This window comes from Macrotis lagotis, chromosome X (assembly GCF_037893015.1).
Source record: "Macrotis lagotis isolate mMagLag1 chromosome X, bilby.v1.9.chrom.fasta, whole genome shotgun sequence".
NCBI classification, from domain to species: Eukaryota; Metazoa; Chordata; class Mammalia; order Peramelemorphia; family Peramelidae; genus Macrotis; species Macrotis lagotis.
This window is the reverse complement of record NC_133666.1, coordinates 318,311,737-318,455,915: the sequence shown is the minus strand read 5'-3', so window position 1 is coordinate 318,455,915 and position 144,179 is coordinate 318,311,737. Positions and strand designations below refer to the sequence as shown.

The 144,179-nt window shown below is 35.5% G+C and overlaps 1 long non-coding RNA gene across 1 annotated transcript; it reads left to right on the top strand.

Annotated features, from left to right (window-relative positions):
• Positions 1 to 68,307: 68,307 nt before the first annotated feature.
• LOC141503109 (uncharacterized) lies at positions 68,308 to 111,303 on the top strand. The gene is made up of 4 exons (XR_012472763.1): positions 68,308 to 68,392; positions 97,779 to 98,056; positions 107,827 to 108,131; positions 110,032 to 111,303. It is a non-coding gene; the product is annotated as an uncharacterized LOC141503109 (long non-coding RNA).
• Positions 111,304 to 144,179: the final 32,876 nt, after the last annotated feature.

Below are 144,179 nucleotides of genomic sequence, written 5' to 3'. Positions count from 1 at the left end.
GTGAGTTCCATAGAATCATGAATGGGAGAGAGGAGGGTGAAAAAGAAAGCTAGTAAGAACAATGCTTCAAGGAAATATTGGTTTCTTCACAGAACTATACAACAGATGAACATTACTCACAATACTTTTCAATATAATTTTCAATATAACTCATGTAGCCAGTCCTGGAGTGTTGTTTCTCCATCTCTCTGACCCTTCCTTTCCTTCCCAAAGAGTGTCATACCCTGACAAAACCACCCATAACTTCCTCCATTCAGCTTCTTTACCTTAGATGTTACCAATAACAGCCCCAGGTAATTGATTCAGTAGTTTTAGGGATTTAAATGACTTAGCAGGGCTTTTAACAGTAGATACTTTTTGAATATTTATTAAATTGAATCAAAGTAAATTAAGATCAATAATTCAGTAAAAATGGAATATTCTGTTAGTTTCTAAATCAATAAGGAGTGTTCACTTGTAAGGGGTATTCCTTCTGAATCAACCTGATGTGGGTGATGCAATTGTCTAGAATACAAAGAATAACTGACTCCTTATGCAAGCCTTCCTGAAATCAGAGTTCAATAGAAATGGCAGCCAAGGGAAATTGTATCATTGGCAGGAGTTTCCTAGCCTGGCCTTGTATTATTAGACCAGGAAGAGCTCATCAATGGAGAACTGTGTCTCTTACTAAGCAGAACTCTGGAAGTCTTTTCTTCTGAAGTGAAATAGAGACAACATAAGGAATGTATTCTATTAGGAAACTAAACTTTATCTAAAAGTGTTTCCTCATATTGTCTGGGGTCAAAGGGGTGGGGGGCAGTAATAAGGAATTGCTTTGGGGAAGTGACATCTGATACCAATAGAACCACCTAGCATTTGCAAGAGAAGAGACTGTGACTTCTTTAGTTTCTGCTTCACTGTGACTCTTTCTCCAGATCGTTGAAAAAAAGTTATTGCACTTATTTTTTTTTAATGGATTCCACTTTTATAAGTTCATGGAATCACAGATCTAGACTGGAAAGGCAATTTAATTCAATTCCATTTTACAGATGAAGAAACTGAAACTCTGGGAGGTGAAGGGACTTTCTCAATGTAATGCAAGCATTAAATATCAAACATAAGATTTGAACCTTTGACTCCTGATCCAGTGCTATCTTTTCATTGATATTTCCTTCAAGTGCTAATTTAGTCTTTTTATGAAATTTGGGTTTGCAATGGAATCATAATATAGCTCATTTAAGATACAAGGCTTATACCAACTCCCCTTCTCACTGTGAGCTGAATCCCCAGATCTTGGATACATCTCTCTCAGAGGCTTAGGGGGTTCTCCAGAAGGTTCAAGACTGATTCTCTACAGCAGAACATGATTATAGTAATCTGCTGTTTGATAAAAACCAGAGTCCAGCTTCTGGGATAAGAACCCTCTCTTGTTAAAAACTTTTGGGAAAATTGGAAATTAGTATGTCAGAAACTTGGGTTAGATCAACATCTCATACCTTATATCAAGATAAGATCAAAATGGGTACAGCATTTAGACATAAAAGACAATATAATAAGAAAACTAGGAGATCAAGGAATAGTTTAGCTGTCAAATCTATGGAAAGGGAAACAGTTTATGACCAAGGAAGAGTTGGAGAACATCATGAAAAACAAATTAGATAATTTTGATTACATTAAATTATAAAGCTTTTGCTATCCATAATCATATGAAAAATTGCTCTAAATCATTACTGATTAGAGAAATGAAAATTAAAGCAGCTCTGAGGTAGCATCTCGCACCTCTGAGACTGGCCAATATGACTAGAAAGAACAATGACCAATGTTGGAAGGGATGTGGGAAATCTGGGACACTAATACATTATGGGACACATCCAACCTTTCTGGAGAGCAATCTGAAATTACTCCCAAAGGGCAATAAAAATGTGCATACAATACTACTACTGGGTCTATACCCTGAAGAAATCATGAAAAAGGGTAAAAGCATCACTTGTACAAAAATATTCATAGCAGCCCTGTTTGTTGTACCAAAGAACTGGAAATCAAGTGAATGTCCATTAATTGGGGGATGTATGAGCGAATTGTGGTATATGTACATTATGGAATGCTATTGTTCTATTAGAAACCAGGAGGGATAGGATTTTAAAGAAGCCTGGAAAGGCTTGCATGAACTGATGTTGGACAAGAGGAGCAGAGCCAGAAGAACATTGTATACCCTAACAGAAACATAGGGGTGATGATCAACCTTAATGGATTTCTCATTTCATCAATGCAATAATCAGGGACAATTTTAGAGTACCTGTGATGAAGAATACCATCTGTATCCAGAGAAAGAACTGTGGAGTTTACCCAAAGACCAAAGTCTATTACCTTCAATTTTTTTTTAAAAAGTGTCTTATGGGGGCAGCTAGGTGGCACAGTGGATAAAGCACCAGCCCTGCAGTCAGGAGTACCTGGATTCAAATCCTGTCTCAGACACTTAATAAGTACCTAGCTGTGTGGCCTTGGGCAAGCCACTTAACCCCATTTGCCTTGCAAAAACTAAAAAAAAAAGTGTCTTATGTACTACATAATTTTTGCTATCTCTATTATTTTATTTTCTCCTTAAGGATATGATTTTTCTCTCAACACATTCAGCTTCAACCAATGTATAGCATGGAAACAATGTAAAGATTATCAGATTGCATTCCGGGGGGGGGGGGGGAAGAAGGGAGGGTAGAGAAAAAAGTGTAAAATTCAAAACCTTACCAAAAAAATGATAGGTAGAAATTACTATAGTATATAATTGGAAAACAATAAAATATTTTTTAAAAAAGACTGATTCTCTAGAGCCATTGGCTCAAGTCCTCATAGACATGCTTCCTATTGCCACATACATACACACACACACACACACACACACACACTTAAATTTGCTCCAAGTTTATTAGTTGAGAATCAATTTAGTCAGTCAGACAATGCAGCTTTCTAGAGGGTTGATGATAAAATAGTACAATAAGAAGAATGGGTACAAAACAACCCTCTCCCAAATGTCTATGATATGCTTTCCAAAAGGATCTTCAAAGACCAGAGAAAGTGAGTTCAAATTTAAAAACCTTTAGCTGTCAGTCTTTTCTCAATTCACTTGATAATTTATAATTATCTTATTTATAATAATTTATAATAATCTTCTGGCTTAAATGAACATTATACAGTTCTTGTGCAACATCATTCCAATCTAAGATATCAAAATTAAATTGAAATTAGAATATTTTGACCCCACCCTTATAGAAGCAGTTGGAAAGACCTTTATGGTCATTTAGGACCTTCATTTTGCAAATTAAACATCTGAAACTTGGAATAAGGGAAATCATAAAGGGAATAGGTGGAAGAGTATTCAAACCCAGACCCTTACTCCAAAGTCAAGGACCAATTCTGCTTCCCAATTTATCAGCTACTAATCAAATTAATTTTTTTTTCACAAAAACTTCATTTACTGAGTATTATCAAATAATTGTTTTCCCAGATTTTGGGAGTCAGGAAAAAGGTAAAAAGTTTCCAAAAGTAAACTTGACCCCTTCATCTTATAGAACCCTGAAACTGAGTGAGTACACATAAATTTAATCTCTTTTATGAAGTTTCCTTTTGCTGTTCAGACAAAATTCCATCCTCTGAATGTCTATTACATTCATTGTCTATGCTTCTCACTGGGCTCATGGCATTTGCTACCTTATATTGTGGTCAAATATTTTTAAATGAAGTTCTTATCTTCCAAATTACACTCTAAGTTTCTTAAGACATGATGGCATTGTTCCTTGTTATCCTTCTGATACTATCATAGTCCCTTATATATAATCAATCAATCACCAAGCATTCATTAAGTATTTAGCTAGTATTTATTAATTAAATTATTGGTTGATCCAGAATAGAGTTTAAAATCAACCTTAGACAACAATATGACTAAAAGAGTCTTAGAGAAAAACTGAAACATTCATAAAAGGACCCAAATTTTAAAACTAATAATATTAATTACAGTAACAACTTGCACTTCAATTTTTTATTTTGATTTTTTTTTGCAAGGCAGTGGGGTTAAGTAACTTGCCAAAGGTCACACAACTAGGTAATTATTAAGTGTCTGAGGTCCGACTTGAACTCAGATCCTCCTGACTCCAGGGTTAGTGCTCTATCCCCTGTGCTAACCAGTTGCCCCCCCTTTTTTTTAAGATTTGCAAAGCATTTTACAAATGTTATCTTATTTTATCCTCAATCATTATGGACAATAGGTGTAATAACAAGAATAATCCTCATGTTATAGATAAGAAAACTAAGGTAATTAGCATCTGATTATCAAAAAAATCAATGAAAATAAGTCTTTCTGATTAATTATTTCACATGATGGTTAAACAAAAAATTGAAACAAAGAGTCTGACAAAGGACTTAAAAATTTTTGGAAATGAGATGGTATATTTTAAATCAAAGCTGTGCCAGAAAATCTAGGGCATATGGTCATCATACCTATCAACCAATTCATGAGTTTATGATCTCTGAGATACAATTCTGTGACTCCCTGATGAGGACACATTCAAGTGAATTTTTCAGAATCTTTCCCTTCTGGCTGTCAACTTCACCATCATCTTATCTGGGTTGAGTTTAAACTCTGGTTGATTTAATCCGGGAATTTATTTCTGAAAGACAGCTGGGTAGCATTTGTCACTGTGCTTTGAGTCCAAAGTCAAAGAGATTGAGAGTCAGGTGTCATGTCTGTTTGGGTGGTAGTGAATCACAGAAATGGTTTATTTCCATCATCAATTCTTATTTGTTCTTTTTACAATGTGTGTAAACCCACAAACTAAACAATAGGCATCCTTCATACATTTTACAAATAAAGAAGTAAATGCCCTAGATTGAGGTCTATGTTTTTTGTATCAAAGTTGTGAATTCTACAAAGTAGATCTGTTTTCTTTAATCTTGGACTCTTTTCTCTGGCTGTATCAGTTAGTGGTGCAAATATAATATGCTCGTGCCATCAAATCTACCCACTTTCTCTAGGCACATATTTCCTACAGGACACTGCTCTGCCTCACTTCTCACTGATTCTCTGACAGCCACGGCAGGGAAGATATGTGAGACGATACATAAAAAATGTGGAGTGAGTGTGGGCATTCTGTCAATGAGCAGAAAAATATTTTCAGAGTTCCAGCCAGAAACTAGCCTCCTAAAATATTTACCAACTCTAGTCAATTAGGTGGTTGGAGAAGGGAACCATCGTGGAGCAGCTAGAAGCCCTCTCCATGCTACTACACAATCTAATTTTATAAATGATCTGAGTTTTCCTAATCAAGTTTCATCCCTCACCATAGCCACACATCAATTAAACTGAAGGCTAACCAAACAGATGGGCCTTGCCTCACTCCCTGAAGGCTGATGAATTAGGATGAACCAAGGAAAGGGAAAAATAAGATGCAATCCTTCACATAATGTCTAGTTCTGATTCTACCAGTTCCAGACCTTGGATGAAAGGTATTCTCTCCAGATCTGAGGGGAAAGCGGTTATTGGGGTAACCAGATCCCCCTTAGAATCCTTTGAAATTTATCTCACTAGAATATAAAGACAAGGTAAGCAATAGAATGGGAGTCTCAAAAGTCATTCTGAGTTTGCTAAGGTAACATGCTTCATTGCACATTCAATAGTCCCTAGATAACCTTCAGGGCAGGATATGAAGACAAAAGAATCATTAATGTTTATAATACTTGAAGGCCAGTAGATAGGCAGGCAGGTATCTCTAGTCCTTTGACTCCTCAAAAAAAACTCATAATATTTCTTGCCTATACCTGTGAAAAAGAAATGGAGTGAAAAACTATTTATTCAGATAATTCAGGCAGAAAAAATCTGCTCTTAACCAAAACAGCATTTTTCTGGGGGCTGCAATAATCCAAACTGGCTATGTAAATCACTCGGTAATTGCCTGAAAATTTCTACTCCACTTGGCCAGTGAGTCAGATTCTCCCCATGCATCAAGTATTCCAAATTAGACATTTTTGAAAGGCTCTCTTAGACGTCTAGAGTAGTGGTTCTGAGAACTGTAGACCTCACCCTGTGCAATTACCTATCTTTGCATCCTTTCCCTATATACATAATTTCACTGAAATCCATTAAAAAAAACAGAAGGCATATACCCATTTGAATAATTTTATCAGCAACCATTGGGTTGCATAGCTGAAAATGTTAGACTTCAAACTCTACTGCTCATAAGCTTTGTGACATAGGCAAGTGACTTTCTCAGAGTCTCAATTTCCTCATCTGTAATAAAGTGATAATAATCCTTTTGAGAAATCCACTTTGTATACCTCAAAGAATTATATAAATATGTTATTTTTCTACAATTTCTTCATTTATACTCATCATAATCAGATCCTTGAGGGTAGGGGAGGCCTAATATAAAACCACTGACTTTTCTTATAGCTTCTGCAATACATTGTAGATTTAGGACAACTAATATGCTAAAGATGCTAAATTCATTCCTGAGAAAAGAGGGATGTTAATAACCTGAAGCACTTCCAGAGGAAAGGTACATGGATAGCAAGAAGACACAAAGCCACAACATAAGTTATATGCTGTATAAAAGGAAAGAGTGGTCAGGCAATGATCGATAAACCCAATCATTATGTGTGCATGTGCAAGCACTCAGGGTCAGGTGTAGTCCCCTGTAGACTTTGGAGCATGTACAGACATTCTGTAGCTGGTTACAGTCTGCTAAGCACATAGTGGAGAGTAGCTCTTTTGATTGACTATGGAACCTCATTGGGATTCATTTAAATGGCATTAACCAGCCAATACAAGTCTCATTTGTTTTTTGTTCTCCATGATAGAATTTGAGAAAATAAATGTTTTCCAAGTCTCCAAGTGGACAGAAGTTTCATAGCCTTTCTATTTAAATCTGATATTTGGCCAATGTTCTTTGTCTCCTCATATTTGTTCTTTTATACTTTTAGGCAAAAAGGTATTAATAACAGATATGACCTTGTGAAATTTGAAAGGTCATAGTGGTGATTCACCAAAAGTCTGGAAACCAGAATACTTGCCATGTTTTTCAGGCAGACCAGACTTTGAGGTCTTAGGTTCCAATCTACTTGTTTGGTCTACAATGGATTCAAGGCAGCCATAAAGGAGCCTTAGGCTTCATCTACAGAAGTGAACTTATTCAGACAAATACTACATAGAAACTTGAGTCCATTTTCTCCAGGGACAAAAGCTATAGGTCTGGGATGAAATATACTTCTGTTCTTACTTTATCTTTGTAATAAATATCTCATTGTAAAGGATAATTGATATTCATTGGTTAAATGGAATTGGTTGCTAACCACTGTTGGTTCATTGTGGAAGAAATGCACCAAACTTGTAGTCTGAACAGAAAGCACTAGAAAAAAACATTCTAGTTATCCCAACATTCACAATTATCCCAAGAACCTTGAGAAAGAGATGATGTCTTGTTCAGGGACCTGAATTGTCAAAGAAAGTGAGAGTTGGAACGATCCTATGAATTTCTAATATTACAGTTGAAAGAATAGAAATTTTTAAATTAAGAATGATACCAATAACAGAAAGAGCAGGATTGCTTATCCAGAAAAGTGGGGACATGATAGCTTACTGCAAATACTTGTGAGTCATAGATTCATAGAATGATAGATCTGGAAAAACTATAATCTCATGCAAACCTTCACTTTATAGATATAAAAGCTGAAGATCAAAGAGATTCAGTGACTTTTCCAAGGTAGTATTGTGGCAGAAAGAACTCAGACCTCTTATGTCCAAGTCTTGTGAAAATAAGTGTAGGACAAGTGGGAAAACTAATGGTTGAAGAACCAGAAAGACTTCAATTCCTTTCATTCTGCTGACACACAATTGTGTGACTAAAGGCATTTAAATTACCTTATTTGAGACTGTTTCCTCATCTAAAAAAAATAGGGCTGCCAACACCTGCTATAGCTATCTTGCAGGGTAATTATAAGGCTAACACTAGATAATAAATACAAAGATCCTCTCCAACTTTAGGTAGTGTATAAATGTCAGCTACAGTTAGTACTTCTAGACTAAGCCTTTCTCAATGAGAGTATTGTGTTTTTGTCCTCAAATTGTAATTCTTAACAAGTGGGAAAGATGGATTTTAAACCTAAGCCATATTCTTACACAAAACCTGAATTAGCTGATTTGGTCAAAGATACCATCTACCGCTACTGCCTCATTTGACCAGCCCAGGATGGTCTCCTAATTTCTTCTGGAAGATAGAAGATAGATACAGACACTCATTTTTCCTATCCATTGGTCCCCTGTTCTCCCAGGGGCAAAAACACTAATATGTCTCCCTTTTTCCAGGACCTGAAACTGTAACTCACAGGGAGAAATACAAACTTGCTTAGCTCATTTAAGGAAGGAACCCAGGTACTATCTCAGGTTCTGAGATTCTACATATGCATTTTGTGGCAAAATCATACTGTAATAAATACTTCAGTGCTCTATGATATCACTGATAAGGTCTCTCCAGGAGAACCAATCACAGGCTATGAACTCCTTCTTAGCCTATATGATGTCTTCTGAAAAAGTCTCAAATGCAGTGTCTACACTCTGTCCTGGAGGTCTTACCCTAGAGCATTTGGTATTGCATAAGTGGTTGAGCAGAATGTTAGGTAGTACAGTGGATAGAGTCTGGTACAAGTTTGGAGTCAGGAAGATTCATTGCCCTGAGTTCAAACCTGGCCTCAGACACTTGCTAGCTGTGTGATCCTGGACAAGTCAATTAATCCTATTTGCCTCAGATTCGTCATTTGTAAAGTGAGCTGGAGAAAGAAATGGCAAGCCACTTTGCCAAGAAAACTTCAAAATGGTGCCACAGAGAGTCAGAAAAGACTGAAACAACTGAACAACAACAAAAATTACAAAATGGACCATCTGTCATCCCTGGCTCTTGTATGTATATTATGTAAAAGGATACATGAGTATAGATAGATAGATATACATATGCACATGTATATAACTATGCTTATGTGTGTATAATGTATGTGCACATTTATAATACATAGGGATCTACACGTATGTGTTGTGTTTATGTATATGTGTGTGTGCATATGAGTATATATACACACATAAATATGTCTATTTATGCCTGCCTTGTGTTTCTCAGTTTCCTTTTTTGGGCAACTCATAATATGATTCTTCAGGGACTGGATATTGCATGATTTATAGTCATATACTATTACCAGAAAAATATTGATGTTAGATCTATTAACTTTTGTTTCCAGGAGAACCTGGGGGTAATTGTGCTTTAAATGGTCTCCTTAATTCATGTCTCTTCTCCTCTATCATCCATCTTTTATGCAGGTGCCAAATTAACAGATGAGACAGTATGGCATAGGAGATAGTTGACCCTGGGCTCAGATATGACTCAGATATGTACTGGTTTCATGAGCAAGAGCAAATCATGTAACTTAGTGTCCCCATTAAATGCTCTCAGACTATTGCAAACAACTGGTGACCCTGTCTGGTTAAAGATAAAGTTTTCAACCTAGACATTTCAGGTAAAAGACTATGTCTACCTCTGTAATTTCAGCATGTAATTTCACACACATCCACACACACCCCAGTTCCTTCCTTAGCCATGGAGAGTTCCAGGGAGGATAGGTGGAGAGAAGTGTAACTTGCTCTAGTTCAGGACCTCCATTTTATCTTTCACCAGGGGAAGTTTCACAAGAAAGGTTCAACATTTCACTGACTCTTCACAGATTTCAAGCAGTGAGAATAGTTCAGCATGGTTTGATGTGTTTCAACCACACCTATCAGTGTGTTTTTAAATAAGCAGAGGCCTTGGTGATTGGAGTCAAGCCTGCAGTGGCCAGACCTTAGGCTTTAAAAATCATATTATCAAAAGACCTGAGGCTTTCTTTTTAAACACACTACTAGAAGATCCTTTGTCCATATCTCCTATATAGCAAGAAAACAATGCTGTCTCTTCTTTGGACTACAATGATCAGAATTCACATTTTGTTTTAGAGCTTTTCTCTGACTATAGAGAAGTGAGTCTGAATAGCTGGTTACAACATCAGTTGAAGATTGGTATGCTGATTTCCAGTGATTAAAGAAATTCCTTCACTGGAAGTTCTCTTAGTCACTAAAGTTGTAGATACAACAACAAGAACAACAACAACAGGTTGGATTGGATCTTGCTACCATCCTACTTTAAAAAAAAACAAACAAAAAAGAAAAAATCTTCAGTCTTTCCCTATTTATTCTATAATAAAATACAAATTTCTTACCCTGTTACTCAAATTCCTCTTTCAAATTTCATTTTAATCTTCATCTTAATAGACTTCTTTTATATACTTTACTCTTCATATAACCTACAATTATTTGGTCACACTGCCTTTACAGTTCCTTGAACTCAGCTCATTATCTCCCATTTCCATGTCTTTGAACAGGTTGTACCATATGCCAAGAATGCACTCTCTTCATCACTACTTCCTTGGATTCCTAGTTTCCCTCAAGGCATAGTTCAGATGTCATCTCCTACATGGAGCTTTTCCTAAATACCTCCTCCCTGCTCTTCTGAGAGCTTTTCTCCTCCCTAATACTTATTGTATTTCTTTACCTGTCTGCCTCTTTTATCTATACAGTAAAATATAAGTTCCTTGAGAACAAAGATTATTAGGTATTTCCTTTTATATAATTAGGACTTAGCCTTTGCACATAAATAGGTGATTAATAAATGGTTGGTGAATTGAACTAAAAAAACTGCAAAATTTTCAAGATAAACTCTAGTTTATACTTTTCCTCCTATATAATTTGGAGCTCAGTTTGTTGTCCATTCACATAGTTTGTTCAACATGTAGCATTGGTGGATCATTTCTATGGATTATTCATAAAATGTATATCATAGTCTGAACAATTCTTTATCCACTTGATTCTCCCACACATACACAACTATACCCCCACCCCATATACACACATCTCCCTGAACTTTTGGGGGTATTGATGGATCTCATTTAGAGACTCAGTAACTCACCTTCCATGAATATGGGTCAACATCATAAGAATAATTTAATATACCTGAATTTTCTTAGAAGAAATCCTGATTATTAATATCAAGCAAGGTATAAAATAGGGAGATATGCTGACCAAGGTGTTTTCCACTGCCATGGGAAGATCTAATTAAAAGTTCAAATGAAAGACATATCCCCCATTAATAGAGAGGGTCACCATATGAGCCTGTTTGTGTATATAATCTTGTTATGTTGAGCCCCAGAACATTGGAGCCCAGAGTCACACTCTCTGCAGTAACCTTTTCTGGTTGGAAGATGGCCAGATTATCAGCAATCAGAGAAATCTCTGATGAACATAGTCCCAGATGTAAGCAAACATCTAATGGATGACTGCTTTTCACTTGCTACATACTTGTATCCTTGCTATTTCTTGCTGTCCTGATATGTTGCTATATATTAACAATAGGATCAATGTAGTTGACCTGTGAGAATGAAGAAGGATGCAGTTACAACCAGTGTCTCTGTACCAATGGGGCTAAATTAAATGGTATATTCAAGAAGAATAGCAATGAAGCACTGCTGGTGTTCTTCTCTAACAGGTTCCACAATTCTACTGATGGTAAGTAATAAAATATACAAGAAAGAGAAGAAAGAATAAGAGACACCTTCATTGTATTGAGGCAGTCTATGACTCCAGTTATGAAAGAATCCTTCCTGTGAAAGTTTTTGTATTTTACTGGCATGTTTTCATTCAGGGAAGGCAAACAAGACAGCTTCTTATATGCATTTCACTGTATACATGTGATGTATCCAGGTCTGTACTGACTAGTGAAATGTCAATTGGGAATAAGGAATTCTTTTGATATTATCTACTGCCAACATGGCTAGGCAACTATTACATGAAGTTCAAAAATAAAAATAAAACAAAAACAAAACAAAAATTAATCTGTAATAGTTCATAGATCCTTTGTAGCTCTGGCAGCCGATCATTGGTCAACATTTAGTCATAACAGCATTTAGTACCCAGATTCTTTGGTTCTGATATTTTTTGACTTAAGCACAATATTTATCTCAACAAGTTTAAGTAGCCATGTCTTATTTATCTTTCTTTCTCCTGCACTGCACAAGGACTTTTACCAAGCAGTACTTAGTATACTTTTGCTGAATTAATATTTAATGAATCAAAAAATATGTAGTATTAACACAAACCAAAGTATCAAGAAGATTCATTTCAATGAAGTGCAATGGAAGGACTTCTGGGTTAAGAGTCAAAAACCCCAAATTCAAATACTAATTACTACTTGCTAACTGGATGTTGTTAGACAAATGTCCTTAACCTTCTGGGTTAATGATTCTATGAAAATGAGGCAAAGAAAAGAAAAGATTCTTTTGTAAAATGGAAAGTGAATAGGGGATTATGAACATATAGGGAAGATTTCAACTCAATTCAGCAGTAAACATTTATTAGATTCCTGGTATATGAAAAGTATTATTTAAGTCACTAAGAAAGTTTATTTACTTTTTCTTTTAGGCAGTTATTTTTCTTTTAAGTTAGCTAAGACATAGCTTCTTCCCACATGAAGCTTGCAGTTTAGCAGGGGGAAAAAATGTACCTGAGTGGCCATCAGTCCTCTAATTTGACTGGGAAGGCTTATTCTTTCTCAAAGGAAATCTTTCTAGATCTTCTGTGACTTAAGGACAAACAATTTTACTCCTTACCCTTTGTCTTTTATTTATTTGGTTTTTTTAGGAGAATTTATTTTATATAAATACAATTAAGTAAAATAAATCACTCATTGGCCATGTCTAGTAATGGATGTCTAACTCTGTATCACTTCACTACTAAGAATATTTCACCAACATTGCTCTGAAGGCATGATTAGAGACTGCATTGTTTAGAGGAGATTGTTGATTGCTGATGGATTCATGTCTTTCAGTCTTCTTTTCTATTACATTATTATGGTCATTGTCAAGCTTGTTCTCTCAATTCTGTTCACTTTATACTGCCTGTGTTCACACAAGTCCTCACAACTTTCCTTGAATTATTCATGTATTTTTCACCTTTTTTCTGATATACATGAAACCTTCCACAGAAAAGCCAGTTCATTACCTCAAAAAATGATGAACCTCATTGGTATGAGTACTTCCTCCATCAGTAGAGATACACCCATATGTGCATTCTTACCTTCTATGGTTTTTATCTGTGGCTGTCCATAAATCTTCCAAAGGGATCTATCCAATGCACTAAAGCCCTTCCACTGGTCTTGATAACATTACAAGGATGCTAGTGCAACATTCAAGTGATCTATTTGTTATGCTTCATTACCACTCTGACTGGTCCTATCTCCTTTTCCATTCATGCATGTCCTTTTATACAACTTCTGAAATGCAAATCACTTTTGCTTAAATACTACAATCCTAATAGCATCATAGGTTTAGATTTGGAGCTTAATGAGTTCAAACCTCATTTTATTGTTGAGAAAAAACTGAGGCAGAGAGAAATTAAGTGATTTGCTCAGCTAAACACTAGTTTATAGCTAGTAAGTATCTGAAGTGGGATTGGAAACTATATCTTGCTAACTCTAGGTCCAACACTGCATCTATCACAGCATACTGTTTGAATTGAACTGTATTAAAGTAAGGGAATGGAAATACTCTATAAAGTTAGTAAAAAGAATTGCCTTCTCCAAGGTTTTTGGTATGGGTAAAGATAGTAGAGTCCAAAAACAAAATAAAAGAAAACCACTTGGAAATTATAAGGTCAATTAAGAGGAAAATAAAGGCAATGAATTTTTCCTCCAGGATTATCAATATTCCTGACATTGTCTCATCTCCAAAATAAAAACTCTCCAACTTTGATTCAGAGTGGTAGTGATTCCTAGAAAGGAAATATTGTTAGCTTTATAACATTCATCTTGACAGTTCTTTTGCCCCTCTCTCTTCTTTGGCTGATTCCCCTTGGTCACTAATGAAATGAACTAACTATTATTTCCTTTTCTTCAGAGTCTCCAAGATAAAGTTTGGGACGACACCAACACACCTGCTGATAAAAATGTTCCATGGCCAAAACAGAAAATTGGGTAAAAAATTTAGAGTGCTGAATGTTTCACAGAGATTTTTTCAGAAGGTTATTTTTTGTAGGGATATCTTAAAATAATACTAGCTAGTACTTCTATTCCTTTGCCCCTTTATTGATGCAAAGAAATTTGGTTCTTTTGCACAGGACCTAATGAAAATATTAGTGAATCTTTAAGAAATGGAGAGTATTCTGTCCCCATATTATTTTAGTATTATTTTGTGGAAATCCATAGCTGAGGAAGATGAGGTATTCTATATGTATGTATAGTGGTTTGTTCATATAATAATAATAATAATAATAATAATAATAATAATAATAATAATACATGTAACTAGATATTGAAGATATTGAAGAAAAAGACAAGATTTTTATATGTAGCAAAATATTTATAGCAGTTTTTGCTGTGTTGCACAAGAACTGGAAATTAAAACAATACATATCCATTGGACAATGACTGAACAAATTATGTTATGTGAATGAAATGGAATATTGTTCCATCAAAAAAAGAAAGAAATGGTGAAGGGGTTAATTTCAGAGAAACTTGGAAAGAATTCCATGAACTGACAAGAGTGAAGTGATAAGAACCAGGAAAACAATTTATTGTTTCATAATGTTGGAGGAAGGGGGGAAAATATAGAATTAGTATCTATGCAGTAATCAACCATGATTCAAGAAGACCACTGAGATAATATGGACTAAATATACAAGATGAGATATACAATTTTAAATGACAAATATGGGAATTTGTCTTGTTTGACTTTGTATCTTTGTCAGGATGTTGTCCTCAATTTCTGAGAATGACTGATGAATTATGAGTACTAAGATTCTGTGTATTTGTTACAAGGGTGTTTTTTTTCCTGTGGGAGTCTGAGGTAACGCAAAGAGAAAAGAAAGCTCATTGGAAAAAAAGTTAATTCAAAAAATAAATAGCACATTCATATGATACTTTAAGGGTTATTAAACACTTTCTTCGTAGTATCATAGAAAAGAAATGAACTAATAATACTAGTCCAATCACCTCTTTTTACATATGAAGAAGCAAAGACCTAAAAAGGTGGTTTCATTTCTAAGGTCATACATCAAGGCAGTAGCAGATCCTTATGCTTGTCTCCTGATGCTTAAGATCAACATTCTTTGCAATTCATTGTGCTATTGGTGGATTCTTTCAGTCAAGGAATCAGAGGAGGAATGGAAAAGTAAGAATGACCCAGAAGGGAGAAAGTCCATTTACAAATATGGATAAGGTTAGCATAAATTTAGGAGCCCAGACTAAAATGCCTTTGAATAAGTACTTTTTGAAAGTAGTGTGCAAATTGGATTAATATTTTTCTTTCTGAGATCCTTTCCAGGTCTAAATAGAAAATTTTGCTGACCTGACAGACACTGGAGACAGAGATACAAGTGGTCATTTCTCACCATTTCCACAGTATCATAAAGTCATTGACATCAAGAGGTATTGCCTCAACTTACCACATCTGAGCAAGAATTACAGCAGTCTGTGAATTAATATGAGCAGCTTACTGCAAGAATATTGATATGGAAAAACAATTTTGAGAGCGTCCAGTGAAACACTTGATTAATGAGAGAACTCGTGATAACTGTTATCTTCATTCACCTTCTTTTAAGCCAATAATTGGAAAAGGAACTAACTGATCTTTTTTTTCCCCTTGAAAACCAGGCTGCACTATGCTTTTCTATAATAGAAATATGCTAGGAGAGATAACTACTGTATCAAATTCTTTCAATGAAAAATATTTACTTGGATAAATCCTGTGTGAAGTATTAATTCCCAATGGTTTCCCAAGCACATTATAAGTTTTCTTTCCAACTCTATTATACAAGTTCCCCCACCTTAAGCATACAATACACAAAGAAATATAGAACATGATCCTATAAGTGGCCAGATTTCAGCATTGTAACCTTTCCTATCAATCCCAGAAAATCTGACTGGTCTCACCACTGCTTAGCAATTTTGTGTCTTATTAGATTAAAACCTAAGAGAACCATGCTTCAACTTTATAAGCTATTTGTTGTAGCAGTGCCTAATGCAGGAACTGAGGCAAAGCTATCACTGGCATTATATGCATACTGTCTCTTAGACTATCTTTTTCAATCATAGTTTATCAAAACTAGATTGTTTCCTGAACTCTGAAAAATTGTATGCTTGTTTGTGGACATACATGAACAGGTGCACAGGTATTAATATGTGTGAGTATATATTTAAAAAGTATTTTCTTATTTATCCCATATTCAAAAATTGAACCAGATGGTCTCTATTGCCTTAAAGAATGATTATTTTAAATAAATTCCAAATTGAAAAATTGAATCCTGCAGATAAATCCTAAAATTTATATTTGGAAATCCTGTCTCTTAGATGACTTTCCTTCTATTTTACCAGAAAGCCTTGATGATTTATTCATTTCATTTGACTACTTTTTTAATCTCGCTTTTTATGAGGACACTAATGACCCTCACAGATTGTTACCCTCTAGTGAAATAACAGGGTTTTGGCAAGGGTTGAATTCCAGTTGAAGAGTTCTGAAACTCACTGTAAATCTTCCTGTTTTGTGGTCCCACAAACTAGGCTTTGCCATCTGCCTTATGAATTGGATTTTTGTTGCGGTATTTCACACATTCTAAAATATGGTTATTACCATCCATAAACTGAGGTTCCTGGAGATTATTAATTAAGTCCAAAATATTGCACCAATGTGTGCGGTGAAATACAGCAGGAGTGACATGGTGTGCCGGTCATTACAACTCGCTCTACTCTGCTCTCTAGAAAGCCGCAGACAATTCGGCTGTAGTGAGCCAACGAAGTTAAACCCGAAGACTTAAATTCAGGTGGATGAGATAAATTGAAACAGATCTTATTGCTCCCAAACACTCTCCTGGAAATAACGGCATCTTGACATTTTATCAGTCACTCAAGCGGTCATTCTCAGCGGTATCAGCCGGAGCTTGAAGGATAGAGCCGTAAAGAAAGGACTGTCAGCCATAAACATTCCTCAAAACCATGAAAGCCACAAATGAAAGCTTAAGTAATGGAGGACGCAATACCCTTGATATTTCAACAATTACCTGCAACAACAGGCTTTGTTCGAACTGTGGTCATTTTTTCAAAAGCCTTTACTTGTCATGCCTGGATCTGAAGGGGGGGACCCCAGGAGTGAGGGGCTGAAAGGGGGAGAGAGAGGACAAGGGTAGGAATCAGATGCCCTCAGGTGAAAAGACAAACTTGAGTGCTTGCATATATAAGGAAGTTCATGGAAATTTTTCAACTTTCTTTTTAAGCACTAAAGATTGATCTGAAGACATTAGTATTATTAAGCTAGTAGTGGAGCTCTGGAAATCATTAGAAAGGCATTTACTCTACTCAGCTATTTCCTTTGTGGCCATTCCTGATGTCAAATTACTGGGAAGAAAAATGGCTTGGAACCCGTTGCAGGGAAAGGAAGGTGGTAATGGATAAGAGTGTAAGTGTGGGGAAGCAAAGTGGATTTAACTTCATTACACTTCAGGAACATATCACTATTCTGGGAAGAAGAAAAGACTAATTTTAAATGGTCTTGGTGCTATTATCTTGGCAATTGGGAAGCACAGAAACTAAATGAAATTGAGTATACACCACATCTGAGTCACCCAAACTCAAGAGACAGCAAATGCAGAAAGGTTAAATGCTCTAGAAATTGCATTTGTGGAGTTTCTCAACACAGGAGATTAATGGTTACTCAAAGCAATGGATAAATATTAGCTGAAGACCATTAGCCCAGGAAAACACATCAGCCCCATCAGAGTTCTGCAGCTTATCAGATCAATTTTAAATAGGTTTATCTTGGGCTTTTCTAACATTTAATGAGGAACAAATTGGGTTTTTTGTTGTTATTCCTTTTACCTGGGTTGACTTTTTGATATTACCTACAAAAGTATGATTGAAATAAATGGGCTGGCAGCAGAGTGTTAATTTTATCAACCCTGAAGCGATTGCAAAAGGATGATTTTTGTGACTCTCTCCTTGTATTAACCAACTATGGTGGCCATTCTAGAGACAATAGTAGGTAAACTCCTCAGGAGAGAAGAGACCCAAATAGATCATCTCTTCCATTCCTTTTCCATCCATCTAAAATATCCAAAAATGACAGGAATCATTCTATTTTCAAAAGACATCAAAGTTAACTAGGTCATGGCCTCTCATGCACCACTTCATTTATTCATGTCAGTATAGCAATGGTCACTGCATTTAATGTGCATCCCTCATGTAGCTATCTGAGTCCAGTTCCTTTTATTTGGTTTGTAGTAGAGATGGAGTCAGAGTGACAGTTTCCCCTCCCACTCATCCATTCATAGAACCTTGATTATACATGAGAATTTCCAGGTCAAAGTCTATTGAAATTTGTAGTCAATAAGCTATGTATAGGAGAACTGACAGTGATGCCTGAGGAGTATATTTGTCTAAGAGCAAAGTATGGCTCAATTTTTTTATATTACTCTTATTCATTGAACTAATTAAATTGAACTAATTAAACTTCTAGTATTTCTAGTAAACTTCTAGTATTTCTGTTTAAACACACCATATCTCAAGTTGATCATAGCTCATTCAAGTGAGAACTAAAGAGATTTTTCAAAAATATAACAATCTATGCAGTGATTTGTGAAAAGTAGTCTTTATTCAGAGAACCCAGAAAGGGGATCTGAGTTCTGAAAAGATATAAATATGTAATATCAAAAGAAAAGATTAATGGGCTCACTAAAAAAAATGATGATATATGGAATGGAAATAAGATTCTTCCAATGAGTGGAGGAGAGGCATCCTCCCTAAAGCCAGTAGAAAGTAAGCTTCTTGGGGGGCAGGGATTATGAATTTCATCTTTGTTTATAAATTTCATCTTTGTTTTCCTAGGCTAGGCATTTAATAAATATACAGTGAACTGAAAATTCACTGCATAGTGATTTAGAATTGTAAGATATAATATAGTCTAGGCCCTTTATTTTACCCATGAGGAAATGTGGCAAGATGACACTTATCTAAGGTTATATAAAAGTAAATAGCAGAAATGGATTTGAACTGAGGACCTTTGACTACATAACCAGAGTTATTTATAATAAATCACTTGCATCTATAAAAGGAAGTACATATACAAAGCCAGGAAATTTAATATACTGTTATTCCTTCTTTGTTTTTAAGCTACCAAATACATTGCATCATATTAAAAAATCGATAGCTTCTTTCTGAAAAGGTTATACACTCCCATAGTGACACCACACCAATCATTCACATTCATATTGCATTGGAAAGTTTACAAAATACTTTCTTCAGAAAAACCCTATAGAGTAATAGTATGATTACTATATACATATATTATAGATGAGGATACTGAAGTTTGGTGATACTAGTCAATTTACCCAAATTTATAAAACTAGTGTCAGTGTTCAAGTCACACTGAGATCTTCTGACTCAAGTTCTAAAATGCTTTCCAATATGCTATGGGGATAAGAGAATCTTTTTACTCATGATAGAATGACCTACAAATGACTTATTTTGAGTATTGAGGTTTTTGTTATTTCTTTTACTTGGGTCGACTAAACTACCAAGGAATTGACCTGAGCTAGTTCCAGACCAGGTCAGTGAATAGAGAGATATCTCAAAAGAGATATCTCAAAGAAGGGAGATAGACTCAGGTGACCAGAAACCCCATCATCTATGATTGTTCAAGTTTTGACCCTCCTGTCCTGAATAGCCTGCAGTCTGAGAATTTTTACTCACATATGGTTTCTGCTGGAAACAACCTATCTGATAGATAGCTAATCACACTGCCACCAGGATGAGCAGGGAGAAGGAAAGGAACCAAAAGCTAAGCAAGAGAAGAAATTACAGAACTTGGAAGTGATGAGAAAATTCTTTGTTTAAGTACCACAGAAACTTATACCAAAAGAAAGAAAGGGCTGAGAATGAAACCAAGCACCCAAAGAAGTAACTGGAAACGGAATCAGAATTATTGGTCTCATTGTCTATGACAGAGAGTTGATAGATTTTTAGGGTGCAAATACATGTGTATTTCATATATGCACACATGTATATCTTTGTCTGTCTTACATATAAATATAGATATGTTCATGTATATATGTGTATATATATATATAGATGTATGTGTATTTTTTATATAGTTAATGAGAGAATTTGTTTTATTTTTATTTTTTTCTTCCCAATGGAGTAGGGGTGGAATAGAGAGAAAATTCATTTCCATTGATTTCTTTAAAATTCATTCAAAATAGAGGTGGGGGAGCTGGACTGCACATGTGGAATGTTTCATACACTCTCAGATGAGTTAACTCTATTACTAGTTCTGCTTTTTATTTAAATTTTGTTATAAGAAAACTGTCAGTTTGTATGATGGGAGACCAGAATGAATCTTTAAATGTCATATAAACATAAAACATATTAATAACACAAAAAATAATAAGAAAGATAACCAGGTACTTGAACCATAGGATATACTAAAGGTCCTCCCTCCCAAGTCTTGTTCCTATTCCTTTTTCAAGTTTCTTGTTCCTTCCTGTTCTTTCTCCACTTCTTCCTTAAGCCTGACCCTGCTCCTTGTCCATCAAATATTTAAATCAAGAAATATCTATTAAGAACTCAGCATCCTGATCTTTGGGAAACTAGCCTTCCTGAACACCTCCTCTTAGAACCCTTGACTCTAGACAAGTGCTGTGTTTTTCAAGAGATCTTTCCTGATTTTTTTCCTATCATTTCTCCCCTACATATTAGTAAATTGATCAAAAAGCAATTATTAAATACTTACTACACGTATGCCAGGAACCGAATTAACTTGTAGCAAATAAAGAAAGAAAAATTAAAGTTCCTGTCCTTGTTTTGTATTTTCTTTAATATTTACCTAGTACATACTTATCTATGAATAATCACATTAAGAGTATGAACCAGGGGCAGCTAGGTGGCGCAGTGGATAAAGCACTGGCCCTGGAGTCAGGAGTACCTGGGTTCAAATCCAGACACTTAATAATTACCTAGCCGGGTGGCCTTGGGCAAGCTACTTAACCCCATTTGCCTTGCAAAAACCTAAAAAAAAAAAAAAGAGTATGAACCAGATGAACCCAGGTGTATTAGAATGAAGGTTATACTCACCTGAGGGAGTGTCAACCCACCCTGACAATGTTTTATGCATGTCTAACTATATCTGTGAACATACAGTTTCCCCCTACTAGAAATTCTTAGCATTTTTTTGCGGCATGGACCCCTTTGGCAGTCTGGTGAAATTCTATTCACTCCTCAGACCAATGTTTTTAAATAATAGAAGGAAATGCTAATTTTCAGTTAGAAGTTTCTAAAAAATATAAATGTATTTTATCCAGCTAAATATACACATCTGAGGGTCCCTAGAACCCAGGTTAAGAACCCCTGGACTATGAAAATGTAGGTTCCTTATAGGAACTATCCCACTTTTGTCTTTGCATTCAGTGTTTAACAGTAGGCACTTTAAATAAATGCTTGTTAATTGGCCAATTGATAAGTGTTAAGTCCTGGACTACAACTTCAGGAGATGCAAAGAAGATTTTTAGATTTCTAGTCTAAATGATGAAACAAGATGTATAATCATTACGAGAAAAGGAGCCATACAAGTAAATAGACAATTGCTTATATGAATGTCCTTATAGAAAGGTTAAAAGCTATAGCTTAGACTAGAGGAAAGAGTAAGGGGAAGGAGAGGGGAGAGAACACTATGCTGTTGTGCTATAGGCTGAAGTGGTTGGGGGAAAGAGAAACATATTAAGGGAGGGATTAGAAGTAGATTTAATGATTAATCAAATCCCCATTTTGGTCATCATTCTCATCAAATGAGAAAATATAGGTAGAGTACAATGCAAGGTTTAAAATGCTATGTAGATGTCAATTATTATCAGTATTGTTTTATGAAATACATCCACTTTATTTTATAAGGTCATGCCAGATATGGCAATATGTCACATTTAGATGGCTTTAAATACACACTCCTTGCACAAGGTTCCTACCCAATACAAGCAAAAAGATTATAAGATTATATGAATAGACAATAACTCTTTTGGGTTATTTTGCCAAAAACAATTTTTCTCCCTATCTCTTTCATGTAAAACTAGACCTCACATAGAAATGACTGAGTTCCCTCCCCTTGTTTTACACATAAGGAAACCAAAAAATAGAGAAATTATAGGACATGCAGCCAATAGGTACTGAGGTAGGATTCAAACCATCAAGTCAAATCTTGACTCTATGTCTAGTACTTATCTATTATATCACACTGGTTATCTTACAGAATGCATTAAAAAAGGGATTATGTTGAAAAGATAACTTGGAACCAAATTATGGAGAAATCTAAATGCTAAATTAGATAGTTTTCATTTTATCCTATGGACAATAGAAAATCACCAAAAGTTTTTAAGCAAGAAATAAGCATGTGATAGATATCTGGTGAATGTACAGGGCCTCAGATTTTTCTACAAAGAGAGGCTTAAAAAAAAGGGAAGCAGGGAGTTTGCTTGTGGGAGAGTTACAGTGACATATAAGAAAAGAGCCTTGAAGATAATACGCATGGACATTCTATAATGGGTTCCAGTCTACTAACCAGATGATGAGAGTCTTTTTGATCAATTCTAGAATCATTCAATAGAGTAATAGAAGCAGTTCAATTCATGGGTTTCTACCATGTTTTTCTCTCATCTTAGTTTTTTTTTGACTGCTTTGTCCTTTGTTGATTCATTCACTCATGGTGTCCAGTGAAATATCATACTAAAAGGAGACCTCTTGGATTATTTTTCTCCCCAGAATCCATGTGACCCTGAAAAATAGGTCTTAGCCTTTGTGTTAATTCTTTTCACCCTCTAAATGAAGAGCTTAGAGTTTCTGATCTTTGGAGCTTCAAAAGGTCAATAGAGTGAGTCACAGGATTTAGACCAAACCAGGTTTTACAACCAGTTAGCATAATTCCCTGAGGAGGAAGGAGAAATGTTTGACTATGGTCTTCTGGATCCAGTCCATTGGAAGCTAAAATGAAGATTCATCTGATAGTCATGCCATGCCAGGACATTAATTTTGTGGGACCAATACTATGGAGGACCAAGATAAGTTTTAAGCCTTCCTTTCCCAGTCACCAAGGGACATTTGTTCTTGCTATATCTTTGAAGTAGTTAGTAGACCAGAACAAGTTAGAGTCTATGTGTATTCACTTTTTGAAAACTAATTAATGCTAAGTGTTTAAATGAATTTGGTGTGCTTAGTCACTTTTGTTGTTATTCAGTTGTGTCTAACTCTTTATGACCCCATTTAGGGTCTCCTTGACAAAGATATTGGCATGCTTTGCCATTTCCTTCTCCAGCTCATTTTACAGATGAGGAAACTGAGGTAAACAGGATTAAATAACTTGCCCAGGGTCACACAGCTTAGTAAGTAAGGTCTGAGGTCTGGATTTGAACTCAGATCTTCTCTCTAAATCTGGTGTTTAATCCACTTTGCTACATGACCACCATAATAGTCCCTAGAACCTAACAATAGGGAAATAACCTGCAAGGGATTGAACTGACAGCGGCAGAAAAAAAAAAAGAAACAGACCCTTTATATGAAGGTAACCTCAAGGCTACTCCCTGGCCTTCTGAAAAGCAAATGTAGCCTTTCAGGCTCTAGGAGAGAGGGCAAGATTCTACTCATTGTTTAGTTGGAACAATTAAAAGCCAAAGTGAGTAATGTAGACATTAAATGCCACCAAAGTGCTTAGAATTTTTCCTAAAACTTAGTAAGGGTTTAATGAAAGCTTATTAATTGATAGAAGTATGTTCTGAGAAATCTATTTTCTGATTTTTAGTATTAAAAATATTTAATTGTTTTTAGGTGATTTAATTCCAAGCTTAAAGAAATATAAGACTCACAGAAATCATTAATAAGGAACTATATGTTGTGCATTTACTTGTGTGCAAAAACAAATTCAAAGTACTCTGTGAAGTTAATGAAGAATAAAAAAGAACCCCACCTACCACTTTATAAACTTAACTATTTTCAACATAGTAAGTATTTACCAATCTCAGGTGGTACCTGTTAACTTAGAGAAAGAATAATAGTAAGATGGGAGGCATGATTGTTATTTATCATTTGTTCTTGGAGAGGAACATGGCATCAGGGAGGTGATATCATGACATGCATGTGAATTGGATTTAAGTGAGGCTGGGCTAAGCAAAGTCACCTGCTTTCTTTCTTCCTCAGAGCCATCAGGACTGGGATACAGGATTAGTTTAATGCTGAGGGCTCAAAAGGACAGAGGCCAGGTCTTCATGCTGTGAGACATATTATGGTATTTGCATTAAACCTGCTTTCTTAACCTCTTGGTTTTGACCAAGATAGCCCATTTCTCATTTGGATTCTTTATGCTTGTTCATTGTCATTGAGATCAAGATTGTTTTATAAGGGTCCTTTTGGACCTTGGACACAGCCCCTGCTTCTAGGTTCTGGTTTCTAACCAGCCAACTTCCTGGTAAATGAATTAATTAATTAATGAACATCTATTAAATGCATGTACAATGTGCAAAGCACTGTACTAAGTTGCTGTCCAATCATATACAATTCATCATGACCCCATCTTGGGTTTTCTTGGCAAAGACATAAAGTGTTTTGTCATTTCCTTCTCCAGTTCACTTTTACGAATGACAAACTGAGATCAACAGTCAAGTGACTTGCTCAGGGTCACACAGCTAATAAGTGTTTGAGACCAAATTTAAACTCCAGAAGATGAGTCTTTCAGACTGCAGGCTCATCACTTTGTGTTCTATGACACCAACTAGCTGATCTACTTTACTAAATACTGGAATGCAAAGATAAAAGTGAAGACAATTGGGGTGGCTTGGTGGCCCAGTGAATAAGAGCACCAGCCCTGGAGTCAGGAGTACCTGAATTCAAATCCAGCCTCAGACACTTAATAATTGCCTAGCTGTATGGCCTTGGGCAAGTCACTTAATCCCATTACCTTGCAAAAAAAAAAAAAAAAACCTAAACAAAAAGTGAAGACAATCCCTGCTTTCAAGGAGTTTGCATTCTAATGAATAGGTATAAGAATAGGGTGAGGTCCTTATTTTGGTTTGATGAATGGTGAGCCAAATGTAGAGTAGTAGATTGATACAACTTTTCCAGAAATAATTTTATTATGGTTATGGTTCCAGAAATGGAAAGGGGCTATAGGACCACATGATGGTGGTAAGAAGATGTGTGAGGAAGAGATAAAATATTAAAATATTATGACAGTTAAAATTAGGTGTTAGATAAGGATTAAAGTATATCAGGAATTCAAAAAAGGAAGAAATTACCTAAATACTGTAGCTCCATGAAAGCATAGGAGAAGAGATGTGATTGGAGGATGACCTTGAAGTATATACATATACACATATGAATATATGCTCTAGATAGAGAAATGATGTGGGATTAAAGGAGAAAGAAGTGTGTGTGTGTGTGTGTGTGTGTGTGTGTGTGGAGTTTTGGAAGTAGGGGAGGGTGGTGGTAGTGCTGAAGTTTGGGAGGAGGAAGCACAAGGAAGAAAATGAGTAGATAAATTTTGTGAGTAGTAGTGTCTTCATTTAGGCTAGTGATGGAGAATTAGACTAATTTGTTTGAAGATAGATTATTACATACCCAGCCAAGGAATTTTGACTGCATTCTATAAGCAATGAGAAACCACTAAAGGTTTCTAGTCAGACTGAAAGTGAGGTGATTCAAATAGTAGTTTAGACTAATTAATTTGGTGCATTTTAAAGAAGTAGATTGAAAACTGGAAGAATATCTAGGATGTTGAAATAGTTGAATTTTGAGGAAATAAGGTCCTGGACCTGCATGGTCTTAGAGGTAATTGAAAGTAAGGGACAGACACAAAAGAAATTGCCAAAGGAAAATCTACCACTTACCCTCTTCTTTGATGAGGACTCTAAGTGATAGAATGCAATGGCCTCTTTGACCTCAACTTCACACTTTAGAGATGTCCTGCAGACTTTCTCAGCTTACCTTAATGACTTTATGTGAGTCTATTTTCCAAGAATTTATCTAACTCCTTTTTGAACTCTGTACAACCTATTCTATCTCTTAAAGTAATGAGTTCCATAAGCTTGCAGCATCCTTTCATTTATTCTAAAGCTGTCATTTTCTAATATTGAAGAACTCCTTTGAGTTCTACTGTTCCAGGATTTGGTGAATAAATCTGTATTTCCCCTTGCTCTTTTTAATGATCTTCTAAATTTTCAATTTATCTCCCCCCAATCTTGATGATTACAGACTGAAGAAGTCTAATTTTTTAATCCCTGTAAAACCCACTGTTCCTTTCTACCTCCATCCTTCTTTGAAAGCTTTACTTTATCTAAGGATTCATGCTACATGCTGATACATTCATAAAGATCCTTAAGAGATGGTCCATGCTTTACAGAAGTTTGTAGTCTAAATGCTTCTTTCTGAGTCATCTCTTCTCTGTTACAGTTTTCCTTCAATGATTCAACCAGCATTACATACAGTATACCAGGAGACAAAGCTAAGAGAGAAGGTATAAGATCCCAAGTCCACTAGATCACTATGCTTTGCCTTGGATATTTCAACTCAGTGTGTATTCTTTTCAATTCCAAGGCCCCTTCTCTTATGTGTTATGGTCCTCTTTGTATGGAAGCTGTACTAATCAAAGTAGCTTTTTCAACAGAGGCCAAACTGGAAAGATTCCAAGAGTTAAGAATACAAGGGAACAAAAATACAAAGATTCTGAATCACAGCACAGTAGGCAGCTAGAGTGAACTTCAAAGATAGTACCTCATAAAACATAGAATCATAAATTAGGAAAAATTCTGTAATGGCTAGTTTGACCTAGATCAACGTTTTAACTTGAGACTCCTAAACTTGGTTTTATCTTTCTATCTGTCTATCTATCCATCTATCTATGCCTGGATAGATAACTATTTTCCCTACAGTTGGTTTCCTTTGTAAACATATGAATTTTATTTTATTTGAAATTTTATTTTATTTGAAATTTTAAATTTTATTCTGAGATAGCACTCATAGCTGTCACTAGAAAGGGTCTATAAGTTTCATTAGGCTCCAAAGACTGCCAAAGGACCTCTGATTCTTTTTTTTATTTCATCTATTTAAGGCAATGGGGTTAAGTGGCTTGCCCAAGATCACACAGATAGGCAATTATTAAGTATCTGAGGCTGAATTTGAACTCCAGTGCTCCTGACTCCAGGGTTGATGCCACCTAGCTGCCCTAAGTCCCTTTGTCACATGGCAATAGCTATTATAAGACTTTTCTAAAACCATGCTTTAGTTGAGATTCAGATACCTTTAGTTCCAACTGTAGCAAGTCCTAAGGAAATTTAAATATCTATTGGCAACCTCCCAGGAAAGCAGAGAGTGATTGACTCTGCTATTAAAATGTGCTTCCTGGGCTCAGGCCTGCTGGTTCAAGGCACCAGAAAGATGTTATGGCCAATTTGAGGTGCCAAAATTACCCCCTATGAAATCTCCAAAGACTAAATAAACAAGTTGTTCTGTCAACGCTTATATAGTACACAGTGCTATTGGTAACAGAATAAATCCCTTTGTTTAATGAATTTGAAAATATTGTCAAGGAATGCAAAGAAATTATTTTCAAGTAAGTACAAGCCAAGTCTGCAAAGAGATTTGAAACTTGAGGCGGACAGGGGCAGGACTGAAATACTGACTACTCCAATGTTTTCCATATATGAGGTAGTACTCAGTTATGAATGAGGCCATTCTATTGAACTGATTTATTTGATAGGTTTAAGGGTTCAGTCAAGGTACTATTATATTCTGAAGTCAACAGTCCATCTCCAGGTCCCAAACATTTATGCACTGCCTAGAATATTCTTTCTCCACGATTCGGGCTCTCCGAATTCTATCTTCCTTCAAAGCTCATCTGGAGAGTTAGTGACTTTTTCATCACCCCTTGTCCATCTCCTAGTGGTCAATGTTCTTTCCCTCCCAGTTTTCCTTGCTTTGTACTTTGTAGGTTTGTTGCATTACCCTGCAAACTGCCCTCTCCCCCAAGCAGAATGTGAGGATTTCACATTTTTCTGTGAGGATAAGAAAGAGTTTTTTGTGTCTTTATATTCCTTGTTCCTAGAACATCACTTACTAAGTTTTTAGTTAACTGAATTGAACCAAAGGCAAATTTGTTGAAGGGAGACCAATAAGACTGCCCATGGGCATTAAGCAGTTTGAGTCCTTAGAGATTAAGTAGTTTTAGAATCAACCCCACCTGAATACAATCCTTTATTCTCACATCTCCCAACCCTAATAAGAACTTTAGTAGCAATCCAGATGAGTTTATGACATTAGGATGGATCTAGTCCTTTTTATTCCTTTTGGAATTAATCAGTTGGTTGGCAGAAAGAATGTGCTTGTACTTTTGGACAAGAAGACCATTACTGGATCAGCTACTCAATTCAAGGTCAGAGGGTAATCATGAGAAAGAGCAGATGATCAGACACAATCTCTTGCAATAGAGTAAATTCCATTTTTTCCCCTCTCTTTCCAAGTTAAACTGTAAGGGTATCTACTCCAGGCAGTCAAGCTCAAGACACATGACCATAAAGTTCTTTGGGACTAATATCAGCAGATTAAGGAACCTGAACTAAATTTTTTGTATTTGGGATTGATTCAATGGAAACAACCTCACCATCTAGTCATATTTCTTTCTAATAAGAAAAATAATGATTATTGGGAACCTGTTTCACATGGTAACATTAATCCGCTTCTCAATATGACATGATAATTGAACCCATATAACCAGAAGATCAATTTTAGTGCCCAGAAGACTCAGATAAATGGATTTAATATGGCAGGAATACAATCCATAAAATGACCAGTCATTATCCCCACCTTCAATTGAACTAGTGTTTAGTAATCACTACTATTATTTTGGTGATATATTCAAGTACCCATGAAACAGAAACTTTGTCCTTTATGGTCCATCCTATTCCTATCAAAGTGACGTGATTTTTTTCACAGAATCTGAAAGTTGGAAGAGTCTTCAAAAGTTACCTAATCCAAACTATATCTGAAAGGAAGTTCTATTACATTATATACAATTGGCCATCCAAGCTCTCTTTTAAACACCTCCCATGAGGGTGAACATAGCCCTTCCTTACATAGCCCATTATACCACCCCCATCTACTTGCTTCTGGATATTCCCAGTTCCTTTAATTTATCATATGATGTTGATAGAAGACCCTTTATCTTTTTAGTTTCCCTTTTCTGCCTCTTCTACTGCTTTTAAAAATCGTCTTTAAACTCTGTCACTCAAAATTGAACAAAAAATTCCCAATATAGTTTTACCAGTTTATAGTACAGAAGAATGATCTCTGCAGTATTGCTAGAAGCATCTCTTAAAGCAGCCCAAGAACATAGGAGACTTTTTTTGTACAGTCAGGTCATAATGTTCATTCATATTCAGTTTGTAGTTTAAAAACAAAACAAAACCCTACACTAAAATTTTTTTTGCGGCAAATTTCTCTCTAACCCTGCTGCTTTCATCCCAGATTTGTGAAGCTTTTTTTAAACCAAATTGTAAGACATTACATTTATCCCTATAGAAATATATATTATTAAATTCAGTCTAATGCTCTTGCCAGCAAGATCTTTTTGGATTCTGAAGGCCATCATGCAGTGTGTTAGCTATCCCTCACAACTTTGGGTCGTTTTTGATTTTTGATGAGCATGCTATCTATGCATTTAAGTCATTAATAAAAATGTTCAACAGCAGGAGGCCACATATATATCACTGGGACACTCCACGTAGACTCCCTGCCAAACTGGCAGTATTACATTAAAAACTACTCTTTAAGCACTGCCATTTAACCAATTCTGAACCAATCTAATTGTATTACTCCACCTCTCCATCTATTCCAATCAGTCAACAAGCATTTATGAAGTGTCTGCTGTGTTTCAGGAATTGTGCTAAATGTTATGGATACAAAAAAAAGACAAATGATGGTCCCTAATTTCAAGGATCCCACAGTTTAATGGAGGAGACAATACAAATAGGATTAATATAGACTTTAACAAAATCCTGCCTTTCTGCCACTTAAGGCTATTTGTGTAGAACCATAAAGCATTCTTATATTCATCTTCTCTTACCTTCCCTTGTTTTCCATCTTCTGTACATGCATTTTTAAAATCTAGGCTGTTTGGTAAAATTCTTGTGCCTTCACATCAGTCTCCTCAGATTTCTTCCTCACATGAATAGCTTGCCCTTTATATCTTCAGAATTATAATCTTGGGAGTTTCCCATCCCTCCTTGACTGACTTGCCCTGTAGAATTTTTAAGATCTATGATTCTGCCATCCCTGTCATCTAAGATCTATGATTCTGCCTTAATTGTCATCCAAAATCACTACTCTGAAGGGAATAATACACACATGAAGGTGAAACTTTTGATGTTCTAAATTCTGGAGGATCCCTCAAACAAATCTGTGGAGATACAATTTCTCCACTAGGGTAAACTATATTCACCTTTTTCTCCTGTGAAAAAGATTCTTATCTATGACTCCCCATAAAATGTCCTAGAAAATGTAGCCAACATATTAACGGTCTCCCTATGATTATTTTAATATTTCTCCAAGTACCAGAAGAACAATCAAGTTGTCCAAATGTTATTCCTCATTCTCAGTGTATGAGCTCCTTTTCTTTGCAATAATATATGTCTTTGATGAGGTCTTTATATCACTCCTTATATAAAAATATTTATTGACTATATGTTGCAGGCCAATTGTTGCTACCTACCTTTTCCATTTACCTGCATAATCTACCATTCTAATTCTTTGACAATTATAGAATTCAATGATTCATAGACATACTGCATCACATGGAGAGTAATGATGTTAAAAAGATAGTCTTCTATGGCAAAGAACTTAAGAACTTTTGAAAGTACAAAGTAACTCAAACCCTTAGTCAAGATCATAGTTATACAGAACGATTTGAAAACTTTGCAATGTATTTAGTTTTACTTTTATTTCCCAACTATTCAGCTTCCAAACTGGGATATCATATGAGTCCAACTCAGTTTTGTTGATCTGAGCAGTACATGTTGGTCATATATTCAGGTATATTCAGTGTCTAGGTATCTGAACTGAAAAAGTATAATTCATTTTATTAAATATACTAAGTCATTATTTCAGAAGTTGAGGATACAAAGACAAATAATCCTCCTTTTCTCTGCCTTTGACTAGCACTTTCCTATTTTGTAACCTTCCCCCACCCTAACTCAAGCAATTGTATTAAAATATATATATACCCACATGACCAGATCCAGGTATTCTTATATTGAACTTAATATCAAATTACTTTTAAAGATAAAGTTTCCAAGCAAACAGTGACTTAAGATATGGTCTTCTTTTGCATTAATTCAGTTAAAAAAAATCTGGATGCTCAGTCATCCTCCCATAGTCTTAATATTATTCCAACATAATCCCAATTCCAACACAATTCTAACACATATCACATAGCTAGCCCCATTAATTCTGAGGACCTTACTCATTTTCCTACTAAATCTTTCCATGCTATACACAGTGATGGATTACTTCTTCAACTATATATCGAAATCTGGACAACATGGGTTTTTCAGTCATTTTTTTTCCCTTATGTGAATGACTGAGCAGCTAGGTGGAGCAGTGGATAGAACATTGGCGTTGGAGTCAGGAGGAAAGGAGTTTGAACCCGGCCTCAGTCACTTACTAGTTAAGTGACCTTGGGCAAGTCACTTAACCCTGATTGCCTCAATCCACAGCCATCTCCAGTCCTCCTAATTCATGTCTGCACTGGTGACTTAGCACAGCACCCTCTCACTCAAATCCAATTCACATGCTTGTCATGTCATCACCTCCCTGACATTGTGGTCTTCTTGGAAAATGAAGGACAAACATCAATGTGGATGACTAAGACAATCTTTCTGAGTGATTAGGAATTTCATTGAGGCCACACTGAAGTACTCTGAGGCTTAACAAATAATACAATATTTTTTGAAATTCCTTTTCAAGTTGTACTCTAAACAAAATATACTTCATGACATTGAAGAAAACATTTGGTGAGTGCATGTTCTTGTTATATGCCTCCCTTGAGACTACAGCTTATAGGATCACTGAACAAACTTATAATTGGGATTGTAGGACCATAGATATAAAGGTGAACAAGACCTCAGAAGCTACCTAGTTCAGCTCCCTTGTTTTTAAAGAGGAAATTGAAGGCCCAGAGATACATAAGTGACTTATGCAAAGTAGCAATAAATCAGAGGAAGAATTTGAACTCAGGTCTTCTGACAAAATATCATCCTGTCACATCACATAGAATTTTGCAAAATGGCATATGAATAGGAGATATATTTTGATTTTTTTAATAAGTATATTACTTTATAATCATAACTCATTAAAGTGAATATGCTCTATCTGATTCTATACCTAAAATATGTAGGGAAATTAGACTTAGAGAAAATTTGTTTTGGGCTGTATCCCAAGAAGTCTTCAATAAGCAATAGTCTGCTTAAGTGGCTTCTAATGAAGAACCTGGAAGGATCAGGTCAGTGGAATGCCTCTCTCTGCAATACAAATGATAATTTTATATTAAGCCTTTTCATTGCCTTGTTCTATTTTCTGGGTCAAAGAAGATGAAAAGCATAAAATTGATCTTCATTCCCATAGCAATCCTGAGGACATTCAAGAATCATTTTCCTTTGATAATAACTTCTCAAAAAGTATAGGCAGTAACTTCTTATCCCACCTTCTATTTTTAACTATTGTCACACTATCCCTGGAGTCAGGAGGACCTGAGTTCAAATCCAGACTCAGACACTTACTAATTACCTAGCTGTGTGACCTTGGGCAAGTTACTTAACCCCATTGCCTTGCAAAAACCTAAAAAAAAAAAAAAACTATTGTCACACTGCCAGTTTTGCCTATAACTGAGGAGGCAGCACACTGACCTAAAATCTCCTTTATTAGTTACCTACACAGTATTGATTTCTTCACAAAATAGATAAAGCATTATTACTTGGAAGGATTTACAGAGTTTTACAACTACATAATAATAATATCTTATCTTTATATAGCACTTTTTATGCTAATTATTTTTTCCAATTCTTACAAAACCCATGTAAGAGGGGTTGGATAGAACATTTTATTTCATTTTTTAAAAACTCAGAACCTGAAAGTAAGAGATCTAGATTCTTACCCTAACTTAAACTTGAAAATCATGAACTAGTTGTTTCACCTCCTTAGGTCTTCATTTACTCTTTTACAAGATTCCTGAGGATATTTGACTAGTGAAGCAGGGTGGCATAGTGGATAGATTTAAAGTCAGGAAAACACAACCTCAAGTTCAGCTTCCAATATATCAGTAGGATAGCCATGAAGACATTGCCTACCCTCTAGGTGCCACCAGATACAACACTGAGCCTGTCTGCATTAGTGGAATTTCTTAGAGCTCCTTACATTAATTATACAGATAGATAAATATCATATATGAATGTGTATATGCATATTGTATTTATGCATATGTCTATTTATATAATATATATACACACAGATGAATGAATGGATACATACATACATATACATATATTATATATTTGGATATAAATAATTGTGTGTATATGTGTATAAGTAAAATTTCTAGTTTTAAAACTTTATGATTCATGTTAGCTAGAAGACAGCTTAGAGATGTCTCTTTAGCCATGTGTGTTTTAGTGAACTAGTCCTTTCCTATGATTTTCTCCAGACAAATTCCTCACATAGGGTTCAGATGGAAGTGATAACACAAAACTAGGATACAAATCGACTAAATGAATTTTTAGAGTGTAAGGTATGGATGAACATGACACCACTATTACGCCTATTTTTCCCACCCTAATACAATATTTCCTTTGATTGAACTGTAATTTCAGTTATCTTAAATCTAAGAACAAATCTGTCTCTTAAATCAAAAATCACCTGAAATTTAAAATTGGCCACAAGTTTCATTAACCCATCTGAAATTGTAGCATAGCTACCCAAGCTTCTCTCCCCATATTACCCCACTTAGTTTCAACCAGGAAATTAATAAATCAATCTGTAAAAGTGTTCCTATGAATTTAATTAGAATATTCAAGGAAACCAGCTATATTTGTTGTTGATAAATATGAACATCAGAGACAGAAATATGGGTCTTGCATAATTTACCTAATTTTATTTGTTAAAAAGATCTTGGGATTGATGTAAACCTCATTAACCACCTAATCCCATGTTAAGGTTTGAGGACAGAGGATGCTAATGAGAGATACAACAAATGTTAATGGACCTTTTCTAACTCTAAACCAAGAAATTGTCTAGGATGATAGACTTAGGATCAGTACTAGACCCAATCATTTAAAAGAACACACAATCTATTCAAAGTAGTACAGTATAGTGAAGCTTCAAGTCAGGAAAGTAAGAGTTTTAATCCTAAATGAGATTAATACAAGCTATTAGCCTGCTAACAAATCACTTATATCTCTGAGCCTCAGTTTCCTCATCTGTAAAATAAGAAAACTAAATAGTTCTCTGCAAAAGCCCTTTCTAGCTCTATGACACTTTGATCTTGGCCTAAGACATTCTATCAACTTTTTTTTGACTCTATGACTAGCTATTGATGCTCATGGTCCTTGACTATGCAATTTAAAAAGTATAGCAAATTATTTTAAGGAGAATTCCTAGCGACCTCACAAGAACCAAGTAATAACTAACCATTTCCTGACCTTTTATCAGCCCACCAATAACAACCTCCCAGTCTAAGACAACCCAGAAACTGGAAATAGTGATAAAATATCAAGAGTTTCTACAGTAGATAGAGTACTGACCTTGTAGTCAGGAGGACCTGAGTTCAAATTTGACCTCAGACTGTTAAAAGTTATTTAGCTGTGTAATCTTTGGCAAATCACTTAACCCCATAGCCTTTCAAAAAGAAAAAAAAAAGAATTCTGTACCTCAAGAGGGCAGATCTAGTCTTGGATAAGCAATTCCAGAAAAAAAAAATCTCATTGAAATTGAATATACTCTTAAACATGTAACCCAAGGAAAGGGAAGCCATGCGAACTGAAGGACCTCTACTCTTAAATTTTAAAAAAAGGGAAAATTTCTTAACAATATCAGGTTTTCAAGAGAGACTAGAGAGTTCCCAAGCAGGGGGAAGAAAGAAATTGAGCGTATGATCCTTTATCTGGAGAAGCAGTAACAAACTAAAGCATAAAATGAGAAAGAAAAAGGTCTTATTTTTGACCTCTGTTATTACTATTGAGGAGGTAGATAAATGTGAGAATATTGCTCCCCAGATAACCTCTGTAGCCAAACTGAACTATGTAGTTTGTACTTTATGTCTCTTCTTATCGATGAGAAGAGGAATTATATCAATAAGTTTGAAAGGAGACTTCCACCATCTTGGAGATTTCCTGTTAACACAAGGAATTTTGATGTCTAAACCACTAAGAAATGCATTTTCCCTTAAGGAACAAACAACTCCTTTGATTCTAAAGTTTGAATCCTTTCCCCATGTCCTTTCTGCCTCAGAATATTGCAGATCATGTATTGATTCTAAAAACTTAAAATCTAATCTGTACCCTAAGCAGTATAGATTTGTGCCCAAGATGTCTTTGTTAGTACAGTAGCAAATTTGTTTACCTTGTAGATCTGATGGAGAATAAGATTCTATCTGGGTTTTCAAGGAACCTAGAATGGGAAGCTCCAGCTTAGTACTATCAATTATTTGAACAGAACAAATCCAATAAGTAAAGGGGTTGCCTTTCAGTAATTCCAATTTTTAATCCTTTGGGGTCAAGGATATCTAACAACCTAAGAAAAATATAATGATGACAACATGCATTAGATCCTGGGGTATAGGCAAAAATCACCAGAATAACAATACCAAGGAGATGCTTCTTTAGGAAACCCAAGTTTGTTTTGCAATTGGACAGAGTCCAAATAAAGAGTGGGCAATATGAATCTAGACGATTATACAAGTTACTGATTGGAGGTGAGGCAGGGTAGAATGTGGTGACAAGGGCATGGAACTCATTGAATATGGAGAAAATTATATTAATTTTTGTGATTTTATGTGTTATTTGTGTTTCATGCATTTCTGGAAAAAAGGAAGTATAAATCCTTTTTTGTACCCTATATGCTTTGTTCACAATATGTACATGCATAAAAACTAGATGCTCTCTTATACCAATTTGTGCAAATATAATTTGAAACTATATTTTAAGATTTCCAAAAGAAAATTTGATGGGGGAAAAATAAGTGAAAGACAATGATTTTGAGAGAGTATCTCAAGAATGGACATAATCCATTTCAGTCAGAGCTTGAGAGGTTTAGGTGATATATTGATCCTACCTTCAAAGTCCTTATACTTTAACTAGAAGATCTCTAGGCATAAAATGTTAGTAAACTAATCTAAGACAATTATTTAATTAAAAGCTTAGTTATATATCATGGATCATAACTGGTAATGATTAGCTACAAAAAAAAGATAAATGTGGGCTAGGTGGTAATAAAAGACTTCAAAAACAATATGGGTCTTGAAATAGACTTTAAAGGAAAATGAATATTTAGATTATACTTCTCTCTTGTGAGAAAAGAGAATTATAACTCACTTTCTAGAGTTAACCTATGCCAAACCCAAGTTTACGAGTTAGCTAAAAAGTTGCTAAACGTATCTGAAACAGTTGGAAAAATAATTCTTTTCTGCTAGAGGTGACTTTAGACATTAACGTCACTTTATTAGACAATAAGGCTGAGGCAAGAGAAAAGAGGTACCTTTTCCTTAATTATTTAAACTCTGTGTTACTCCTGAATCTCCTAGGAACCTAACCACCAGAACCCTTAGGCATTTGCTTATATTGCTTGATTATTTGATAACCTGTCTAAGTCTACCTAGAATATTAATTGTAGAACAGCAGCCAAACCATATAAATTGCATTTATTTACTAGTGATAATGTGTCTACTGTAGTGCTTAGGATATACTTAGACTTTAGGGAAAAAATAGTAACAATTGTATCTGCCATTCACTCTTTCATTTATTCAACCCAAATTATTATCTGCTTTTCATTCACTCATTCCACCAACAAATACTTAATAAACACCAATCATTTTGAGTGTACTTATTGGGGAGGAGAGAAGAGAATACAATATCTATGGTGATGTAGAGAGGATTATATAAGATGCAATTCCTAACCACTAAGTGCTTATAAGTTTTCTAAAGAGACAAAAATATCAACATGTGAAGGATCCATGATTTCCCCAATCTAGATACTCCTTCCATCAAATCAAGTCAGAACTAGTTTATGAAGTATCAGAGAATCTTACTGCATTTTCTAAGACTCAAAAATAAGTGATATATCCATAGTTATATTTTTATGCAAATCAGATGCAGGATTTGAACTCATCTTCTAGACCTTGGGTACAGTGTTCTATCTACTATGCCACTACTTAGTTTCCTCTTCTATAAAATGGAAATAATAATAATTGTACCACATATTCACAGGATTGTTTTATGGATAAAAAAAAAGAGTTGCAAATGGATAATATTTACTAGATCTGGGAAATGCTCAAAGGCCATCATCTAGTCCAACCCTTTCATGTTTGATGAAGTAACTAGGGCCTAAGGATGTTAAATAACTTGTTCAAGGTCTTTCAGCTAATAAGCTTCAGAGGTGGGATTTGAACCCAGGACTTCTGATTCTAAAGCCAGTGTCCTTGTATTATGACATGCTTACTTTTTAGCATAAAGTTTAAAGCATTTTGTAGACTATACAGCACTATCAGAATGTAAAGTTACTCAAGATTTCACTCCATATTCTACTAAGCACAAAAGAAAGCATATTCAAAAGTCACTGAAGAAAAGAATATATGTCAGCTATGAATCAGTTAACTAATATGGCACAGGAAGTTTTAGACAATTTCCCAAAGAAATTTAATTTCTTTACAAAAGTACCTTGAAGACTTTTAACACAAATCACTCTTCTTACTTGAGACTATTTATCATTTTTTAGAGCTTATAAATTATACACACCAAGCAGCAATTTTATACACCAACAACCATAATAATCCAGACACAAAACAGAAGCATTGAAGGGTACACTCCTCTTACAAAAAAGAAAGACAGAAGGGGGCAGAGAAAGAGGAAAAAGGACATGAAGCACTTTCCCTTAGCACTCTCCTCCAAGGGACATCACTTTTCTTTTTGTCTCTCTTCACTGTCTTAATAGATTTCATTCCCCTTTAAAAGACAAGTCACCATCTGTCCCTAAAGACAGCAGTTGTTATCATTAAAATGCTCTACTGGGGGCAAGGGGCAGCATTACTCAGTGTTCCCTAGGACATATACAAAGACATGTGACACATTTTCTTCAGGACCGGCATTTTAAAGAAAAGAAGGGCTAAGAGGTTGGGGTCATCTCATCCATTCCCCAAGCTTCAAGCAGGGTTATATTTAAACTATCACAGAAAAATGACTATTTTAGTCCTTTTTGTGTGCCCTTCCATAGAGAGAAAGCCTTTACATTTCACTAAATTTAATAGATTTCTAAGAAAGGTAGTTGAGTTTTGGGTGTCCTTTTAATATCTTATGTTTCCCCCACTCCTCTTCTAATCATTAATTATCAAATGGTATGTCACTTACTTTTCTTAGACCCATTCTTTTCATATGTCATCATCCCAAGTAGGCTATAAGTTCTTTGAGAGTAGGAATCATAACTTGTACCTATCTCTTCTCCTTATTCTTTCCCCCACACACACACACATTGAAGTAGGACAACTCTTTACGTGAATTGGGTCTTCAAGAAATGATCAACTGACTGATTACATAAAAGAAGTTTGACTAACTAATCTTGAAAATTTCCTCTGTGTATAATAATAACTATAATTTCAGTGTTACTCTAAACATTCACTAACAATAGTTATTCAAAGAAACATAAAAGCTAATGCAAAAGAACAGGGCTACTGCTATCCTTGTTCAACTCTGTTCTGTTAGAAAAAGGTTAGTGTTTAAGAAAGGGTTTTAGGAAAAGATCAAGGGACCACAATGCTAGAGACTATGTTAAACATTAGCAGAAGGGATCATCTTTGGATATTCTGATATAGAGGATTCCTGCCATATTAATAAAAGGGATGAGAAAAGTCTTCTGAGGACAACAGGGTGTCAATCAAAAGGGTTAATCAGAGGGGGGAAATAGTGCATTGGTTTCAGCAGGAAATGGAAAAAAGAGAACTGTATTGGGAGTCAGGAGACCAGATTCTACCCTTGGTTTTGCTGACCGTGGCAAGATATGTGTTTCCTTGAATCTCAACTTTCTCACCCATAAAATGAAAATATTAGACTGTGATAATAAGGAATAATAATAATAACCCCTTTCTAGGGTCCATTTACAATTACAAAATATTTCTCTCACAACAGTGATATGTAAAATAGTGACAAAGAAATAGTTCTGTGTTTAGTTGCTTGATCAAAATAATATATTTCTTTATAATCTTATAACCATAACAGAGTTCACTTAGTAAAACCTCTGAAACCAGTTCTTCTTGGTCTAAGACTAGTCCTTTCAAGTAGACCACCCTATTTAATGTTTTGTTCTACCCTAGGATTCTATAACTATCTAAACTTTTAATGTATATGGGAGTTAAATTTCAGAGAATTGCTTTGTGCCCAACACTGTTGTCTTACACATATACTGTTAACTGTTACTGTTCATCCCAATAATGTTAAGAAGTTATTGTACTCTGTGTACTTTTTGCCTACATCTCTATTTAAGGAGAAAAAAGATTCACATTTTGGAAAGAAAGTGCTACTATTAAGACAACCACTCTTTGATTTAGAAAAATCGTTGCTTCTAATTTAATGGCATTATCTCTCTGCAGAGGTGATTTCAAAGGAGATCTAAGATAGAAACAGGGCAGTCTCATGCCTGTGAAGGAAAGAAAGGCAAAAATTCATCTACAGATGGGGAAGAGATCTTAGCAATCACTAGTCCATCCTCTACATATTGCAAGAAAGAATCTGAAGCCCAGAGAATTGAAATTTCTGGGATGCATATTGAATCATCAAATGACAAATTAATATTATGCTGTATGGTAGTTTTATTTATTTTTGTTAAATATTTCTAATTTATAAGTTAATCTGCTTCCACCACACTCAAGTACTAAGGGACATGAATTTGACACCTCTGTGCTCAATCATCATGCATTAGGAATTATTTTAGTCTACAGTAATTTAAAGGCAATGTGAAAGAATCTTAGATTTAGACAAGAAGAATGTAGGGTAAAGACTGATTGTGCACCTTACTACTTGTATGACTGTGAGTAATGCATTCATTTTTTCAAGCCTCACATGAGAGTCTTAGACTTCACTGGGAATTCTTAACCTAGGGTTCATGATCTTTTTTCTTTTATTCTTTTGAAAACTATATTTCAGTATAATTTGTTCTCTTTGTAATCCTATGTATTTTATGTGTTTAAAAACATTCTGAAATGGATTCTTTGGCTTTATCAGACTAAAGTGTCCATGACAACACACAAAAAAGGATTAATAGCTATTGGACTAGATGACCTCTCAGCTCTCTTATAGCTCTATACCTATGATCTCATTATAGGGATGGGTTTCTTAAATGTTTTCTTCCCTGAGATTCAAGACCAGTTACAATGGGTATGTCAGACATCATAGGGGAGAAAGGAATCAGGGATGAGATAGGAAAATATCAAAGACACCCTTAGTCTTCATAATTTTATATATGTCTACAGATTCAACAAGGGCTTCTTCAACATTTCAGAAGAGCCAAGATTTTATCCTTATGTGTATTTTCTTCACCAAAACAGGCTTTAACTCTTTCATATACAGTATTTTAGAACAATTGTGACTAAAATTAAAAAAAGAAAGAACTAATGTGTTTGGAGTCATCCTTGGATGAGAAAGAGCCACTGGATATCCACCACTCACCTCCCCCCCCCAATACCCCCAACTAAAGTATCTACAGCTTGATATGCCTGCCAAAACTTGAGTTCTGCCTGCAAAGACCATCTTCATATCACAGCGGTCTATCTCTGGACACACTCTCTGAGACCTCAAAGGCTTTAGAAACATGGCATCTACAGCAAACATGAATTAAAGATAAACCTTTTTTAAATTTACAGGAGACCAAGTTGTTGAAGCTCATTAAGTTAGTTGTTGGTTAATGTGACTATAATCTACATTAGAAAGATCAAAAGTTCTCTTTTTGCTATTTCTGTAAGTTGAAATAATGTCCAAGAAACAAATACCTTATTTTTCAAATCATAACACCTGTTATTTGTATATATTTCATATAGTACCATACAAAGTTTTTCATGTGCATTAATATGCAGTGCCTAGTAGGCACTTAATAAATCTGTGCTGATTATTTCATTTGATCCTTGCAACACCTGGGTGAGATAAAGCTCATAGTCTTTTCCCCATTTTGTAATCCATCAACATGCATGTATTATTTAGCATTTAATATGTGCCAGACACAAAGGAGACTGGAAACAAGTAAAAGATGCAGGAGAGAGGTGTCAGAAAAAGCTAGAGAGAAAAGAATATTCAGATGATAAGGTAACAAACAGAAGGTGAGGAGAAGTCAAGGGCTTTGAGGACCGAGAAAAGGTTACTGGCTTAGGCAATTAAGAGATCAATGATAATTTTTGGGAAAACAATTTCAGCAGAGTGTTCAGATTGAAAGCCAGAATGCAGAAGGTTTAGAAGAGAATGAGAGGAGTGGAAATAGAGGTGCTGATTGTAGATTGCTTTCTCAGAAAATTTCAGCTATGGAGAGAAGATTTTATAAGATGACAGCTATTGGGAAAAGTTGGGACAAGTGAAATTTTTAAGGATGGAAGAGACATAGGCATATTTTTAGGCATCAAGAAAGGATACCATTAAAAAGAGATTTTGCTGATGAAGAAACCGAGGCACATGTTCAAGCTTATGCAATGAGTTTGGTATAAAAACAACTTCCTGAACCAGGAGGCAGACTATTTACTTTGCAAGCTACAAAGAGTAAAAGGAATCTTTTTTGACATTTGAGTTGATAGGGGCTCTAAACTTCAGCGCCACCACTGAATGTGCTTGCAGGGTTTTTTAAAGTTCAACAGCTAGTCTTCTTAAATTAAAAAGAAGACAATGTCCTAATGCCACTGGAAAAGCAAAGGCTTTTGAAGTAATGAGACATTATGATAAGTTCCTGACAGGTTTATTCAGCTTTCATGAAGCTCATTCTTGGTCTTCTTGATTCAATGTGCTCTTTTCCTCCCTCACCACTCACTGTCTACCTGCTTCTCTCTGTGTATGTCTTGGTATGAAATAATAGCAGGAAGGACTTGTCATAACCATGATAAAAACTGATTAAAATAAAACTCAAAAAATCACATATATCTTTTATATGGCACTAATAGATTGGGACTGGTGACTTTTACTTCTACTTAGGTCAACTTAAATCCAGACATACTCTAAAGTCAGAAGTAACTCCATAACAATGTGATTCTTGTCAATGACATGAAATCTCAAGGTAACCAACTTTTTCTCTCAACTTTCCATATTACAAAACAGTCATTTGCTTCAGGATTTTTCCATTGAAGGATCCTCGATCACTTTATAAAAGACCCAGACTCTGGGAAATTAATAATTGTATGATTCTAAAGACAATCAAGGTCAAAACATTTTTGAGGGCTCCTTTTCACTCTGAACCTATGGATCAATTTGAGTCAAATACAATCACAATATTCCTGGGGCAACTAGAAGGGGAAAATTCTAAAAAAATAAAGACAAATGTAATAGAACATAGATAATGTTAATATGTGGTTTTCTAAGTCAAGGATTCTTATGCTCCATTTAGTGGTCCCATTCTACTTTGAGTTTGGCACCACTATCTAGAGGTTGATGATACAATTGTGTCCATTTATTTACAATGTACTATATTCCTCCTTATGAAATATATAAAATTTGTATGTATAGATAATCTCTAATAAAAGGTCTAATATAAAACATAATAATCACATAAAATAAAAGCAGAGACTGTTAAAGAGAGGGTCCTTTGGATATCATTTAGTTCAATCACATCAACTTACATATGTAAAAAACTAAGACTTAGAGAGCTGAAATTATTTACCTTAGATCTCTGGTTATGATTTGACTTGACTATGACCAGTCAGTTGGTGGCATATTAAGAACTCTAATGCATTTTTCCCTGTTTTCCAGGCTGGGATTCTCTCTACCATTTAAGGTGACATATTGTGACTATACATTCTATCTTGAGAGAAAGTATTATTCTACTTACATTTTTTTAAAATTTTTATTTATTTAAGGCAATTGGGGTTAAATGACTTGCCCAAGGTCACACAGCAAGGCAATTATTAAGTGTTTGAGGCCATATTTGAACTCAGGTCCTCCTGACAGGGCCAGTATTCTATCCACTGCTCCACCTAGCTGCATTTCTACTTAATATTATAATAGTTCTTTCATTCAGGTACCCTTCTTTCTCATATACAAAAAGTTCTTTAAGTTCATCTCTTATCCATTAAACCAACGTGAATATGAAACTCCTTTGATCAACTTGGGAAGCCTAATACCAGATCCTTTTGTTAAAGTGACTGAGAGTGTGGCTAGGTGGAGGACCTGAGTTCAAAACAGACCTCAAACAGACCTAGCTGTATGACCTTGGGCAAGTCACTTAACCCCATTGCCTTGCCAAAAAAAAAAGATAAAATGACTGAGAGCAGTTTCTGAGCCCCCTCTGGAAATGACCCCTTTCCAGTACATATTACTATTGTTCATTTTTTCTAACCTGTGTCTTATGAGTCCATGAATGAGACCACAAGAGTTTTGTCTGCTCTCAACTCATGACATTCTTGGACCATTCAGGGGGAATTTATCAATACCTTGTTATTGGGAGATGAGTCTATATCCCAGACTGGAATTGGCAGTCAGTATGTAAGAGGCCTTCTTTGTAGATGAAAACAGTGTCAGCTGAAGATGTTGGGAAGTCTTCTTGCTACAAAAGATAAAGGTAAAAGGAAACATTTGTTTCCCCCTTCCCAAAGAAAAGGATGCTCAAAAAAAAAGAAGAGAGTGAAGCACTGTATAATTAAAGTATATGTTCTTTTTTTTTTAAGAAGATTGAGGCCTTAATGGAGAAATATTTTTAGAGAATATTTCAGGTGTTTCAAATGAAAAGTAACCATTCCTAGGTTGAAGTTTTATCTCATTCATTGACTCCCAGATGACTTGGATGCTCCACCCAGTTTTTTCCAATCAAAAACTGAGGGGTTAGACTAAATTTCTCTAAATTTCCTTATGATCCTAAGATTCTATGATTTTATGAATAGACAAGTAGATAGCAGCAAATATGTGATCTGAGGAACAATATAAAAAGCTTCCCTTTCCAAAAGTATTTTCCCAAGCCTTGGGTCTGAAGTTCTGTCATGAAAAGCATATTATTTTGGGTCTTCAAGGATTTTTGGTCTTCAAAATCATTTTATTAAAAGACAAGTGACTTTGAGAAGAATAACAACTTGAGCTATAACATTTAATACCTGAGTGAGAATTTCTTTATCTTCCTTTTTTTTTAACTTTAACTTCTAATTGAGAATGAATTGAGGTCTAACAGAGGCAATATGCAAAGGAAGGTTGGATGGAAGATTGAGGCAAGTGCAGTGAGAGAAGAGGTTGCAGAAAAGGTGCTAGAAGCACAGAGAAGAAAAACGTTGCCTTTGTGAACTTCACAATTGTGTCTTCACAGTCGTAAAGTGAACCTACCCCATCTCTGAATCCTACTTTATAAAAGAACCATGTCTTTTCATAGATAATACAGATCCAGCAGTCTTTTCAAAAGAAGAGGAAGTCTGTGGGGTTAGAAAAGTCTAGAATTACAAAGTTTTAAAACTTTTCACCAGCTTCTATCATCATCATAGACATTTACATAGTAACTGAAGGTTTGTTGAGAACTTTACACTTATCATACATACAGATATACATTTGAGCCTCACAACAATTTTGTAAAGTGGACATTTTGCTCTAGGTGGTGTAGTGAATAGCCCTGGAATCAGAAGAACCTGAGTTCAGATGCAGCCTCAGACACTTGACACTTACTAGCTGTGTGACCCTGAGTAAATCACTTATCACTAACTTCCTCTAATAAGGACCAATTCCAGTTGTTCTTTTTCATATCTGGCCTCTAGATTCAGATGGCTCCAGAGGGAAAAGTGAGGCTGGTGACTTAGCACAGCATCCCCTCACTCAAATCCAGTCACATGCTTTTCATGGCATCACCTCCCTGATGTCATGGTCTTTTAAGAATGAAGGACAACAACAACCCATTTTGCAGATGAAGAAACTAACACTCAGGGAGGGATGGTTAAAAGTAGGCCCACAATTGCACAGGTAATGTTGGACTCATCTATTCCAGTCTTCTCTTCAGGAAAGTGGGCATCTCTTTCAACAAAGATAAATTGTTGCTGTATTCTCCTTCTTGAATTTCCAGTAATTAGACAAAATTTGTAAAATATCAGATTTGGAAGAAATCTTAAAGATCACAGTAAGACCCCTGAATTTTACAGGGAAGGAAACAGATCCAAAAAAATTAGTCACTTGTCCAATGCCTTGAAGCTAGTTCATGGCAGAGTTCTTTTAGGACCCAGTTCTCCTCAGTCTTCAACCAGCTCAAATCATTGTACCACTTTTCCTCCTTCCATTAACTAAAGTTAATCTGAAAAGAGCACCCATTCCTATTTCCTCTACTCCCAGTTTCATCCTTATCTCTGAGGAACACTTCTTTACTTGTCTCTCACCTATTTCCATACTCCTCTTTCCTCTTTTTCTCCAGTAACTGTTCTGCACAGAGGGTGAGATCAGGCCTCAGGACTTACTGAATTTCTAGCTGACACAGATAATGTACTCCTACTCTTAAACCAAGCTGACTTAGCATATCAGAAGCAGTTAATGAAAAAGGTAGGAGACATGTTGGGGGAACCTTAGAAGCCTCCCCCAGAAAAAAAAGATGAACCCTGTCCAATGTATTGCACAGTCCTGACAGCCCTGTAAGGGAAATGACAAGAGGAACTGGTCCCCCCCCCCTTAGTTCACATCAGTAACGCCATAACTAAACCTACACTGCCAGCCACTCAATACCCACTGGGAGCCAGGAAAAATGTCTCTCCCCAATATTAGATTTTCTAATATTGCTTGTCTGACAAAAGTTATTTCATTCTGGCTTCATTTCAGGGAGATGAAGCCTAGGTTGGTAATGAGAACTTTCCCTATGCCCCTTATTCTCTAGCAGCGATATTAACAGACACCAAACACCAGGCTTGGGATTTAAAAAAAAAAATAACCCTGGGTTTTCAGCCCCCTTTCATGCTTGAAAGGAAATTTGTAAATTGTCAACTTGACTTAATTTTTCCTCTGGACTCGCACCTATTTGCTGTAATAAGAATTTCCCCCCTGGGTTTCACTCATCTACAGCATGTGGCAGGAGAAAGGGATTAGGGTTGTATTTGTCTTCTTTCCGAAGCGGATTTCCTTTCGGCAAATCTGCTATCAATTCAGTCTGCCAAAACAGCATTTTAATGCGTTACCTGCGGGTCAAGTATGTTCTATTAAGTTAACGTGTGCCTCTGCCATGTTTTCTTATGCTGTTTACTGTTGATTCTTCCATCCTTACCAAGCTTATTATTTTTAATACAAATGCGGATTATACTATTTTGCTCGTCTCCCTAGTTCTTCCGTAAATTGGTGAGAGAGAAAACAAGGGGAGGAGAGATGGCAAATGGGGCTTCCTCTTCCCAGAAAAGAAGATTTTAATGAGCTTACCCCTCTAGTTGGGGGAGATGCTCTTAACCCCTTTGGCACAATAAGATGTGATTTCTTGACACTTAAAGTATTGCAAATGCATTTTTATCAGAGCTACGGACTGTCAGCACCTAGGGGATTTCTCCAGTATTTAACAAAGCCATTTATTTGCAACACAAAATAGCACTTTGTTTACCCTGTCCTCTTTGTCCTAGGCAAAGTATTATTCCTGAGGCATCGCTTTTCCACTGCAAACTGTCAATAGCCCAAGGTACTTTTCAGCCTGTATTTTAGACTATAATTGGAGAAAATGTTTGCTTGGTAGTGAAGAGGTGATTGTCAGAGGGGACTTGGAAAGTCCATTCTCTGGTCTGCATGACATCAACTCCAAGGTGCCTTACCCACTCCAAAGTTCATAAACTCGATGCTAGTGATCTTATGCTAGTGGTCTGCCTTTTCATCGTGCCAGATAATTAGCGGCAGCGAGCCCGGTGGACTTGTCATTGGGCACTCAATGAAGCTCCTTCCCTCCAAGCTCATTTCCTTGGAAGGTGAGAGTCATTATCGTAAAGGGGGATATTGCCGATTCTGTTCCTTCTGCTCCTCTATGGCTCCAAGCAGAGGATTTTGTGTTTTTCTGCCAGGGAGAAGAATAACATTTATTTAATGGATGCTGAGCAAAAGGTATTCACATTTCATGCTTCAGGGCTTAAGCCCATCCTAGATCAGGAGGGAACTTTTCCCCGGTACAATATTGCACAACTGGGTAAGTGCTTTGTGCTTACTACCCCTTTACTCCCCATCTGGATTTGGTCTGAGGTCACATTCTCAGTAGTGCCTCCAATTCCTACTTTCTTGGCTACCTTGTTTACACTCTGTCTCATGTAACTTTTTATACTTCCCACACTAACTTTTCCCTTCATAGTAGAATTCTTTACTTCTTCCTTCCCAAGACACTGGTCCATCATGAGGAGTGGGGCTTCCACCTACCAATTTTTTATCCTTTCTTTTCAAGAAACAGACTTTTAGATTGATAGATTATTTTAAAATAACTTTTATCCTAAAACTTGGGGAATGATCATGGGGACAGGAGTCAGAAGATCTGGCACTTACAATGTGACCACCAACAAGTCTTTCAAACTTTCTGGGCCTTAATATTCTCATCTATAAAAGACAGGATTTGATATAGTAAGGAACTGAAGAAATCCCAGAATCCCAGTTTAAAAAGTCAAGAGATAAAGTGGATGTCTTGGATGGCAATTGATACAGAGAATTGTGAATCTAGGAAATGTATAATTAGAAACAAATTCTGTAATCTTTAATGTTGTTAAATCTTGTTAATTGTGAAAAGCTGTTTGCTCCTGAGATATAAACTGACCCCTGTTGATTGTATCCTGTCTCCCCTTCACCCAACTTCTGTTTCCCATTGATTCTGGCATGACAAGAAATGACATGTTGAACTTAGAGGTCAGGCACATTGGGACAGGAAGGACCAGTACATAGTTTTCCATTGGAGGATACCTGGCCCAGGTGCTAGACCACTTCCCAAGGGCCACTCTTTGTCCAATCCACTACAGAAGTGTATTTAAGAAGAAGAGCTGCCCCTTTTTGTTTCTTCTTGACTCTACCTTCCACCCTGCAGGATGGCTTTCTCACACTCAGTTCCTTAGACCACATGTTCCCAAACTTAGGTCTCTGGAGGACCATGCCCTGTGGCCAGACTAAGCCAGCCCTTAATGTAGCCACTGGCTACTTGAGTTCAGTTCTGCCTATGAGAAATTATTATTCAGATCCAGGAAAGTGAGGGTGGAAAGAAAATAAAAATTTATTAAAGGAAGTTGCAACACATAAGAAAATGGTAGGTAAAGAAATACAAAGACAAAAGAGCAGTCAAGCTGAGTGTGACTGGGTCAGTGAGTCAGAGAAGACTGTCAGACCCTGAGAGGAGTCCAACCAGGTTTTTATGTCTTGCCTCTCATGCAGAGGGCAAAAGGTAAATTCTCCCCCCCCCCCCACTTATGGACCTGGAATTAGGTAGAGGGTGAAGCCTAAGTAGATCAGGATACAAATTTTACACTAAACAATGAAACAATGATAGCTGCTTTATATCTCAAGAATAGGGAATCTCTACCCAATTTAACTAGATTCAACATCTTTAAGATTACAAATTTTGTTTCTGTTCCATTCATAATTCTCTACATCTTGTCGATTTATAACTCAAGAGTAAGAACCCTCCACCCATAAGATCTGCTAGTTCACATTTCTCTTTATCTTTCCCTGCTTCATTATGACTGCCTGTCCTTTCTCAATCTCTCTCTCTCTCTCTCTCTCTCTCTCTCTCTCTCTCTCTCTCTCTCTCTCCCTCACACACACACACACACACACACACACACACACACACACACACACACACAAACATTCAAACTTCACCTAGCTTGTCCTCAGTGCTTACTGCTCTTCTAGGAAAAGCCAAAGTTATATGTGGCATAGCCCTAGAGTCCCAAATTTGAAAGTCTAAATATACCTGTACAGTTACTTTACTATCTATTAACCCATTTTGTTGCTTTTCTTAAACACTCTTTTAAGAAAATAGCCTAAGTTGATGGAACAATCCTAAAGGGCTAGTTCCTGTTGTGTATAAAGCTTAAGAGGTTTGCCTATCTACAAAAGAACCATCTCTGGATTTTAGAAACTAGATCAAGGTCAGCTTCTCAGGGTACTATTCCCTCTTGAACCCATTCAAGGGACTTTTGGCTTTGGTCTTCTCAGCTTCAACTCTCCACAATAATTGGACCTGTTCTTCACTCCAACTATTCATGAATGTACCTCTTTTTCCCTATCCCCTAAAATATTTGTCATTTCTGATAGGTTTGAGGTGGTACCTTGGCGTTAACCATTTTAATTTACCATTCTCTATTCAATAGTGATTCAAAGAATATTTTCATATTACTATAGATAGTTTTGATTTCTTTTTCTGATAAATGGCATATCTATATCCTCTGGCCATTTATCAGTTCAGAAACTACATTTATTTTTACAAATTTGACTCTGTTCTATACTCATTTTATGTTGATTTTTTTGAACTTCATTCTCAAAGAAGACCATGACATCAGGGAGGTGATGCCATGCCATACACATGAACTGGATTTGAGTGAGATTGATGATTTGCACCAACTTCACTTTCTCTTACAGATCCATCAGGGTCCAATGGTCAGATATGAATCAGGATGATTCATGGATGCAAGGCCATTAGGGTTAAGTGACTTGCCCAGGGTCACATAGCTAGTATAGATCAAATTTGACCTAAATTCAGGACCAGTGCTCTAAATCACACCATCTAGCTACCCTCAGTATTTATTTGAAAAATGAGGCCTTTATCAGACAAACTTGCTATAAAAATTGTTGATATGGCTTCACTATCTATGGGACCTTTTTACTAAATGAAATTTCCTTGATTAATCCTTGCAAATGGGTCTATTTTGCTTTTGTTTTGTCTGAGATCATGATTGCTACTGCCAACTTTTCTTTAGGTCAGTTGTTGCATAAAAGATTCTGCTCCAACCTTTTATTTTTAATTGTGTGTTTCTCTTGTAAACTACATATTGATATCTACTACTATTTTATGAGTGAGCTCCTCCCATTCCCATTCATGATTACTATATATTTCCCTCCATCTCACTTTCTCCTGTTTCTACTTTTCTATTTATCTTTTCTCTTTATAAAAGTCTTTTTTGCTTCTAACTACTGTTCCTTAGCTCGTCTTCCCTTTTATCAACCCTCTCCCTTTCTCTTATCCCCTTTCCTTTCCATTTCCCTTTTGAGTAATTTACATTTCTATACACAGCTAAGTAGATGTATGTATGTATGTATATGTATTCAATTATATACATATATATTCTTTGCTCTTTAAACAAATTCTGATAATGCCCCCCCATTTTCCTCTAATTGCTAAAATCTCTTCTTTCTGTACTTTTTTGTGAGAAAAATTTCCTTATTCTACTCTTTCTCCCTTGTCCCAGAGCATCTCTCTCTTTCTTACCCCCAACATAATCAATTCAAATCAATGTCTTCTCCCTAAGTAGATTCCTTTTCCTGGCGGTTAGGTGGCACAGTGGATAAAGCACCCGCCCTGAAGTCAGGAGTACCTGGGCTCAAATCCAGTCTCAGACACTTAATAATCACCTAGCCCTGTGGCCTTGGGCAAGACACTTAACCCCATTTGTTTTGTAAAAACCTAAAAAAAAATAGTAGATTCCTTTTAACAGCTCTAATAAAGTTCTTAGGAATTACATGCATCACCTTCCCATATAGGAATATAAAAAATTTAATTTATTGAGACCATTATGATTACTCTTTCATGTTTACCTTTTTTATGTTTCTCTTCAATCTTGTGTTTGAATGTCAGATTTTCTATTCAACTTTGGTCTTTTCATCAGAAATGCTTGAAAGTCCTCTATTTCATTAAATATTCATATTTCCCCTGAAGGATTACATTCAGTTTGACAGGGAAGATTATTCTTGGTTGTAATCCTTGCTCCTTTGTCTTCTGCAATACCATATGCCAAGCAGTCTGCCCTTTTAACATGGAAGTCATTAAATCTTATGTAATCTTTTTTTTTAAGATTTTTTGCAAAGCAAATGAGGTTAAGTGGCTTGCCCAAGGCCACACGGCTAGGTGATTATTAAGTGTCTGAGTCCATATTTGAACCTAGGTACTCCTGACTCCAGGGCCAGTGCTCTATCCACTGTACCACCTAGCCACCCCCGAATCTTATGTAATCTTGACCATGGCTCTACAATGATTGAAGTATTTGTTTCTGGGAGTTCTGGAATTTGGCTATAATATTTCTAGGAATTTTCATTTTAGGATCTCAGTAAGGAATCAGTGTATTCTTTCAATTTCTATTTATCCTCTAGCTCTCTCTCTCTCTCTCTCTCTCTCTCTCCATATATATATATATATATATATATAACTATATGCAAAGAACTGTAAAATTGTGCATACCCTTTGATCCAACAATACCACTAATAGATCTGTATCCCAGAGAGATCATTAAAAGGAGGAAAGGATTCCCATGTACAAAAATATTTCTATAGCAGTTCTTTATGTGGTGACAGAGAATTGGAAATTGAGGGAAATGCCCATCAACTAGGGTATGACTGAACAAGTTGTGGTATATATGTTCTATAAGTAATGATGAGCAGACAAATTTCAGAAAAACCTGGAAAGATTTATATGAACTGATTCTGAGTAAAGAGAGCAGAACCAGGAAAACATTGTACTTAATAATAACAAAATCATTCATCGATCAACTATGAAAGACTTAGCTCTTTTCATCAATACAAGATCCAAGAAAATTCCAGGTCTCTCAATAGAAAATGCTATTTTCACTTCTTTTTTTTGTTTTTCCTGTCTTGTGATTTTTTTTCCCTTTTGTTCTGATTCTTCTTTCACAACAAGATTAATATGGAAATATATTCAACATGATTGTTCACATATAACTTAGTTTGCTTACTATCTGGGGGAGATGGGAAAGAATGGAAAGAGAAAATTTAGGAACTCAAAATCATACAAAAAATGAATATTAAAACTAACTTTACATGTAATTGGGAACAAAAGAAAATTAAACCAAAAAATAAGAAATATGATTTCTAGGCTCTTTGATCATGGCTTTATGGTAGTGCAATAATTCTTATATTATCTCTTCTTGATCTTTTTTCCAGGTCAAATGTTTTTCTGATAAGATATTTCACATTTTATTCTAATTTTCATTTTTTGATTTTATTTTATTGTTTCTTGATGTCTCTTTGGGTAATTAGTCTCCATTTGCTCAATTCTAATTTTTAAGGAATTGCATCTTTCACTGAGATTTTGTAACTTTTTTCTACTTGACTTTTTTATTACTTAATATTTATTAACATTTCCTTTAAGATAGTCTAAGATCTGAGAATAAAAAAGGGGGCAGAGGCGTTAAAGATTCAGTACTAACAGTCCACAATTACAGTAGGGGAGATAGCAAACAGATATTTAGGAACATATAAAATATGTACACAGTAAATAAATTTAGTGTGAAAGATGTTAGCAGCTGTCAGAACTGGGGTAAGCTTTCTATGGAAAGTGGAATTTGAAATTATTCTTTTTTTTAAATAAAGATTTTATTTATTTTGAGTTTTACAATTTTCCCCCCTATTCTTGCTTCCCTCCCCCATCCCCCACAGAAGGCAGTCTGTTAGTTTTTACATTGTTTCCATGGTATAAATTGATCTAAGTTGAATGTAATGAGAGAGAAATCATATCCTTAAGGAAGAAATTTAAAGTATAAGAGATGGCAAAATTACATAATAAGAAGTGATTTTTTCCCCTAAATTGAAGCTAATAGTCTACACAGATGATATTCTTCATCGCAGATAGCCCAAAATTGTCCGATTGTTGCACTGATGGAACAAGCAAGTCCATCAAGGTTGAACATCACCCCCATGTTGCTGTTAGGGTATACAGTGATTTCCTGGTTCTGCTCATCTTGCTCAGCATCACTTCATGCAAATCCTTTGATGCTTCCCTAAATTCCCATTCCTCCTGGTTTCTAATAGAACAATAGTGTTCCATGAAATACATATACCACAGTTTGTTAAGCCATTCCCCAATTGAAGGACATTCACTCGATTTGCTACCACAAATCGGGCTGCTATGAATATTTTTGTACAAGTGATGTTTTTAACTTTTTAATAATCTCTTCAGGGTATAGACCCAGTAGTGGTATTGCTGGATCAAAGGGTATGCACATTTTTGTTGCCCTTTGGGCATAATTCCAAATTGCCCTCCCGAAAGGTTGGATGAATTCACAGCTCTACAAATAATGTATTAGTGTCCCAGATTGCCCTCATTCCTTCCAACATTGATCTTTGTCCTTTCTGGTCATATTGGCAAGTCTGAGAGGTGTGAGGTGATACCTCAGAGATGCTTTAATTTGCATTTCTCCAATAAGTAGTGATTTAGAGCAATTTTTCCTATGAAGCCTTTGCACATCCTTTGACCATTTGTCAATTGGGGGAATGGCTTTTTTTTTTAAATTTGACTCAGTTCTCTGTATATTTTAGAAATGAGTCCTTTGTCACAGATACTAGTTGTAAAAATTGTTTCCCTATTTTTCTACATTTATTTGATCTTGCTTACAGTGGTTTTGTTGATGCAAAAGCTTTTTAATTTAATGTAATCAAAATTATCTAGCTTGTTTTTAATGATGTTCTCCATCTTTTCCTTGGTCATAAACTGCTTCCCTTTCTATAGATCTGACAGGTATACTACTTCTTGATCTTCTAGTTTGCTTATAGTGTTGTTTATGTCTAAATCCTGTATCCATTTGATTCTTATCTTGGTATAGGGTGTGAGATGTTGGTCTAATCCAAGTTTCTTCCATATTAACTTGCAATTTTCCCAACAATTTTTTCAAAGAGAGAGTTTTTATCCCAATAGCTGGACTCTTTGGGTTTATCAAACAGCAGATTGCTATAATTGTTTCCTGCTATTGCACCTAGTCTATTCCACTGATCCACTGCTCTATTTCTTAGTCAATACCAGACAGTTTTGATGTCTGATGCTTTATAATTTTAGATCTGGTAAGGCTAAGCCATCTTCTTTTACACTTTTTTTTTTTCATTAAATCCCTGGGAAATTCTTGACTTTTTATTTCTCCATATGAATTTACTTACAATTATTTCTAACTCATTAATGTAATTTTTTTGGAATTTTGATTGGTAGGGCACTAAAAAAGTAATTTAGTTTTGGTAGAATTGTCATTTTTATTATATTAGCTAGGCCTCTCCATGAGCAGTTGATGTTTGCCCAGTTATTTAAATCTGATTTTATTTGTGTGAGAAGTGTTTTGTAATCATTTTCAAAAAGTTTTTGAGGGGCAGCTAGGTGGTGTAATGGATAGAGCACTGGCCCTGGAGTCAAGAGCACCAGCCTCAGACACTTAATAGTTACCTAGCTATGCGGCCTTGAGCAAGCCACTTAATCCCATTGCCTTACAAAAAACTAAAAAATAAATTTTTTTGAGTCTTCCTTGGCAGGTAGACTCCCAGGTATTTTATATTGTCTGAGGTTACTTTGAATGTGATTTCTCTTCCTAGCTCTTTCTGCTGTCATACATAGAAATGCTGAGAATTTATGAGGGTTTATTTTATATCATGCAACTTTGCTAAAGTTGCTAATTATTTCTAGTAGTTTTTAGATGATTTTTTGGGGATTCTCTAGGTATACCATCACATCATCTGAAAACAGTGAGAGTTTTGTCTCTTCCTTCCCAATTCTAATTCCTTCCATTTCTTTTTCTTTTCTTATTGCTGAAGCTAAGATTTCTAATACGATATTCAATAGTAATGGTGATAATGAGCATTCTTGTTTCACCCCTGATGTTATTGGGAATGCCTCTAGCCTATCCCTATTGCATATAATGCTTGCTGATGGTTTCAGACAGATACTGCTTATTATTCTAAGGAACAAACCATTTATTCCTACACTCTCTAGTGTTTTTATTATGAATTAGTGCTGTATTTTATCAAAAGCTTTTTCAGCATCTATTGATATAATCATATGATTTGTTATTGATATAGGTTTGTTATTGATATAATTGATTATACTAACAGTTTTCCTAATATTCAACCAACTCTGCATCCTGGGATAAATCCCACTTGATCATAATGTATTAGCCTAGTGATAACTTGTTTTGCTAAAATTTTATTGAAGATTTTTGCATCTGGGGGTGGCTAGGTGGCACAGTGGATAAAGCACCGGCCCTGGAGTCAGGAGCACCTGACTTCAAATTCAGCCTCAGACACTTAGTAATTACCTGGCTGTGTGGCCTTGGGCAAGCCACTTAACCCCATTTGCCTTGCAAAAACCTTAAAAAAAACAGATTTTTGCATCTATATTCATCAGGGAGATAGGTCTATAATTTTCTTTCTCTGTTTTAACTCTTCCTGGTTTAGGTATCAGCACCATACTGGTGTCATAGAAAGAGTTAGGCAGAGTTTTGTCTTCACCTATTTTTCCAAAGAGTTTATATAGAATTGAAACAATGTTCCTTAAATGTTTGATAGAATTCACTTGTGAATCCATATGACCCTGGAGATTATTTGATTGTTTCTTAAGGAGTCATTTTCTTGGGGGCAGCTAGGTGGCTAACCTAGATAGAATAACAGCCCTGAAGTCAAGAGGACCTGAGCTCAAATCTGACCTCAGACATTTAATAATCACCTATCTTTGTGACCTTGGGCAGGTCACTTAACCATCTTGCCCTGCAAAAAAAAAAAAGAAAAGAAAAGAAAAAAGGGGGAAAAGGAGTTAACTTTTTTTCAATAAGTTTCTGTACCTCCTTTTCCATTTGACCTATTCTAATTTATAAGGAGTTATTTTTTTCCAAGAATTCCTGTGTCTCTTTTACCATTAAGCCATTTTTGAGATGTTATTTTCTTCAGTACTTTTTGTGTCTCTTACCAAATTGTTAGGTTCCAAAAAAACTTCCTCCTTAGCATCACAAACTTATCCTGCCAAACGTTTAAGTTTTTCTATGACAGAAAGTGTCTCATCTTGACCTTGTGTTGACTCTGCCACTCTAAAATTTGATTTGAAACATTATTTTCAAGTAGTTTGGAGGGGAATATTGAGAAAGTTCAGCTAAGTTGCCTCTAATCTTCCATCTTGGTCATCAAAACTGCTATTAATAGTAGAAAAATTGACTCACTTCTTAAAGCATATATCCATGCTGTCAAATCTGATGACTTTTAGTTATTCATGAGAATGCAAATAATATTGCCTCAAGGAATCTAGAAAGCACTGCTAAGAATGATGATGCCTGAGGCAAGAAACTAAACCAGAAAAGTACACTTGAGGGACCATTGCATTTGGAATCAGAAAACCTGGTAGAAGACCAAGTAATACCAACAAATATGTGACATTAGGTATATTAGAACCTGACACTCAGTTTTCTTTTCTCTAAAGTGAATGAGATTAGACTGCAGAACCCCAAGGACCTGGGGCATCAGTGGTGTTATTATTACTATTACCTACTGAAGGCAAAGAAGAGAAAGACAGACTTGGGAAAATATAATATCTGAAATAGAATTTAGACCTCTAGATTACATCTTAAAATATTGAAATGATGCTCCTTTTTTTAGCCACAGATGGAATATACCTAAAGGAGATCATAAAATTTCATTTGTTTGGAGTCTTGTTACTATAAACAAAAGGGTTTTAGGCTGAAAAAAGAAAGAGAGAGAAATTGGCATTTACAAATCTAGAATTTTTTTAAAAAATAGTCTCAGTAGGGAAAGAATAGCTATTAGGATGCCCAGATATTCACGGAATGTAAAATTAAAGGAAGCAATCAGCAAAATTTATGGCCACAGAAATTTTTACACAAATGCAAAATATTTAAAGCAGCTCTTTTTTATGGTGGCAAAGAATTGGAAATTGAGGGGATGCCCTTCAGTTGGGAAATGGATGAACAAATTGCAGTATATGAATGCAATGGAACACTATTGTTCTTTAAGAAATCATGAGGGATGGAATTTCAGAATAGCCTGGAAAGATTTGCATGAACTGATGCTGAATGAAGTGAGCAGAACCAGAAGAACATTATACACAATAACAGCAATATTGGATGATGAACAACTGTGATGTACTTTTTCATTTCAGCAGTCCAATAATTAAAGACTATTCTAAATGACTTGTGATTAAAAAAAAATACCATCCATATCCAGAGAAGGAACTGTGGAATTAAAATGCAGATGAAAGCTTACTATCTTCAAATTTTAAAAGTTGTCTCATGTATTAGGGTTTTTCCAATATTTTTATTTGATTCTTCTTTCAAAACATGCTTAATATGCATCTTTGTTTAGCATGCTTATGCATGTATAACATACATTTGATTGTTTTATGTCAGGGGAAGAGGGGAAGGAAGGGAGGGAGAAAAATATTAAACTCAAAATTTTACCAAAAAAAAAAAGATTATTGAAAACTACCATTGCATGTTGGCAAAATAAATAAAATATTAAAAAGAAGAGAAAAGGAAGAGCTCACTCTTGATTAGGGAAAGAATTAAAGAAAGTAATATTTGGTCTCTACTCTGAAAGATAAGAAGTATTTATTTCTGTTTGAATGGAATCGGTGAGGAGGTAGCAAGAAGAATTACAATTGTAGTGATTCTGTACAATCCATTCACAAGATCTAACCACATTGATAGTATAATCCAAAATATATAGTGATAGAAATATTCTCTAATGCACATTTACACCAGCACTTGCCACCCTGAGGTACATAGAAGAGGTTTGTATCTGGTATTTGAAGCCTTCACAACCCAGTTCCAATTTACCTTTCTATCTGCATTGCTCTTTACCCACTTCATGCTTCTCTATAGTTCCGCCAAACTGGCCTTCTTCCTGCTCCTCAGACATGACAATCTGTGTTTCATCTCTGAGTCTTTGTTCCTCATGCCTGGAATGCATTTCTTCTGCCCTTCTACTTCTTAGAATTCCCAGTATCCTTCAAAAACCAGTTTCAATTAGTATCTTGTGAAGCTATCTCTGATTCCCCTCGTCCCCTACATCCTACTACCTTCACTCCACCCCCCTCCAAAAAATACTGGTGTATTTATTTATTTTGGGTTTTACAAGGCAGTAGGGTTAAGTGGCTTGCCCAAGGTCACATGGCTAGGTAATTATTAAGTGTCTGAGGACAGATTTGAACTCGGGTCCTCCTGACTACAGGGCCAGTGCTCTATCCACTGCACCACCTAGCTGCCTCTAGTGTATTTATTTTTATATCCATATGTAAAGGTATGTTATTTAAATGTAAGATTTTTTAAGGGCAGACACTATCTCATTTTTGTCTGTGTATACCAGGATAAGGTCAAAATGGGTACAAGATTAGGCTTAAAGGGCAATACCATAGACCAATTAAGAGAACAAGAAATACTTTGTCAGATCTATGGAGAGGGAAGAAATCTATGGCCAAACCAAAAAATAGAGAACATTATAAATTGAAAAATGAATGATTTTGACTATATTAAATTAGAAAGGTTTTGCACTAATAAAAACAATGCAACCAAGATTAGAAGGAAAACAAAAAGCTTGGAAACAATTTTCATAGCAAGTGGTTCTGATAAAGGACTCTTTTTCTCAAATATATAGAGAACTGGATCATTTATAATATTACAAGTCATTCCCAATTGATAAATGATCAAAGGATATAAATAGGCAGTTTTCAGATGAAGAAATTAAAACTATCTATCTATCTATATCTATATATATAGTAATATGAAAATGCTACAAATCATTATTGAATAGAGAAATGAAAATAAAAACAACTATGTGGTACTACATCATACCTATCAGATAAACTAAGATGACAAAAAAAGAAAATGATCAATGTTGAAAAGAATGTGGGAAAATTGTGACAGTAGGCACTATTGGTATTATTGTGAGTCTGTCTCTAGCCATTCTGTAGAGAAATCTGGAGCTATACCCAAAAGCAATAAAACTGATATTCTTTGATCAAGCAATATCAGTACTAGGTCTATAACTAAAAGAAACCATAAAAATGGGAAAAAGTCTCACATATTCAAAAATAGTTACAGAAGCTCTTTTTTAATAGAGGCAAAGAATTAGAAATTTAGGAATGGCTGAACAAGTTATGGTAAATAATGAGTGGCTGGACTTTAAAGAAGCATAGAAAGGATTACATGAACTGATGCTGAGTGAAGCAAGCAGAACCAAGAGAGCATAATACACATTAAAAACAATATTAGAAGATGATAAACTATGATGGCTGCAGCTCCTCTCAGCAGTTCAGAGATCAAGGACAATCCTGAGAGACCTGCTTTGGACATTGCCATCCTCATCCAGAGGGGAAAAACTATGGAATCTGACTGCATACCGTTTACTTTTTAAAGTTTTTCACTTCTCTATATATTTTCCCTTCCTTTCTCATGTTTTTTTTTCCCATTTTCCCCCAAGTTCTAATTCCTTTCACAATATGACTAATATGGAGATATGTTAAACAAGATTGTACATGTACAACTCTTACCAGACTGCCTTGGGGAGGAAAGTCAGAGTGGTAAAAAAAAAAAATGTAGAACTCATAAATTTGCAAATGGATGAATGTTGAAAAACTACCACTGCATGTAACTGGAAAATAAAATAAATTTTCAATTAAAAAAATAGATGTTTGACTGATTGATTGTTCAATAAATGAAGAAAACCCCACCAGAACTCATTCAAAACATGTTACTTAGGGAGTGCCTGTTAACCTTCGACAGGTTCATCTACCAAATGGCCCCTGGTCTTGCCCCAGCCCCATTCTCAACTTCACTCCTACCCTTTATCTCACAAATATATTAATGGCTATACTTGCTGGAACCAAAGCACATATTCCATGTTAAAAGAGAAATATGTAGTCCAGCATAGTTACATATAATCAAAAGTAACAAGGTAAAGAGAGACTAGCACCTATCTAAAGGAGGCTTTATCTCTAGATATAAGCAACCAGAAGAATTTAAATTATTTATATTGCCACAATCCATATTCTTCATCTGAAATGTGTTTCTTTAGTTTCTTCAAATACCAGCCTTAAAGTTAGGAAGACCTGAGTTCAAATTTGACCTCAGACACTTAACTAGCTGTATAACTTTGGTCACATAACCCTTTATTGCCTCATATCCAGGGCTATCTTCAGACTTCTTGATTTATATCTGGTCACTAGACCCAGTTGGCCCCTGAGGAGAAAATGAAGTTGGTGACTTAGCACAGTATCCCCTCACTCATATCTAATTCATTTGCTTGGCATGGTCTTTGGAAATGAAGGACAAACTTTATTATTCCTTCATCTTCTCCTCCTATAGAGACCTTTGTCTTCATTCAGGATGCCACCTCTTCTGTGAAGCAGATATAGTTTTGATATGGTTTGATATAATTTTTTCCTCTCTCTCTTGAAATTATCTTGCATATACTTATCTGCCTGTACTTTGATTTTTCTTATTTTTAAGACTCAAATATCCTGTATAATATCCTGCATATAGTAGATGCTCTATAAATGATTAATATGGATTCATGCTTAACATGATTATATATGTGTAGCCTATATTAGATTAATTCCTTTCAGGGGAGGAGGGTGAAAGGGAAGGAGGGAGGAAAATAAGCAACTCAAAACCTTGCAAAAAAAATGATTGTTGAAAGCTACCATTGCATGTAGTTGAAAAAATAAATAAGTAAAATATTCTTAAAAATAAATATGCAAATAAATTAATAAATGTTTGATGGATTTTTTAAATGGAGTGGGGGGAAGTTTGAAGAAAAAAGGGAGCACAGCCCAAATATTTTGTGCTTGAATCAATGTTGTTGAATTTCATTAAATTCATTCCCCTTTGAGTTTGTCTTTTATTGATACAATACAGCATTGTGGAATTCTTTATTCATGAAGATCTCTAGAACAGATTTCCTCAAGAATGTGGAAATTATTCTATGATTACTGAATTGAATTGGCCAGGGAAATTTAGAACTTTCCAAGAAATCAGCTTCAATTTCTAGGTAAGGTACTTGACTGTTAATGAACAAGAAAATATTTCAATTAATACAGCAAGACTTTATTTGGCCTCATGGCTCTAAAAAGAACAAAGAGCTGAGTTTGAGAATCTACAAAAAAGTTGTTATTTGGGAAGCTAATACAATTGTGAGTTTTATTGCTATAAACCAGCAGGCACAGCAAGTAGGATTCAAAAAGTACACAAGCACACTATATGGCAGCATTGATAGACAAGAATTTGACTACAAACAAGGCCAACGTCACTCACATGAGGTACTCTGGCAAACATTTTGATTGGAGAATAAGTTCAAAGTAGATTGTGAGCAGAGAAGTTTTATACCTTAAAGAATGGATTGGTTGAAAACAGGAGATTAATAACAAATATGGAAGGAGACATTCTTAATTAGCCCCAGATGTGATGGGGAATAGTTGTTGGGTTATTCAAGTACACCAGACTCAGGTGGAAGCATTTCCTAATTAAGAAATTAGGTGAAAGTTGAGATTTAGGACTCCAAAAATAAGTGTTGACTCACTGATATGTAGTGGTCAGAAGCCTGGTCAATCTATCTATCATTGCTTATGGTTTATAACCATTAAGATTACTTAAGTCATTAAATGACTGTAGTTCTATCACTTACACAGCATTGTAATACCTTCCCCAAATTTGATATGGTCATTTGATATATCATTATTGTTTATGGTCATTAAGATCACTTAACTCTGACACCACATTGTAGTTCTATCATTTACACTGATTGTATTGTAACACCTTTCTCAAAGCCCTTTGATATGATATTCTCTCCTTATTAATGCAGATAAATTCCCTAATCCGTATGAGGTTTATGGAATGAACTAGGAATTAGAGAGAGAGCTCAAAACTTCTTCCGTCTTTGAACTTCTATTTACTTCTGGCTTTCAACTTTGAGAGGGAAGATGGAAGGGACCTATCCTTACTTCAGATTGTTGAAGGAAAGGACCCTGGAAAGTCATGAGAGTAACTCACAATCTCCATCATGTTTCAGTCACCACTGAGAGCCCTTGGGTGAGATCCAGAACTCTCTATTGGATGAGCTATGGTCTATCACCCTCAGTGAGATATTTCTTTTTTGTTTTTGTATTATCTAGTATATATCTTTTATGTATACTTTCTCTTATTTCTATATTCCTTTTTTTTAAGGTTTTTGCAAAGCAATAGGGTTAAGTGACTTAGGTAATTATTAAGTGTCTGAGACCACATTTGAACTCAGATCCTCCTGACTCCTCAACTAGTGCTCTATCCACTGTAGTACCTGGCTGCCCCTATTTCTATATTTCTAATGATTTGGATAAATATATTTTCTTTGCTATTCATTATGTAAGTTCATTATGGAACTGGTCTTTGGTGGAAAAGAAGTTAAGTCTTGGATATGGAGCTTGGGATCCTCCTTTCACTCATTAAGGGAAAAAAATGATCAAAAGTTAGATTGAGCCCAATTATACCCCTACACTTATAATATTTAAAGGGGCAGGTAAGTATATATCCAGCATAGTATTCTCTTTCTCTGAGAAGAATAAATTGACTTCTGGCCCCAACCTCATACTTCTACTAACAGGAATGAAATTCTCCCTTGGAAAAGAGTGGGCATAGGGGAGAGAAAAGATAAAGTTGTGTATTCTGCCTCCCTACAGGTCACTCAGTGACAATGCTCACCAAAGGTAGGTTCTCTACAGTGGGATATTGTCACAAGATCGAACAATATTTTTTAAAAGTCACAGTGATTATGATCATTTATATGTCACATAAATGACTTCATTGGAAAGATGTTTGAATGGGGAAATTTTCCAGAAATCTGAAGTTTATCTCTTTTAGCTAGAAATTAATATAGCTTATTTAGACCCACCTTGAGTCTTTTCATTGTACTTTCTGTCACCATCAGAATTAATAGTTTGATTCTTTCTTCTGACTAGTGTTTCTCTTTGAATGACAAAATTTATTTTTCATTTTTAACTATTTTATGGAAACTTTTCTGAATTGTGTCACATTACTCTCTCCTTTATTAAATAGAAGACACTAATCTGAATCATTCAGTAGAATGCATGTTCCTTAAAGACATAGATCATGTTGCTTTTGCATTTGTGTACCTACCCCACTAAAGCAATGATTGCTCTTAAGGGCTGGCTAGAATGTTGTACTGTGTGCCTATTTATTATATGACTCTGTATTTCTGAATTCTTGATCCTGATTTTTCTAGCATATTTTTCTATCTCTTACACCCCATTAGACTGTCAGATAGTTCTTACTATTTATGAATCAGTATGACAATAAAAGAAAGTAGATTGAATTTGAAATGGAGAAGCCTGAGTTTTAATCCTACCCCAAGAGCTTAAAAATCACTTTACTTCTCAGAACTTAAAATTCCTCATCTCTGAAAAGGGAATAACACTATCTGCAGCACCTATCTTAGAGAGTTATTGTGGGACTCAAATGAAATAATGAATGGAAAACATTTTCTAAAACTGAAAAAAAAATCAGTTAGTATTATTGTTATTGAGTTGTTTCAGTCATGTCAGACTCTTTGTGCCCCATATGGGGTCTTTGTGGCAAAGATATTGGTGTGGTTTGCCATTTTTTTTTCTCCAGCTCATTTTATAGATGAGGAACTAAAGCAAACAGTTAAGAGACTTGTCCATTGTCCCACAGCTAGGAAATGTCTAAGGCCAGATTTGAACTCACAAATATGAATCTTCCTGACTCCAGGGTCTCATACTTTATCAAATGTACCACCTAGCTGCTCCTGGTATCTAGTATTACTTTATCAGATATCTGCACTAAACAGACTGGGCTCATACCATATAATTTACTGATTAAATCTTTGGGTTAAGCAAATAACTAAATGTTTTTAATTTGTGGATAAAAGAAGAAATCAGTAGTAAGTAACTTCCCCCTTTTAAAAAATCTGATTATTCTCTGATATGCCTACATATATATCTCACTACAAGGAATTTATCTATACTTTTTTCTTAATTGATATATGGTTTCAATTTGTACCCAATGACAAGCTGACATAATTGAAAAGTGAATGTCTAGAGAGATTGTTATGAACAGGGCTCTTGTTCTATGGTCATCAAGCCATATACTGAAACCAAGTTGCTAGTATTTGTCACAATGACTACAGGATGTGTTGAGCTTGATAAGTTTATCATAAGTAAGTAAGTAAAAAAAGGATCCAAAAAAACCTCTTGACTTGGAGCCTAAACACTCCATATTTGAATTCAGCTCAGCATTTACTATAGATGTGATCTTGGCTATTTCTCATTTCATTTTTCCTAAGCTTCAATTTTCTTTTCAGGAGAATAAGAGTCATAATATTTGTTCTAACAACTTCTCGGCAGGTGGGGAGAGAGTGAAGAAAGTATTTGGAAACTTTAAAAAATATGAATTATTATTCTAAATTTCACTCAGTTTTCTAAAAAAAAGAGAATAGATACCAATAGGAGTTTCAAGGCAAAAGAAAAAATTCTATAATATATAAAATATAATTATATCATTTCTGTATTAGTAAAGAATTGAAATAAAAGTGGATGCCCAGAAAGTAGGAAATGGATGAATAGATCAGCACATGAATATGATCAAAAAGTAAAGTGCCACAAGAAATTATAAATGTGAAAAATTCAGAGAAACTTGGAAAGGATTGTGTGAACTTATAAAGAACCAAATAAGCAGAACAAAGAAATGTTATACTATGACCACAAAAAAGGTAAAGGAAAACAATTATTGAAAGGCTTTAGAACTCAGATCAATGCAGTGACCTATTATGACCTTAGAAGAGTAAAGAAGAAACATGCTTCCTACCTTTTATGAAAGAAGTGGTAGATTATAGATGTGAAATAAAGATTTAAATTATCAAACATGGTCAAGATGTTGATTTTCTTTACTTAATTGTAATTCTTTGTTACAAGGTGGAAGGAAGTCATTAGAAATTGATACTATATGCACACATACATAGACACATATAATACAATTAAGCAAAACAAAAGAAGGATGTTGATATATCAACATGCTTGAGATTGGACTGTCTAGGATGGAGGGGAGAAAGTAAGAGACAAAGTACTAACAATTCGCTTCCATTAGGCTGATTTCTTTTTTCTTTTAATCCTGTTATACTACAGATAATATGCAAGTGAGTGGAGTAAATTTTAAAAGGGTGAAGAGGACTGACTAGGGAGTAAAAGAGGGCAAAAAGCAGAATCTCATGTTCCTCCAGTTTGGCTCCCTGAGTAGCCTTCACAAAGGACCAGTCTCTCTAAAAATGCAATTCTCATTCATAAGGTACATTTCTACAAACAATTAGATGGGGATCCATAGGCAGAGCAGAAGCCCTGTTCACAGGATCCAGGACAGGAGCCCATAATTCTGCTGTGAGTAATGGGTCAATATCCAATAACTCCAAATCAAAAGCTCTAGTCTTTTTGAGTCAGCAAAAGCTAGAGTTTCCTTCAGGGGATAAGAATACAGAGCTGGTCCTTCTGACAGAGCAGTAGTTGCCAGTAGCTTTTAATCTTAGGAAACCACAGGCAAAACAAAGTTGGCATATAACTTTTCCTACATTAATTAGCACCCTTAAGTTGAAAAGGGGGGAAAACACAATACTCTTGGGAGCCCGGCTACAGTTCAAACTAAACTCATTTGGAGTCAAAGGTAAAAAATGAAAGCTATAAAACAGGACTTGGGAAGGAGGATGGAGATGCTAAAAGAAGCATTTGGCCGAGAGAGAGAGAATGGATTATTTTCAGGTTAACTGAACAATGCCATTCAGAAATGAACCTTTTCTTGAGCCATGTTTCAAAGTATTGATTACAAATCACTGTAAGTCTTTCTTTTCCTTTGTAGTAGTGGCCAACTATCCTTATGGAAACAAAAAAGTAGTTTGTTCAAGTACAATATGAAACACATTGCTTTAGGAAATGCATTGACCCTGCTGATGACTAAGAGTTACATAATTAAAACTTTTTTAACAGCCAAGTTTTCTTTTAATTCTCTTTCCTAATCTCACCATGCAATGATGGTTTTTTTGGTCCTTCTTTCTTGTCAAGAAAGATACCTGCATGAATACAAAGAAATGAAAATTAGATCAGTTAGGCACAGACTTGGTCAGGAATTTTGTAAGGTAGTGGGTTTTTATACATATAAAAAATTCCTTTTTTTCATTCTATCCACAATTTCTTTAAGATCTGCCTCAAGTCTAACTTTCTCCATGAAACCTTCCCTCACAATGATAGCCTACAGTTCTCTCTTTCCTGCTTTTCATTTTTCTTTCTGTATTACAACATTAGTGCCTTCATATAATTATGCAGTTTAGTCATTTAGTTTATATATATGTACATATATATGCAAATATATATGTCATCAGTGTGTATGTGTGCCTGTGAGTATGTGTATATTGCTATTATTTAGAATAAGGTTCAAATCATTTTTTCCTGTATATTTGTCTTCCCATTTTGATCATTGATTGGGGAACATCTATGAAGCATCTAGAGAAGGACAATATAGTGGTAAAAAGTTTCAATATTGCTCCAACCATAGGAGGTTTCTTTTTTAATTGATATTTTCTTTTACTTTTCCAATTACATGTTATGAAAGTTTTTTAATCTTCAGCTACATGCATATACATATATTTAAGTTACAAAAATTCCTTCCACTCTCCCTTTCCATCCCCCTTCCCTCAGCAGGAAATAGATGAATTCTGTACATACCCATTTGTGTTTAACATGTTTACAGATTAGTCATTTTCAGTATGAGATTGGGGGGGGAAGGATTAAGGGGGGAAAAAACCATGAGATAATATAGAAATACACAAGAGAATTTTTTTTTAGGGTTTTGCAAGGCAAATAGGATTAAATAGCTTGTCCAAGGCCACACAGCTAGGCAATTATTAAGTGTCTGAGGCTGGATTTGAACTCATAATCCTGACTCCAGGGCCGGTGCTTTATCCACTGCATTACCCAACCACCCCTAAGAGAAATTTTTGAAAAGTGAATGTAGTATTCATTCAGATTCTGAAGGGTTTTTTGTTTGTTTGTTTTGTATTGTTTTGTTTTCTTATTCTGAATGGGGATAGCATTGTCCATAGTCAGTCTCCTAGGGTTGTCCTAGCTCTCTGACCTGCTGAGAAGAGCTGCATCCACCAGGTTTGATCAATTCACAATGTTGTTTGTTACTGTGCACAATCAGATCCATGCTTCTCTAGGGTCCAACCATTTATGGTACCATAACTTGTTCAGTCATTCCCCAATTTTGAGGCATCCCCTCAATTTCTAATTCTTTACCACTACAAAAAGAACTGCTATGAATATTCTGGAACATGTAAGACTTTTTCCATTTTTTATGATTTCTTTGGATATAAGCCTAAAATTGGAATTGCTGGGTCAAAGATTTAATTATTGCTCTTTGGGCATAGTTCACAGGAGAAATTTCACAATACAACCAGAGTTTAGGGAGAAAATAGGAACCATATAACCTCTCATTGCCTACTCATGGCTCAGTATAGCAGGACACAAAGAAATGTTTGTATTATGAAATGCAGCCATTTCTCCATGACCTAGTTTTACCTGGGTCTTAATTATTCTTTATTAACAAAGAAATCTATCAAAAAACCTCCAAAATAACATCTAATAACCAAAAGCAACAAATATCAACTTTGCCCCTCCTTGAATTTGCTTAACACTAGCTCTACCTATTCATAATATGATCTCACAAAGCAACAACAATTGAGCCATCTCCACCTTTTCCACCACTCTATCCACTCTGTGTCACAATAAGCAATGGAGCAGGACCTTTCCTCCTAAGAAGTAGAAGAAATGGCAGAAAAGAGCCCAACTTATTTCATGTCTTTCAGGTAACTTTCCAAGGTTTCCTGTCTCCTAATATCATCCTAATGTTTCTCAACTGCTTTCCTTAATCGGGTAGTCATTTCTTCATTGTCTCTAAGCTTCTAGCCTAGTATCACTTATCACTGTTGAATAATTGTTTATGAAAAATTTGAGATCCATCTTAATCAATTAGCTCATGAGTCTTTATTAAGTCATTTCAAAAAGAGACAGTGTATGTAGAGGGAAAAGATCACTGAATCCAGAGTCAGAGACAAGGCATTCAATTCTCAGTCCAGATCTTTTCTCTCTATGTGACCCTGGGCTATTCATATACCTTAGGCAATTTTATGTCTGAGTTCTTTTCTCAATTGTAAAATGTGGGGGTTCAACTCAATTTCCTAATGTTCCTTAAAGATCAAAATCTATGTGACCAGAACTGTGATGAATGAATGGAAAAAACATGCTTTGACAATGTACTATAGTTACCTAATCTTCAAGACCCACTTCCTCCATGCAGTTTACCCATTATCACTTCTCGCTATTCTGAACAAATAACATTTATCATCTCTAGCTACTAATATTATTGTAGCATTTTGTATTATTGGCTTTTATTGCTATTCCCTTTTGAATAATGATTTAACCCTTCTTGACTTTGACCTCATCCTTCATGCCCAGCCTTTAGGACCACAATACCATTCTTAGGAATATGGATTGTGTCTATAGTTCCTCTCTGTCCCTGATAGCACCTAGTATAGAGACAATAAGCTCTGATGGGTGCTCAATCAGTGTGTCAAATGAATGCACATACATACTCTTCTATTTTCTCAATTTTGTCACTATTTCTAGGAGAATAGCATTTTTTGCTAGAAATTAAAAAGAGGGGATGATTCTGAATAATAGTGATTTCAGAGGAAAAGCCACTGAGTTCTCCCAGACATAGACCATTATGCAACTCTCATCCCCAGTGTCCCCCATGGACACAAGAAAGTGATGATTTTTAAGTCTTTTCCCTACACATGATGGGCACTTTCATATTCTCCTAATTCAATCAATGTTTTATCATATCACACTACATTTTTTTTTGTTTTTACTGCCCATTCTTCCACCCCGACTGAATGGTGAAGAAAAAATATAATCAGTTTTATAGAAGACTCTCCCTGAATCAAGTGGCTGTAGGCAAAATTGGTTGGCAGTGGGGCAGAAGTGCTTACAGATGGGTAGCTTACTGTGAAAGAGAAAAAGCAATTTAAAGAGACACTGTCAAGTTTGAAAGGTTCAGATTTCATCTTTAGTTTGGTAATTATTATCTTGAAAAAAAGCTCCTGATTAGAAATAATTTCATTAATTTTTTTATGGGAAGAAACAAAGAGTTGGCTCTTAGTTTCATAAAATCATACTCCAAATCATGAATTCTAAGAAAGCTGAAATATCTCCAAGTATGTATCTTTATTTTTTAGAACTAGAAGGGGCCTTAGATATTAAGTAGTCAGCCCTAGTCCCTCCCTTTTCATTTTACAAATAAAGAAACTGAGCTTCAGAGAGATCAAATGACCTCCCTGAGGTCACATAGCAAAAGAACCAGGACTTCAATTATCTGGCTACCAACTCAGTGCTTTTTTATATGCCTCATTAAAATGGTGAAAATCAGATGACAATATATGTAATATCCTATTGAACAAGTAGAAATGTGATCCTGAATCAGAGCAGCCTTAAGATGAAAGAAAATGAGAACATAATCACAAGTTCAGGTTTCCTATGAAGATTTATAAAAGGACATGATCTAGAACACAAGTAGAAGAACTTTAGAGTATGAGAAAAGTATCACTTCTCTCATTAGAGGTTAGTATAATATGCTGACCTTGACAGAAGATGTGTAACAGAATCTCATGCCAGATGGATTCAGTTAAGAACCTAGGGGGCTTTAAGGAGAGCATCATGAGCAACATTTCAAACACATCACCTCATAGAACAACTGCTTTATGACTTCTAATGAAGTCTCATTTATTCATCTTCTTTCCAGAACTAACTTGAAATATCCTATTTGGAAATTAGAAGTCCACATTCTTATATTATAGCATCTAATCAGTAAAAAGCAATGTTAGAGTCTCTGACTGTTCATCTCACCAGTGAGAAAACCAAGACTCAAAGTGTCACAGAGTCATCACTAAAGTCACAGAGCTATTAAGAGACAATTCAAGTATTCTGATATATATATATATATATGCACACATATATGTATGTGTACATATATGTGTATATTTGTGTGTATGTATATATCTGGATTTACATGTGTATATCTAAGAATTTTAAGAATATATATAAGAATATTAAGAATATAATTAAATACTAAACAGTATAATTAAATATCAAACTAAACTAAAATTAAATACTAAATTTTAAGAATATAATTAAATACTAAATAGGAACAATTTTTAGAAATTGAAGAATGATATGTTAACATTGAACAGGGAGGGTATCATTAAAGAATCAGTTCTTCACCAGGGTTCTGAAAGAAGGAATAGGATCTGAATAATCAGAGGTGTAGGCATTCTAGACAGGGTTAATAGCTAACATAGGATAATCAGAAATATATAGCTATATAGCTACCTACAGTTATAACAAAGATAAAGTGACTGGAATTTTTCCCAACAAAAACACCAAGAATTCTTCAATAGTTAGCAATCTATCTAGAGCAGCCTGATTAACTACAATAATTAATGGGAAAAGCAAATTACCAAATGATGTCCCACAGTGTACAAGCATCCCAAGGAAATTCTTTCCAAAATTCCACCAACACCACAAACTACCTGCCAGCAAGCTCACAAATTCCATACTCCTAAGTTTATGAAAAAAAAAGATAGAGAACTGATTAAAAATTGTTATGGAATGGAACCTCTCTAAAGGTTCTTCAAAAATTTCTGAGACTTAGAGTGTCTTTTGGTCTAGTATCATTCATGATAAGTTACCTAAAGTGCAGTTCTGTCAAAAAACACAAAAATGTTAATCCTACCCTACACACCACCCTAGCTGCCCTTAATGCAATACTAATGGCAAAACTAATATACTAGTACTAATAGTTGCCCTTTACTTAGTGTGTTAAAATTTGCAAAGTATTTTACATAGGGCAAAATGCTTGGATAAGAGTGATATGAGCTGGAAAAATAGAATGATCCTTTGTTCAGGGTTGGATTGTTAAGAAAAAGAAGCTGAATTCTAAATGGTAGACACCAGAATTCCACAAGTTCTTTGCACAGAAGATTGACATGAAATAAAAAGTATTTTTTCGGCAGCTATAAGAATGAATATAGATTGGAGGGAGAGAATGGAGGTGGGAAGACCTACTAAAAAGTCCCTATCAGTTTGTAGTAATAGTATTAATAAAGAGGAGGAAATAAATGCAAAAGATGTGAAGGCAGGTCATTCAGGACTGATTATTTTTGAGAGATGGAAAAGATGAGTCATGTTTATGCCAAGATTTTGAATATAGAAGAAACTGTGAATGATGGTACTATAAAGTCAAATAATTTTTCCTTTTAAATTTATTTTTTTATTCTCATTTTATACAAATGGTTTTTTTTACATTAATAAAATATTCTTGTTTACAAGTAAACAAAATACCCCTCCTCCTCCTCCATGAATATAGATAGACTTGTTTGGGTGAAAAAAGTAAAGGGGAGAGGAAAAAAATTAAAATAAAAAAATAATAGTAGTAATAATTGTAGGTATGGCCAGGTGGTGCAATGGACGAAGCAACAGCCCTGGAGCCACAAGCACCCGAGTCCACATCCAACCTCATAAACCCAACAATCACCCAGCCACGTGACATGCAAGCCACCTGATCCCCACTGCCCTGCAAAAACCAAAAAAAAAAAAAAGAAAGAAAAAAAAAGACCCAAAATAAAATAAAATAGTAATAATAGTAGGGGTGGCTGGGTGGCAGACAGAGCATTGGCCCTTGAGCCAGGAGTACCTGGGTCCAAATCTGGCCCCAAACACTCAAAGATCACCCCGCTATGTGGCCCCAGGCAGGCCATCCAGCCCTACTTGCCCTGCACCCTCCCCCAAATAATCATAACAAAAAATGTGCTTGAGTCTTTGTTCCAACACCAACAACTCTGTCATGGGTGGATCTCATTCTTTATGATAAGTCCATCACAAAAGTTATTTCCATATTTTTCCACCATTGCCATTGCTGATCGCAACTCCCTCCTTTCTTATTTCTCCACTACCATGTACTCTATTTTCTCTCCTTTCACTATGACTCTGCTTTGGGTAGCTGAGTGGCTCAGCTGACAGATCCCTGGTCCCGGGGCCAAGAAGCCCAGAGCCCCCATACCACCCCTTAGGCCCAGAATCCACCTGGCCCTGTGGTCCTGGGCAGGCCTTCCATTCCCAGCCCCTTGCAAGAAGTAAGAAAGAAAATGTGTTATATCTGGCCACTCTCCCCTCCATGGTCCATCCTCTCCTCCTTTATTCACATCCCCACCCCTTCCCCCTGCTCCCCGCTCCTTCTTACTCCAGATGTCTATACCCCATTGAGTATATTTGCTGTTTCCTCTCCTAGCCATCTCCGATGAGAGCAAAGTTTCCCTCATTCCCCCTTGCCTCCCCCTTCCATATCATTGCAATAGCTCATTGTAATAAAAAAAAATCTTATGTGAAATATCTTGGACTATTCCCCCTCTCCTTCTTCTTTCTCCCATTCCATTTCCCTTTTTTTTCTATTGACTCCATTTTTACACCATATTTTATCTTCGAATTCAGCTTTCTCCTGTGCTTCAACTATAAAAGCTCTCTCTATCTGCTCTATTAACTCTATTAACTCTATTAATTCATGAGTATTATCAGTGTCATTTTTCTATGCAGGAATACATGAAGTTCATCCTCATTAAGTCCCTCATATTTCCCCCCTCTCCTCCAATCTCCATGCTTCACCTGAATCCTGTATCTGAAGATCAAACCTTCTGTTCAGCTCTGGCCATTCCAAAAGGAACCTTTGAAATTCCCTGGTTCATTGAAAGTCCATCTTTTTCCCGGGAAGAGGACATTCAGCCTTGCTGGGTAGTTCATTCTTGGCTGCATCCTAAGCTCTCTTGCCTTCCAGTATATTGTATTCCAAGCCCTACGAGCTTCCAGTGTAGCTGCTGCTAAGTCCTGTGTGATCCTGACTGCAGCTCCACGATATTTGAATTGTGTCCTTCCGGCTGCTTGTAATATTTTCTCTTTGACTTGGGAGTTCTGGAACTTGGCTATAATATTCCTAGGGGTTGGTTTTTTGGGATCTCTTTCTCTGGGGGATCGGTGGATTCTCTCCATTTCTATTTTGCCCTCTGCTTCTAGAATATCAGGGCAATTTTCCTGTAGTAATTCTTTGAAAATGATGTCAAGGCTCTTTTCCTGATCATGACTTTCAGGTATTCCAATAATTTTTAAATTGTCTTTCCTAAGTCTGTTTTCCATATCAGTTGTTTTTTCAATGAGATATTTCACATTTTCTTCTAATTTTTCATTTTTTTGGTTTTGAAGTATTGATTCCTGATTTCTGGTAAATTCATCAATCTCCCTGAATTCTATTCTTTGTCTGAAGGATTTGTTCTCCTCAGAGAGTTTTCTTATCTCTTTTTCCATTTGGCCAATTTTGCTTTTTAAAGCATTCTTCTCCTCAATAATTTTTTGAACTGTTCTATCCATTTGACCTAAGCTGTTTTTTAGCATGCTATTTTCTTCAGCATTTTTTTGGATTTCTTTGACTAAGCTGCTGACTTCATTTTCATGTTTTTCCTGCATCTCTCTCCTTTCTTTTCCCAGTTTTTCTTCCAACTCCCTCATTTGATTTTCAAAGTCTTTTTTTGAGCTCTGTCATAGCCTGAGCCCAATTTCTGTTTTTCTTGCAGTCTTTAGATGCAGGAGCTTGTGCTTCCTCATCTTCAGACTGAGTATTTTGGTCCTTCTTGGGCTCATTTGTAAAATATTTCTCAATAGTCTTCTTTTTGTTTCTCTGCTTGCTCATTTTCCCAGCCTGGGCCTGGTTTGGGGTGTTTCTTGAGCTTTTGGGACACTCCCACAAGGGTCTCAGTGTGTGAGGTTCTGTCCTCCCTCCTGGTCTGTGAATGACCATAAGTGCCCCCCTCTGCCAAGGGGCTGATGTGGGGGGGGCTGCGGTTCTATGGGGGGGCCTAGACTGTGGTCAGGATCTGAATGTGGTCAGAGCCCCAGAGTCCTGTTTCAGGGGCAGAGGACAGAGCTAGGCAGTCTCTCTTCACTCCCCTCCCTCAGCTCAATAGGCTCATGCCCTGGGGGCTCCTGCTTACCAGCTCCGCCTGCTTCTGTTTCCTGGATCAGGGCTGGGGAAAGACCATGCTGCTTGCTGTGTGCCCTGAGGGCTGGGCTCCACTGCTCTCTCTGGCAGAGGTCCCCCACTGTTCCCCCACTTTGTGCCCTGTGCTCCTCGGGGTACAGCTCAGGAGACTCCCCCGCTGCTGTGAGCTGAGACCCCCAGCGCCCTGGGGCTGCCTCTGGGAGGCTGAGGTTCTTTGGCTCTGGTAGGCCACCCCTCTGGCAGGCCACCCCTCTGACCCCGGGGAGCAGAGCCTTTCTGCTCTTTTCCAGGTTACCTTGAGTAGGAGAACTGCCTCACTGCGTCCCTTTGTGGGTTCTGTCTCTCGAAAGTTTAGTTAGAGTCCTTAGCTGATGAATTTTATCAGAGTGCTCCTAAGACTCAATCCCTTCTTGTCGCCATCTTGGCTCTGCCCCCAGAAGAAAGAATAAATTTTGAAGGAATTTTCAATTTTGAACATAATTGAATTCACTGCAAATGAAGTCAAATGAAAATATTCTATATGGAGTTAGGAATGTGGATCTAGAATTCAAGAGAGGTCAGGATCTTGATCTGAAATCACATATAAACAAATGGTAATCAGACTTATGGGAATAAAAAAAGATTGCCAAGATAAAGAGCACAGAGAGGATAATAAGACCATGGATGCACCCTCTGAGTGGGAGCAGGGGAACATACCTTTTAAGGAATAAAGAAGATGAAGAGCATGTAAAAGAGACCAAGGAATCAAGGAGAATTAAGACTAGAGAGGTAAGAGGAGAATGAGAGCTATGTGCTTTCTATTAAGCTGATACAGAAGAGCCACAGAATCTCTAAGAGGAAAGAGACCTTACAGGCCTTCTATCCTAACTAACCTGAACAAGACTTTTTTTTTTCTACAGCAACTATGAGAAGTAATTACAGTGATCAGCCTCCATTTAAAAATTTTCAGTGAAAGAGAGGCTCTACACTGAAGAGATCATGAAAAAGGGTAAAAACATCACTTATACAAAAATATTCATAGCAGCCCTATGGTGGCTAAGAACTGAAAATCTGGGGAATGGATAAACAAATTGTGGTATATGTATATTATTACTATTGTTCTATTAGAAACCAGGAGGGATGGGAATTCAGAGAAGCCTGGAAGGATTTGAATGAACTGATGCTGAGCAAGATGAGCAGAACCAGAAGAACATTGTACTACCCTACAACATGGAGATGATGATCAATCTTAATGGACTTGCTCATTTCATCAGTGCAACAATCAGAGACAATTTTAGGGTATCTGTGATAGAGAACACCATCTGTATCCAAAGAAAGAATTGTGGAGTTTAAACACAGACCAAAGATTTTTACTTTTAATTTTTAAAAAAAGTTATCTTATTATGTAATTTTGCTATCTATTATATTTTATTTTTTCCTTAAGGATATGATTTCTCTCTCAACACATTCAATTATGATAAATGTATAGCATGGAAACAAAGACTATCAGACTGCATTCTGTGGGGGTGGGAAGGGAGATTAGGGGAAAAATTGCAACATTCAAAAATTAAATAAGATCAATACAAAAAAAAAGAGAGCCTACTTTTTCCCATAAGCAATTCATTCTACTTTGTCATCACAGATTTAGAGTTTAGATATCATCTAGATAGTTTATTGCATTCTTATTGCAGAAAAAAGCAACTAAGACCCAGGAACGTTTCCTGACTTATACTCTCTCAAGTTCGTAGTTGCTTTCTCGTGTGTGTGTGTGTGTGTGTGTGTGTGTGTGTGTGTGTGTGTGTATAAATATATATGTATGTGCTCATTTATTTATTTAACTGGCAGGACTGGAGTCTAAACTTAGGTTCTCCTGAGCTAAATTCAGTATCTTTTTTGTGGCACTATTTGGACTCCTTTGTAACCCCTGTAATTGTTAGGAATTACCCAGGAGGAATAGGAGGTCAACAGTGTCAAAAGTTGCAGTGAGGGGCGGCTAGGTGGCACAGTGGATAAAGCACTGGCCCTGGAGTCAGGAGTACCTGGGTTCAAATCTGGTCTCAGACACCTAATAATTACCTAGCTGTGTGGCCTTGGGCAAGCCACTTAACCCCATTTGCCTTGCAAAAAAACAAAACTAAAAAAAAAAGTTGCAGTGCTATAAAGAGGATAATGACTGAAAATATATATTGGATTTGGTGACTAGCAAAACATTGATAATTCATTAAAAGGCCAGTTTTTGTGAAATAAGGTAGAGGACAAGATAGAGGCAATGTCTCTTTAATGTAAGAAAGTAGACTTGGAAAGGGTGTCACAAAACTGTCAGAGTAGAGTAATGTAAATGTAAATTTTACATCTTGCTTCATTCAATTAGGATGTGAGTTCCTTTTGTATCCTCAGCACATAACATGCTACAATGATATATACTAAGTTTTTAATGAATGCTTTTCCATCACATTTCAAAAATGAGTAATTCTTTATTATGCTTCCTTTAAAAATCACACAAGGAGTAGGATGAAATGAAATACTCAGGGGAAGAATAATAAGGAAGCAAGGGAAACAGAGGAAACACACAACCAAGGTAATCACTAAACCTCAGGTTCAATAGTCTGTAAAACATAGCAGAAAGAGAGCAAGTTTCTAAGGAAAGAAATTTCTCAACAGAATGCAAGCTTCTTGAGATCAGACACAGTTTCATAGGTCTGTTTCACTAGGGTCTAACATAAGTGTCTGCTACATAGTAGATATAAAATAAATTTTTTGTTGATTGATTGCACATGACTAACTTTGCTGAGTTCTCCATCACTCTTCATAATAATGTAAGATGCTTGGTTTGCAATGAATTTAATAATGAACTCTTTAATAACACATCAAATATCATGAATTTGATATTAAAAAGACAGGTATTCATTTAAGCATATCTTGTGGGGTTTTCTTCTCTGATATCACAAATAGGGAAATGCTATGTAGTGAGAGAAATGATTATTAATAACTAATCATTAATATGGGGGAAACACAGAATTTATCCTCTTCTGAAACCTTATTAGACCATGCCAACATCTAAAGGACATTGCTGATATCGAGAATGGATTAACTTTCTCCTCAATTTTGTCCAACTCCAGCCAGGTAGGGAAGTTCATTGTGTTCTATTCAAGTTTGAGTGAAGATAAATTCTTGATTAAATTGCCTAAGGTTGGGGTGAATTAGAAGTAAGTAGCATGATCAGTCCTGTCTTCCACTCCCTAATTAGAATAAGTCCACCTCTCATTATAATATTCATTCCCTCATTAATTGTTAACCACTGTCAAGAATATGCACACTTCTAAGAGCATATAAAAGTTATGTGAGTTCCATGAGGTGTCTGGTATTCAAGAGTGCCACTGACCCTTTTTATTAATAATATGCTAGAGTTATTAATAAAATGATTAATGATCAAAAATTATGTCTCTTGAACTTTTTAGACATAAAAGTGACCAACATGAGAGACCTGTGATACCTGACTGAAATAGGCAGTATAAATATGAAGACATTAGCAGGGCAAAACCTATACTCAATATTCAAAGTGTTCACAACAGTGTTCAGAGAAGAGGTGACTTCCCACAAGTGAACCTTATGGAGATAACCACTGTCACAAGACAGAAGGCAGATCATAAGATGCTAGAGTAATTGTGGGTAATGAAGAAGTTGAGACAATTAATAACTGTTTTCAAGAAGGTTAGCATTGAAAAGGCGGCCCAAGATGGAATTAGGTTGCTAAACTGGAAAGAAAGGTCAAGGAAAAGACCTGAGTAATGAGCACATTTTTTTTAAAAAAATGCATGCAAAAGAGTATGACCCTGCCATAGCAAAGACCTGAAGTAAGAGATTTGGACTGGGAAAAAGAGTTCTGGAGAAAATTAAATCTTAATCTTAGAAAAGTAGGAATACTTCTTCTGAGAGAGGAAGAGAGAATGAGGGATGATGCTGAAAAGTTTTGAGATATGAAAAAAAAACCTCATGTCAGATGCCCTCAATAACCTCAATGAAGCATAAGTCTGGGTGAGCTGAATATAAAAATGAACAATGGTAGGGTAATTGAGAGTGAGAGGTAAAGGAAAAAAATTTGAAAAATCCTACTAAGGAAACCATACAGAAAGTAGACAGAGTAGAAGTATTGTTGGGGGAACAGTGAGTGTCCAATCTTTTAGATAGGTGATAGGTGAAAATAAGTTTGTTTGGGTTTGGAATTGTTTTCTTTTTTTTAACTTTCTCTAGTAACATACAAGAATTTTAAAGCAGTAGAAGTTACCTAACAATGATGATTTCTGAATCAGAAATTGCAGGTCACAAGGGCACAGAATTATAGGATATTATTGCAAAGGTACATTAAAGGTGTCATCTAATTTAGAACTATCCTACCTATATTTCAGATCTTTTCATCCTTCCACCTCTACTCCATCAAAACCTACTTTCCTTGTGTCATACTTCCTACTTCCTCAAGGCCTGCTCTTTGATTGTGTTCATGGTCTATGACTCAGATTATGTCCCATTCACTGTCTGATCACAAGGCAATGCCTGCATTTCATAAAGCTAGTCAGTAATATATCAGGCAGCTGAGAAGCATTTTATTAGTCATTTGAGTTGTAGTCTTGGTGTTAATTTTTCCTCTCAGGCCATGATGAAGAAATACCTTCCATCTAAATAGATTTGGAAATGCTGTTTTAAATAGCTCTTCTAAACTGACCTAACTTTTCCCCCAATTCATGCAAAATGTTAAGTAAATTATTTAAGATTTCAAAAATAAGACAATAGGAGTCCAGATTGTTACTCCAAAATAATAATTTTTTTCTGTTTGGAAGATTGCTTGCTTAAGTCCTTTTAAGGGGCTTTATTTCTTTCCTTTCAATATTATGAAATATTCTTTTTTCTTTAAATACACATATACATATCCACATAAACATCCACTTCCAACAAATGTATTTTTTATAATCACAGGTCTAGAAATATTGATGTGCTGTTGGTTAGTTACTCAGACAATATATAAAAGCTTTAGGGAAAAGTTTCTTTGCATAACAAAAGAGCTAATGCATCAAGTTATGCTTTGTTAATGGCATTCAATTAGGATGTAACTGTTGTTAGTTGATTAAAAATTAACTGTGAATAACCGTTTAACATTTAGCGCTTACAAATGTTCTTGATTTATTAAAATTGTGGAAGCAAAGGAGTCTTGGGATAAACTTAGAAATATTTGGGTACATTTTTACCAGAAAACTTAGACATATTGTAAAATATTTCTTTCTAGTAAATATACAATTGTGAATCAGTCTTTGCATTTTAACAACTCATGGAGCATTTTGCAACCCTCCTGTTTTAAAGCACTTGAGAAATAAATAACTGCCAGGGAAAAAAGTCCCATAAGTTTTTGTGTACTTCCTATACAGATGGTGGACCATACTGTGAAATTTGCTGTTCTTAGATTTCTCTATTCTGTACATGCCCCAAGGAATCCTCAACTCAGAGACCAGAGACATAAAAATCTAAATAGGCCATCTATTCCAGTTGAAAATTTATAAGATTCATATGAGATTTTCTGGAATTTACATCAAAACTTCCTTTCAAGGATGTCTAAGTGCTAAATAGAAAATTATCATTATACTGTTCAACCCATTATAGTATCATTTATTTCACTGAGTCACATTGGGAACAGCACTAGCTATGGTCCTTGCTGTCTTTGTGACAATAGTTGAGCCATTTAGCATGACTAAGATTTAATTTTCCATTCTGCAAGATGGTAAGAAGGAAGGGAAGGGGGAAGGTATCAGTGGTAAGGTAGGCCAATCTTAGAGTAAGGAAGATCTGTGTTCAAATCTCTCCTCTTTATACATACTTTCTCTGTGACTTTGTGTCACAAATATCTCATTAGGGAGTTTCCTAAGACTACATAAGTCAAACTTGAGTTGCTGATTTGTATCCATGAAAAGAGTTTCCACATAGAGAGTTCTATATTCTGATGAAATCACAGATCAAGATCAGAAAACAAAATTAAGATAATAGTAGCCAATTCACAGGATTATTGTATCGTAGCATTGCTGTGAGAACCAAAATTTGGGGGGGGAAAGGGCAGGGCAGGAAGTATATAATTGCTTTGTAAGCCTTAAAGAACTATATAAATGTCAGCTATTATCATAATATTCTGCCAATTATAATATCATTCCATCCTCTTTTATGATAATGATATACTATCAGCACTTACAAGTGACTGAGTAATTTTCTCCCAATAGTTTGGATGGTTCTGCACTGATCCACCAATATTTTCTATCACCTATCATATCATTATCCTATTTGCAAGAAAACTGGTCAAAGTCAGAAAGGAAATGTTCACAGTTCAGAATAAAGCTGTGACCTACATTGAGATATGATACCCGTTAAAACTGTGTTCTATAAACTAAATTAAATGTATTGGCATTCTATTTTGTTCAAGATACTATATCATGAGAATATAAAGAAGTATAAGATATGATCCTGATTCTCAATTTTTAAAAAAGTCTACAATCATTGAATGCTTATTACAGGCAAGGTTCTGTCCTGGGAATATAATGATGATGATACTATTTTTTTTTTTTTGCAAGGGAAATGGAGTTAAGTGGCTTGCCCAAGGCCACACAGCTGGGTAATTACTAAGTGTCTGAAACCAGATCTGAAGCCAGGTACTCCTGACTCCAGGGCCAGTACTTTATCCACTACACCACCTAGCCACCACCTGGGAATATAATTATGAACAAGGTATATAACCTTGCTCTCAAGAAACTTAAAATCTGATGGGGCATAGAATACTTACAAAAATGAATATAATATAAGCTGGAATATAATAAAAACTAAGGAAGGAACCAAAGATAAATGATCCTTTTGGACATTTTTCCAAGGAACTTATGACATCTAAAGAGTTGAAAAAGAACCCAGTAAGAAAATAAGAGTAGAGGTAAAAAGATGAATGCCACAGTCCACAAAGGAAAGGCATTTTTGTGATTCATGAGGTAAAGTCTAATGGTCAGATTTATGTTCATCCATCATTATTCTACCCTAGATTACTCAAATTCCCCTTATCCTTTTATCATAAGATAGTTTTCTTTGAAATAAGTAATGCTAGCAAAGCCAATGAAATATCTCGTTTTAGATATCAGAGATAGTCTTAAAAAAACAAAAACAAAACAACAAAAGATTGGCTTTTTTCTTGTTGTTCAACTCATTGCAATTCTTAATAACAAAATATAAATAGCAATCAGAAGATCTAAGTTCTAATTCTGATTCTGGTCCTCTTAAGGTCTCTTTAGTCTCCTTTCCTAAACCAAAATTCCACATACCCCACCTCCAAAATGGAACTCTTGCAAATGGTTCTGTTTGAATCAACTTCTCTTTCTTTTAGCCATCCCTTCTTTTTTTTTTTGTGAGTTCATTAGCTCCCATGGTTTTATTATCATGGAAAATATGGAATTATAAATATAGAGCAGGAATAGAACTCAGAGCTCTTTTACATATGAAGAAATTGAGATCTAGAAAGATTAAGTGATGTGCCCAAGTTTATCTATGTATTAAATATTAAAGATATCCTGATAACTCCCATGTCTATCTATCATTTATCATCCTAATTCCTTTTATGAGCTATAATTTTGCATCACTAGTTGCTTCCTGGAGACCTCTACTTGAATGTCCTATACACATCTCAAATTCACCACATCAAAACTAAACCAACTCCTAAGTCAAACCACTATTTTTTGTTGAGGGTGTCCCCATACTTCTAGTGAAGCAAGTTCAAAACCTCAGAGTCATACCCAATCTTCCCTCATCCTCCATTAATCTAGTCACTTTACACTATTAGTCAATTTTATGTCCCTAACTTTTAATTCAATCCCCCTTTGCTCATTCATACTCATTACCCTAGATGAGGGTATTATCTCTTGCCTGGTCTACTTCAGTAACATCCTAACTGTACCCCAGCTTCTAACACCATTCATTTCTAATCCAGCCTCCACATAATTGCTAAAATAATTATCCTAACAGCTGATCATGTCACTACCCAACCCAATAATCTTTAGGGCCTCCTTATTGCTTCTAGTAATATACAAACTCGTCAGCTGGGTATTAAAAATTATTTGCAGCCTTTCTTGTAAGGGATTGTTTTGTGTGGGGATACTATAAACTTTCATCACCTGGTGTCCTAGAGCACCAGAGCCTTATTGTATTGGTTGATTGTAGAATGCCATGGGACTGGGAGTGGGAGTGGACCAGGGACTGGAGAGGATATTTAAGCACTTGTATTTAGTTTAATAATGGGAGAACTAGAAAATCTTGGAGATCTTGGTGTACTTGGAGATCTTGTCTTCTTTGTCTCCCACTCCTTCAGTGCTCCCCAAGGGAAAAGATAAGCGAGTCCAGAAAGGGACCCAACACTTTTTCAAGCCTACTTTTCTGGGCTTACTTCTCATGTTTTATCAGTTCCAGCAAAACTGACCTACCTTCTGTTCCTAAACTCAGCATTCTGTTTCTCCCATCTCCAAACATTCTCTCTATGACTGCAATAGAGTCCCTTTAGGTTCTAACTCCTGGTGAAACGTGTTCATATTTTTTAGTTGTTTACTCTCTAAATTTCCTTAAATTGTTTATTTACTGATTTGTTTGTATGTTTCTGCCTTGCCCCCAACAATAATGTAAGGTCAGTAAAGACAAGAATGGCTTTTTTGTTTGTTTTTATACTTTAGTGGGCTTTAGCAATTGCTTGTAAAATGAAGTGAATTGAACTGAGACCTTGGATCTCATTTTTCTTATCTGTGAAAGGGGAATAATGACCCCAGCTAAGGAGAATTCAAGGATATATTAATGGACTCTGATAAATATAAAAGTCCACATGTGGAATATTATTACAATTATTATGATTAGCCATATCACAATCCAGACTCATGGCCTCTTCTTTTCTTTTATTGTACCATGCCTTCTAGTATACCAAAAGGTGAGATATAACTACCTTTCACTGTCACTACTGCACAGACAGAGGCTTGCCAAGTTGGGGAGTCTAAAAAGAAGAAAGAACTCAATGATCCCTCTTCAGGAAGGACCTACAAGTGCCAAATTAGTCAAATAGAGTCATTGGTGGGCACATGAGGCAGGGAAGGTCTCAGAATCATCTATATCTATATCATTGCTATAATTAAACAGAATTTGAGAAGCAAACAAAGGGATGGATTCTGTAGACCTGATTCAGAGAGAGTACCAGAGCTTGAAGTCTACATAAAGTTCTAATCATCTTGTAGCATCTAACATTTTGTAGAAATATGTTTTTATGTCACTGCACATAAAACAATCTCCAACTTCGAACTTCATCAAAGTTACTTGCATCCTGGGGGGCAGAGCCAAGATGGCTACAAGAGCAGATCCTGTCTTAGGTGCTCTCTCATAAATCTTCTAAACTAAGGACTCTAACTAAATTTTCAAGAGACAGAACCCACAGAGGAACCCAGTGAGGCAGTTCTCCTACTCAAGGTAACCTGGAAAAGAGCAGAAAAGCTCTGCTCCCCGGGGTTGTAGGGGTGGCCCACCAGAGGGGTGGCCGGCCAGAGCGAAAGAATTTCAGCCTCCCAGAGGCAGCCCCAGGTCACTGGGAGCCATAGCACACAGCAGCGGGGGAGTTTCCTGAGCTATGGCCCAGGGAGCACCAGGCACAAATTGACTGAACAGTGGGGGACCCCTGCCAGAGCAAGCACATGAAACCCAGCCCTCAGAGTAGACAGTGAACAACAAGTCCAGATCCCCCAGGGCATTAGCCCATTGAACCTAGGGAGGGGAGTGAAGAGAGAGAGGCTACAGAGCTCTGCCCCTGGAACAGGACTCTGGGGCTCTGAACACATTCAGATCCTGATTGCAGTCTAGGCCCCCTCACAGAACAGCAGGGCCTCCCCTACCTCAGCCCCATGGCAGAAGGGGGTGCATATGGTCATTCACAGACCAGGAGGGAGGACAGAGCTTCATACACTGAGACCCTTGTGGGAGTGTCCCAAAAGTTCAGGAAGCACCCCAAAAACAGGCTTAGGCTGGGAAAATGAGCAAGCAGAGAAAAAAGAGGAACACCACTGAGAAATACATTATCTATGATCCCAAGAAGGATCAAAATACTCAATCTGAAGATGAAGAAGCACAAGCTCCTGCTCTAAAGACTCCAAGAAAAACAGAAATTGTGCTCAGGCTATGACAGAGATGAAAAAAGACTTTGAAAATCAAATGAGGGAGTTAGAAGAAAAACTGGGAAAAGACATGAGAGAGATGCAGGAAAAACATGAAAATGAAGTCAGCAGCTTAGTCAAGGAAATCCAAAAAAATGCTGAAGAAAATAGCATGCTAAAAACCAGCTTAGGTCAAATGGATAAAACAGTTCAAAAAGTTATTGAGGGGGGCAGCTAGGTGGCATAGTGGATAAAGCACCGGCCCTGGAGTCAGGAGTACCTGGGTTCAAATCTGGTCTCAGACACTTAATAATTACCTAGCTGTGTGGCCTTGGACAAGCCACTTAACCCCATTTGCCTTGCAAAAACCTAAAAAAAAAGTTATTGAGGAGAAGAATGTTTTAAAAAGCAAAATTGACCAGATGGAAAAGGAGATAAGAAAACTCTCTGAGGAAAACAAATCCTTCAGACAAAGAACAGAACTCAGGGAGATTGATGAATTTATGAGAAATCAGGACTCAATACTTCAAAACCAAAAAAATTAAAAATTAAAAGAAAATGTGAAACATCTCATTAAAAAAACAACTGATATGGAAAACAGATTTAGGAAAGATAATTTAAAAATTATTGGAATACCTGAAAGTCATGATCAGGAAAAGAGCCTTGACATCATTTTCAAAGAATTACTACAGGAAAATTGCCCTGACATCCTAGAAGCAGAGGGCAAAATAGAAATGGAAAGAATCCACCAATCCCCCCAGAGAAAGAGATCCCCAAAAACCAACCCCTAGGAATATTATAGTCAAGTTCCAGAACTCCCAAGTCAAAGAGAAAATATTACAAGCAGCCAGAAGGACACAATTCAAATATCGTGGAGCTGCAGTCAGGATCACACAGGACTTAGCAGCAACTACATTAAAAGCTCATAGGGCTTGGAATATAATATACCAAAAGGCAAAAGAGCTTGGAATGCAAAATTGAATGTCCTCTTCCAGGGAAAAAGATGGAGTTTCAATGAACCAAGGGAATTTCAAATGTTCCTGTTGGATTGGCCAGAGCTGAACAGAAGGTTTGATCCTCAAATACAGGACTAAGATGAAGCATAGAGATTGGAGGAGAAGGGGAAAATATGAGGGACTTAATGAGGATGAACTGCATGTATTCCTGCACAGAAAAATGACACTGATAATACTCATATGAACCTTCTCAGTTAATAGAGCAGGTAGAAGGAGCTTTTATAGTTGAAGCACAGGAGAAAGCTGAATTTGAAGATAAAATATGGTGTAAAAATGGAGTCAATAGAAAAAAGGGAAATGTAATGGGAGAAAGAAAAAGGAGAGGGGGAATAGGCCAAGATATTTCATATAATAAGATTTTTCTTTATTACTATGAGCTATTGCAATGATATGGAAGGGGGGGAGGCAAGGGGGAATGAGGGAATCTTTACTCTCATCAGAAGTGGCTAGGAGAGGAAACAGCATATATATTCAATGGGGTATAGGCATCTGGAGTAAGAAGGAGGGGGGGACAGGGGGAAGGGGGGGATGTGAGTGATGGAGAAGAGGATGGCCCATGGGGGGAGAGTGGTCAGATATAACACGTTTTCTTTTTAACTTCTTGCAAGGGGCTGGGATTGGATGGCCTGTCCCAGACCATAGGGCTAGGTGGAAGCTGGGACTAAGGGGTGGTATGGGGTCTCAGGGCCCCATGGCCAGGGATCTGTCTGCTGTGCCACTCAGCTACCCTGAAAGGAGAGAGAAAATATAGAATATGGTAGTGGAGAAATACGAAAGGAGGGAGTTGCAATCAGCAATGGCAACGGTAGAAAAATATGGAAGTATCTTTTGCTATGGACTTATCATAAAGAATGTGATCCACCTGCAACAGAGTTGTTGGTGTTGGAACAAAGACTGAAGCACATTTATTATTATTATTATTATTTGGGGGAGGGTGCAGAGCAAATGGGGCTGGGTGGCCTGCCTGGGGCCACATAGCAGGGTGATTATTGGGTGTCTAAGGCCAGATTTGGACCCGGGTGCTCCTGGCTCAAGGGCCAATGCTCTGTCCACCACCCAGCCACCCCTACTATTATTACTATTTTATTTTTATTTTGGGTCCTTTTTTTCCTTTTTTTGATTTTTTGCAGGGCAGTGGGGTTGGAGTGGCTTGCATGTCACACGGCTGAGTGATCATTGGGTGTATGGGGCTGGATATGGGCTTGGATGCTCCTGGCTCCAGGGCTAGTGCTCCGTTCATTGCACTACCTGTCCATACCTACAATTATTACTATTATTTTTTAATTTTAATTTTTTTCTCTCCCCTTTACTTTATCACTCAAGCTAGTCTATATTTTGGGGGGGAGGGGGTATTTTGTTTACTCTTAAACAAGAATATTTTATTAATGTATAAAAAACATTATTTGTGCAAAATGAGAATAAATAAATATTAAATATAAAAAAAGTTACTTGCATCCTAACGTTTCCCATATACCCATACTATCTCCAGGAAGAACCGCAAATGGATGTTCACTGGAAAAAATATCAGAGAAACTCTTTAGAGAAAGGATTTCGTGTCATAGATTTCAATCTTGAAGGGACCTGAGAGGCTATTTAATTCAACCCTCTCATTTTACAGATGAGGAAACCAAAGTAAACAGAGGTTTAATAATTTTCTCAGAATCACATAACCAGTAAATATCTGAGGTGAGATTTGAATTTGGGTTTTTCATAACTCCAAGTACAGTATTAATACAATATAGATGCACAGCAATAACTAGTGAAATACCAAGTTCTTTGATTCCATGATAGGCTTCAAATTCCAGGATATCTACTCAGCTTTTTTCATGGTGATATAACTATGTTACTACGACTGATTACATTGATTATATAATGTATTTTTTCTCCTTATCTCTTGGAAATAAGTCAATGAAATACTCATCTTTCTTTTTTGTGCTATCTTGTTCTCCTTTTGTATTCTTTGCCCTAACATGGTATTGGTTGGGCAATTCAGCATGTGCTCTGCTTAGTAAGGAAAACTTGCAAAGATTTCTTCAAAGCAAACTTGAAAAATTCTCTAAGTATTGGGTACCAACCATGGAAGTCATATGTTTCAAATGTCAAATGTCCTTTCAGAAATGATCTAGTCTTTCTTATTCCTTGTAATAGATGTAGATGCCCTAAAAACATTCAACTAAAAAAATTAGGAAGAGGTGGATGAGGAGTTTCCTGTAATTTATAGAATCTGACTTTGATGGTACCATTAATATATACATAGATAATGCCTGCCAGCTGAAGCTCGGCAGACTATTTGTAATTCCTTGATTCTGCTGTCTCCTGTTTCACTGCCTTTTCCAGACACAACCAAAAGGGTATACAATGAGTTGAAAGCACTGGAATGGGGGTAACTGAAACCAAATAATTACAAATGGTGGTCAATAAAAGAGTAATCAAACTCTGTCTTAACTATTTTGGTCAAAATTGATCAGAATATCGCAGGAACAAAGACATCCCACATCATAAAGTTTTAGGAGGAAAAATATTTACATTGATCTTTCTGTCCCATATGGGCATGACAAATAATTCTTTTAGTTTCCAAAGCAAAGGGGTTCTAGTCACAAGAGCACTTGCCATTTGGACTGGATACCTTTAAAAAAAATGAATGCAAGGAATTTCAAATACTTAAATAGGGAACTTTTACAATTTCATTTCTAATTCTAAAGTTGGAGTTCAAGAATCATATTTGAAAGACCCAAAGGGGAAAATGGACTGAATTGATTACAAGTACATTTAAAGTTCTTGAAATATCATCACTGTCACCATCAACTAACATTTATCAACAAATTCTAGTAGTGTAATAGGATGAGATGGAGGAAATAAAATGACACTCTCTTTCCCACAAAAAGACACATACAAGGACATGCCTTGAGGCATAGAGGTAGGGAATGCTGTGGTTAGCCATTGCTAGAACTAACCCCACTAAAAATGTATAAACTAGATGAGATTTATCTTCAATTTCCCCAGTTCCCCCCCTCCACACATACACACAGCATCTCCTCTATGAGCACCCAACATCCTCAGAGTCTCTTTATTTTCCTTCAATTTCAAGGTGTTCTCAGGAAAAGATCTGATAAATGAATTCTCTCAGTGGTATAAATGAAAGATAACAGATTAATGTGTTGCCCTTCCCAGAAGAATTTGGAAAGAACAAACAAATCTAAAGAATGAATCTTTTAAAATGTACTTTTATCTATCAGCAAGCTTGTCCTAATTCTGATTTCACATGACATTCCTTTAGTTACTTGGATATCTATCTTATTTCCCTTTACTTTTTGTCTCTAACCTACATATCCCCAGTTCTTTCCACCTTTTCTCATAGAGCACATTCTCTGAGTCCTTCATGAATTTATTTTCTCTCTTGTGGATACTAACCTGCTTATCAATATTCTTCCTGCAATATGGTTCCTATAGTGTGGTTTCTTATAATAATACAGATGAATTTTGAACTCCCTATCCCAGGGCACATGGATTAACTTTTTTGGTTGGCATGTCACACTATTTCCTTCTATTGAATTGAATTGTGCATTGCTAACTGGGGATATATCTTTTTTCAGATGACCAGTCATCTAGGTACCCTACTCAAAAAACCATTTTGGAAAGCAATTTGTAATTATGCAAATAAAGTGAATACAATGCACATAACCTTTGAATCAGAGATTCCCTTACTGAGCTTATACCTCAAGGAAGACTGATAAGAAAAAGTTCCTATATTCTCCAAAATATTTATGGCAGAACTTTTTACGGTAGTTAAGAATTGGAAACAAAGTAAATGCTCATAAACTTGGAATGGCTAAATAATATGTGGTACATGAATGTAAGGGAACATCTCTGTGCTATAAGAACTGTTATGAAAAGTTTATATGAACCAATGCAGAATGAAAAACGAACAGAGCCAAGAAAACAATATGCACAAAATAATACAAAAGGACTATGACAATGAAAATGGAAGAATTTATACATCAAGAAAATAAAAGTATATATATATGTATATATATATATAAAATACATATAAACAATAGTAAAAGATAAGATCAAGAAAAATATGAATAAAGATAGATAATATGCAGACACCTCTAACCTTATTCCTTCATTATGGTGGGAGGTCTACAAGTATTGCATATTATTTACAGGTTACATACTTTTTCAATGTATTTTCAGTTGTTTGTTTTTTTTCCCCCTTGCTAAAAAAAAAATAATGCTATTTGTTATATAGGAATGTTTTCTAGGAGTAGCACAGGGAGAATGGGGGGAAGAAGTGGCTTGGATACTTGAGATAATATAGTGATGTAAGAAATAGATATCATGGGTGGCTAGGTGGCACAGTGGATAAAGCACTGGCCCTGGAGTCAGGAGTACCTGGGTTCAAATTCTGTCTCAGACACTTAATAATTACCTAGCTGTGTGGCCTTGGGCAAGCCACTTAACCCCATTTGCCTTGCAAAAAAAAACCCTAAAAAAAAGATATCAATAAAAACATGTTTAGAGAGTAAGACCAATTGAAATCCTGTTGGACACTATTATTTTACATATTATCTACCTCTCCCAGTCTCATGTTATCTGAAAATTTATTAGACATTCCATCTGTGTTATTATCCAAATCATTAATAAAATTTTCAAATAGCCCAAGATCCCGGGACACTGCACTAGGGCTCATTTTCAAGGTAACATCAAAAAATTAATAATTTAATCTTTGATTCTGGACAGTCAATCAATTCACAATGAGTACTTCTAACTAAACTATCATCTACTCTTATTTCCCTTAATTTTTTCAAGAAACACTTTTCAGCATAATGGACTTTAGCAAATTTTTGGCTAAAATTTAGGTAAACTATTCTGTACAGAATTTTCTTGAAATGCTATTCTAGTGATCCTGTCAAAAGAAGTAAAAAGTTTCTCTGCTAAGACCTGTTTTGTTTTGTTTTTTTAGATTTTTGCAAGGCAAATGGGGTTAAGTGACTTGCCCAAGGCCACACAGCTAGGTAATTATTATTAAGTGTCGTGAGGCCATATTTGAACCCAGGTACTCCTGACTCCAAGGCCAGTGCTGTATCCACTGCTCCACCTAGCCACCCCCTAAGACCTGTTTTTAATGAAGTCATATGGCATCTGGGTGTTACCCATTTCCTTGTCTAGATCTTTGCTAATGATCAAATTTATAAAGCATTCTAGAGTTTTCACAGAAATTGAAGTCAAGTTCTCTGATCTATCACATGAAGACTCTACTGTCTTCAGTGAACCACTGTCCTGTTCCTTCAGTATCAGGATCTTTTAGTATCCTAATCTTCTGGGACTCTGTCCACTTGGGAAGTAAGACACTTACATATGAGTACTCTGTCCAAAGGAATATAAATATACTTCATAAAGTATCTTGGAGTTCAGAGACTAGATTTTTTTTCTTCCCTACTTATTTATTCTATCATAGTTACCATCTTCCCCTAAGCCCCCCCCCCTTCCAAAATACTGGAGCAATTAACTTTTTTGGCTCATGCAGTTTTCATTTATGATTTCTCGAAATATAACTCTAAAAATCTCATTGGAATTCAAATGGAGCTACTTGACTATGCCTTCAAACTCAAAGCACTCTGGTTTTCACTGTTTGACCAATAATAGCTTCGTTTGCTCGTTTAGATTTTAGTGGCTCAGATTAGTGTAAATAGCAATCATTTCTGTTCTGGTTAGAAACTCTGAGAGTTTTCCCCTCTCAGACTGATTCTTTTTTTTTTTTTTTTTTTTTTTTTTTTTTTAGTTTTCACCAGGCAAATGGGGTTAAGTGGCTTGCCCGAGGCCACACAGCTAGGTAATTATTAAGTGTTTGAGACCAGATTTGAACTCAGGTACTCCTGACTCCAGGACCAGTGCTCTATCCACTGAGCCACCTAGCTGCCCCAGACTGATTCTTTAGTGAAGACAAATTGGGCTATCTTTTGCCTCCATTTTTATCTACTGTTTAATTATTGAATGGGTGTTGCCACAGACAAACTAAGGCTTAGGAAAGACCTTACCCTAAAAAGTGCAAGGTCTCCCACTTCATCCAGAATCATCATCAGTTGTCCTGATCTCTATCTTGTCACTGCTCTGATGACTCTGGAGGAGAGAATGAGGTTAATTACTTTGAGAACTTCTCCCTCACTTAAATCCAATCCACTTGCAAGTCACAACATCCTCCTACTGATTGTCATTGTTCCTTTTTGAGAATGAAGGATGAACAACAATAATTTTCTGGGAACTCACCAAAGGAGGTTTATGAAAATACCTATCTATATTAGTTTTAACAATCTTTTGGTAGTTTTTTGTTCTGTCCTTCCCAGTCCAGTACTCATTCTCATTGGCAAAGAAAAAAAGAAACAAAATAATGACTGCCATTGTTTTTAGCATTCCTAGTCAACTTGAATTCATTCTGAATTTTAGCTCTCCTGACACATTTTCACAGTACTCAATCACTTTTTTTATTCATCTTTTATTAATTTCCTTTGCTTCCATATTCTGTATGTCTTTAAAATCTAAATTAGTCAACAACTTCCCTATACACATGCTCTTTTGACTACTTATATATTCCTCCTCAATGCAACCTTTTTCTTTGTGTTTTTAGAATCTCTTTCTTGAGAGTTTTCCATTCCCCTTTACTGACTTCACCTATGGAATTTTCATTCATCCTTTCCCTGAACCTTTTGAATTGAAGTCCTTTTCTCAGTTATTTTTAACTAATACTTTAATCCTTCCAGATGACCTAAAGAGTAGTGATACATACCTTGAGTCAAAAAGTCTGTATTCAAATCCCAATTCTACTATTTAATAACTTATATGTCCTTTTGGGGTCTTAGATACAAATAGAGGAGGATGAGACTGATGATCTTTTAGACCCTTATGTATCTCTAAATTCTATAACCTCTGGTATCACACCACATAGGCAGTCATATACTGAATCTCTGTTTTTGGATATTATATGCATCAAGCAGGTCCCCTTATCCATTCAAATAAATTCCTCCTCCAGTGAAGAACTCTGAGTAGATAAAGAATCCAGTAATGCATATAATTTCAAGGGACAATTTGAGTCCCCCTGGCTATCCTACAATGCTTCAGGAGATCATATAAGTTCCTCTTAGTCTAATGAATCAAAATCCTGAGAATTTACTACAGGTATAAATAAAAGTGCCACTTAACCATTGAAAGAGAGGAAGAGAGGGGAAAAAAGAGTTAATAAAGAGAGGATAGAGGAAACAAGTTAGATGAGGCTGTAGATGGGGAAGAAGAGGGGCAAAAACAGACCATATGGTTTCCACTTGACCCTTATTAAACTGATCTCTGTAACACTTATTGCCTATACCTTTTCCATATATTTACTCCCTGATTTGTGTTGTTACTTAACTGCGGTAGATATTTGCTTTGCCTCCTTGCATTACAAGCTTCTCTAGAATAAGGACCACACCTATGTCTTGTATGTTTGTATGTCCCTCAGGATCTAGTTCAATATTCCTGGCACACAGCAATGTAGTAACTGCTAAATGAAAGAATGAATGAAATATCTCACATCCTCTTCTCACACACCCACCATCATCACCACCAAAGCACAACTGTCCCAGAAAAGTGAAATGAATTTAGGTTCTTTGTATCAAAATGGTCATTAAGTATATGGGTCAAGAGACCCTCTATTATGTATACACACACACACACAGGCAGCCAGAAGGGAAAAAAATTCTAGTCATATTTTTAAGTTGTTTGTTCTTCATTTTCAAAGAGAACCAATGGTATCATGAAATGATTGTTTGACTTGTATGTGAATTAGATTTAAGTGAGTCACAGGTGCACAAAGTTGTCAGCCTATCTCTCTTTCTTAGTCAATAAAATTCAGGGGCAGGATAAAAGTCAAGATTACTGGAGAGGTCCTTGGATTCAATGAATGACTTCGGAAATTTTACTGTATGACCTAAGCTCTAAGTACTCCACAGAGCCTGCTTCAGCCTCCTTCATGACCATTGGAACCAAATTGGTTTCCTCCACCCATTCTGGCAGGGAGAGTCTTCCCAGGCTTGGGGGAGGGGTAGACATTCCCCTAAGTTACCCAACAGGTTTGAAGCCTGTTGGCTACCTTCAACCTGATTTAGCCCAACTACTGAGAGAGCTTACCTAGATATGGCTACTGTGCAGGCTCCAGTTTCTTGGAACTACATGTAAGGGTTGGCCACCAAAAGATAGATTGGCAGTCCTTAAAAGAGCTCGGCAAAGCTTCATACCAGAAGGACTAGTCTTCCTGACTATTCCATATGTCCCACTCTTAAGTATCCTGAGACCATATGACCGTATACCAGGCAGACAAGAAAAAGGAGTTCTATACTGCACAGAAGGTACTATGAGATGACTCTAGAAGTCTGCCAACTCTGATATTTCATAATTCTGTTTCAATGAGATTATTCATCCATTTTTTGTTTATACTACCATTAACAAAGGAAAAAATGACCTTTCTGGCTTACTTTCCAGGATATCTGAACCTTCAGATATGAATGTGTTATTTAAATATACTTTGTACCTCTAATCATTGCTGGTTCATATTCCTAAACCTAGGCCATGCTGAGATTTTTAAACTAAATCTTATATGTTAAGAGAAGCCAATCACCTAAAGTACTGTTTCATCATGCTATTCCTCTGCTCAATAATATTCAAAGACTCCTTATTATTTAAAGGATACTTTTTAAACTCCTAAACTGGCAAATTAAGGGCTTCCACAATTTTAATCCTTCACACTTTTCCAACCAAGTAGACTATTAGTTACCCCATTACAATAATTTCTTCTTCAGCCACTGTCAAATATACCATGTTTAGTTTACTCTCCATTCTGCTGTTCATGCCTACTCATCCTTTCTCCATATTTAAGATCTACTCATTCTAAAATTTGAAACAGTGGAGTAAGCTACAAGATCTGAATTGGAGACCCAGCTCTGAAATTTTGTATCTGTGTGATCATTAGAAACTCAAAGCCTCTCTGAACCAAAGCTGTTGAGGTTTTTTTTTTTTAATCTATATAATGGGCATAATCCTCATGCTACTTTTCTCAAAGAGTTGTATTTTTTGAGTAAAGCCCTTTGTAAAACTTAAAGCAAAACAAAAATGTGAGCTATTGTGACTAATTTCCATCATGAAACCTTCTTGACCACCTCAGCCTACTGGTGAGCTCTAAGTTCCCTTTCTAGTTCTTAATTCTGCAATTCTATAAGATTCTATGATCTCATAGGAGTCACAACTTTTCATCCAAAATCAAATTATGGACTAGACCAATCCTTGAACAAGACCAAGAATATAAGAAGTGAAACCCAAGGTCCAACCACAACTAAATTTCCTAAGTAAATGATCATCAGGCTACTCCTATACCTCTTTGACCTAGCACTCTGTACCTCATCCTCATCCATACCATTCCTTTCTTGGACAAGGTGTGCCCGAGTCAACATTCTTGGGTTGCAGAATGCTTCCCAATGCTGTGCTGCATTCATTCAACAGCAAGGGGATGGGGGGAGAGCTGGAGAGTGGAAAAAAAGTGATGCTGGCTTCTTGTTTTGCTTATGTTGTTAAAAGCCGTTCTTATGCCGCAGTTCTGGAATAGGTCTCCTCTTTCTTTGAAAGCATGCTGTGTGATAGACTGTCATTTGTCCCCTGCCTCCAGAAGAGCCAGCTGGCAGCTAAGTGCTAAAGCCAGTGACTTGCATGTGTTTTTCTGACATTTAACAAATGGGAACAGCTTGCAAATCTGCATTAACTCACTCTGTCTCACAAATAATCAGGGCCTACGCAGTGTAGACACTGGGAACATTAGCTGAAACACAAAAGAGAGTGAGAGGCTGAGGGGGAAAAACAAGTCAGCAAATAACGGATGTTTTAACGAAGGGATGAATATAACATTTTGGTTCAAAGGGAAGAGTTTTGATGTCAATTTGTTTTTCAACAAGCCACTGCTAATGGCGCTAAATCTGTCTGTCAGAGCCCGGCTCTGCAGCTGAAGTCGTCTTGCCTGCGCCTCCCAAATGCTGATCTGTCGCTTGCTTCCATCTTGCAAACATCATTTCAAACTCCTTCTGCTTCAGAGGCAAGGAATCTCAAAGGAGCTGAGTTTGGCCGAGAGGGGACTTTTTAATACCATACCACACGGTTACATAGCCTTCCCACTCTATGATGTTGACTAAAATGTCAGACATTTTAAGGAAGAAAAGATGTAAGAGTTGAAATAGTACAGCTTTTCCAAATCATTACACACATATGCTGAAAAATTAAGTTGTACATATATGTGCATGTTATGTGTGTACTTTTCCATTAAAAAAGAACAGTGTACGTGTATTTGTGTGAATGAATATCAGTGGTGATAGAGCCACACTTACATATTTCCATAAATTGAGACAGGGGTTCCAGCTCACATTAGCACTGTGAATTTGGGACAAATGAGAGAATTTTAGACCTATTAAAGGTGATTTGGCATTTTGCAATAGACACTATCCAATCCCCACAAGTTTCATTTCATTTAAAGGATAACTGTCTGTGATGCTCTAACTTCTAATCTCAAGTCCCCAAAGACAATAAACACCTCAGCGTGAATAAACTGAGAAATGGATACATAGGAAAGTGCTTTTGGCACAGGGTTGAAAAAACTGTCTGCTGGGATAAGCTCGATGTGTCCCCTCTGTCTTTATACTATTTTTGAGCATGAGAGGATAACAAATAATAAAATGCTGCTCTGCTGATACTCTACCCCTACCCTCTGCTTCTGGACCTTCTAAACACTCTTTTTCTTACACTGATGATCAAAAAAGTTAGAGAAGGAGAACAAAAGCAAAGAATAAGTCTAATCAAAACCTCTTTCTGCATCCGGGCAAAACAAGCTTGGGTTAGCATTGCACTCAGTGAACAAGTGTAGGAAAAAGCCATAAAGGTTAGATTCCTTTTATGGCATAAAGTCAAATCTCATTTCCCTGGGAAAACAAAAGAAAAGGGGATCTGTTACCAAATGAATAAAAACAATTCCACATATAATCTCCCAATCTATCACACAATTCCCCCCCAAAAAAAGCATTTTTAAAAATTAAAATTGAATAATAAAATTGAATAAAAATTAAAATTGAATGGGTATAATAGGAAAAGGGCATAATAGGAATCATGAGTTCTATTATGACTAGCTAAGTGACCTTGAACAAGTTATTTCTGCTCTTTGCATCTCACTTATTTGTAAAATGTCAAAGAAGAATTATAATATTTGATGATCCTATGAATTTAGATTGGAAAACCAAAGCTATATCCAATGTCTATAATTTAATACTGTGTTCAGAACCTATTTTCATCTTAGAGATAATCAAGAAAGGAGCTGGACAGTATGAGAGAAGATTCTTTTGGTATTCCAACTTCTTGCTGATCAGATTTTAGATGTATCATTGATCATTAGGAGTTCCATTAAGATCTGTCACAGAGAATTTGGGAAGAATTTAGATAACAACATAAAAACAGCAACTTGTTTGCAAGTTAGTTATTAGAATTGACAGAATCCTGAAATTATATCTTAGTCAGGGTCACATATAGAATAAACACTAGTGCAAGGATTTGAACCCAGATCCTCTGACTCAAACAATTCTTCCCACATCATGCTAGCTACATATTTTGAGGACAAGCTTATGGTTGGTCTAGCTTCTTTCATGCAGTTTTCCAAAACTTCTCCATCCCATACTTGGGTCCCCCCCCACAATTTCATTGACTTCCCATAAAACTTACAAGCTATATTAAACAATTTAGCACTTAAATATCAATGGTCCTATATTTCATGCTTGTATATCGTATAACTATGATTTGATTCTGTACTTGAAGGCAATACCTATGCTTTCTATTTCATTTGCATCTCTTATAGTGCTTAAAATGTGTTCCAAAAGGGTTGATCATGAAACCCAGCATTATCTGAAGACTTCAGAAAACAACAATAAAATAGCTCCATCATACCAGAAGGTTGGAAATCCTGGACTAGAAGATGGGGAGGGAGCATAATGGGTGCTTGATAAATGTCTGCTGATCAGTGTATCAACACCATGGATCATTTGGGCCCTGAGAACAAAGAAATACACTAGATGGTAGAAGAAAGGCATAAGAAGAGATCAACCCTACTCCCAAGGATCTTATAGGGAATTTGAGGTGAGACACATGCCTGTACAAGAAAGAATTAGCTCACTTTAAAAAACGTGTTGTGTGAACAGGTCCAGAAATTAGAGTGTCATCTGAAGGCAAATGTGCCAAAGAATAAAGGGGAGATCAGATGGGGGTCCAGTTAATCAGGACATTTATACTTTGCCTAGAGTCAAAGTGCCAAATAGAGGAAAGACAGGCAGAACATCTGGATTGTCTAGTGCTCTGAATGCTCTGAGCTTTAGATAAATGCCTAGAGAGACAGATGAATAAAAAGGCAGGCATCTGCCAACAGATGGGCACATGGACTGACAGCACTAAGTGCTAGAAGTAAAAGGTCAAGGGGGGAACAGAGGATAATGTGGAAAGAGTTCTCCAGAAAACATGTAAGCAGTCCATGACCTGGCTCATTCTAAGGTCAGATGAACCAAGCCTGCAATTGACTGCTTTAATGGAATTAGACCATTATAAGAATGAGTTATTCTTGTCTAATACATAGAATTTTGAGAGATGAAAAATTTCTCATGGGAAAAGTCTTTGTTTTTCCATTGTCTCAGCAACCTGGAGTAGAGGCAGCTAGTTGTTACAGTGAATAGAGAGCATTGAACCCTGAGTCAGAAAGACCTAAGTTCAAATCTAAACTCAGACATTTACTAGCTGTATGACCCTTGACAAGTCACTTATCCATTTCTTGACTCAGTTTTCTCAATTGTAAAATGGAAATCATAATTATACCTACCTTACAGGCTTGTTTTGTGAATCAACTGAGTTATTAGCTACATAGCATTATTCCCTTCTTTTTCCCTTCCCTGAAGTAGGTAAGAATCTTCCTTACTGCCTGTCATACACCAGAGCATGCTAACAGACTAAGGAGGAAAAATAATACTTTGGATCCCTAGTAGAAGAGGATATGCCAAAAGGCCCTGGAAAGGAAGAGATCAATTTCCCAACTTTGCTCTGACTTGGTTCTGAGTTGCCCAGGCCAGTTCCTATTATCTTTATGTCTCAGCTAAGGATTCAATCCATTCAATCCCTTGTTTGTCTATAGGTAAGCTAGAATCCTAACTTTAAGAAGTTTGTCACAACTTCCTCCTCCTAAGGTTTTTTTTCTCCTCTTGACACTAATCACCATTTCCATGGCTTACCCTGAAATGTGAGGCCAGATTGGAGTAGTACTTGTGGAAATGACACCTTGATATGAAAGAGAACATAGTATTACCTTCTCCCTGCTTTGTCCTTTCTCCTTTTCCTTCACAGAGAATAGCTGAATGAGTTCCATCTTAACCTTCCTAGGCTTCAAGTAAGTTGACAGGCAAACCAGATTTTAGCTGACACTCTCCCTGCCCACTTGTACCTAATCTACAAGTTAAAGGAAGAACATTCTGAAGAGAAGCCTACTTCCTACTTAGCTGTGAGCATCTTTTAAATTGGAAAATATCAAATTCCTAAGGCAAGATCAATTGGTCATTTGTATCAGCAACAAAAAGAGAAATATCATAGATGATAAAGTACATGTATGCCACTAATTGCTCTACTGTCTTCTTTCCCCTCCCAAATAGGCAATTTCAGGAAAAACTTTAAGTAGATAGTGAAGTAAAACTTTTATGTCATGTGGGTATGAGACTTATCTGACAGTCTCTTAGCTGATCTGCATCTCCTCCAATGACATGCCATTTCACTAAACAGTCAGTCTTCAATTTTTCAATGAACTTTTCCTGAATTTTGACAGGGTGGTACAACCTAATGATCTTATCCAGAAAACAGGAAGTCTGCAGTAGACCTAAGGCATGTTTTGATTTTTAAAAAAACCCAAATGGACACTATTCTTGTGGGTTGAAGAGTCTTTCATGTCTTTGCTTCTTGTGGCTTCCTAAGAACTATTCCTAAAGTTGGCGATGTCATTAGTTCCCTGTGTGGTGTGTTGTTTTTTTCTTGAGAGGTTCCCCCCCCTCCTTTTAATGAACTGTCAAGGCTAGAGGAATGAGCTTATGATTCACTCTTGTCACTTCTCAGGGGACTTTGTTTCTCAGTGATTTCCCTTGTCCCACTAATACATGCATGACATGGGCCAACCACATTTTCTTTTAGAATAAGACTGTCAGGATCTATTAATGATGACCACAGAATGTTAAAGATAGAAACTGAGATCCCTTGGGTAGTAAGACTTCATAGTAAATGTTACTTTAGGGAAATTTGATGCTTTTTTTTGTTCTTTCACATTACAATACTGATTGAAATATATTGGAATGGATTAAACTAGTTCCTTCTCCCCAAGATTATCTCCAGTTTATTTTGTGAGAATATAGCTTATTTGTACATAGTTGTTTGAATATTGTCTCCTTCTGTGAGTTCCTTTTGAGTGCAGGATGCAAATCTCAAGTCAAATCATCAAGTATTTATTAAGTATTTATGTGTCAGGCACTGTACTTAGCACTGGGGATAAAAAAAAAAATCCTGCACTCAAAATAACACATTGCACTTTTTAGACTCCATTCACTATATCTGTAATGTCTTCCTTCTTCTACATCCATTGTAGAATTCATGTCCATCCTTGTAATTCACATGCCATCCTCATGATGCCATCTCTAATTTCTTTGGAGATCACCTTGATTTATAATTTTCCAATGCCTTTCTCATTTAATTTGTTCATTTGAACTATTTGTGCTTGGACCTTATCCTTAAAATCATGAGGTCATAGAGGCACTAATAAAGGACACAGAGTCAAGGACTTGGATCCAAAACCTGGCACTGTTATTTTCAATCTTAGAGATATTAGACAAGTTACTTACCTTCTCTGTCCCTCAGACTCTTCACCTAGAAAAAAGGAAGAATCAATATAGGTGTTCTCTAATGTCCATTTTAATCCTTAATCCAACACTACTATTGAGAGTATTTTATAGTGTGTCTCCTCCAGTGCCTAGAACAATGGGTAATTGTTTAAATGAATGAATTGTTTAGATTAATCTTTGTAGAAAAAGCAGCAAATGGAATAAAAATATATTTAGGCTATTATCAAAATGTATCAAAATACACTATAATTTGACATACCTAAAAGGAATGACTCAGGAATGCTTACAAAATGCAACTTTGATAACTTTGTGGCATAGATTCACTTCTACTCTCTCCCTTGGGAATTATATCTGTCTGAGACCTCAAATAACTCAACAGCATAGCCCAGAATATAAGACTTCTCTTGAAGCATATCAAAATAAAATTGTATGACGGGGCAGCTAGTTGGCACAGTGGATAGAGCACTGGCCCTGGAATCAGGAGGACCTCAGTTCAAATCTTTCCTTAATATTTATTTAACTGTGTGACCCTGGGTAAATCACTTAACCACATTGCCTTTCAAAAATTCAAAAAATAAAATAAAGTAGCATGAATGTGTGTGTGTGTGTGTGTGTGTATATGTAAGAAAGTCACTCAAGAACACCAAAACCATGTAGCCTCATTTCTCTACTACATTGATGTCTCATTTGACTCTCTCTATTCAATTAGCAAACAATAAAAACAAAAACAGTATAGTTTCATTAGTTTTAAATAGAATAGGGAATTCTTTCTGCTTCTTTATGTTGTCTTCAGACAGCCTGAGCATGAGATAAAGGATAGAGTACTCCTCAAGGCTATCAGCAGCAGCCACTGCCTTCTCAAGTCCATCAATAAATTGCTCTATCTTCCTTATGGTGGAAACATGAGGATCAGGAAATCTGAATTCAAGTCCAAATATTATTATTAACCATTAGACTTTTGGCAAATTATTTAACACTTCATGGTATATTTCCTCATCTATAAGAGAATGAAGTTGTGTCAGTGGGTTAGTGGTCTTCTAAAATTCAATGGAATTTTATTCTAGGAAACCTATTCAAGAAAAAATGTGATGAGATCTTTTCATCAAATATTAAATAATTAACATACTATGTAGCACTGGATTTGGATTGAGAAACATGATTATGAATTCCAGATCTAATATTTACTAGCATCTGTAACCTTTAATGAGTCATATAATCCTAAACTTAATTTCCTAAACTAAATGAGAGAATTAATCACTAAAGATTTATCACAAAGAGAACATGTGAATTTGGGTTTTCTTTTCATTTTGATTAACTTTTCTAAAGTGTCAGAAAAGTCCTTTTGCCATATCTATCCTCTCCTTTACCTTCTTTTTACCTCTAAATCATCCCCCTAGGTCAATGAACTTGTCTCAAATGCACCTATCCCTTTCCTCTCCATAGTGGTCTATATCTACATATAGATCTTTCCATATCTACAACTATATAGAAACTATACTGCTGTGTTCAAAATGTTGGGCATCATCAAGAAGATTAGAAACAAAATTGAAAGAAAAGCCTAGGATGATTCATACAAACTAATGCAAAGTAAACTGGCCAGAACTAGGAGAACATTGTACACAATAACATGATCAACTCAATACAGAGATCCAAGACAATTCCAAAGAAATCATAATGACAAATGTAATTTGTCTCCAGAGAAATAACTGATGATGTCAAGTGCAAATTGAAGCATAATTTTTCACTTTATTTTTCTTGCTTTTTTTGCAATATAGCTAGCATAGAAATATGTTTTGCATTATTTCACATTTGTGCCTCACATTTTCACTTAAAATTATGCTTAAGTAAATAATATTTAAAAAACAAAACTGAAAATATGGTTTTGTCTTCAGACCAAATCATGGCATGTTTACCTTTAAGATAAGAATGTTATTTGCTGAATTGGTTTCTTAATCCCAAGAAAGTTAAAATGATACTGAAGAGAATCCAAAGGAAGAATGACAATAAAAGAAAATCTGTAATAATATGACTAGACTCTGTGAACATTTGAGGGGTAGGAACAAGGAAACATGGATTTAATCACCAAATCCTGGAATACTAGAAGTGGGCAAACTTAAAATTTGAGGGAAGCAAGTGTAATCAAATGCTTTCTACTTTGTACAGTCAACTTAGATTCAACACTCCCCAAACACTGATACAGTCAAACTGGGCAAATGGCAGCCCAAAAAGTTAAATGAATTCATGGATGATAGATGTATAAAAGGTTATGGAAAGAAGTAAAAACATCTCTAGGAAATTTCTAATTTTTGAAGTTGACTTCCAGAACATCACAATGACCTCCTATAACCTTCTTCTTAATGTTCCTGTAAGAATCAGAGCAAAGACTGGGTAGTCTGATTTAACATAAGGAGTCTGATTTAATACTCAATAATATTTATTATATTATTAATGGTGGTTTTCTATAATCATTTCAATACTGACCATTGTATATCTGTATATGATTGAGAAATTGAGACACTGAAATGTTAAACAATTTGCCCACAGAAACATAGATTATATCTGAGGAAGGTTTAAATTCCTGTATCTCCTATTTCAGTATTAACATTTTACACCTTTGTGCTTCAAAACAGACAACAAATACATTTGAAAAAGGACTATGCAGTACATTTATTATGTTCATGGATTTTTAAAAATTCTATATACTGATAAGTATTTGGTTAAATTATTTGTAAGTGCTAAACTAATAAACTCTTCTTGGCAATATATTACATTTCCATTGTTGCCAGAATACTATTATGTACTCTTTACTTATATTTTGAAAACTTGACTCTTAAATAAATATTTGTCAATGGGAAGAAACAACAAATGAAACCAAAACTGAAAACCAGCATTGGAGGAAAGAATTCCAAATCTCTGCTTAGAGTAAGAGACTTTTGCCATGTTAAATTCACAACATGAAAAGGACCCTATTAGGACCTGATTTTTCTGTCATCAATTGCCTTGAGTTGGTTGAAACCAGCTCTGGGAAGTAGACTAAGAAAGAAAAAAAACAACAAACATATATTATTCAATTGGCATTCTAATGAATAAAAGTCAGCTTGGATACCACATTCCAGTCTTATTCCATGAAAAGCCTTAGGGATTAGGGACAAGGGATAAGGAGGGATTTGAAGATTTGGGGGGTTTTTTTGTTGTTGGTTTTTTTTTAGGTTTTTGAAAGGCAAATGGGGTTAAGTGGCTTGCCCAAGGCCACACAGTTAGGTAATTATTAAGTGTCTGAGATCAGTTTTGAACCCAGGTACTCCTGACTCCAAGGCCGGTGCTTTATCCACTACGCCACCTAGCCGCCCCAATTTGAAGATTTTAGGAAGGAAAAATAAAAACAATTTTCCAAATAGTCAGGAATCCCTATTCCTGATCAGTTGGAACCAGGTTCTAAATTGTACTCAAGACCCCTTAGATAGGTCAAAAAAAAAAAAAAAAAACTTCTTTCTTTCAGTAACTGGACCAAGGTAAACAATTAAATATCTCTCAGTAGAATGGGGAAAACAAAAAAGCACTGGGTTCCTCTAATTCCAGCTTTCATTTATTTGTGTGTCCTTAGGCAAATCACATTGTCTCTGTCTTTTCTCACTAATTTTTTAAATTTTAAGTTGAAATGAATCCTAAAGATCATTTAGGTCCATTCCATTATTTTAGAAATGTATAAACTAACCCTTCAAAGAGGTTAAGTGTTTTGCACAAAGCCACATTTCTAGTTAGTGGCATAACTAGCTCCTCACTTCCAACTCTTATAATTCTTAGTTCCCTTCAGGACTCAGTTCATATACTATCTCCTAAGAAAACTTTTCCAAATCCCCTCAGCTTTTAGTTATTACTCCTTTTCCTCAGACTGTCATATTTGCAGTTACCTGTTTACATATTGAATCCCCTATTACAGAAGAGAATAGAATATAAGTTACTTAAAGGCAGACTTTTTTGTTTATATATTTCCAGTACCTAACATAGTGTTTAATAAATACTTATTAGACTAGATAATAAGTAGGAACTTAATAAATGCTTATTGGACTAAACAGGAACTTAGGGAACCCAGAGACTACTTGAAGAGATGATATAAATATCTAGGAAAAGATATAGGGCAGTGGTCATGTGTCAAGTGAGAGGTTCAAAAATACATGCTATAGAATTCTAGTTGAGGATGAGAAAATATTAAGCTAAATTACTGACTATTAAAAATAGTCAAGAATATAAAGATAACAGTCCCTTTAAAATCCAGGACCTAGATGATATGTGATATGTGAAAAGAAGAAAGCAGATCAGTCTCAGTGGCTTAAAAATTAGAGAGTTGATAGCATATTAGTGGAATAGTAAAGAGACATATATATTATAGCATACATATACACACATGAGTATAAATAATATGTATATATAAATATATGAAAATAAAAGCAATTAATATTCCATTGTAGAGGTAGCTGGGTGGTGAAATGAACAGAGCAACAGCCCTGAAGTCAGAAAGGCCTGAGATTTGATATTTGATCCAGATATTTGATACTTAAGTAACAATGTAGCCTTGGGCAAGTCACTTAACTCCATTGCCTCATCAAAAATATATCAACTGAGTCTCAAACTATATGGAATATTTCATATTCAGAGTCTTACACTTCTTCAATAAAAAAGGAAGCATATCTACTCAGCTTTTCTTCTGCATCAAACTTGATCATTATAATTACATAGACTTTAGGTTCATGGGGTTTTGCTATTGTTGATGTTTCCATTCCTTTCATTGTATTCACTGACAATATTATTTTTCCTGTTTCTATTTCACTCTGTACCTGTCTTCCATACTTTTTGCAAATTCTTCATAGTCATTTTTAATGATACAGTTACAATCAATTATATTCATTTCCCATAATATGTTTAACCATTCATTCTCCAATCAACGAGTGTTTACTTTTTTTCCAGTTCTTAAAAAAGAACATTTAAAGGTAGATAGAATTCTCCACTTATATAAGATATCATGGTTATTATATTCAGGGGAAGATTGCCCAACTTTCTTTCTTCTAGTGTTATGGATTTGATGTGGCATAGTATAGTGGAAAAAAAAGTACAAAAGTACATTAATTCTGTCGTTAAGATTCCTTATTCCCTTGAGAGATTCCAGCTTCTATATTCCTGCAATCTGTCAGGAGGGAATGCTCTTTCCCTTACTCGGTTGGAAGTATACAGTGTCATAGCTGTATATTACTGTTTGTGTAGTATTAGACATTTATAAGAGGGAGGGCACTCTTTTAAATATTTTTCCTAATAAGAAGAATGAGGAAAGGAATATAATCCCAGAAGAAAAGGGAGCATAATGAGGTGATTAAAGGGAACCTAAAAGGGTCAGTGCCTATCATCTGCAATTATTGCTTGTTTTCAGTTTTCACCTTTGAGATCCTTCTTTCCTGTGGCTCCTCCAAATAGCCTCATCAACCCCTTTTGTCTCACTGAAACTTTGCACAGACAATGCCCTTAACAATACTCAAACTTGATTTAAGATGGTTATTTCTTTGAGGCCCTTTCCATTAAATAGTCTTTTTTTCATAAGATTTTCTTTTGCTTTCATGTAAGAAATTACACTTTCTTGAAACTCACAATAGAAATAAAACATTATTGAAATGCTGGATTAAGCTAGATAGAAGGGGTAAGATAAAGTTAAATGTGACTGGTGACATCATCACTGACAGCTGCTGATGTTTCACTTCTCAAAGGAGGAATTTTAGTTTTCTTTTGTGGTGAAATCAACAGGACATCTTGGGATAATGGTGTACTGCTTGAATGCAGGGAGATGAGAGAAGACAGGACAAGATCAGAAATAACCAGCAGTTCAGTGTGTCTTAAACACAGAATGAATGAATTGGTGTCATGTGAAATAAGAATAGGATGAGTTCACTCCCATTTTTACTTTCAATTTCCTCTGAAATGTCAGAATGGGTATGGGAGCAAAAGTGAATCACCAGTCAGCCAGTCAACCTTCATAAAGATGAATCAAGCTAAGGAGATCTGATAAGAAAACTTGTAAAATCCATCCCATCCCCAACCTACAAGGGGGAGAGTTATTGTATCTTCCAAAATCATATATGTGATAAAATAACCAAAGGGAAGACTGACTGCTCAAACTTCACCCAATCGCATTGGTTGAGTAAACAGAGATCTGTGGTACAAACAAGTAACCATAAATTTAAAGTTAGTATTTCAAGTCTATATCTAAAGAATGATGGAACATCATCCCTTTCTGATTCATCTAGAAAGGATATATCATCTTTTTCTACCGATCTAATCAGGAACACTTTTGCTATGTCCATTTTTCTTTTTTAAGGCACAGAAAAGAACCAGTACTTCTCTTTTCAGCCCCTCTTAGTATTGGGGGGATGTAGAGATAGGCAGTGGAACACAAAAAACCCTGAGATTCCGTTCTAACATGCCACCCAGACACACCATTTCCCAATGGTTCATTTCAAACGCTGTGCACTAGTGCCATCTAGTGTTTTCAAGTATATTTGCATGTAACCTTAAGGAAGTGTATGTAGTATGTATAGCTCAGGATTTTGTTTCAACTCAATAAATATCTATCAATTGGCTATTATTTGCAAGACTTTATTGTAAGTGTTAAGAATACAAATACAAATTAATATATAAATTCTACCCTAAAAAATGTATAGTTTCATTTTAAAGACCGACCAGATACATGTAAAAATAGCTGTAATACAAAGCAGAATGTGAAGTACAAAGAAGAGGTATAAAAACAGTGGTGCTGGGGCAGCTAGGTGGTGCAGTGGATAGAGCACCAGCCCTGAAGTCAGGAGTACCTGAGTTCAAATCTGACCTCAGACACTTAATAATTACCTAGCTGTGTGGCCTTGGGCAAGCAACTTAGCCCCATTGCCTTGAAAAAGAAAAAAAAAATTTAAAAAAAGTGGTATTGTCTGCACTTCTCTTTTACACCAGAAAGGAAAACCAAATATCAAGAAGGAAAAGTCACTTATGGTTTGGAAGTGGCAGTAGACAGGGAAGAAAGAAAGAAGAATCTGGAAAGATTTCATAGAAGAAATGACATCAGAACTGGGTCCTGAAAGAAGGGATGGATCTTAATCGATAGAGAAGAGGGCTGAGTGACTGAGGTCCACTCTATTCATGCACGAAGTGTACACAAAGGTTTGAAGATAGAAGAAATAGAAGAGGTTGAAGCACAAGGAGTCGTTCAGTTTGCTGGGACGCAAAGTATAAGAGCAGTGTGAAATAACACTGAAAAGGTAAGTGAGAGGCAGGATTTGGGAAGGTTTTAAAAATGAAAGAAAGCATTTACTTTATTATTTCTAAAATGAGGAACCACTGAAGGTTGTCTCCTGTTTCAGTTTGCTTTTAATAGAACTCTAATCTGATCCAAGTGAGTGTATTTGGAACATAATGTAAGATTTTTATATTTTACTTATTTTAAATAGGTAATGTTTAATAATTGCCTTTTGGGAGAAAGGTATCAATTCTTTCTTCCATTAATTTCTCTTTGATCAGAAGAAAACTAAATTGGTTTACCTCCGCTTTGTTAATTGAAATCTAGGTGTTTTTTTTTTTACTGGTGCTGGAAAACCAATGGCAGAACTAAGCAGAGGAAATAGAGTGACAGAGGCAGACACTGAATGAAAAATAGGGAAACTTCAATGGCTATCAAACCTACAGTATACATTCCTTAGTCTAGCATTCAAGATCCTCTACATTCTTACCCCAATCCAATTTTCTTTTTGAAATTACATTTTACGTTTTTCAAGCAGCAAAAAATATACTTCATCATACTTAGTCCTTCCTTCTTCTATTGAGAATAAAAGAAAAACAAAATCCCTATAAAAATATTTAATCAAGAAAAAGTAAATTTTTATTTTGGTCATGTCAAAAAGAAAAATATGTCACATAATGCATTGGATGCTTCATCTTTCTATCAAGAAGAAGGGTAGAATGTTTGATCATCTGGATTTGTGTCAATAAAGTTATCTAATTTTATCTCCCATAACATCCTTTTCAAAACCTACAATCCAATCAAACTGTTCTACTGACTACTATGAAGCATGTGATATATATTATATATATATATATATATATATTTACCATTGCTAAAGCTATATATAATATTTAGTCTACTTAGTCACCTATACAAATACCTCCTTTCTTTGAGATCATATCAAATATCAAATGCAACTCTAGTCTACAGTGATTTAATCTCTCCTCTGAAATCTTTTATACCAATCATTTACACCATAAGCATATGCAATTTTGCAATGTTTTTATATTATTGCTTGTTATATTATTATTTAATTTTTCAGAATTTTTGCCACCAACAGATCATGAGTTCCTTGAAAATCGAGATGACATAGAATTATATGTTCCACAGAAACTAAAATAATGTTAAGCATAGAGTAAGAGTTCAATAAATAATCATTAAATAAATGAATTCTTCCTTTTTGATTCATATGGAAAATTCTAAGATTTAAACTGTATGAGTGTGTTATGATGTGTGTGTGTGTGTGTGTGTGTGTGTGTGTGTGATGGACAATGAAGTTAAAAAAATTGCATTTTCAGTCTGAAGATCTAGATTTGAATCAAAGTTATGCTACTTTATACCCATGTGAATTTGAACACAAGTTCTCCTGGGCTTTAGTTTCTTCATTTGGAACACAAAAGGGTATGAATCTGTAGTTTCTTCCCATTCAAAATTCACAATTCCCAAACTATTAAAGAATCTCTTCCAAATCTAGTATTCTAAAACTATTAAAGGAACTATTAATTAGAAGAAAATTATTTTTGTGGTATAAGGGAAAGCCTCTTGGTCTACCTACAAGGGTCTTTGTAAAGATATAATGATAAATAATGTACAAATGTTTTGAAAAATATAAGTTCTATACTAACCTAAAGCTACCAGAGTTGGTAAGGATTAGAGTTGTTTATAACATGACTTTATTGATCTTCATTTTGACGGAGAAAAAAATTTGTGAGGCTATAGTTAAGGAAATAGGCAGAGAAGACTGAATCAACTGGGGTTCCTTATTGCAAAATGCTGACCATAGACTATATATTTTTATCCTTTACTAGACATAATCATTAATATAATAGAATGTAGTCAGAGACATCTAAAACTGACAATTACAGGTCTTATTTTTCTAGGTTGATGGATCTGGTAAAGTGATTAATACCTGGCTGATTTCATGTCAAAGAACAGACAGAAATGAAACTAAAAGTGGTAGGAACAACCCAGAAAAATTTGGGTTTTTTTTTTGTCCTACTATTCATTGAAAAGCTGGAGAACAATGAAAGGTACCTAGGATGGTAAAGGCTCTTGAGTTTCCATTAAATAAGATTAAGATGAAGAAAACAGAAATTTTGATCTGGAGAAGACAAGAGTTAGGGAAAGGCAGAAGAGGGAGAAGAAGCTATCATGTAAGCTGTCAAAAATAGCAAAGATAGTTATCTAAAATAAGAGAAATTAGATCTTTCCATTTGACCCAGATGACAAAACAGGGAACAGCAGAAAGAAGCTTCAATTAGACATTTCAATGAGATTAATTTGACTTGTAAAAAATTCTGAATGATTAGAATTATGCAAAAATCTAATGAATGCCACAATGTTGATTATATTGCAAAGTTTTGTTTTGTGTACCTGTCTAATCTCTCCTATTAAAGTTTTTCTTGGATTCTACTTCTGTTCCATAATTTCTTAAGATTCTCATTTTTAAACTGGTTGTTCCTATGTTAAAGCTAAATTTGTCTCCTTGTAACTTCTACCTATTATCTATTATTCCTAGTTTTACTTTCTTAGTCAACAAGAAAAAATTAAAACCTCTCTTAGATGATAACTCTTTAGATTTTTGACCCAGGTCCTTTAGTCTTCTCTTGTCCATTTTAAATACTAAAGTATCATCAATCAATTCTTAGACTGCATTATATTGAATCTGCTCGTGATTCTGTTTGTCTCCTGATCATATTACAGAATAGCAGTCCCCCTTATAAAGAATTGCATCCAAAACTAGACACAGCACTTCAAATACTTTCTAAGGTAGAATTTAATGAGATTATCATCTCTTTATCTCTGAATTATGCACTTTTGTTTATAAAAATCAAAGTTCTTCATCTTTTTTGACTGTAGCCCACTTGATTTAATCTATTAAAATATTTCAAATTCTATTCTATTATTCAACAGATTAGATACCATTCCCAGTTTTATGTTGTCCCCAATCCTGAGAGTATGAACTTTAGGATAGATATTGCTTAGAGAGTAAAATTCATTTTTGAGTGATGGATTATTTTGTTACAGAGTTGTGAAGACCTGGGGAGGTAGAGATTCATGAACAGGCCAGTACTGATTATGAGGTCACTAATGGTGCAAACTGTAGGAAGTATAAACTGATTGGAGTCAAGGTACCCTAAGGCTGAGAAATACTTTATCTATGAGGGAAGTATACATTTTTGTGGGCTGCCAGGGTCCTGATTAGGCCTCAAGGGACACTAAGACATTTCAGAGGCTCAGAGAAAACTAACACAGATTTAGGACCTGCCCTATTAATTATACTCTGCTTTTCTTATATTGTCCACATAATTTATGGATTTATTCTCTCTTGCTCTGAAAATAAATGTTCCTGTTCAAAGTCTAAGTTGGATCAGGTCTGGAATCAGTAAGAAGACTCTATGTGGTTATAGGAAATTAGAGGTATTGAAGAGGAAAGGGTGGAGGATAGAATCCTCCAAAGCATTTCAACATGGGAGAGAGCAGGTGGAAGCAGTCTAGGTCAAAGCAATCGCAAAGTGAAAGATTGTCAAGTTTCAGTTTCTTTTGCCACAGATCTAGTACAGAAATATATGATAACCCAGCTATGACCCTGTGATGACCATTAAAAAAAGTTCATTCCAGAGTTCGTGGCATTAAAAGAAGACAATAAAGAAAATAAAAAATTTATAAAATCTTTGGAGTTGAGACTAGTACCTAATATGTTTCATACCCAAAGTGGATAATTTTTAACACCTCACTTCCTCTATATAAATATATTTTCAATAATAATTATGATACTCTATTAATATTGTATCTTGCTCTGGTGCTTCTTCTAGTCTGTATGGTAAATTTGTAAGTAGTCAATATAAGGTAGCTATAGTAAGAAATAAGATTGCAGAGAAGAACCTGAAGTCACACACCAAACATCCCAAAGATCAAAGGTACATAATTTGTAAACTATGTCAAATATCAACTAAAAATCATATTCTGTGCTTAAATCAGGGGAAGCTCTCTAGTCTTTTCATGCAAGGACTTTTGGTCCTATGATATGTAAATCTCAGACAAGTTCCAAACAACTGCAGTTAAGACTAGTGGAACATCAAATGGTGCTGATACTTTTAAAATAGTGTGGGCATGTAAACTTTAAATTTTTCCTGACAACTTTGAGATAATTTGACTATGTCAACAAACTAACCTTAAATTGGTACAGATAACAGTTCATTCCTCCTCCCCTCAAAACCCAGTATATATGACCTTAAACTCCTGAACCCCTCCCAGCACTCTTCCATCTCCATTGGGTCTTTGCTGGATAATGCACCTAAAATCTAATCCAGGGCTATGTGAGTAATTCTCTGTGCTTCTCCTCATCATCATCCTCTTTCCCTATGCCACCTGTTTTTTTTAACCACACCATTCCCAAATCCACACTGCCTACCTCTATGTAGCCCTTTTATCCCTTATTATGCACTGTCTGTGCCATTTGCCCTCTATGCCTAATTATTAAAGCATGAGTGCAACCTCATTTCCTACTTTCATAATGGTTCTTCCCATTCTCTGCCAATCCGGGTATGACTGCCCCCATTTCATAGTTCCATAAATTTAATTAGTAATTTAAAAATGAAGCATATCATAGAAATAATGAACAGAAAAGAAACAGTAAAAGTTTTCCTTCATTAAACTTTATAGATATATAGAGACAGATAAATGTTTGTATGTATGTCTATTGATAATCAAGCCAATAAAAAATAAAATTAATACTGTGGTACAAAAAAGGGGGGAGTAATGTATTACTATTTTATTATATTAATGCATATAATAAAAAAGAAATATTATATCTACATATTGGTTTGTCACAGTAAAGAATAATAGCATTACAGTATGTTTCTGAAATTTAACTTCTGCACATTTGTCAATGGCTTTGTAAGAATTGATCTCCTTCATATATTAGTGTTCAATAGACAATATAACCTGCTTTGTCAATCTATCTTTGCTCAGAGTTGATTGAAAATGCTTCATTCTTCGTTCCCTTTGAAAAGTTTCTATTATATGAACATTCAGATATACAATAGAACAAATCTTAAACATAAAGATAAATTTGGCAGAGAATCATAAGTATAATATTTTATTATTGAATTTTAATATGATTGAAACATTTGCCAAAGGAACAATTTAAGTAAATTCTAAATTATACCACTGATTCATCATTTTATTTTTTGATTCTCTTCAGTTTTAAAGAGAATTAACAGTTTAAAAAAGAATAAATTTTATCTTAAAGATGTTATCCAAATTCAGTAAAATATTTCATATTAGCAATTAAAATTTGCACATATCAATACCAAAATATTATATGTTTCAGTGTACATTGTTTTACTATTTTAAATTTTAAAAATATTAAGCATCCAAGTGGTCACATAGAATGACATAATTAAAGTAAGTTCTTATTCTTATTTATGATCACTCTGATATCATTAATTATAAATCTACTGTGTAAAGGCAGGAACATCCTGTCCTAAAAGGGTAGGAAATATGAACCATGCCTAAATCAAGCTTGAAAAGATCACTAACCTTTGCTTGAATGTACACACACACACACACACACACACACACACACACACACACACACACACACATTTTTTATGATTCTTCACCATTCCCAGATGCCTTCCTCTGGATGTACTCCAGTTTGCTCTCTTAAAATATAGAACCCATAACTGAACAGAATACTTTAGATTCTGACCCTGGCAGACCATTGTGAGACCAGTAACTCTCTACATTTCTATTCATGTAACTTAAAATTGCATTAAGGTTTTCACCAACCGTATCACACTCTTAGCTAATATTGGGTTTGTGGTCAACTGAATTCCCTCAATCTTTTTCACATGCTGTTAAATGAGATCTCCCTCCAAACTTTGCTAACTTAACAAAGTTGTACCAACAGTCAAAATTTTTAAATGTCTTAAAAGAGTTATATACAACTGCTATTATTATTGACATGCAATTTTTGAAGTCTATATTGAGAACTTCACTTTATATTTATAAATCCTTGTCATCTTGTTAGTTTCAAGCCATCATTCTTGCCTGTTGATATTTTATAGCATCTTGTTTCTATTATTGAATGTATTAATTAGCTCGCAAAGCTTTGGGTCAGTTACAAATTTAGGAAGTATGTTTTTATCCAAGTCATTATTTTTAAAGTGGTTAAAGGGTAATGACTAGGTGCAGACTCCTGTATCTATTCATTACTTTCTTCAGTAATTTCCCATGCATTCCTTACATTTCAACTTTGGAGATCTTTTTTCTTGTTCTAACTAATATTTTGGATTTCTGGTTATATTTTCATTGTGCTCTCATAAGGTAAAGCACTCATATCATAGTTGATGAGGAGAAATTGAAAAAGTCAGACAGAGATGATGTTAACCTCACAAACACTATACCTATACAGGAATGTTTGAAGACCTTTCAAAGTCACAGAGTTGGAAGGATCCTCAGAGGCTTCCTGGTCCATTCAAATATCTGAACAAGATTCTCTTATGTAACATATCTAACAAATAGAAAATCCACTAATTTCCTAAGTAGTCTGCCCCACTTTGGGATAGCTCAAATCCCTTATTCCACTGTACATCATTTCAAAAATTTGGGGTAAGAAATTATGCCCCCTTTCAACTGTCCAAATCTTTTCTTTTTCCTCCAAATTTTTGTTACTACTCATACATCATATTAGAAACCTTCATTATTTTAGACATTATTTTGTCCTTCCTAAAATCTGGAAGTTAAAATTTAACACAATACTCCTGATGCAGTCTGAGCAGGGTACAGTTCAGTTAGTCTGTCACCTACTTCAATAATCCTGAATGCTATGTATCTTTTTTTTTAATATTTTTAAATCTGTTTTTATAATAATGATAGTTTTCACTATATTTCTCTTAATGCTTTGATTGCAACCTCAAGAAAGCATGATTGACTTTTGAATATGAAGAGATGGGGAGTTCTGGGAACTACTTAAAATTCATGGATTCTCAGAACAATTCCAATTATATTTTTTTAGGTTTTTTTTTTAACAAGGCAATGGGGATAAGTGGCTTGCCCAAGGTCACACAGCTAGATAATTAAGTGTCTGAGGTCACATTTGAACTCAGGTCCTCCTGACTCCAGGGCCAGTGCTCTATCCACTGTGCCATCTAGCTGTCCCCCAATTACATTTTTACTATTGGATCTCAAGATAGATCAAATTTGTATTTGCCATAGTTGTAGCCAAAATATCAGTTTACTATGGCTAAGATTCTGAAAAAAAAAAATGGAGAACATTTTATAAACTAAGAAAATCCCTTATATTAGATTAAACTGAAACACCCAAGGTTTTCTTAGATTTCTGACTTTTCTTTTAGTATAAGTTATTCATAACCACCGGTTCATATACCCTGGTTTCAGGAAGGTTATCATCAGACTCAGCTGTTGCAGTAAATCAATTTCTTAGAGGGGGGAAAAAAATCTTGGTAAAGTAAGTCTTTGTGAAACTAGATCACCTTTGCTTGGCAAACATTTTAAAGCAAAAATAGGAGCAGTTGAAATATGGAACTCAGCATGTTTTTTCTACGTATCTTTCATTCTTTTCAAGGCTTCATTCCTGTCACTCTAAACTTTTTCCTCCGTATCAGCAACCTTCTCAACCTAGAAGTTCACTCTGGGTTAGCCAGTCCCTTCTCCTAATTGATTGGTTCTTCCCATTTTAGGAAATGTACCCAGGCCAATCATGTCTTATTTCTTCTCTGAGTTCTAGTCATGACTTTCCATAATTTTTTTTTAGGACATAATTTCTCCATTATTCCCCAACCTAAGTGACTTTTCCCTTCTCATTTCCCCAGCTCCTTTCATCTTCCTCTTATATGTTGTCTTCTTCCATTACAATGAATGTAAGCTCCTTGAAGGCAAGAATTGTCTTTCTTTTTTGCTTTTATTTGTATTCTCAGGACTGGAACCAAATAAATGCTTGATAAATATTTTTTGACTTGATCTAATTTTCACCAAAATTTATACATTAATTTCAGAATTAGAATGGCTATATTGCCTACTCTACATAATCCTATCCTGAAGGAGTTGATCTAGTGAACTGACTTTTTGCAGTGAGTATGTTTCAAATTGCTCTGTGGCAAAATATCTACCTAGGAAAAGATTGCATTCTTTAGCAGCTTTTATTTTGATATCTACAAAGTAAAGCATGGGATTTCAGGCTACTGATTTGTAGCCAACATTCCAAGTTGAGATGGTGTATGGGAAGAACTGAAGTAGCTAATCAAAATATAAGAGTAATAAGAACAATGGAACAACTGTTGGTTACTCCCCATTTGGGCAGTCAAATTGGTCTACTTCTTTTCTTTCCGTAGCAGCAACTATCTTCTGGCTATACCTTTGCATGGTCTCTCCCCATGTATGGAATCTAATCCTGACTTGCTTCTGTCTCTTAGAATTCTGAGTTTCTTCATTTCTCTGCTCAAGAATCACTTCTTCTTGAAACCTTTCCTAATTTCCTCAAGTGCTAATGTCCTTCTCCCCCAAAATAACTTTATACTTAATTTACCTTGGCATCTAGTGTGTTTATACTTAAATATATGTATTTTTTTCCTAATAGAAAGAAAGCTTCTTGAGGATGAAGATTGTTTCATTGTTGTTTTTTCTCTTTGTTTTTGCTTTTGTATCACCAGTTCTTTAAACAGTTTCTGGTATATAATGGGCATTTTATAAATGCTCCTTTAAAAAATGATTGATGGTAATATTGTGGATATGTAGTGTGTCGTGGTGTAAATTCAATGTGATTATAATGGAGTCAGAAGATCTGGGTTTGAGTTCTAACTTTTCCACTAACTACCTATGTGATCAGACAAAATCCTTATGGGCCTGTTTTTCCATCAAATTGGGATAATAATACTTATATTACTTCTTCACAACATTACTGTGAGGCTCAAAAGAGATACTCATAACTCTATTTCTATATTAAGTTTTGCAAAATCTTATCCATATAATAACCATTAAAATAAAGCACCACATGTATTAATATCCCCAAGTTCCAGATGAGGAAACTGAAATTCAGAAAAATAAAACAATTTGCCACTGATCATACCATTAATATAGAGATTGGATTTAATTAAAGATTTCCTGATTCTAAGCTCATACAATCTTTAGAAAATATAGATGCTGAAATATTATATATGTTATATAAATAATTACTAAAATAAATTAATGTAAACTACCAATAAAATACTTTTTATGTTGTTACTTATCTGATCATAGTAAGAATTATGGAAACATATTTTGATAGTAACATTTAGTATTATTCCAGGAAAATATAAGTCCCATGTGGTTGTAAATCATTTCATTATTTTTCTAACTATGGCATACAGCACATAAAATGATCATTGAATGAATGAATGTTTATAATATTCTCTTGTACTTTTTTAATGTACTTGGGATCAAGTAGGTTCATTAAATTTAAGGTAGGAGCATAATTTGGAAATAGCTTTTTAATAATGAATTATCTTTATAAAGGACTTGTGTTGGTTACAGAATAAAAAATGGGAACTGATTTCAGAAACTATCCTCATACAGATTGAAAAGAATATTTGATTTTCAATGAAACCATGAACTTTTCGGAGAAGGGCTGAATCTCAAGGTTCAGAAAAGGAACTCATAGACCAACTAGTATAGCCCATACCTGACCAAAAACCTTTTCTACAACATGTCTTAGAAGTACTCTTTCATCCTTCCTAGAGAACTTCCAATGTAGAGGAAACCTTGACTTCCTGAGGTAACCAATACTGGAATGCTCTTGGAAAGTTCTCATATTTTTTTTTAACAGTTATCTCCTTCCAGCCTAAATTTGTTCTCTTTGTACCTTGCACCCATTATTCTAATTTCTATATTCTTGGACTAACTAGAATAAGTCTAGTCCCTCTTCTGGGGGACTATTTCATCCTATTTCATTCTTTTTTTTTTTTTATTTTTTGCTTTTTGCAAAGCAATGGGGTTAAGCGATTTACCCAAGGTCATCCAGCTAGATAATTATTGTGTCTAAGGTCAGTTTTGAATTCAGATTCTCCCAACTTCAGGACTGGTGCTCTATCCACTGTACCATCCTATTTCTTTCTTACTTGTATTTTTTAAAATTTTCCATTAAAGGTCCATCCACCACATCAAAGAAATCTTTGTAAGAGTCCTATAACATTGGATCATGACATATAGAAAACTTTAGAACTTCAAAGACAATGCTAGGAGAATATAATCCCAAAAGGTGCTATCTACCAAGCTTTGAAAAGTTGTCTGTGGACTAAAATAAGAAAAAAAAAATGGAGCATCAAGATATGTGATGTTTTGTCTACCACATCCCAAACTGGATAAAAAGTCATATCTTGGGGTGGCTAGGTGGTGCAGTAGATAGAGCAACAGCCCTGGAGTCAGGAGTACCTGAGTTCAAATCCGATCTCAGATACTTAATAATTACCTAGCTGTGTGGCCTTGGGCAAGCCACTTAACCCCATTTGCCTTGCAAAAACCTAAAAAAAAAAGTCATATCTTCATTAAATAATATGAAGTTTACTTATACTTGTAAAATATTACCATAGAATCACAGTGTACTTCAAATTCTTGAATAACATACAAAAATCTCTAGAGTCATCAAATCAATTATTTTTGTGGTTAAGATCTACAAAAATTTCCATAACCTACTAGTCTGCTAATCTGCTATTTGTACAATTTCTTACTAAAAAAAGTTTAGAGATATCTCTTGAAAAAAGATGTCTATGCAAGCACTAATTGCACAAATGGAAAACTGTAGATGTGTGACCTCCGTTATTTTATAGAATGAAAATTGAAGCCATTTTGATAGTAGTATATAAATATAAAAGAATGTGGGAGTAGTAGATAAAAATCAGACCTTTAAGTAAGGATGCCCTGAGTTTAATCCTACTTTTAAAATGTATGGATATGTGGCCCTATTTATAAGTACCCAGGCACTTAGGCTATAAACTGCAGAATCATAACCAAGCTGCATTAGTAAAGAGACTTTCCTTCCTGGAAGTTACCTACACCAATTAAATCACAAGTCCAATACCCTTCTAAAGCCAATGAGTTCAGTGTTTCCAGTGAAGAATCACTATTTGATCCAGGAATATAGGTGTAAAAAGAAAATAGAGATTAATTAAAAAGAAGTTACAATACCAAAAAAAAAGGTGATAGAGAAGTTAAGGAGAGATTAAAAAAAATGTGGACTGCTAATTAATCTTAGCAAGCCAGCTGCCAGGTTAAGCAGAGGTCCAAAAGCGAAAGAAAGAACCTAAGCCTCAACTGAAATCTCCTTAAATTCTCCCACAAGGTCCATGGGAAGCGGTGATGACTTAGGAGTTGCCCAAGTCCTGTATTGGAGAATTTACCTTTTGGGGAGGGATCAAGGGTCTCGAATTCTGGTCTGGGTCTCAAATATTGTATCAGCACCTGTGTAACCTAGCTTGCCTTATCAATGAGAACATGGCCAAAGCAGACTGGAGGTCAAGAATGATAGAGGAAGAGTACAAAATTTTGTTTCCAATTAAACTAATTTCAATATTCCCCTATGCTCATGGTCTTCTGCATCATTCTATTTCTCTCATATGTTTAAATGGAAGAGAATTCGGAAAGCTAAGATGGGACTACAATAGAGAAAAATATACCTTATTCAAAACAGATCAGATAAAAAGTCTAGGACATATTGAGAACATATATTGATATGTTCTCAACGAATTTGAGGGACATGATAGAAAATATTTTAATGAAGAAGAAACAATGGAGAGGAAAAAATCTGAGAAGAGTAAAATAGAGAAGTAAGATATGATGATGATGATACAGGGAAATGATGTAGCTTTACTGCTGTAAAAGTCTTGTTAATTGTGGAGGGCTGTTCGCCCCTGTGATGTAAACTGACCCCTCTTGTTAGTATCTTGTCCCCATTTTCCCCTTTGCTTTAACCTTGGCCATAGAAGCTGGCATGACAGGAAATGACACGTTGAATTTGGGGGCCAAGCACCTTGGAATAAGACATAGCTTGCCATTGGAAGATACCTGGCCCAAGGTGTGAGACCACTCCCCAAGCACCACCCTCTGTCCAACCTATCATAGAAGGGGATTAAACAGGAACCATTATCCCTTCAGAGTTTTCTTGCTTATTCTGGACTCCTATACAGAAGGACTGGGCTTTTTCATGCTTCTCCTTAACCCCCGTGGAGCACTGTGAGCCTCATTAAGTGGCTAAACTAAGCCAAGCCTCAGGGCTGCCTGCCCTTTTCTCTTTCTCTTTTTCTTTCTCTTTCTCTTTCTTTCTCTTTCTCTTTCTGCCTCTCTGCCTCTCTGTCTCTCTGTCTCTCTGTCTCTCTGTCTCTGTTTCTCTCTATTTCTAAATGTCTCTCTCTCACTCAGACTTCACCTGGCCTGCCCTCAGGGTGCTTACTGTTTTTCTTACTAATTTTGACCTGTGTACTTTGTAATAATATTTTGCCATGATAAAATCTGGAGCACTTTTAGCATCCCAGAGACTACAAATTCCTTCATCGTTCCAGTGGCCTTAAATCTTCTGTTTCAATCTCTAAATCTTTAATAATAGGCAACAATGAGAGATTTTTAGTTATTGATGCACAATCTGAATCACTTCTAAAATTAAAGCAGCTGATAAATTCTTTGCTTCTTTTCCTGATAATCCCTTTTTTTCAAAAGTAGAAGCAGTTTTTTTTTTCTCTTTAACACTAAGGAGGAACTGGCTGATAAAGTATAACTTATATGAAAGTTGAGAAGAGAAATCCTTTTTAACATTTTTGTGTACATCAAATGAACTGTCACACACCTTTGATTTTGGAAGAGCAAATTTTAAAGGAGTTCCAAAAAAGAATCTATTTAGATTCCCATGGCCTAAAGTTCTATAGGCAAAGTTAAAATTTAAGGGTAATAGAAAACTTTCTAAGAATGAAATTGCCACACCCAAAATATTTCACTACATAGAAAAGGAACTATTGTTTAAAGCAAATACTGAGAATACAGAGGGCACTTTTCATCAAATATCTATTTATGGCCATTATATGATTATCATGATAATCAGAAGTAAGTACATTGGTATCTGGTCATAGATAACAAACAGTAATAGAAACTCTAGTCCTTTAGAGTTATCCTAAGAACCCTGGAGTTTTCAGCTATCCTTTACTAAGGAGGAACCAGGCATTGTTAGTGAGAGTTAAGGAAGTATTTCTGGTACTTCTATTACCTTCATATTTGTAGATAGATAGATAGATAGATAGTAGATAGATAGATAGATAGATAGATAGATAGATAGATAGATGTGGATGTATATGTAGATATAGCAAAAAAGAAAAAGATATAGATCCATATACATGTGTGTCTATACATGTGAACTTATATATATAGATGAATGTTTATGTGTATATTGTGCATATGTGTTTTTATGCATGTCTATATGTTTGCATATACATACCTGTGTATTGTGTGCATGTACTCACATATTAGGGCAATTCTCTAACTCACAATAGCTAGAGTCAGGTCATTAAAAGGTGATCAGCAACTACTCTTACCAGGATAATCTTAGTACATTTGTTCCTTCCTTCCTTCCTTCCTTCCTTCCTTCCTTCCTTCCTTCCTTCCTTCCTTCCTTCCTTCCTTCCTTCCCTCCCTCCCTCCTTTCTCTCTCTCTCTCTCTCTCTCTCTCTCTCTCTCTCTCTCTCTCTCTTTCCTTTACCTTCCTCCTGCAGGTGCTCTGCCAAAAGAATATAAATTTTAATCACTAAAATCTCATCTCTAAAGATATTTTGAGATTTATGGACTAGATTTTTTTCTTAAAGGCCATGCCTTAAAAACCTAAATCACTCTGGTTATCATTAATTGGCCAATTATTAAGTCCCAGACCAAACCCCACTAGATCATTGTTTGGGCCCGGATTGGCCAGAGTGAATGTAAATAGCAATTGTTTCTATCCTGATCAGAAACCCTTAGGGTCTTCCCCTCTGAGGTGGAATTTTTTTTTTGACTAGATAGGCCATTCTTTGTCTCATTTCTTATCTAGCTTATGCACTGAAAGGGCCCATCCAGTTAAAGACCTAATCTTAAAAGTCCAAGGGCTCCCACTTCATTCAAGGTCATCTCCAGTCTTCCCGACCTATGTCATGCCATGGAACCCAGATGAGATAATAAAGTAGATTAAGAACTCTTAATTGACTTATCAGATCAGATGATGAATAATGAATAGATAAAGGTGCAAATATATGTTTCAAAAGTTCATGTGAAGAATGTCTGTTGACTTTAGTAGTCTGAAAGCTAAGCATCATTAAACAAGTATAACATGGAAACAAAATAAATCTAAGGTCATCCCAAACTACATAGATAACACCCAGAATCAGTCAATCAACAAGTACTTGAGTTTCTGTTATGTCTTGGTCTTTGTACTGGCTTCTAAAGATGCAAAGATGAAAATGAAATTATGTCCCTCTTTAAGGAACTTACATTTTATTGAGAGTGAAAAAAAGGCATAAATACATATAAAATAGAGGAATAATGACCAGATCTGAGGTTTGAGCTCCCAGGTAAAGAAACTCCCTCTACCAATGCAGGTTGGCTTCATCTCTATCTTTTAGTTTCTTATAGATTCTCAGAACACTTGAGAGGTGAAAGGATTTGCCAAAGGTCACACAGACAAAAGTGAATTTGAACCAAGGTCTTACCTGGTTCTAAGACTAGCTATCTATTCACTCTGCAACTCAGTTCATACAAAATTTATATTAAATAAAATATAAGATAATTGGGGAAGGGCAAAAGACTAAAGTAACTAAGGGAAAGGAAAATTAGGAAAAGATTCTGTGAGGAATATGGGAGTGTCTGGGTTCCACAAGAATGTGAAGGGAGAATTGTTAGTTGATGTTACAAAGACTAGGTCTGTCAGTATAGTTGCCTAAGGACAGGTATATGAGTTAAAACAAAAGATTTAGCCCCAACCTGATCAAAAACTGAGATTGAGCCAGGTCTGCCCCACCTAATCCTGAGATTAACCTAGGGTCTGCAACCTTCTCCTTTGCTCAGTTGTTGTTCATTAGTATAATGAGCAGGGCAGGAAAATTGAATGTATCAATTAGATTTTGTGACTCCAGCCAATGATTGGCATGAAGGGGCAGGAGCAAAGCCTTTCAAAATCTATATAAGACCTAGCAGTTCTGGATTTCAGTGCTCCTCTCCCCTTAAGAGAGAGAGGTATACCATTTATTAAGATATATTAATAAAAAACCATTTTAATCACTCTGGACTTAGTGTTCATGAGATATTTATAGCAGTTACATATAGAAGATAAAGTTTAAGCAGAGTTTGAAAGGAAATAATGGATTCTAGGAGTCAAAAATGAGAAGAGAATGCATTCTAGGCACAGAGAATGGTCAGGGCAAAGGCACAAAGATGGGAGATGGGATGTCAAGTGTAAAGAACAGTAAAAAGGCCAATTTAGCTGTATCTTAAAATGTATGAAGAGATGTAATATATAACAAAGCTAGAAAAAAAGTTTGGAGACAGAATGATGAAGAATGAAATGAGCAGAATATGGACAATTTATACAGTAACAATAACATTATAAAAACAAACAACTCTGAAAGTTGTAAGAACTTGCATCCATGATTCTAGAGAACTGACAATGAAGTATGTTATCTATCTCTTGACAGAGAAGTGATGGATTCAGGATACAGAATGAGATTTTTTTTAACATGGCCCCTGAGAGAATTTGTTTTTCTTGATTATGCATACGTAATGTTACAAAGTTTTTTCTTTTTTTATTGGAATTGGGGGTAGGAGGGAGAGAACAGAGATTTCTGTTAATTAGAAAAATAAAACTTTAATTTAAACTATGCCAGAGGAGTTAGTAATTGATCTTACATATAGGGAGCCACTGTATTGGATAGAGAAGTGACATGCTCGGACCTGTCCTTTAGGAAAATTAATTGGCACCTGTGTAGAGAATGAAGCAGAGAATGGAGACCCCTGAGTCAAAAAGACCAATTAGAAGACTACTGTAATAGTACAGGTTCATGAGTTAAATTAGTGACTGAATTAAATTAGTGACTGAATTAAATTAGTGACTATATGAGATAAGAGAAGACAAACATAAGAGAGGTTATGGTTATGGAATTGGCAACTGATTAAGTATGTGCTAGTAAGAGAGTACAAGGAGCTAAAGATGATACCAAGGAAGAAAATCTGATTCATTTGAAGGATGGTGGTGCCCTTGACAGGAAAAGAGATTTTTTTTTCTTTGGACATGCAGAATTTGAGATATTCATGGCCATCCTGTTAGAAATGTTCAATAGGCAGTTGTTAGATGCAGGACTGAAGCTCAGGAGAGGCTATGACAGAAATGAACACAACACTCCATATGCAATCTGATGAGGGTATATAATAAAATAAACCTTTCAAATCACTAGTGCAGAAAATATCTCTAAATGCAGCCTGATTACATTAATCTTATTTTTCAACTGTTATATCATGCTGGTAACTCCCATTAAACTAGTAGTCTACTAAAACCCTAGGCATTTTTCTAATGAAATGTTAGCTAGCCATTCCTATACCATATAATACTTGTGAAGTTGATATCAAAATCTTAAATTCAAGGGATATACATCTGTAGATATAGATACATACATATATACATGCATATGTATATAGACACACATAAGTATATATATTATACATAATATATATGTATATATATATATATATATATATATATATTTCCCCACTAGAGACCTCCACCCAAAATAAAATAGAAAAAATTACTAATTTCTATTCTTTGGGTCTGGCTGTCCAGCCAGATCCAAATTCATCTAACTATGCCCTCATCTACCCATTTTAACCATAAGGATCTCACAAGAGACTTTGAAAAATGTTTTCCTAGCAATTATGCTGTTTCTATAGCATTCCCTTTATTTATCAGTCTACTAACTGTCAAAAAAATGTGAGCTTAGGGGCGGCTAGGTGGTGCATTGAATAGAGCACCAGCCCTGGAGTCAGGAGTACCTGAGTTCAAATCCAGCCTCAGACACTAAATAATTACCTAGCTGTGTGGCCTTGGGCAAGCCACTTAACCCCACTGCCTAGCAAAAACCTAAAAAAAAAATAAATCTAACATTTACCCTTCTCCAGTCCTGAATCACACTCGTATTCTCTACCATCTCAAAAATCATTTAAAATAACTCAGAAATCACATCACCAGTTGTTTGGAGGTTTTAAATTACACTAGGATATAATTCATCTAAGCCATGTTACTATTCAAGGGCAGCTAAACATACTTTCTCTACTTTTCTTGGTCTCAATTTCTAATAGCCATTTTATTTCTGCCGGAAACTATTCTTCTCAGCACGAGAAAAGAGAAGCAAAATAAGAATCAAATACTTCTCCCTTCTCTCTGTCCTTTTAGCATAAATAAATTCACACTGAACAGTAGTTTTTTCCCTTTTTTATCAGTTAATCAACAGATATTTATCAAGTACCTACTATGTTCCTGTAAGTCTTAGTCTTTCCCTCAATATAGTTTTTCCAAGTCTTTTTTTTGGCCTAAGTATTCCTACTATTCCTCAGTTCATTCTAAGCCTTAATATATTCAATAGCCTACCAGTACTGTAAGACTTCCATTTTCAACCTTGGTTTCCTCTTTTCATGTCTTGGCTTTAAAAAATATAGGCCTCACAAAGAATTGGAAATCAAGTAAATGTCCTTCAATTGGGGAATGGCTTAGCAAACTGTGTTGTATGTATCTCATGGAACACTATTGTTCCACTAGGAGGGATGGGAATTCAGGGAAGCCTGGAGATTTTGCATGAACTGATGCTGAGTGAGATGAGCAGAACCAGAAAAACACTGTACACCCTAACAGCAACATGGGAGTGATGTTCATCCTTGATGGACTTGCTCGTTCCATCAGTGCAACAATCAGGGACAATTTGGGGCTGTCTGCAATGGAGAATACCATCTGTATCCAGATAAAGAGCTGTGGAGTTTGAAGGAAGTTCAAGGACTATTCCCTTTAATTTAGAAAAAAAACATATCTTATTGTCTGATCTTGTTATCTCTTATACTTTTTGTTTCTTCCTTAAGGATATGATTTCTCTCTCATCACACTCACTCAATTTGGATCAATGTATAACATGGAAACAAAGCAAAGACTGCCAGATTGCTTTCCCTGGGGGGCGGGGGAGGGAAGTAAGATTGGGGGGAAATTGTAAAACTCAAATAAAATCTTTAATGAAAGAAAAAAAATGAAAAAAATATAGGCCTCAAAAAAAATCTCTGCTGGTTGTTAAGTCCCCTTTTTACTAATACCAGAATCAACTGATCACCTTAAATAAAGTCTCCAATTCTTTCATTTAACCTAATTTACAAATTTAAATATCTCAGTGCCTTTTGTTTTTAATACACTTCATTTCTGGATATGCCAGTATCACCCTCAACCACCAAATATTCTCTCCTTGTAACAGAAAAACTATTAAGGAAAACTAACCGAGTGAGTGATTCCACCTGACAATTATAGTTTTTAAAATAATTTCCTGTGTATCTCTGACATAACAGTTAACCTTTATATAAAGCATTTTAAGACTTATAAAGTCCTTTATCTATCACATTTGATGCTCAAAATAACCCTAAGAAGTAGGGACTATTATGATTCTCATTTTACAGATGAGGAAACTGAGGCAGGGTTATTTATTTATTTATTTATTTATTTATTTAAGTGGCTTGCCCAGTCACACAACTAGTAAACATCAAGTCATATTTGAATTCAGGAATCCCTGATTCCAGATCCAGCACTCTATCATTCCCTACACCACAATACTGACTCATATAATCATCTCATATATTCCTGATATAACTTATAGATCAGTCTGTCTATTGTCTTCCTTATGCCCTGGAAGCAATTCCATTTGTTAATATTCTTCCAAAAATACAGTAGTCTGTTTTGGCAAGTCCCTAAACCTCTTGCTTTTGTTTTTCAATCTATCTAAAAGGAAATAGAAATCTTTCCAGTTTATTTGTCTCCCAGAGAAGCTGAACAGGTTAAAAGCAGAATTTTTTGGAGTATTTTGAGAACTTTTAAGATTTACTTTGTGCACTAGTGTCATGCTATCTGGCTCAAATAGAAATAGAGGTCACCAAACTGTACATAAGGATCCCCATGAGTCACATATTGACTTAGTTTTAAAATGTAATATTCTCTATGTTTTATTGTATTTTTATTCATTTTGTTCTATAATTCCCAATTAAAAATTTTTTTTTAGGTTTTTGCAAGGTAAATGGGGTTAAGTGGCTTGCCCAAGGCCACACAGCTAGGTAATTATTAAGTGTCTGAGACCAGATTTGAACCCAGGTACTCCTGACTCCAAGGCCCGTGCTTTATCCATTACGCCACCTAGCCACCCCCAATTAAATTTTAATCTGATTGAACCACACTTCATAACATTGTAGACCATTGTGTATTTGAAATTGTTGTAGTTGAATATTAGGGTCACTAAAAATGATCAGTGCTCTTTTTATTTGTTTAATCACATAAAGGTAAAAGGGCTCTGTCACATTCAGACAGGATTGAGCACTGAAGAACAATAATATCTGTGGACCTACCATGATAGAATGACAATCTCTGAGAGTAGAAGAGTGAATCTAATAGCATCCTGCAAGAAAACAGATTAATCAATGAATTTATGCCCAAATGTCCTTTACTTTTCTACTAATTTCTACTAATACCACCCTTTTTGCAGTTTCCTCAAAAGCTAAGATGGGGTTATTTCTATATCTATCTAAAATTGATATCTCATTGAAAAGTGAAAAACTAAGTAAACCAACTAAATGTTTTGTCTACTTATGTCAAACATCCAGTTGTTTCCAGATAATTGGATATTTGGCCTTGTATGGATGGGCCATCTGTATGATAGAATGATTTTTTTCTTTTTTTCATCAAGATGTTTGGTGACTTGAGTTGGGCAGATGGTGAGTCTGCCCCAGGAATAAATGGGAGTAGCCACTGTCAGAATACATAAAACTGACAACCTCTATGTTTATTTGGTTGGGTTTTTTTTTCTCCAAGCCTTAGCCACCAACAAAATGTCATCTAACTACAAAATGATGCAAGACAAAAAATGCTATTTTATAACATAAACTCAAAGGCAACTATATTAAGATTGGTGTATATGTTAACCAAGATTTCATCTGGTTACAGGTTGCATAGATAATAGGTAAAGTAATACAGTAATGTTTAAAAAGATAAATGAACATTTGACAACAAAAATAATTTCTGGATAATAAGCTGGGTTATAATAATTTTAGGACTTCAATTTAGTTACCTATTGGCAATTGCATTTACTTTGAATTTAGATCTGTATGTGGCTATTTCTTCTATTGTGTCTATTTCTACCATTTATTAATAAATGGTAGAGGGGCAGCTAGGTGGTGCAGTGGATAAGCACTGGCCCTGGAGTCAGGAGTACCTGAGTTCAAATCCCGCCTCAGACACTTATTACCTGGCTGTGTGGCCTTGGGCAAGCCATTTAACTCCACTGCCTTGCAAAAATAAATAAACAACAAATAAATGGTAGAGTTTTGCTTTGTTTATCCAAGGGAATAAAGATGTGATTGATTACCAATTGTGTGGTAGTGACAATGCCAAATAAATGATCTGTTCCTCATTGTCACCAACTCCCCCCCTTTTAATGTGCTTTAGTGCACAGATATGTGATTTTTCTCCTTTAATAATAAAAGCTTTTGACATTGACATTCTGAGATTTCAACTAAAATATATTAATAATAGCAACTTGATTGAATGATCACTACCTGTGCTCATGTCAATGTCTTATCCTTACTTTTTCTTTTACAAACTCCTGAGGACAGCAGATGTCTTTTTTTGGAGCATATAGTAAGGGTTCCATAAACAGTTATTGATCTGGCTCTTGAACTAGCTACTCTCCAACTAGGTTTTCAGATTTCATAATATTGTAGACCATGAGTGTATTTGAAATCCATTGGTGGGTAGAATATTGGCTTTGTAACCAAAAAGATTCAGGTTCAAATCAATACACTTAATAGCTCTGTGACTGTGGATAGGTCTCTTAACCTCTCAACCTCAGTTTTCTCATCAATACTCTGGGGATAATGATGGCATCTACCTCAGAGTTGTTAGGAGATCAGTTGAGAAAATACATGTAAATGTGAAACACTTTACAAAGCATAAAATGCTATATAAACATTAGCTATTGTTATTATTACTTTGTCTATCTGTCTGCATTTCTTCTGTAACCCTCAGCCATATTAAACTTAATGCAGCTTTAGTTTTGAGCTATTGACTTTTTAATAGGTCAGCATTTGTCCAGACACACATATACATATGTACACACACACACACACACACACACACACATATATGTATGTCTATACAAATAGAAATGTATAGAATGATATGTGAGTGGTACAGACAATTAAGTGCTATGGAATTTTGAGAAGAAATAAAAGTATGTGAATTGGAGTAGTCTAGGGAGATTTCAAGGAGGAGGAGGGACTCAAGGCCTTAAAGATGAGTAAGCTATTTATGGATTTAAATAAGTGACTAGAGCATTCAAAGAGGGCAAGAGGTCACAGTCAGGTCACAGTCAGGTCACAGTGATGGAAGAAAAGACTAAAAATGCTGGAGACAGTCCTTCATGATTGGAATCACTGCTACCTCTATCTGGACCCTTCAGTTACTTCATTGCCCAGTCCATTAGTATTTGGTTGTCACTGTTGTCTCATATCCCACAACACCCATTTTCTCAGAATGATACCTTCATAGTGCCTAATGAAAGGTGTCTTTCCTCTAGACCAGCATCTTTACTACTTGGAGTTCCTAGACCATTCCAAACTCCCAAGTCTCAGAATAAATCCCACCTAACTCCCCTAGTAATCAGTTAAAAGAAAACAGGGAAAAAATTCTCTCCACACTTTACACTAACAACCCCTTAGCGCGTTCTGAGAAATTTAAAGTGACAGTGCTAAAAGCCTCTAGAGGTTGACTACAAAAGCAAATGGGAGAAAAGCTCAACCCACCCCTTACTGACACCCCAAGTCTGTTGACCCAGGACAGTCTGATTTAGACAGCTTAGTATTTCACTTATTTACTGCATAGGGGTGGTAGGAGGCAGCCACCAATCAAGAAAGTGGGATTCCAGCCTCTGGCAACAGAATACAGGGTGTTCTGTCTTCTTGAAGCTTGTATCCTCCTAGGAGCAAAAAAGAAAAGCCATTGGCATTCTTTTCAATCCTCAGACATCCAAGGAAAATGACAAGTGTTTCCTTTTTCTAAACAAATTAAACAATATTTCTTGAGGGCCTACAAAGAGATGTCATCCTAGTTGCAATAAAAAAATGGCTGACATTTCTGTGGTACTTTCCAACTAAAATGCACTTTACATACCTGATTGCATTTGATGCTTCCAACAACTTTGTGACCTAGGTCATAGTACAAATATTATTTAATCATAATTTTACAGACAAGGAAACTGAGATTTGTAAGATTAAGAGATTCCCCCAAAGAAATATAACTAGGAAATGATAGTCCTAGAACCCAGTTCTCATATCTTGGCTTCATGTCTGCTTTTGGAAGTATATTTCTGTTTCTTCCTTCTTACAACTTCCTCTGGGCAGAGCACATTTTTAAAATGAGTGTTTTTAACTCAGTTATACTTTGTTGATTTCTGTAATAAAGAACTAGAATATTTCCTCCAGATAAAAATATGCCTAAATAGTTCTTCTTTTCTAGAATTAATAACTGATATTTATAATACAATGAGATTTAGAAAGTAATTTACCTACATTTACTTCATTTTATTGTCATAAAACTCCAGTAAGGTTGTACAGGGGTCTTGTTGTTCTTCTTTTTTATTATGATGGTGATGATGGTGGTGGTTCAATATGTTTGTGATTTTATGTTTAGAGAGTTTTATCAAACTTCTCTCTACCAATGCTGATTGGCAAATGTTGCATAATTTATGACCTTGGAGAGTTGCCTGGGGGATTGCAAGGTTAAGTGACTTGCCCAGTGATATGACCAATACATGTCAGAGGCAATATGATTGAATCCAGATGAGGCTTTCCTGATTCAGAAACCAGCAATCTATCTGTCATACTGCCTTAACTCTTAAAACAGCTGTCATTATTTCCATTTTATAGACGAGAAAATTGAGGACCACAGACATTCAGATCTTTGTAAATGCACAACCAATGAGTCAGAAAGGATGAACATACTCTAGTCTCTCCTAATTTCACATATGATGCTTTTCTACAACACCATGTTCTCTTAGTAGGCAAAATAATACAATATTCTGAGTAAGTAAAGTTCACTGATAATCCAAAAGGTTCCTTTTAGTTACCATTTATCATAGATTCTGGGTAGGAGAAAGGACCTTAAAAGTGAACTGGTGCCTGTGTAGGAAAGCCCTCAATAACATCTCAGATAAATGATAATCTATCATCTTCCAAATGGAAACTTTCAGTGAGGGAGAAGTCTTATTACCATAAGATGATCCATACTATTTTTGTATAACTCTAATTGGTAAAAAAAAAAAAAAATCCTAAATTGAGCTGAAATCTGACCAATTTCACACCTTTGCTTATAATTCTGCTCTCTGAAAAGAAGCAGAAAAAGTCTAATCCAATCCACCTTCCACATGGCATTCTTTGAAACACTGGAAAACAGTTGTTATGCCCTATTTCTTCTATTTTCTAGGCTAAGGGGTCCCCATTCCCTTCAAATCTGACTTATATGGTCTAGTTTTGAGGTTCTTCATTGTGATGGCTCCCCTCTTTTGCATAAATCATGATTATCAGTGTCTTTAAAAATGGTGCCCAGAAATCATTACAGTACTCTAAATGTGGTTTTATGACTCTAGAGTACAGTGGAATCATCATCTTCCTCATTCTGGACACCTTGCATATATTAATTATATATCCTAAAATCATGTGTGGTAGAGATCATGTGAGATAAAGACTAGAAGACAAGTTCAAGTCCTATCTCTGACTCATATTAAATGAGTAATCTTGAGTAAGTCATGTAACCTCTAGATACCCTCAGGTAATTCTTAAAGAATACAAATTGCAATTTAATTAAAAAAACATTTATTAAATACCTACTATGGCCCAGGCACTGAACTAAGTAATATGGATACGAACAAAAGAAAAAAGACATCCCTGCTTTTAAAGTACTTACAATCTAAAGGAAAGACAGCACACAAAAGGAACCTTAAAAAATGGTAGAGATCCAAGGTGGCAAAGGGAAGGGAGGGAGATCATCTTGTTTTATGAAGTTGAAACCAAGAAGGGCTGCAATTAAAAAGTGGAGCAAGCTGGAAAGACCAAAAGTTGCCCTCTAAGAGAAAAGCTTTTGAAGGAGTTTAGTGCTCAATTCTCTACTCTTCCAAGCAGAGCTACATTTACACTAATAAATGAGAGTTTTCTCCCAGGAAATTCCCTATGACGATGAAGTCAGATGGGGCACAAAACAAGAAAGGTTAGCCTGGGGGGTGACCAAGTTATGCTGTTAACTCATTCAACTTAATGTTTACTAAAATTCCAAGTCTTTTTCTTTTCTTAACCAAAATAGTCATGTTGCTGTTTTTGTCCAGTCATGGCCAACTCTTCATGACCCCATAGACCAAACTATCCATAGGGTTTTCTTGGCAAGAATACTGGAATAGTTTGTCATTTCCTACTCCAGTGGATTGAGTGACTTGACCATAAGTGTCTGAGGCTGAATTTGAACTCAGTTTCCTGACTCAGGTCAGCACTCTATCTGCTGAGCTACCTAGCTATCCCATGTCTCAAGGCATATCTTTATTTATGCAGATGATTTTTTTTAAGCTTAAGAATACCCTTTATTAAATTTCAACTCATTAGAAATGATCAATCATTCAATCACTTGAGACCTTCTTGGTTACTAATTATGTCATCTAATACTTTCCAACATCCAATATCTTCCCCAAGTTTCATGTGCTCTGCAAATGTGATGTTTATAAGCTATGTTGATCTTGATATATAAATATAGAAGAAAATAGGACCAAGGAAAATCCTTACTTCAGTCAAATAGATAAAGAATCATAGAATCTCAGCATTGCAAAAGACCTCAGAGATAATTTAATAATAAATAGACAAGAGTTTCTTATGCAGCCCAATTTATAGCTATCTAGTTTAGTCTCAAAGACTTTCAGTAAAAGAGAATTCTCTGCCTCTGGAAGCCCATACCCTAGTTTTGAGATAGCTCCAAGTGTTAAGAAAATTTTCCTTATGTCAAATCTACATTGTCTTTACACCATCCATGTCTTGTTCCTAGTTCTGCTTTCTATCAGCAAGTACAAGTATTTAACTTTTTTTAATATAAAAATTTTTTGAATATTTTTGGACTATTATATTCTTTCTCCCTATTTATCCCCCACAACAAATATATCTTCTTTATTCCAAGCTAAACATTCTCAGATGTGAACTTGAAGTTCTTCACTGTCCTGGTTGCCCTACTCTGAACCCTCCTTAATTAATTAATGTATTATCTACAATGTTGTTGCTCAAAATGAATCCAATATAAAAAATATATTGTGACCATGGAAGAGTATAGTTATACCTTCCAAGCCCTGAATACAATCTCACTCTTAAGGAACCCTGAGATAACTTTCTGACTTCAATATTGTATTGCTGGGTTTAAAGTCTACTAAAACCCTCAGATCTTTTTTGGACTGATTTGAATGGACATAGTTTTCCCAGATTATAAAATTGACTTTTTAACTCAAGATAAGAGCTTATATTTATCTGTAATTAATTTTCTCTTAGTAGTTTCAGCCTAAGCATCAAGTCTATCATAATATGCTTAAATTTTTACTCTATTATCTGATAAGTTAGCTATCTCTCCCAGTTGTATGTCATATGAAAATTTAATAAGCATTCCATATATGCCTTCATCCAAGTAAGAAACAAAATTGCTAAATAGCACCAGGCCAAGTACAGATCTCTGGGGCACTTCCCTGGAGACCTCCTTCCAAGGTGACATCCTTTAAATTTGATATGCATCAATTAATTACTACTGTTCTTTAGACAAAGTCATTAAACTAACTTTAAATTCACCCACACTTGCTTTTCTTGTACACAAGGATAACAAAAGAGATTTTTTTCATTGATTTACTGGAATACAAGTATACCATGTTTATATAACATTTCCATAATCTATCAATCTAGGGGTCTAGTAAACCTGTCAAGAAAGAAAATGAGGTTACTGCAACATGGTCTGATCTTGATGTAACCCCATGCTGGCTCTTGGACACAGAATCAAAACATGTTAGAGATAAGAGGAAACTTAGAGATTATTTAATCAAATTCTTTCATTTTATAGATGATGAAACAGCCAGAATGAGGAAGCAAATTCCCTGTGGTCAGATAGTTAATGCAGAGCAGAGCTGGGACTCAAACTCAAGTTTTTCAACATCAAATCGAATGTGCTCTTCATTAGATCACAATTCCTTCTTCAATAATTCCCACTTCTGTTTCTAAGAGCCCACAAACTATTAACTCAATAATAGGGAGGAGGAGGAGGAGGAGGAGAAGGAGGAGAAGAAGAAGAAGAAGAAGAAGAAGAAGAAGAAAGAGGAAAAAGGAAGAAGAAGAAGAAGAAGAAGAAAGAGGAAAAAGGAAGAAGAAGAAGAAGAAAAAGAAAGAGGAAGAAGAAGAAGAAAAAAGAAAGAAAAAGAAGAAAGAGGAAGAAGAAAGAGAAAGAAGAAAAAGAAGAAAGAAAAAGAAGAAAAAAGAAGAAAGAGGAAGATGAAAAAGAAGAAAGAAGAAAAGAAGAAGGAAGAAAAAGAAGAAGGAAAAATAAGAAGAAAAAAGGAGAAGGAAGAAGAGGAGGAGGAAGAACGAAGGAGGGAAGGAGAGAGGGAGGGAGAGGAGGAGAAGAAAAGAAGGAGGGAAAAGAGTTTTAGTATTAATCATAGAACTTATTTTGTTGTCTGAGATTGTAGTATTGATAACATTTTATAGGATTGTCACTCTTGTATTTTTCTGTTAACTGTTCTTGCTTCCATTTTCTGTAAACATCTTTTTTTTTTAGGATTTTGCAAGGCAATGGGGTTAAGTGGCTTGCCCAAGGCCACACAGCTAGGTAATTATTAAGTGTCTGAGATCGGATTTGAACTCGGGTACTCCTGACTCCAGGGCTGGTGCTCTATTCACTGTGCCAACTAGCTGCCCCCTAAACATCTTTTTTTAAAATATAAAAGTCATCCATGAATTCCCTGTGTAGCCTTGGTGATCTCTTTAGATATATTCCCCTTTTCTTTCCCATCAAAATCCTACGTCTTATTTTGTTCTTCAGAATAGTCCAAGCTATTTGAACCTTTAGAATCTTACATCCTTTAGTCCTCCTTATTCTTTTTCTGAACTAATCAACTCTCCTAAAATATAGGGTGTGCCATACATAATATTCTCATCCTTGTTGGTATATTGGTTTACTCCAAAGCTTTCCTTAATTTCTATCTCATCAAAAACTCAGTTATAGTTTAATACCAGGTTCAAAATAGCATCTTCCCTTGTTTGCTTCTTCATCTTTCTTTTTTCTTTTTGAAAATGAAATTATCAACAATGCAAGGTAAGAATTTTTCAGCGATTCTACTTAAAGTAGAGCAAAATCTCCAGGAGATTTCCAGATGGGAGATTGCCCTCATCACTTGTCAATTTTATCTGCTTCCTTGAATTATTACTCATTTCTTCCTTCTGGTCAGGTAGTTTGTGCTCTCAGCACAAAAGCACTTCTCTTAGTATTGCTTTTCAATTCCTTGTTCAGTACTCTAATTCTTGATTTTCCTCACAAAAATATATGATCTAGAATGCTACTCCATCCCTTTTATTTGCTCTATTTATTTGCTCCATCCCTTTCTATTTACTCTATACTTTCTCATTGCTGCATCCCAGGCATATTTTTACTTTTAAGGTAAATTACTTATAAGGTTTATTAAGATTTTTAAATCATTTTGTTTATTTCCATTTTTATGATCACATAGAAGAGAATGAGTATTTTTGCTGCTCTTCTTCATGTAAATTTTTTTCTAGGATCTCTCACAGAAACTCCTCTTGCTAGGATCACACATTTAAAACTGGAAGTAACTTTAGAGGTCAACTAAATTAACTCCTTCATTGTGCAGATAAAGAAACTGAGACCCAGATAAGGAAAAGTGAATTAAGGTCATATGGACAGTAAGTGGCAGAATGAGAATTTGAACCCATGATCTCTGACCAAATTCATAGTTTGCTTGTTGGTTTTTTCCTATTATGAAACCCTCTCACATACTATTTTTCCTCACATTTATCAGAACACACACACAAAAAAAGGATAAAAATGATCCAAGGTGCTTACAAATTATAAAATGGCTAAGAAAGCAGCAATGGGTTCCATTCCATTTTATACCACACATTTCTCACTTTCCCCATTCAAGGTCCAGGAAAAAGAATAACAGTACTCCATTTATACACCACAAGAAACAGAGCATTTTACAGATCCAGAGAAAACTCTCATATTCACAGAAATCACTGAATGAAAAAGAAAAAAAAGAGTAAGAAGATGAGGAATGAAAAAGAAAGGGAATGAGGGAGAAATATGAGATTAAGAAGAGTATATCAAATTTAGTTTTTAATTTTAAAAGGAGAATAAAAATTAAATTCTCCACAAGAAAAATAAATCAAGGGAACTTTTATAGGGTGACTAATACATTAATAACCTACAGGAAGGACTGAGTTCTCAAGTGGAGCCTAGTTCAAGGACAAAGAGAAAGCTTCTTTTCTTTCTGATACAGACATTGGATCTCTAATAACCTCACTGCACAGAAATCCAGGATCTGTATTGCTAAGAGGGCCTCATCAGCATCCAGAAAACTCTCCTGGGTCCATCTTACTAAGGTCTGATTATTGACTAATGTGCCTATGTGAATCACCTATTTGTTTTATTATTTGCAAGCAAACATACAATTATTCCTGAACTAATTGGGAGATTTCAACTTTTCATTCTTGCAGGGCTTTAGTCTCTTCACAGAACTTTTTACAGCATGCTGCATGATAAAAGAATTCTTTATTTTTTTTTGCAAAAAAAAATGTGTGTGTGTGGTTTGGGGATGTATATGTATATATACATACATTTACATATACATGTATATATACATATATGTGTGTATATAATATGTGGGTTTTTTTAAGGGAGCTTCACTGGATGTCATTTCCTCTAAGAAGCTTTTTCCCCCTTTCCATTAATGGAACACTCTAATTACTGTATAATCAAAAAATAAAAGTGAGCAGCAAATAGCTGCCTGACTTCACCACATTAACAGCATGGTGCAGAATATGTCTTAACAGTCCAGTGAACTGTCAGTGGCAAAAGTAATTGGAAATTGGTAGGCTATTTCACTATGTGGGGGTGGCAGGAGTTGTTCATGAGCTTTGTTAATAGGCAAATCATTCTGGGGCAAGTTGGGATTCTGGAGTTACTTTATAAAGATCTTTCATAATGTAGAAAAAGTTAAGCTGCCCCTCCAAATATTCCAATTATAAGTTAAATGGCTTGGCATTTGGGGCAATTCCATCTCCTGCTAATTCACCAGTTAGGAAATAGTCTCTCTCCCTGAGCCTGGGGTTAATAGAGTGCACTAGGGCCATTCTTATCAAAGGGTGGGAAAAGGATGATTAATTTACAACATAAATAAGTGCATAGAAAAGGGAAAGAAAACTGATTCTGAGATCTGGATTCATTCCCTTCTCCTGGAGAGTTGTTGGAGATTATATTCTGTTATTGTTTTAAACTGAACTTTTTGAACCTCCTTAAGCAAACATCCAATTCTAGGCAGAAATCACAGCATGGATGAAACTATATACAAAAGAAAATGCTTCAGGAGACAAAATTAAGAGACATACAGGGACCATATTCAGTGGAATTATATGACTGTGAGACTTCCATTCATATTCCTGGAGAATTATTTGGCGAGTTAATTTTTTTTACTCTCTTTTGAAAAAGAGAAACATGAGGTGTTAAGCAGCCGTATTGATAAGCATGAATTATCATTGATATTTGTCTTCCATTTAATCATAATAATGTTGGTAGTGATAATAATATCCCTTTGTAGCATACTCACAATGTGTTTCTAAGCAATGAAGAAAAGCAGCAGGTAATACTAATCTGCTTATCATGTTAAGAAAGGAAATAGCTCTTCTATTCCTAGACACTATCTCTCTGATTCTAGGAAAATCTCTTTTTGTGGAAATCTATCATTAAATAATATACGGTATCCAAGGACTATTACCTTTAATTTAGGAAAAAAAACTGATGTCTTATTGTCTGATCTTGCTACCTCTTATACTTTATGTTTTCTTTAAGTATACGATTTCTCTCTTATCACATTCAATTTGGATCAATGTATACCATGGAAACAATGAAAAGACTGGTAAATTGCCTTTTGTGGGGGGGGGAGTAAAATTAGGGGAAAGTTTGTAAAACTCAAAATAAATAACATCTTTATAATACAAAAAAAAATATAAGGTATCCCATTATCTTTAATAGATTAAAATTGGTTTTGGGGATGTCCTGTTTATGCCCTGAGACATTAAATGGTACAAGCAAAAAGAAGCTGCATAAGTTCTTTCCATCATTTGTTCTTTTAGAGGCAACTAGCACCTTTGCATCCCCAAAACAGAAATATTAACAATACTAATGAAAAGGAAAATGTGAAGGAAATCCTTAGTACCCTTACAAATTATTTTCTGGATAATGTTCTACTTCCTAGGTACTCTCCTCCCTTTTAACCCCAGAACCTTCAATCCCCAAGCATTTCTAGGACCTGTCCTTTCAGTGTCCCATTTTTTTCTCCACATAGAGATCCATCTTACCAAAGTTGTTAGGATACTCAGTCTTGTCTAGAACCTGATTTCTGAAGGAAGCAATTTTTCTACCTGGTCCCCAAAGAATCACTTAGGAGCTTCAGGCTTCATCTGAGATTTCAGTCCTCTCCTTCTTCTTTGAAGGTAGAGGATGAGACACCTGAAAATCTTATTCTTGCTCTTGATCCAATGAATTAGAAACCTATTGCTGTCTTGGGTTCCAAAGAGTTTTGCTGAACAGCAATTTGCACAGTCATTTTGTTTCTTCTCCCAGGAGTTTTCAGTGACTTGAACATTGGAAATCTTTTCATGATTTGACTCCTGTCTTTCTTATTTTATTTCTAGATAATATGCCTGAAACAAATTGGTTAGTTGATAGCTAAGGTTAAGGTTTTAATAATGAAGAAGAGTTTAATGGATCATTCAAAAGGATATTTGCATTTTAACCAGAGATTCTAGGAAATTCACTTCCTAATTCTAAACAATGAATATCTAATGGTAGCATTTCTGGCATGGTACTAGCTTTGTGGCTATATTTTGAGAGAGAGTAACTTTTTTTATTCTAGCGTACAGTAGCCTTTTGTTTTTTTGTTATGCTTCCCAACTGAAATCCTGCTTAAGAGCCAGAGAAGACAGAGAACATGGAAAACAAAATGAGAGTACTTTTTTAAAAAGGAATTATCAAATGGGTGGGATTATGTAGCAACCAATTTCATAAAGATCTGGCAAGTTGTTGAACTTTAATTGAGACAGTTTCCTAAAGCAGAAAAAAAGAGGAATCAACTGAACCAGAAAAAAAATTGAACTCCCTTGATAAATGTAGAGAAAACTAATAACAAAAGATGTGAGAAGGCTAAAGCTTTTAATATCTTTTCTACTTTTATCTTTTCAGAAAAAAATTCAGATGGGTACAGTTGAGACAAGCAAGTCTCAGATGCGAATAAAGAATGAGAAGTCAAACCAAAATAGCAAAGGACATGTCAGTTAATACCAAAACAACTATGAGTACTCACATCATTAAAATCTCAAGATGATCACCACTGGTAATTAAAAAATCAATGGCTATCTTTCTATAGTCACAACCCACTCTTTTTAAAGAAAAATGAATCCCAGAAAATTTGCCAGACAACTGGAAAAGGGTAAACATGGTGCCCATCATTTTAAAGGGAATAATTAAAAATCAATAGATTTTTATTGAGGACCTGCTACTTAGCAGTACACTGCTAACACAATGATAGACAACATAGATTGGAAAAAGTATATGATATAGACCCATCCTAACTGTGCTTACAGTAGAATTTAGGAGACAGAAGGAGATAGGGAGTTCAATGATATATGAATTCAATAACAATATAAGACTACGAGAGTTGCCTCATCTGTAATCTAGAATGAAATATTTATGATGTCATGCCAAAAATGTGGTATAGACAATCAGTACAAAGAATTTGGAGAAGAAATTGCTATGTGAGTAATCAGGGAAGGTTTTATGGAGGAAATGGCACTTGTATGGCTTTGGAGAACAAACAGGCTTTGGATAATCAGAGGATAACCCAGTGAATTAGAGGCCAGTAAGCTCACAATTAGCACCTAAGAAGATGTTTTAAGAAGCTATCAATCGGGGCAGCTAGGTGGTGTAGTGGATAAAGCACCAGCCTTGGAGTCAGGGGTACTTGGGTTCAAATCTGGTCTCAGACACTTAATAATTACCTAGCTGTGTGGCCCTGGGCAAGCCACTTAACCCCATTTGCCTTGCAAAAACCTAAAAAAAAAAAAGAAGCTATCAATCAATTTGTAACCATTTAGAAGAACATGAGATTCTACTAACCATCAACAAAGCTTGGAGAAGAGCAAATCATTCCAGGTCAATTTGATTTTATTTTATGATAGCGTGGCAGATTATATAGGAAAGGGGGGGAAGGGATAGAGGTGATTGATCTTAATTTTTAAAAGGCTTTAGACTCTGTCCCAGTTGACACTCACTGACAGATGAGGAATGTATTGTTGACACAATAATGCTGTATACTGAGGAGTTCAATAGTACCCTTGGGGAATCATTCTTGGAACCTATTGTATTCATTATCTTTATTGATAACCTGGATAAAGGAACTAAAGAATATGTTCATCATATTTGAAAACAGCACAAAATTAGGTAGTGTTAATACCTTGAGAAGACAAGAATAAAACGCAACATGACCTTGACAAATTAGAAAAATGTTCCTATGAAACTCTATACTAATCAGTAGAGATAAGAGCAAGGTAATATACTTAGAGAAGGGGGGAAAAAAAGAAAAAGGGGTGGAATAGTAAGAAAAAAAATTTCTCAGATCTTATGAGTTGATCACCAACCACATACAAATCAGCAAGATGATCCATCTGACTTAGACATATGTTAGAAGAAACAATAAAAATTTTCTTTTAATCTATAGAAAACTTACAAAGCTACTCTGGATACACTTTAAAATTTTATGAGGAGGAAAAAGAGTGGCCAAAAATGACAGTGAACATTGAAAACAGATCAGAAGAAACAATGTCAAAAGAATGAAATAAAGTTTTTAAGTGTTAAGAATGAAAGTTTCCAATGTTACTGTCTAGAGGATGGCTTCAGTATAGACATTACTCTTCAAAACTTGAGATTCCTCTATCCAAGAGTAGAGAAGCAGAGATTTTTAAAAGGGATCTTATAATCCTTTTAAATATGATGGTATGATTTTATAATATGAAGAATTCCATCATAATGTTCCTCAATGTCTGATCAATTTTTCTCCATGCCCAGGAAATTGGTCAAAAAAGGAAATAGGCTTAAATTAAGCCATAGAGAGTTTCTTTACTCTAAAGGTAGGATTTCCCTCCACTCCCCACCCCATAAAGATGATGGAAGTATATTAAAGGCTATGGTGATCTAGTAAGGTCTGGGCTAAATGACATTTTAGAAACCCCTTCCAGTATGTTTTCATTATATATCATATACCAATGGATGATCCTTTTTGTTCATTTCCTTTCTGACTCCACCTTTGCTATTATGTTCTGTTAAAGAATGGACTTACCTATCCTTAGACACTTGACACTTGCTAGTTGTATGACCCCAGGCAAATCATTTAACCCCTCATTCCCCACCCCTACCCCTAATGGACTTAAAAAATACCAAGTGATTAATGGAAAGTATGACATGACAATGCCCTTATATAACCAGCATCAAGGGGAAATGTTAAATATAATTAACATTACTAATAATTAACATTAACTTTTCCAAGAATCAAAACTTGATTTTCTTTATTTTTGATGGAAAATTTTCTAAAATGGTATATATGCTGTTCTGCATTTTTTATTTTTTTCCACTTACATGTAAAGAGTTTTCAACATTCATTTTTTGTTAGACTTTGAGTTCCAAATTTTTCTCCCTTCTTGGATATTAAGCATAATATAACCTTTTCATGATGAATCAGTTTCAACATAATAAACCTCCATTCTTTGTACTGTGCTGTAATAAACATCCCAACTCTGTATCTTCTTTTGAATTTTCTTTTTCTCCTCCCTCACTGTCAGGCTGTCAGCTATTACTTCTCTTATCACTATGCTTTCTTCTCTCCCAGCCCCCACTTTCTTCTTGTTTACCATTTCTAAACTGCTGTGGACTGTGAAACCAGAAACTGAGCTTGTTAAGAATTTCATACAAAAAAAAAAGTCAATAGAGTAATGGCCTGAGGGCCTAGACTGGGGGGGGGGGGGGAGGGAGGGACATTTTCTAGTGTTCAAAGACCCTTTTCCCATATTTCCGGTTTTGAGGCTGTGTTCCAGAGGGCTGAGGTTCCTAGAAGTCTGACCTCTGGATAAGTGGTCTGTTACTGTGTATATTTTCTATGGGGAGTTATAATGTGCTCACAGTCCCCAGTGGCTGTTACGTTGAAAATAGAAGTGTCAACACCGGGGCAATAGTAATTTTCTGATCCTTGAGGGAAGTTATTCATTTCTGACAGTGCAAAAGGAATTATTAGGGGATGCATTCATTCCATTAGTTTAGATGCCACTTAGGTGGTAATGTTTTTGTTCAAAATGATCTTTTGAGGTTTGGTCCTTAATGACAAATATCTTTCCCAATCATTAGAAATTCTTTGTATTATTTTCCAAGGATATGAGATAACTTATCATGTTATATCTGGGGAATAATGCTCTTAGGATTTGTTTTCAAATTATATAAATCAAATCAAAAACAAGTATTTCTGTAGAGTCCATTGTGCAGAATACAGAGTATCATGTATCCCAACTGGAATCATGTTACTTTAGATTCAGTGAAGGGCATTATCATAACCATACCCAGTTTTCTTAAGTCCCCAACCCAGAAGAGTGAGAACCTGTTAATTAAGATCAATATACCTAATGGCTCAATAGACCAGTCCAAGGAACAGAGCAATAATCAGCAAGTAGTAAGAATATCTTTGATCCAAAACATCTATATATACTTCCCCCACCATGATGGTCATATCAAACAATGCTACAGAGGAACAGACAAGGAAAACTATTGAACAACTACCACCAAAAAAACAAATGGGAAGAACACTTCAGGTGTGTTTTGCAGTGCAAAAACATATCTCTAACCCCCAATGAACTCCATTATTTTTAAGTCTTATTTTGCATAGAGGTCCCCAGAAGCCTAGGGTTCCCACAGATCCCTGGATGTCCTTGACAGTCTTTCAGGGGATCCATAAAGTTAAATCTCTTTTTATACTAAATACTAAAACATTATTTGCCTTTTTTACCCTCATTCTCTCAAGTGTATAGAACAGCTTTTCAAAGACTACATAACCTATGAATTAAAGATTTAGCTGCAAACCTGAAGACTCAGTTAATATCTTATCTGCAGAGTTGTACTTTTGCCTTACAAATGACTTCTCTACAGACATAGCTGAACTTGCTATTTTGCTTGTATTTATCTAGTATCAGTACCAACTAATCATCATGAGAGTGTGAGTGTGTATGTCTGTGTGTATGTATGTAATTGCTTAGTGACAAGCACAAATGATCTTGAAATACTCATAGTATAAAATAACTTTTTTGAATCTTACAGTTTATCCTGGAACAACAATTGACATTCACACAG